Raw genomic sequence first — 126,938 nt, 5'->3', positions numbered from 1 at the left:
TACTTTTAAAAATAATAATCCAATTACTTTAAACTGTTAGTATTGTATTTGTCCACCAATTAATTTTTTACATCTCAATCAAACTTTTTGATTGCCGCTTTTTTTTAATATTTACGTTATGTATAAATTAATTTTGATTTATTCACCTTAAACTACATACTTACAAATTATATTACCTATATATATAACATAGATATTATACACCAAGAATTAATGGACAAAACACGTTTATATGTTTTGTCCATGGGAGTCATGAGACTAAAAATAATATATGCATTTTTCTTAAATCGGTTAAATATTTATTTAAATTTGAAATCGACAACCTTGGGACTTCCACATCGAAACTCAGACGTTTGCTCTATAAAGGGGTGCTTACACTTGTGTTATTATTTTTAGCATTTAATTTTTATTAAATTATTATATTTGTTCTGTATATTAATAAAACTTTGACAGATAACTGAAATTTATTTTGTCTTCTTTAGTCGACGTTTTGAGTGCTTTCAGATCAATGTGTCATTTGTATCAATGCTATGTAATACCGTAAAAAGTATTATTCGCAATTTATTAAACATAGTATACAATATTCAAAACATTATACACAAAGGACAGCCTTTTGTATTATCTATATCCAGGTAAACCAATAAATAAAAAAACACAAGATTATGATAATTAATAACTTAGTGCATGATAAATAATTATTTTCACAAAAAATACTGAGGTATTCAAACTTAAATATTAATAAGTATTATTTTCAATTACATTTGTAGAAACACCAGATCAGTTTATTCATGGATTTCAAACTTCAAATGACAATAATAATAAATCAAACAGGACTTTTAGAATTCTGTGTTACACCAAGTTTAATTATTTTGCTGACTCGGGCTTTTTAGTTTTATAAGTGGAGTTTTTTTATATAAAACCAAATATATAATATCTTGCTATCAAGTCACTGCCTATTCCCAGCCCTTGTTGCAATTTTTTAACAATTGGTTCAGCGCCCACTTCATCTCTTCGCTTTTTATCATTCAAAATACATAGCATTAAACTATTTTATATCTGTATAACGCGGTTTGATAATAAAGTATATGATTTTATATATTACTTAAAACCCACTGACCCAGTAACAGTACACCCCCCGAAAGAAGTATCTCCAAATTATTTAACTTGCAACTATGCAGGTAAAATTGCTTGTATAATTAGTTTTATATTTAACACATTTAAAATTTGTTGTATAAATGACTACGATAAAATATTCGTACAGTGTACACTCGCCATTATGTTTCAAGTAGATAACGCACACATACACATTTGCAGTAACTATGGTTTCGGCTGATTACAAACGACTCTGACTTTATTTTTAACCAACTACGAAGAGGATTATGCAATTTGTAGTTATTTAAATTAACTATTTACGAAAAAATAGATAGTTTCCAATGCAATTACGAGTGTTTAGTTTATTTATTATATAGGTAGTATATTAAACATGTATTTTCTATAAACGTGAATGACTTCTAAAACTACTAAAGAAATTTTGAAGTGTAGTAATATTAGTCGTCGAGACATTTGTAAACAAACATACACATACTAAAAATGATTCTCAAGTACCAAATTCCAATAATGCACCTTTTTGTAAAGTCGGTTACACATTCAATTCACACAATATTAATTAAACAATTTCAGTTGCTACATTTTTGAAAAGGGCGAAATTATTAATAATTTAATAATTGCATTTAAAAATCGATAACCATTTGATGCTAGAACCGGTTTTCTTAATATACTTCATGAATTTTATTACCTATAATATATATATCTTTTATCTTTGGAAACTGTCACTCTCTCCCTGGCTCTGCAACCCAAACAATGACTTCTCTTCTTTTTCTGGGCTCTGGAAAATGAAAGTTCCCTGACCGCCAATAGCTGCGGTACCCAGGCCGACCTACTACTGCTACTGCTACTACTACTGGCCGACCAGTTCAAGGTGTCAAAGTTTAATAAGAGATGTCATACGTAAGACATGAGCTACAGACCTTAGACAAAGGGTTTTCTAGGTTTTCTTTTCAAAATTTCTTATGACTCCCCCCCCATGTCCTGTTACTACCAGGTTTATATGCAATTGTCATACTTTTTCCCTCCTCGTAAGTAGTTCTGACATTACAAAAACCCTTAGGTAAAGTAATCATAAAGTAATGAATATACATTTGCTGTGTAATCAATAAAATGTTAAAATGAATCAATAGTCGAGCAATAACAAAATGGCGGATTTATAAAAATGCTCAATGATTGTAAAACTGTTTTATTAACAACGCAAAAAATATTTGCGCGTTTTTATGATATATTTTTCATAAATGTCATTGTTTTATTCTAAACACAATGGTCGTTTTATAGAAAGTATTTAATGCGAATTAAAGAAAACGATTTCATAAATATAACACACTAAACAATATTTGCACGTGTTTTTATGAAATATTTTTCATTTTTCTAAACATTATACATATACATATTAACATTAACATTATATATATTATTACATTTATTCTAAACAAAATGGTGGATTTACAAAATTACTCAATGAACTTAATATGAAAAATATTATATAAATAGAACATAAAATAATATTTGGACTTGTTTTTATGAAATATTCTTCCTAAATGTCAATAGTTTGGATGTAAGCAAAATGGCGGATTTATAAAAAGTAAAAAATTCGAATTTATAATAAATATTTCATAAATATAACACAATAATTGTGTTTTATTTATAAATATTTCAATATATAGAACACGTACAAATACTTTTGTGATATTTCGATATGAAGGAGAATTCAGACTTTAATAAACGTACTTTAATATTTATTGTTTTAAACTATATATCATTTCATAACATACATATTCTCTCAGTATATAGTTATTTAAAAAATGTCCAGCCATGATAATTCTAGTTTTAATTAAAAAAGACGTAGTGTGTAAGCACACTCACACAAAGACCTCTTGGTTTAGTAATCTCTAGAAACGTCGTAAACAAATTTAAGCTCTATTACAATCGTACAGAATTGTTTTTATAACATTATCGATAAAACATAAAAAATAGGACAACCTTTGATTTTTTTAACGACTGCGACTAACAGATGTGTTATATTGTTATCGATAGAAATAATTACGAATCCTTTTGACAAAAGCTATAGTTATTATTGTCGATAAAAACATTGCTCCTTCGCCCTCTAGGTATTCTGTTGGAGGTGATCAGCCTTCTGTGCCTGACCTCTTAAGCTCATGATATCTTCCATGACCGTAACAGCCTGTATTAGATACGTTTAGAGCATTGGTCTCGAGCTATCACTACAGCCTTTGGAAAACGCTGGCAACGAAATTATACATAGTTTTTGATTAGAAACTTCTTACGAATGATTAAAATTATTACGGATTAAACGTCACGAAGTTGTGCAGCGTTTTTGTCGAAGAAAAGGGATAGAGCGATTGAGACCGATTTAGAGGGAGTGATCAAGGAAGATCGATATACACGCTATTCATGTGTATTCGTTTAGTCGTCGCATGACGTCTTGTGCGGTTTATTTATTTATATTATCATTAGCACGTATACAGTGTGTGAACAGTGTGAATATAGATATACAAATACATGGATGTATGTATGATCACATATATACATGATCTTGATTTGTTCTTTACCTAATAATTAATTTACAAAGTTTCACTTCTATTTTGCACGCACGCAATTTTTTTACTTTTCATTCTAAGTTAGGTAGTAGTAATACCAGAATCTGGTCATGCCTTGGATTGCTGAATCGTGTTCATTTCTAATAGAAAGGTAGGTGATGTGTGCATTACCGGGGTTCGTACCCCCATGGAAGAGACTTGCATGCAGCCACTAGTAGACAATACTACTTTGTTCAGCTGACCTGTAAGCATTTAATTTAGTTTCCTTTTGCCTTTATTAAACTAGTATAAAAAAACCAATAGACACTTACCAAATCACGTGTCAATATAACCATAGACAACTTTTCTAATTCCAGTATGGACACAGCCCTAATAGCAATTTAAACAAAATGGATATGACAAAGTGCGTTGTTACACGGGGTGTTTGATTAATTTTGCTCTTAAGTTTTTTTTATAGGTGGGCACACGAAAATATAATACAAGATAATATAACCCAGCTCATGGATACCAAGTTGACCACCTAGTGTTTGATTTGTAAAATATATTTAATTAAAGTGATTTTTATCTGAAAATTGGCGGAAGCCTTTCTTTGGAAACTTGTAAATTTTTACAAAATGCTATTTGGAATACAAAAATCTGGAAAATCATATATATTAAATCAATTTTCATATCATATATTATGTTATATTTACTACATAATATAGCTAATAAATATTCCCGAGGCAAGACAGCTTATACATATATTTTTATGTTTTATTTTTCCAAGAAGGCCAAGTGTCTTCTGTGTCTTACCTTTGTTGTACCACGGTCCGAATCACCAGACATATATACCTATTCTTTTCGGAACTGTGGAATCGACTTCCGGGGAGTATTCCTGAAGAGATACGACCTTTAATGAAAGAGTATACTCCTACCTCAAAGACTGGCAACGCACCCACTTGTGCCTAACATGGGGCCCAGTATCTTATAAAAAAAAATACTTAAAAATTTAACATTATGATTACATTTTTGGCATACCTAGAGAAGTCATGCTTAAAGCTAATTATCGACTCTTATCTTTGTAATTATTATTTCTTATATTTAATTTTTGGGTCTAAGGTTTCCTCACGATGTTTTCCTTTTTTTTACAGAACATGAGCCCCTGTTGACACTCTTAATGGGAAAGGGCGAATGCGTTGCCGCCCTTTATAGGACGTCCTTGAAAGACCCTAAGTCGAGTAATAAATGCGCACATACTAAGTCCATTGGTGCACAGTCGGGGATCGAACCTACGACCCCAGACCAAATTTGATATATTATTCAATAAAAATAATTATATTTTGTATTATTTATAATGATTTACGAATGAGTCTAATTATAAAGTAACAAAACAGCATACCTTTTTCCGCAATCGGTTAAGAGGGTACGAAAGAGAATTCATTGAAATATATTCTCAGTAAACAGAACTGTGGAGGGCGTGGAGATGATTTCATAATAAAATTTAAATTTGCGTTCAAAACTAGTCAAGAATAAGATTAAGGATATATTTACAATATATTTCTGTGATATACATACTATATCTATACATAAGGTAGCCGATCTCATATCTGTCATTTGTTTTGGATATGGTAGTATACGCTCAGCGTACCTATTTGAAATCCTTATGGGTACAAGGACCCGGAAGGATTTCAGTGGGCAGTTGTTTTCATATAGTTAACTGACTTAAAAAAACGCTCAGTGGTGGAGCGGCTGACGTCGAAGTGAAGACAAATATTCCTCTCCTGGTGGATCTTATTTAAATATCCTCGTGATACTACACACATGACATTTGTCCCTCGCAGAAGAACGTGATTTAGCCAAAGAGTATTCTGTAAATCACCCTCCCCTCACACTTTGAATTCAATTTTCTTTTGGTTTTTATATTTTTTAAATAGATTTTTATGTTTGCCTTTATAAATAAATAAAAAATAAGACACAAATAGAAGATTACCAAGCTTCTTATATGGCAGGCCTTGTAGTGAGACTGTTAGACTAGCGATGCACCATAATGGTGACCTGGTAGGGAGCCTCCCAATATCGATTGGGAATCGATACAGAGCAAGACCGCTCATTAGACGGTTGAATGGCATTATTAATACGGCTGCCTGAAGCAGGATACAGATTGCCCATGACACTTTGAGATCCTTGAAGACAGCCTTCTCCCCAATAGACAAAAATTAGTGTATTTTTACATTTAAAATTTTTAATAAGATTAAGATTACTCGGATTTTTATTTATATTTCTGATTATTATTTACTATAAGTGCTTGTCATATTAAATATTGTGTATTTTTTCTTGTTTCAATATATCAAAGCGTTGGTAAGTTTTTATAAATAAAAAGACACTCCACAGTATCCCCTGTCCCAGCCATCCTTTCCCTCAGAAATCCTACGCGACAAAAGTTTTAATTATATCCCCGTCTCGTTCGCACACGTCATTGCCCCCAATACACACCTTTCGCTCTCGCATTATCTGTCTGTCTCATTTCCGCGCAGTTTTTGTTTGACTTAAGGCCCGTTCATAGACATTTAAATATTTTGGAAAAAATATATTTATACTTTATTATTGTATTCAAAGTCGTTCATACTCCACTGGTCAGCTACAAAATTTAACAGTCTTTTCGCTAATGACGGATTTTAATACTTTTATTAGATACCAATGGCAAATATACATGAAAAGCTTTTTTTTAATATTGAATAAATGAATGTATTATTATTTTTATCAAACATCAGATTGGGTGACAAATACTCGGATTCGAGAGCTAAGGATGGCAATGGGACGCTCGCACGGACCCGAGTGAGGGCCCCGCTACGATGACCCCGCTCTACTCGGATCCAAAAAAGCACTTAATGTTTATAGTTTTTAATCCTTAAGCATTAATGATAAACTACGCTCTAAATTTTAAATGGAGATGGACAAGACATGAAGCAAGACTGTCAGACGATCCATTGACCATAAGCGCATCCCTGTGGTGACACATTTGGGATTCAGAGGAATGTCGCTCAAGGGATTGGCAGATGGCATCACCAAAATGGGTGACTCGAGCTGAAGGCAACTGCACATATGAACGATATATAGATAGAAAATTTAAAAAAAAAGTGCTTGCGTACATAGTACACATGTCAGAAGTGAAACATCTCTGTAAATTAATTATTATAAGCCCCAATAGATGATCATGTACCAGTATATGATCACTCCAAGTATTTGTCATATATCTATATTCATACTGTTTATACTTTATACACTGTATACGTGCTAATGATAATATAAATAAATAAAAAATTGCGTTTACTGCGACAGAATTTCTATCTAAAGTTCTTATACTCTTGTTCCATTTTATAAATCTTTTTGTTGTTAAATGTATCATGTATTCCATCTTTGGCTATATTCTCAGTATATTTGTTTGTAGTTATATATAATTTATGTTAGCTGTAGGAGTACTAAATAAATAAATACTTAACGAATACAAACAACCAATACCGTGTGGTTTTTCTCGATATCTCTTTCTCGCTTTTGATTGAGAAATCCGTCTCAATCGCTCTCTCCTTTTCTTGGACAAAAACGCTGCACATATAATAAATATAATAATTTTATTTTTATTTAATATATAAAAATGAATTGTAAAATATGTTGTAACTTGTAACGCTCAAAACACGAATAGTGAACTTGAGGAAGATTGTTATGGAAGTAAGTTAGAAAAATCTTTTTTTTTTTAAATCTTTATTCATTTAAGTTGGTACATTTTTCTTTTCATAGTGTAAGATTTGGGAACCCTTTTAAGTAAATGAATAAAGACTTTAAAAAAAAAATCTAGATTTAGTAATTTTTCTTTCTATAAGAAACGCGGTTTATCTGATGGTAACTGATGCCAATATGGACACTCAACGCCAGACAAGCCAATGCTGGAGACTTTTAAGAATTAGTCTTTTCTTGACGGAGCAGTCGAATTGGGCATACTTCAGTGGTCAGAGTGTGGTGCAAAAACTGCCTCAAATAACGCTCTGGGTTCCTACCATCAACTAGCAAGGCGCAAGCCTTTTAACAACCTACAAAAAAGCATCGCTTATTCTGAATACCATGACGTCGAAGATCATCTCGTTTATGTTTCCACGTGACCTCAAAGATAAAATTAAATTTCGTTCATTCAATTTGTGTGAAAACCACGCGAGTGGAGCAAATTTGACTTTCTAAAAATATACTTTTTGTTTTTTTTTTTTATCTAACGTATATAATAACATATAATGTTTAAGTTATTAAAATCATCAATAAATATATTAATATACAATTACAAACTAAAAATATATCTAATAACTAACCTTAAAATTTAATTATTAAAAAATATTATTAAAAGGAGTCCCTTTAGGCAAGGTTCCGAAGATACTAGCAGCGTTCCCCCTTTGAATGGCTAGACTAATTCTTTGTGCGAGGTAGCTGCCAGCTCTTCGTTCTCCTGTGATGTCGACTAACCTTTTTGATATTTCCCTAAAAAGCTTTAATGCGCTAGGACCCCACGGACCAAGGGTCTCGACACCGAATGGGACAAAATCATATTCAGAGCCTAGACCCCTGTATTTGCAGACTTTAGCTTTTTCAGCCGCATCACAAGCCGCACCAGCTCTCTTGTTAGTTCCATGAAGATTGGAAGGGGCCAGTGTGTCTGAACAGGTGGCATCCCATACCAAAACCCGACCCATCTTCCATGGAATATATAAAATCATCAATTATACATTACAATTATATATATATATAAATATACATATAATTGTAATTTTTTTAAATTTAAATCACGTTGTGGTTATAAGGAACGCTTTAGGTAGACTAGAATCGTTTTTTTGTTTAAAAACAGACTGTTTAACAAAAAAAATTCTTATGGCCGATCTAAGAAATAATGAACTCAGTGTTATACCACTGTAGAATCCTTATTAAATGCGCTAACTTTTAAAGCTACTTGCCAAACTGGAGTAGTACATTTTTTTTTCAGGACGATCAGTTGAAGTAGTGCGAAAATTAATTTTGAAAACTTGGTACGGTATAAAATGACATTTTCCTAAAAGTTGGAGTGATCAGCACTGTGAGTTTAGGATCATAGGTTACATAAAACACTATTCGGGATGACGTAAGAGAAAAAAATTTGGCAAAAAGTAAATATTTGTAACAACAGGAATGAAAAAACTGTCACATGGTGTGCATTTTCTGGAATAACAAAAAAATATCCATAACTTCAAAAATACATGACTTATTTTTTTTTTAATTTTTCTGATAACTAGTGTGGCATTACCTATGAGAAAGTTTCGTCTTGACGTCGACTTTTGGGACACCCTGTATGTATATATATATATATATATTTTTTTAAGTATAGTCCACATCACAGGAGAACGAAGAGCTGGCAGCTACCTCGCACAAAGAATTAGTCTAGGCTATTTATTGAAAGGGGGAACGCAGCCAGTATCTTCGGAACTTTGCCTAAAGGGATTCCTTTTAATAATATATTTTAATTATAAAATTTTAAGGATAGTTATTTAGTATATTAGAATTACTATTTGTACCATTTGTTTAAATTAATAAAATGGATATACTATTATATATGTATTGTATAAGTAGATAAGACTTGTTTTCTGTGTTTACGTTTGAATGTGTATTCTGATTTTTGTGTATATGTTATGTGTATATTATTGGTTAGATATTGTATCATAAGTAACTGTAGGAACTGCATTTCAAAACATATATATTAAAACTGGTTAATAAAGTTAAGATGTACTATGTCTAATTTAGCAAAAAAAAATTAAAAAACTATTTTGTATATTGATGAGTTTTATTTTATGTTTAATTAAAGAACTTTATTTCTCACTACGAAAAAAATATTTTATTTACATGAGAAACTTAATACTAATATATATGTATATGTATGTAAACGAGCGAAATACATGTCGCCATTAGCCGTTACTATTTTAGTCAAATAGTTCACAACATGCATCGTTAATGTCTTTTTGAATTTGTCAAACGCACCAATATTTCGAATTTTAGATGGTAAATGATTAAATAATAAAGAATTTTACGTTAAACGTGAAGAAGATAGATATGATAAGAGAAAATAAACAAGAAACAATACGGCAACTTGTCTGATAGTAATAAGAATAATTAATTAAATATGTAACTCAAAAACAAAAAAAAGTATACTCTAAAAAATCATATATTATTTTAAACCAGCTTGCTCCCACGTGATTTTGTGTATTTTATCAGTCTCTTGCGACTTCAACGATTATTACTGGTTTTAAAATATAGCACAATGAACCACTCAAACCTTTAATCAGTATTATGGGTATAGTGTTCGCATAGTGGCTTCAGCATGCGACTCTCATACCTGAGGTCGTAGGTTCGATCCCGGGCTGTGCACCAATGGACTCTCTATGTGCGCATTTAACATATGCTCGAACGGTGAAGGAAAACATCGTGAGGAAACCGACATGTCTTAGACCCAAAAAGTCGACGACGTGTGTCAGGCACTGGAGGCTTATCACCTACTTGCCTATTAGATTTAAAAATAATCATGAAACAGTTTAAAAATCTGAGGCCAGGACATAAAGAGTTTGTAGCGCCACTGATTTATTTTTAATTTTATAGGTAAAACTACAAAAGCAAACGCCGTAAGACAAAATTGTTCTTAATAAATAAGGATGATGTATCACTGGTTTTTATAATTGTTCAAAACTTCCTTGTTATGTTCATAAATTGGATTTTCTGCTGTTTTGTTACTTTAAATAAACAAAGGTATTTTTTAAATGTATATCTCATATATAAAATTCTCGTATCGCGGTGTTTGTGGTTAAACTCCTCCGAAATGGCTTTCGCGATTCTCATGAAATTTTGTGTGCGTATTGGGTAGGTCTGAGAATCGGACAAAATCTATTTTTCATCCCCCTAAATGTTAAGTTTAGTTTTGTTTTTTTTTCAATTTTAGATAAAAACTTTTTTAATTTTGTATGATACAGCATTAGTAAATACAAATAACCCTGAATTTTCAACCCTTTACAATAAACCTCTATTTTTTATTTAATTATTAAAAACTTATATTGTGAACTCTGAGGTTTATACAGAGAAAAATTCACAGAACAACCTAAAAATATTTCATTCCGGAAAATCGAACAGTCTCTGGGATAGCATAGCAAAATGTTCCATGGTGGTATGTACTAAACGGGTAGGCTCAGTAAAATCTTATTTAGGAGAAACGAAGTTCGCAGCTATAAGTATCATATAGAATTAATAAGCTTTTTGTAATATTCTAATAAGAGTCTTAATTAAGTTAGGATAACATTTATTATTATTATTTTTTATAGAACGGGGCAAACCGGCAGGAGGCTCACCTGATGTTAAGTGATACCGCCACCCATGGACACATCATTGAGATAGAGGAAGATATCTTCAGGAATGTACAATTGGGTGAAACATATACTATATATGTTTATTATATATATATGTATTATATATATTATATATAATATATATAATATATATTATATATATAATACATATATTTATTATATATATATTTATATATACATCAGGGCTCTTCTTTGCCAACATATATCTCAATTCTGCGAGTTTATTAGGTTTTAGATGTAAAGAAATATCATTATTTATGTTATATGGATTAGTTAATGTATAAACTTAATTTTTATACGTAAAATAAATTTATTATTATAAAAAAATTGTGATTTACAAGTTTTAAATTATTTTGTTATATCTTTTGCAAAGGAATTTATATCAAGTATTCACTTTGATATAGGTTTTTATTTATGGAAAACAAATTTGTGAACAAAATACTTACACCATCATAATATATAGTTAGATAATTTGTAAAAATATAGTTAGATAATTTGTAAAAATATAGTTAAAAATGTGAAACTTGATGGAAACCTCTAAAAATGTATTAGCTATCATAGCACCAGAAAACTTACGTTGAAATATTAGGCCCTTACATATGAAATTGGCGTATTTCTTACTGGCCACTTTAATCACGATGTTCTCTTTGGTAAGGAATTCCAAATTCAAATTTGTACAGCTATTTACTCATGTTATTGTGCTTCATACAAAGCAACCCAAAAGAAATCGACATGAATATGTGGTAAGTTACTGAATACTCCTGTGAATTAGCTTTTTTGGGAGTAAAACCCCCTGTTTTGCTTCTACGTTTTGTTTCTACTATGTATTTGCGTGTTGTTCCCACGAGTATGTGAGTGGGGGTATTTCACCATTCCTCCTCCTGATAGAGGACAAATCTTTTTTTAAATTTATTTTATTATTCTTGATAACGCAAGATGTCATATGGAACATTGTGTAATGGTTGCAGCTCCTTACAAACGTTGTGTTAAAAACTTGGCGATTAAAAAGAGTGGCGGAGAGTTTATTGCCAGTTCTTCTCTTCCGTTCAACGCCCTTGATTTGTTAAGTGGCAGTTAATGTGAAATTAGAAGCATTTAAATACACAGAGGGTTTGCGAGTGCGTTGCCTCTTTTTTGTGTAAAAACGTCATATTTTCTTGAATTGGACTTAAATCGGAGCTGGGACCAAAGCTAGTATAAGGTATCAGTAAAAAATTTATAATTCATGCAGAGAGTTACGGCTTAATGCTAAATCGGAAAATTGTATACTGCGACCGAATAGTTGATCCTTTATCATATGTTTTTAGTATAAAGAAGAACTAAGGTAGCAGATGTCGATGTACTTTTATACTACTTGTACTAACATCTGGCTCCCATCGAAGTGCATACCAAACTACATGTATGTCAAAGATTTATTTATTTATTACAAAAATACATACATTATCCTGACAGACTCTTCCATTACGATAATGTCGAGAAAAATTTATTGATAAAATATAATAAAATGCATATATAATATTAAACACAGAATATACACAATATCGCTACTGTTAATTCACTTTGCGAACATACAAATATGTCTGTAATGTCGGAGACAGCATTCAGTAGGCGTAACGTTCTGGATACAGGGATCTGTTAACCTAGGCCTCCGCCGCCACACATATCCCATAGGTACTAAGAAACCTAGTTCTTGAAGTACACTTGGGTTGCAACCCTAAAGACTTTCAGTACGTAGTATGCCAACTGTAAGTCCCATCGATAGAATCGATCGACCTCTTTTTATTTTGTGTGTTTCCCCGTTTCTGATATTACAATAAAATAAACAAAAAACATTTGTGCAATTCACACATGGTAGAAGTGAAACCTTCAAAAACAAATATAAATTAATCATTTTCCACTATCTAAATGTGTGTGTTCTTTAAAAACAGTATATTTTAATTATACATTTTAATTTATAAGTTTAATATAAATCTTTAATTTGACAAAAACTAAAACAACGAAAGTTTGAAATTCGATCAAAAAAAAAGCGGCAGTAAATAGAGGCTGTATAATGCCTCCTATCTCATTTTCTCCCACGTTAAATCATATGATGAATTGATGTTTCTGTCTCTCTTTACCGCTGCATCCGGTTTGAAATCACGACGATTCGAAAGAAGTTTATCTATCTCATTTTCTCCCACGTTAAATCATATGAATTAATGTTTCTGTCTCTTTTTACTGTCGCTTTTTCGTTGCATCCGGTTTGAAATCACAACGATTCTAAAGAAGCTTCACTTCAAAAAACATATAGAAATGGGTGGGGCACATGGCTAGAGGAACCTATGATTACCGAAATGAGCCATAATTAGCTATAATTTTTCCCACACTTATAAATTGTAACTTTACGTTCTCTTCTGATAATGTCCAATAATATATTTGTCACTAAGATCTACGAACTATTCAAGAAGTCAAATTAGTTTTTTTTGTTAATCCAGCGTTGCAACCCTTCATTTTATGTTAAATAAGGTTATATTTTAAACGATTAAACCCTTAAAACAAAGATATTAATTTATTTAAATATCCCTTTAACAATCGCCATTGAAATTAACTCACTTCTCGACTTTTTTAATGCAATAACATTATATAAAGTATCAAAATTCACAGTCCTAGCACACAACAGGTCAATATTGTGTCTATGCCAACGTTGCATGTTCGTTGGGTTCTAATTCAGATACAAAACGTCATAAAAGGCGCAAACCAATACCATTCGAATTGTGATACAAATTAGACCCAAAACCGCGCGCACGAACGCCACACAAACCAGTGACAATTTTATCGATTAAATTCATTTGATTTTGACATTTATTGTAATGGGATACGGTTGATATTTAATTGCAAAGCTGGTATGTATGTGTGCTACACGTCTGTGTTTGTGTGGATACAGTAATATTAAACTGGAATGCCTTTGGTGTAGAGTTAAGAAGTCTTAGAGAGACAACAGTTCTACTTTTTAAATATATTACATTTTATTTTGATTATTTAATAAATTAAATTAAATATTACACATTTAAGATTTGTATTGCTACAATAAAATTTATGAAGACACTTTCCTTTCCAAGAGGGTGTGATAATATTTTAAGAAACGGCAGGATTTTGATTTTATTTAGCAGTAACAATTTATTTTTTCTTTAAGACATTAAGTTAATAATATTCAACTCCGGTTTTTTTCATTTAGGCCTAAGGGGTGTTTCAATTATTACGTACGTATGGTGGAGAGGGGGTTTTTATTATATTATTATTTGGTGATTACATCAATAGTAATTATGTATTCACTCTTTACATATATACCCAAAAATTGTTTATACTTGTAAAAGAAATTTCTTTTTGAAGATTCCTACAGTAAATAATACATATTTTTGAGACCTTTGCCTGTTTTTGCTGACAAGATGAGGCGGGAGACGAAATGTAATAAATCGAGTTACGTAATACTTTAGAATCAGTAACAATTTATTAATTATTTAAAATATTAAGTTAGTTTAATTTCAGTTAACTGTGATGCACTCCTAAATTTATTTATTTATTTTTTTAGACATTTTTTTTTGACATTGACAAAAATACACACAATCCTTAATTTTCACCCCTCAACAATTAACTCCTATTTTTTATTTGCTAATTTAAAACAGTACACCTGGATGACCGAGCCCTGCTCGGTATTTTTTTTTATAAATTGTGTTTTTTGGAAATGATATTTAAGTACGAATTACATACTAATAAAATGATGAAATATGAATAATATTTTTCGATCTTACAAAAAAAGTAAGCTTATGTTTAAGTTGATAAAACACGAATAAAATAACATTTTCTAGAAATGATTCCTAGGTATATCGATTTATCTCCCCCGAAATCCCCCGTATACATTTCATGAAAATCGTTGGAGCCGATTCCGAGATTCCAATTATGTATATACAAGAATTGCTCGTTTAAAGATATAAGATAACTTAAACTCTGAGGTTTGCATAGAGAAAAATTACAGAAAAACCTAAAACCTTTTCATTCCGGAAATCCAAACAGTCTGTGGGATAGCATAGCAAAATGTTCCATATTGGTATGTACAAAAAAGGGCAGGCTAAGTAAAATCACATAAAGGAGAAACGAAGTTCGCAGGGGCAGATAAATTAATGTTATAACCTTGAACCGTCTAAATATGTTTAACTCTATGCCGCAACAGTTAAAAATGTAATAACTGTTTCTGGTTAAAACGCACTAAATTAAATTTTCCCGTGCGATCTTACTTCTTCTTTAGGTTAAATTCATAATTAATGTTAATTTTTAATGCTGATATCAAATGTTTCTTTGTAATAACCCTGAAAGGTTAGCAGAACAGTCAAATTTGAATTTAATTAGAAGAACAGGCGGCAAACGGGCAGGAGGCTCACCAGATGTTAAGTGATACCGCCGCCCATGGACACTCAATGCCAGAGGGCTCGCGAGTGCGTTGCCGGCCTATTAGGAATTTGTACGGTCCTTTCTTGAAGGACCCTAAGTCGAATTGGTTTGGAAATACTTCAGTGGGCAGCTGGCTTTTCTCGTTGTATTGCGATACTAATTCGTTCAGGAACGCACCAGCTCTGGGGTCAGTGGTAGTACCAGCCAACTTAAATCTTTAGTTAGTCTGTGAACTGGAACCCCATGACCTTCAACCTTCAACCTTCAAAGGGACCAAAATCATAGTTGGCGGAACTATATTGACGTTTATAATTCCGCCTGCTTTTGCTAGACAAATTACGCCCAAACCCAATAACCAATCTCAATGCATTTTTGGCCATCTAAGATAGACATCTTTATCCAAATATTGATACAATTGTACGAATAACCAAACGACGGATCGTAATAGTCATCTGTCGATACAAGCTATCCATGGCAGGTCGGATCGGTGTACTTATATGGTGTGAAACGTGTGAAATGGTGTGCCAATATCTACCTATCATAAGATAAAAAAAAAAAAAAAAAAAAAAAAAAAAAGCTATTTGATATGTTTTAAACATAGACATGTATATTTGAACATTATTTGTACTGTTTTATTTACTTTATTTGGTTTATATTGATTATCAAATATGAGTGTAAAGAGCGAAGAGATTGCATTCTATCCATCACCAAAAATGGATTTTCTTCGTAGGGTTGGATTATTGGGATGCAGATAGGAGATCGATCGACTGTCACGATCAGATCTCCGATTGTTTCCGATCTGAGATTGTGGATTAATTATGGGGTTCGGGTGTTAGGCCGGCAACGCAATTGCGAGCCTTCTGGCAATGTAAATGTTGATGGGTAGCGTCATTTAACGTCAGATGATACATATATAGTAATTAATAAATAAATCAAGACTCTGACCTCTTTTACTTTTTCTTTGTTTTTAAAGCTATATCAAATGACGTTTGACGTTCCTCTTTGACATTGACAACACTTGCGTCATGCGCAGTGCGGATGTTTATTCCAATGTCATTAAATAACATTTAATATTAAGTATGTGCTTTGCTTATCGAATTTTACATAAACTTTGATTCAAAATCTAACCTTAGAAAATGCAGTAAGATTGTATTGGCCCTTTAAGTAAAAATCCAGTGGCTTTTTAACTAAAAATTTTTATGTATCTACCTAATTTATTAATTTTATCCCGAAAACGCTGATTTGATCGCCAGGTGTTTATTTTGCTTCTTCTGTTTACTTACTAGGTACTAATAAATATATTTGTACAAAAACTTCTCGAAAACGACAAGTCACATCAATAGGTTCTTTTTATATACATATATTGCAACGTAATAAATTGCTCAAGTTTCATGAAAATCGGTTCAGTAGTTTTTGAGATATCAATGCATATTGTTTTCTAGTGCTTTGTGCTATATTTCCATCACTGTACTGCGCGCTGTTACAGTCGGGATTCGAACCTACTATCAAAGGATTATCTAAACTAGACTAACACAGATTTTTGATAATTCTAATTATATATAATTAGCCAAACAAATAAGAAAAAGTGTTATAACGAATTATTATTATAATTATGAAAATAATGGTCACTAAAGTGTGGTGCAAGACTCCGAAGGCCCATGGGCTCCTGAAGACATCGGCAGAACAAAAGACTGTCTAGCTGATGAGCTGGACCGACGCCCTAAGCATGCGGGCTGCAAATTGATGCACTTGGAGGCCGTCCAAAGATGGGTCGAGAAAACTCAGTGATGGACAGTTATAATGATTATAGTGTCTGTAGACCAGACAAAAGAGTTATTAGTCTATACTATCTATACTAATATTATAAAGAGGAAAGGTTTGATTTTTTGTTTGTTTGTATGAATTGAATAGGCTCCGAAACTACTTGGCAGATTTGAAAAATTCTTTCACTGTTGGAAAGCTACATCATTCCTGAGTGACATAGGCTATATTTCATTTTCAAAAAAAATAGGCATCCTTACTAAAATTACGATAACATTAACATTTGTTTATTATTTGATACAATTCTAACAGATGGCGCTGAGTTAAAGGTAGTTTATAATATCATAAATGGAAAAGCAATTAGATATTTTTTTACCTTAAAATAAACTTTATTCTATGTAAACGAAGTCGTGGGCATCGACTAGTACCAAATAAGCTTTTATATGACAGCGATTAACTCGAAAACTATTTTCTTGAAGGACCCTAAGTCGAATTGGTTTGTAAATATTTTTGTAGTAAAATGTATCATGTATTCCATCTTTGGCTATATTCTCAGTGTATTTATTTGTAGTTATGTATTATATAATTTATGTTAGCTGTAGGATTACGAAATAAATAAATGGATAAGTATTCCTTAACTGTATTTATATTATATATTATGTTTTTCTTGACATCCTAACTTCCTTTACCATTGACCGGAACCTTTAAGTAGCCTTTTAGTAATTAATCATTATTTAAAGCAGTTAAATCACAACCAACAATTAAAGTAAGACTCTCTTATTTATTTCAAAACTACGAAATTGGCTCGAGCTTCAATTCCAGTGTTTAGATGCAAAGATTATATCTTTTAATACGCAGATGCGTCGTAAAATTTCTATGAAATTTTATTTTATTTATTTATTTATTAAGTCTACAACATCATACACATTACTAAATCTACTGATAATCTTATAAAATCTTATATCTAATATTTATGACAATACATGTAAACATAAGTTATGCTAGATTTAAGATATCTTTAAATACAAATACCGTACTAGTTAATTTGACACTCGTTAATTAATCGATAAATTTCATGGAAACAATAGATAGATCAATAGATAGATAGTACCGGTTCCTCTGCTGCTGGTGATTTCCTAACTCAAGGAATAAGTATCGCTTTAAAGGAAATGGTGCCAGCGTTAAAGGTACACTGCCACCGGGATCAAACTTTTTTAAATTGTTCTCAATTTCTTTGGATTAATTTTTATTATTTCTATGTACAATTAAATATCATGATTACCACGTGTTATAGAGGCTAAAGTATAAATTAAATTTATTTTGTTTGGGCAGCTAGTTATCATATAAATAACGATTTTATCAAACTCTTATTTACTTCAACTCTCAATCTTTTGAACTCTTGGTAACTTTGAAATAATGCTCTGGTTCCAGTTTCAAATTTTCGAGAGTCACTGTATTTATATCTATTTCCAACAAAGAAAAATACATTATTAACAAAATTCTTTAAACCTACATAGGAAAAGTCTGATCATGTGGCAGTGTGCAAACGCTGGCAGGCATTGATGGCATTCCTTCGCTGCATTGATTTAAATTCAAATTCCAAGAACTTACGTAAAAGTGAAAAAAGTGTTTCAATCTGTCAAAAATTAGTGAGTCTTATATTAGTGATGGACAAATCTTCAGCATATCACTTTTAACACAGAGAATGCCTGACTGCTTTGCTCCAACTGACTTTTTTAAGTGTATATACAACACTAGCTTGTTCCGTTAAGAAAAAAATCATGAGGGAAGTGGTATTTATCTAAAGTTCGAGGGAATCTTTCAGGCACAATCTGATCACCTACTACTACTACTATTTAGTTTCGGCCAATACATCTCTCACCGTGAGAGATGTTTGGGTTGAACTCGTTTTTAGTCTTTGGCTGTAGAAACTGATATGAAATGTTGAATTTCACAAAAACTATAATCTTATAGCTATTATTATCTTTGATGTACTATTTGTTAAACCTTATCTGCTTGATTATGATAAGGGAAACAAAAATCATTATTACCTACTGTAAGATCGCTATATCCTTATGAAATATTTGTATCATATCTACGCTAGCATTTGTCAGCGGTTTTTAATTAAAAACTAAAAAAGATATTTCACTTCTAAAGCTTTTTTGAGTTTGACAATTAATGTGAAAGTATTAATAATATATAAATATAAGTATTAATAATATATAATATAATATATAAATTAAGTATAAAAAGTATTTCCTAGCCAATTTGACTTAGGTTCCTTTCAATACCGAGCGTACCAATTCTTAAAAAATCATCTTTTACAACGTGAGTCCTTAAATATGTAGCTAATTTTATCTATTTCTCAGTACTATCTACTGTAAATAGTATCGTTACAAGGAATAAATTAGGCTTAAATAAATTAAAACTTAATAAAAAATACAAAATTTATTTCCACTAATAAAAAATTAGGAATATACCACCGTAGATGGATGCATTTTTCAACAAAATGCACCCAAAGTTCTACATATTAAAAATACGTTTATTTTTTTGCATGAGATCATCAAGGTATCACTTATAATACCTACTAATTATATAACCTAATTATTAATTTAACTATATATATAAATATATATAGTCTCTTTATAAAAACCTTAAAATTAATATACCTAAACCATTCTTATTAATCATTATAGATATTGATAACATAATCTCATTACAAATGACAATTAGTACTTTGAAAAATATAACCGATTACATTAAATATAATGTGTTATGATCGAGTCTTTTGACCGTTGAATTATTGAGATTCTATTACATTTATGAACTATAATTTTATTTTATTTGTTTTTATATTATTTAATTGTTTTATTTATAGTTTGCAAACATTACAAACAAATAAACCGGCTTGCCTAACGCCCAAGTCGACGACGTGTTCAAGGCACGTCACCTACTTGCCTAGTAGGCTCAGAAATCTGATTGATTGATTTATTTTTTATTCATAAATATCTACTTTTAAATATACACAAAAACTAAAAACATATCTGCGTCGCTATCTGTGTTAGTCTATGATAAGGCCTTGAATACACTTGGCTATAAAGGTAAACGTACACATAGCAATGATGACATTTACGTCAAATAGTCAAATATTTTTTGAAATAAAAACAGCAATGTTCTTTTTAAATCAAATCGCTATATTAGCAGAACGAAAAATTAATATTTATTTGAACTATCACTTTCATATGTCAAAAAGGTTTTGACGCGAATGAGCACATCCCGTTTCTGAACCAACGGATAATCTTATATAAGTTTATATAATATATTACAACAACCTTCCAACTTATCGTAAGTCGTTATCATGATCTTAATGAGGTTTAGATTTAACTTTGGTTTTTATTACCTTTCTTAGTTATTAATTTTTTTGGTAGTTTCATTCCTTACTAAATTGAATGTAATTGAATAACAGATATATATATTTTGATTGTGTTAATATTTAAGATAAAATAAGTAATCGCGTTGTTATTTCAATGTAAGCTTACCTTTACGTCTGCTAATAATAATGCGAACATACCTTGCTCCCTAACCACTAGGGATTGACGACTGTCGATAAATAGCTATCTATATAATTTATCTGTGATAAATTTATAGTCCATTAATATATATTTTTTTGTATATATTAACATGAAAAGTTAACACTTTCAGCAAAGTGTTGTTGTAAAAGGAACAATAAGGTTAAATTTACATTTATACATATATAATTTACACACATGGTGTAAATAAAATTGTGTGTACCAAATTAGCAATTGTACCAGTGAACAGTGTGGTACCAGTTGTTTCATCTCCGAGGTTCAATCTCTAACTATGCACCAGTAGGTATGTATGGTATGTGGACTCTGTTTTCGCACTTAGGCGTTCCATAAGTCCGTTGTATACACCAGTAGACTTAAATCTATGTGTGCATTTATAAACTCGATCAGTTAAGGAAAACATCGTGAGGAAACTGATTTTCCTAAGACCCAAGTGGACGGCGTAAATCAGGCGCAGGAGGCATGACAAATAATCACTGAATAGAAACAGAAATCTGAGGCCCTGACTTAAAAAGGTTGTGTGTGTGTACCACACATTTTTTAATTTAACTAAATATCAATAATTGACTTGAACTCCTACAGGAAAACTAACCTCAGACCTGCAGAGAATTAGTGAATCAATAAGAAATCAAATTGCATTACAATATTTTTATTTATTTATTTATTTTTATTTATTCACACTTCGTTGCTAGAAAGAAACACAAATAACACAATACATATAAATTACAAGGGATGCAACGGGCGGCCTTATCGCTAATAAGTGATCTCTTCCAGGCAGTCGTAAGAAAAGAAAACAATAAATAAAAATTATGAGTGCAAGAAGTGCATATCCAGAAGTTATATAAAAAAGAAAATATATTTATATTAATCTATAGAACCTTAATCTAGAGGAAATAAAAAAAAACAATATTAATAACTAACTAAAACTAAAAAGCTAATCTTACAGATTCAAGAATAGTAAATAGTGAATTACATATACAAAAAGAACAGGAGATACAAGAATTACACAGGTCACGATTGATCAGGATATGATAAGGTTAGGAAATATTTATATAGAAGAATTTAAATAGAATATTTTAGGAAATATTTTTATTGTTAACTTAAAATTTTTAGGGCACATAAATCTCGCGTAGTGCTAGAATTTCAAACCATAATCTGTGGGCCTGGCATAAAAGCTATATCCAGGTTGCCTTCTTCACTTAGTAAAATAATATGTACTGGTTCAGCGGCCATGTATCAGAATAGTGTAAGATGGAATCCAAAAGTCTATCAGTTCACTTACGGTTTGTGTGTTAAAGTCAAATACAATAAATGTCATGCTTCTTTGACTAACACCGATATTTTTACATTTATTTTTTCAAATTATGGTCTATATTCTTAATTCTAAATGTAATTATCGATATAAATATGATCGATTATGTCCCATCCCTAGTGGCCGTATCCATTTAGTTTGACAAGCATTCGGTTTCATATATCCTCCATCACTGTGTGCGTGTTTCCTACGATGTTTATTTGTGTGCAATCTTGTACGTACAACATTTCTATGTGTTTGTAGGGTCAGGGTTGCTACTAATTAAAGCTAATTTTCTTATCCATTAAAACATAATACCCTTTTTTATTACAAAGAGAGTGTTGACAATTAAAATTTAAATCACTTAAAACATTGATAGTTAAATAAGAATAATACATTTCTGTATCTGTATGTGATGTTTCTAATAGGTACCTATGTCATCAGCCCTTTTTTACATACGCCTATTTCAGTCTATGACCTTACGATATTTCCCTTCAAAGCGCTCGAGTTTCGAGCACACAAAGTCTACAAAGCTATTCTTGAAATCCCGGCAACGCACTTGTGAGCCTTTTGGCAAGGTGAGGCTCCTGCCCGTTTGCCTCTTATTACATAAAAAAGTCCATTATTGTACAGTTCGAACCCACTGAAGCCACTCTCCCTCTCTCTTCCATATGGCGTATGTCATGCCAAGAATACATGGTAGACAGATGAGTCCGTATGTGGAGTTGGGTCAAGATCGATGTATTGGTGTGCTTCGCAGACCACGTCTTAGCATTCGCCTCCAACATTGAAGCCAGTCCAGGTAATCATATTTTGTAATATCAAAATAAAAAATGTATTCTGTGACAGCCCTAACTCCCCAATGTATGCACACACTAAAAGCGTAATATGATAATTTTATAGGTAAATATTTTTTTTTAGTAACTTCGACCGACTGCAAAGAGGATATTAAGACGAAATTATTAAGATTATTTAAAATATATTAATTAACGTCCATGTACGGGAGGCTCGTTTAAGAAAAATAGCGTTTATGAAAGACGCCAACACAAACCTGCCGTCGTATTAGTTGACACTTTATTCAAAGAAGGGTTTTATAAGGCCGGCGCCGTACACCATCACTATGTGGAACCAACTATCCATGTATTTACGAACCAATTATTAAAAGGTAATCATTGAGAGTTCCCAGGGCATATCACATAACATTAGGCGCCTCCTGCCCATTTGCTTTCAGCCAAAAATAAATCGTTGTCAAAAGTCAAGTAGATGATCAGCCTCCTGTGTCTGAAACCGGCGATTTTTAGAATCCAAGGCAAGCCAGTTTCTTCATGATGTTTTCAATGCGAATAATAATAACGCAGACAGAAAGTCCATTGCTGAACAGTCACCCATGAAATTAGCATGCTAAAGCCACTAGGCCAACAATTTTCTTTATACAATATATATGTATATATATATAGGTATTATTAAACCAAAAAAGACAATAATATTATGTTAAATTCAACATAGCGCCCAAATAGATCCGACCCTAATTCGTTACGTGCATGTGTGTTTATAGATAACGTCTATGTGTTGACATGTGCAGGGTTGGCAACCGTTTTAAAATAAAACATGGCGACGGCCATATTGTAAATTATTCTTTTAGTGTCACATTTTTTTAGGCCGGTCAGAGGGTCGCTGTCATGGAAAACAGTATTGCCAGTAAATAAAAGTTGACCATTATTAGGGGAATGATTTTAAATCCAGGCTAACTGAATAATTTATTCAATATCTTAATAAACAATGTAAATAAACTTGGTATGAACTGATATGATAGGTTTTATTACCTGTACTATTAATATAATATATGTTTCTTTGCCCTTGTAGTTCATAATGCAAGGAATAAAAATAAATACATTTTAGTTGGATGTTGGTAAATAGTAAAATTATTTATTGTACGCACCAAGATATTACAGATAATTGACAATGGCAGTCTGAAATTTGAAAATGCCGACGGTATTACTCATTTCAGCCGCCGGCTAAGAAAAGTAGGTGGCAATGTGACAAACTTAAATCTAGTTTCAAAAGCTGTCATATGAAGTTTAACAGATTTGACAGAAACTTAAAGTTTGAGTTCAATGTATATGTAATATATTGGAGGTCGTATATCTCAGGGAAGACTCCCACCGGGAGTCGATTTCACAGTTTGCTTGTTTAAAAAAAAGTGCTTTTTGAAAAGGACTGTGAAATACTTCCAGCCAACATGGTGATGTGATTTATTTACACCTAGAAATACTTTGTAAGCGCGGTTCAGGGTGTGACGTCATCGCAGTGATTGGAGCCGTTCATTTCTTACAGTATCAAACTAATAAATGTGTAGTCTAGATTACAAATTTATTTATTTATTTATTGGAAAACAAATTCCAATACTAACTTTTAATTTAATAATTTATTATAATTATTCGAGTGACAACCCTAGCTTTAGTTTGCTTTCCGTCCAACACGCACGCTGACAATCAAGTACAATAACGACAGGCTAATATAGATAATACTATTATTATTACTTAGATATAAATTATTTTTATCTGTTAAATGTGGAGAGATAAAGGACTCTATTTCACAGATATGATATGTCCGAATCGACTTCCAAAGTCATATTCAAAATTAATTAAATTCTATGCCTTGAAATCTTGAAAATTTGTTATTATAACAATTTAAAGTTGATACTAAAACTACATTTTATGACATTTTAAAAATAAAACCTGATGATCAAAATAAGCGTAATGTCCACAACATACTTACTGCCATACTCATACAAATACAGACACATCTTATGCATTATGTAAGCATACACACACAACCAAACATGTTTTTAATTTTAAAATTATTCCGATTTATTTTCTTAGTTTTGATATTTAAGCATATTTAGGAATTAGGGATACTGATTTTGCTTAGACTAATTGAAATGTCAATTGAAACACGTCAAAATAATAATTCTTGAGTGGTTTTAAATGAACTAGTCGTTCTTTATACTTATTTTTTGAAAGTTTCGGTTTTGAAATGGGTCTTATATATCTGAGTTTGAGCAAACATATAAACAAAATAAACAATTTTATCCTTATTTCTGTGTATTGTAAATGAAATAATATGTAATCGAAATATAATGTCTTTTAAAATCACCATTTAAATAATTTTTTGTTTTCAATGATGTAAAATTAGCAAAAAAAATCAAATTACAATATCACAAATAACCATACTTAATTATTTGTTATTTTTATATTATATATCTTCTTCTCATCTTCCAATGTAATAAAGCCATCTGACAAAATGGCGCATACCCTGTATTGACGTTAAACAAGTCAATGTTTTAACAAAACGTGCAATTTGTTTCATTTGTACTTTAAATGTCCTTGAATGACCTCTATGTGCTAAGAAAATTTCCTCAACAATTACATTATTTTAATTAACATTATTGCTTATTATCTTGAGAAATATTCAAGTTACGTACTTAGGGTACCGTTTAAACAAACCAATCAAACATAACAATCCAAATCAACAACCACTAAATATAGGACAAGATTTTTTTTAAATAATTTCTTCATGAATACTACTCCGCGCTATTAAAACTTCATTTTCAAAATATTGTTAACCACGTATGTCAAACAACTGTTTGACTAACTATGTATATATGATAAAAGCAAGAGAAAGATCTTCTTGTATTATTAAACAATTAGATTTAAAGATTTAAATATAAAACCTTTTTACGTGGATTGCCTATGTTCGGTGGCAGTTCTTATATGGATTTTTATATAGCATTATATATATTATATTTTTATATTATATAATGGTATTTTTGTGGAGGAGGGGGAGATGTAAAGTAATAATTATATTTATTAAATTATATTATTAATTATCTATTTTGTTTTTACAAATGTTCATTTAGTTTTGTTTGTTAGTCTTTAGAAAATACATTAGTTTTGTTTGTCTATGTCAGTCATTAGTCAATTTATTACGAAGTTTTTGTTATCATATTGGATTGATTATAAAAGAAATAGGATAAAAGTGATTTTCAGCTGAAATAGCAAACTGTAAATGTTGTTTCTTGAAATAAATATTTTTGCAACACATTTGAGTTTAACTCCTTTATATATGTATATTAAATGAAACACTCTGTTTGAACCTGAGTAGCTTTAATTGTTTAATACATTAGCTTATAACAAAGATAACATTACAGGTAGTAGGGTTGCGCTGGACAAAAAACTACTTTGATTCATTGAAGAGTTTGTATAAATATAAATCTAAGTGACACACAACGATTTCATATTACAATTGTACAATTGTATACATTTGTTTACGATATTCAATATTAACACAAATATATGTAACTTAACTAACGTCATGTTAAATAACTCGTCTCATGTATTTATTCTTACCATAGTATAATTTATTTATTTATTTATTTATTCACTACATTTTTCTATCTTAATAGTAATTACTGATACGATAGAATTCCAAAATCCCACACCAACTGTTCTAGATAAAAACATTAAAAAATTAAACTTATATTCCTAAATCTATCTATCCATAACTAACAATATAGCTAGAATAAGAAATAATAAATGAAAGAATGTAAACATGTTGAAGTTTAAATACATCAGTCAAATCTCAACTGTCAAATCTCCATAAATCTCTGTGCACTAACACATCGCTGATATACTTTCCCATTTGGTAGTTAAGAACAATCTTAATTCATTAAAAAATACAAAAGAAGCAAATAATCGTAAATTATAGTCTATGGGTAATAAGATTTATACAAATAAGAGTACAGTAGCGGCATTCAGGATGTGTTGTTAAAGGAGAATGTTCGAATACCATAGATTAAAATAACGAATAGGCAACCAACTAAAAATCACCACAAGAGTGGATTTATCATTTTCAAATGTGTGCTTAGCTACTTAGACCATAATTCCAGAAGAGAACCAAATAGTAGGATGATACAAACTAAGGATAGATTGGTGTGGTTCCAGCTAGTCGACCAATCTATCGACCAAAATAAGAGTACGAAGAAGAAAAATCACATCATAGATAATACCATTTTAGAAAAGATAAAAAAGCTATGAATCCATTTACAATTTTGTTATACGTAAATTAATCAATAAAGTTTTTTTTTATTAGACGATTATTTAAATGATCCCAATCATTGGAATTGATTTACTCCAGTTCAAAACAATTTGTATGACTCAAAAGTTGGCTATTAAAACGAGTGGCGGAGAGTTTCTTGCCAATTCTTCTTTTCGCTCGACGCCCTTGACTTGCGGACTGGTAGTAAATTTAGAATTAATTTAATGTCTTTTCTGTTGACATTCATAAGTGTACTTATATGAATAAAGTTATTTTGAGTTTGAAAAATAATAAAGTCATAACTGTAATAAAACATACGGAATCCCTAAAAAGTAATATTCGTTAATAACACACACCAACGAATGTTAAACTGTCAATGTGTGCGTTAGTGTGACACGTTTCATGTGTATTACTCATGCTGCTGTCAGTACGAACTGACGTTGAACAAAGTGACTAGGTAAATTATAGTATGACTTAGGTCCCATGTCGGGCCCAGAAGAGGTTTGAATATTGGGTTTTCGAAAAATTATTACAATTATTTGAAATTTTAGATTTCATTAAGTCTTCGTACGTACGTACCGCGTACGCACCCTTGAAGTTTCTTTTATATTTATTTACAGAAATACTATAATTATCCTTACAGGCTATCCCAATGCGATAATGTCGAGACAACATAAAATAAGATAAAGTACAATATATAATATATAATCTATATAGTATATATTAAACACATACAATATCGCTACTGGATTCACTCTCCGAACATATAAATATGTCGATAGTGTCGGAAACAGCATTAAGTAGGCGCAACGTCTTTGATTACGGGGATCTCTGCAACATACTGGGTCAGGACCTAGGTGTAAACTTTGTTTTCGCCATGGCACATATCCCATAGGTACAAAGTAATCGAGTTCTTGTAGCACACTTGGGTTGGACCCTAACCCGCAAGACTTTCAGTACATAGTTTAGAAAGGATAAAGTGAGGCATGGCACAAAAAATATTTAATTAAAGTGTTAAATTCGTGATTTATTATCATTTTATTTCAGAAAATATTCAATAGACGTGTCAAAAGAGAGAGAGAGCACTGTGGTATATCGTTTTATATTTTCATATCATTAATACCTACTATATTATTTACTAGATTATGATATATGACAGGAATAAAAATAATATATTCAAAACAAAAAGAAACAAATTAATGTATTTTTTTTAAATTGACCTCTTTTTTGTACTTGCTACGACCTATATATACAACAATGATATAGTACTTGACGCTATTTCTGTTTATGTATTCGGCTTTAAGTTAAGTTGGGTTTACATGTAATTTTAATATCAATTAAAATAATGATTAACGGTTAGTAATCTCTTCCTTTACTGACTCTTAGTTAAATTAGCGACGCATTAACTTCAAGAAGAGGAGTTATGAGAGTAAATTTATCTAATTATCAAAGTAAATTTTTACGATGCGTCCGCCGTCACAAAAAACCGGCACCCTGAAGTCAGCTATAGTTAGGTTAGCCACATTTAGGTTATTTCTATCGTTAGTATCGTTTCTAAAACCTAGAATAAGGCGAAAGATAAAAAAATGAAATTATTTTCAACTACAAAATCCTGTTACGCCAAAGAAGTATAACTTCTAACACGTGTACATAAGTACAGGCGCGTTTTTTAATAACCGCGTAATAAAGTAGTATAAAAACCATTTAATCCTTGGATAAACATGTAACAAGTGTGCACTGTTAAAACCGCCATCATTTTGGAAATCTCTGGAAATTTATAAATAATCGATAGTTGTAAATAGTTATAATAAAGCAACTTTAATTCGATACTTTTAAATTACATATTAAATGGGTATTCATTTTGTTATTATACGCTTAGTACTTACATACTTATTATATTTATAACGAATTTTAGATACAATAATTTTGGATATTTAATTACATTCTACGTACATGGTAATTGTTGATAGATATATGACCAAGTCCGTATGGAGAACATATATAGGTAATAAATTGTTTTATTGTGACAGCGACATGTAGTCCGATCTTAAGCAAGCAATACCTTGATAAACTCAACGTTGGACGATAGCATGTAGCGATTCAAACGGAATCAATAAGTGTAATAATATTTATGTATACGATTTAAATACGACGCAAATAACTATTTCGTATTCAATTTTATTCTATGTTAAGAATTTTCAGATGATCAGAATCTTTCAGAAAATTATTATAATTTTGAAATTACGTAATGCTTATGTACTTTTTCAGAGTAAAATCTGATACTTAAGGTTAAAACCTTGATACAAAGGTCAATAAAAAGCATTAATTAAACTTTTTTTATAATGTAAGCTGTGATTTAATATGTACTTTTATGTAATAAGAAGAAGTATTTTTAGTTAAGTAAATATATTAATATTGCTGTACGTATTCAATAATCGAAAATACTTTTAAAGCCCCATCTAAATCCTGAATCCATTGTGATTTTTTCTCTGACCTTTATAATTTAGTTTAAAAATTTTCAAATCAATATCTGCTGTTAAATAAATTCTAGAGCATTGTGATTATTCTGATTCTAAGATTCTGATTACTAGCGCCATCTGTTTTCAATCAAAAGCTGTTCTTCAAACATTTCCTTCGAAGTCAAATTAAGTAAATATCTTAAAAAATACTTGGTGACATTAATTAGGTGTTTAATAATGGTGACAAACACTGCTAAGAAATTGCAATCACAGAACACTAACCCAGGCAAATTAAATTTGACAGTTGACATTTAACATTGAACTTGAAGTCGACGCAAAAACCTTGAATTTTTCACGATTTAACTGATTATAATACAGAAAAATAAAATAATTTTATTTATATATCAACCGCGCTTGCATAAAAAAATCGCCGTGGAGCCTAACACGAGTGGTGAGCGATATTTATTATTTAAAAGAATTTTACCAATGCTTTAACTGTTCGATCTTTCAGCGTAAATGCCGGGGATGTTTGTTTACCAAAAAGCTTATTTATTTATCCCTTTAAAAATATTAATTCAATATTAAGAAAAACTAAATATTTTCTTGATTTGTATATCATGCGATTTAATAATATATAATTGTGACATTTGTTAAACTTGTAAATATTATACAAGATTGTTGCGATATAATAGAGTTTCCTTGTTCTTCTTAATAATTTTAAATAAATATTCTGGGAAATTAATCTATTTTCCTTTTACCATTATCTAATTCTCTTAAATGTTACTTTCAAATATTTATATACTTTGTGATTTAAAAAGAATTTTTTACTTTTAGTAGAGATGTGCACGGGGGAGTGGAGAGGTATGGGGGTAGCCCGTTCCCCATCACATGAATCTGTAACGACAGATTTGTCCCTATTTAGTGTTTCATCTGCTGCTTCTGATGCTAGAGTACTGAGGTTGCTCGCCTGTAAGGTATGTGTTATTTTGTGCGCTGTATTATTAGTAATTATGTATTTCTGTATCTGTTACATGAAAATCTTCTGAAGACCAGAAAGCTTCTGTGCTGAGTTGTTGATCAATGTCTCCTTCTACGTATGAGTTAAACCCGGATGAGTTTTAAGTGCACCCACAGAAGTATCCATTAGTGCACAGTGCTTGATTTGAACGCTCCTAGATAATATTTATGTATTGGATTCCAGGCTGGCCAAGGACCGGAGCCATCACTCCGTGTTGCCAGTCCCAATCCTGAAGGAAAGGCATTAAGGTATTTAACATTGATTTAATACAACATTTGTAATTAATTATATTTTTGAAGTGAAACTTCTTTAGGCGATTGAGGGTAAAATTTTAACGGAAGTCACAAAGATGTGCAGGGTTTTTGTCGAAGAAAAGGGAGAGAGTGATTGGGACCGATTAAGAGAGAGAGTCTTATGCAGTAAACGCAGATTTTTTATTTATTTATATTATCATTAGCACGTATACAGTGTGTAAATTGCGATTATAGATATAAATATTACAAGAAGTGATCATATACTAGTGCTTGATTTACACACTTTTATCAATATTGGTATTAAGCTGTCTATCTCAGATGGTCAAAAATGAATTGTGATAGGTGGGGTGGGAATAAGTCGAATTGGTTTGGTGTGTAGCTGGTTTAACTTAGGTGGTGCGCGGTAAAAACTCCCTTAAAAAACGCTTTGGTGTGATGTTTCTCTGCTGCAGGTGTTAATCCTAGGAATAAGTCCATGCAGTTTTTGGTAATATCATAATCAGGTTGTTAGGATGTTAAAGTTAATTAAAATTTGCTAAGGTTATTAAACAAATTCCAGCCTTCGTCGCGGTTCACCGGCAGTACCACTTCAGAGTGACGCGTGTCGGGACTTACTGGCGGGTTGCGCGTCTCTCTGTGCACAATTAGGACTACGCAGGTCATTCAGCGCTGGTGATGTGTCTGCTCCGGGTGCCCTACCGCCTGTCAGATCGTAAGTAATAGAAACAAAGATAATTTAGACCATCGACCGCCAATGGCATTCAGCTTCTGCAGGGCTTCCTCCATACTACTATACTATTTAATTCCGTAGAAATCTGACAGCTATTATTTTGTGACATGTCAGAAATCATTTTATTAGTTAGTGAATGTGTCCATTTTATTAAGTTCGGTCCTCCACATTAAAAGTAGTTTAATAACGAGTGATAATTACGTTCCTTTTTTATCACAAAAAGTTAAAACCGGTAAAGTAAAGATAACATTTTATTTTTTTAAGAAGGTTAACTGAACCTGGTTGGTTTTAAAAGAATCTCAAAGAAATTAAATAAATTTATTTTATTTTATTTTGGAACATAAGATAGACAAGTAACACTTATTCCACGTCATTAAATTTGAACCTGTAGGCATCTCTACTCATCGGCAAAGAAGGAGGGTGTTGGCCGACAGAAAAAGCCGGCGTAATAAACTCTCGGTACTCATTTTAAACTAAACACCCGCCATAACGCTCACACACGTAAACAAATGTCTATTTTTTTTCGTTTATGTGTTAATTATCTTTCTTGAACAAAAACAAATTATACAAATAGACCTATATTTGACTAATCTCGGATTTTTTGATAAATTTATGATTATTTACAAGGTATTTTACTTCACACGCTTTGAAAAGCTGTGTTTAAACGGATTACTTTATTACTCTGACTATTTTAAATATAATAATCATTGTTCTTATTTAATCTTAGCGTGATGTGTTCACGCTAAGATGAAATATATATATAGATATATATAATATAAATATATATAGTAGAACCTCAACAGACAGAGACGAAATACTTTAGTTACTATATTCTTTTGCAGCGCAACTTCAGAGGTTGGTTTATGCGCTGCCCTTGAAGCCTTAACTTTGAATGCAGCATCCCGTTCTTGCAGCACATGGGTGGCTGGTGAGTATTCGTCAAAGAACCCACAAGTGTTTTGCTTACCCAAAGATATGATGGCAACACCGATAGTCATATGATCAGTGTTACCCTCATTAAAAACGTTTTGCTCGTATTTATAAAAAAAATAATAAATGTCTGGCATTAATATTCCGTTTGACAGTAGGTGGTTCCCAGCTGCCATCACCACAAAGGTCGCAGCCGGTCCAACTTCCCCAGAGAACGCTTCCGACTGACAATAAAAAGGTATTTTAGCCATTTTTAAACTACTTAAAGTGATATTGTTGGAATTGGATTCAGTATCTATCTTGGCTTTTACATTTCACCTAAATTCCCAAAAGTGTATGCGTGTGAAAGGAAATGAAAAAATTAGCTGAAATATTTCCGAACCAATTAGGCTAATATAGGTAAATTTACCAAAAAGTAACTTGACTTAAAGGGTTCTTAAATCTAAGAGATTTTTTTATAGAACAGTGGGAACGGGCAGGAGGCTCACCTGATGTTAGTGATACCGCCACCCATGGACACTCGATGCCAGAGGGCTCGCGAGTGCGTTGCCGGTCTTTTAAGAATTGGAATTGGAAAAAGTAAAGGGCTGGTATTGGCTTCATATCGGCGATGATTGCTAACTTGGTTTGCGCTTATAATTATTAAATAAAATATATATTTAACGAATGTTAGGTTACATAACTGGTGTTTTTTTTAATTTCAGGTCCGCCAAAGCTACATCAAACGACGTTTGATCACGACATACAGAGCATTGGAGAGAATGTCGCAATCGGAATTTAATTTGGATAAGTTAGAGGTAAAAACATATTAATTTTTAACAATGTTCTTTTTTCGGAAAATTTTAATTTTTTTGAAAAAAAATTTTTTTTTATTACGCTGAGTCTCCATCCTCTTGACTCTCGTATTTCACCAGGTTTGCCTGGAACTGCCTTGTCTCCGCTTTCCTTGGGGGTTCCAAGGAAACTATTAAATGAATTAATTGTTTATTGCCAGTTCTTCTCTTCCGTTCTACGCCCTTGATTTGAGAACTGGCAGTAAATGTAAAATTAGAAGCATTTAATCTATATTTCTTTTTTTTTTTGACGTTCATAAGTGTACATTATGTTACCTATATGAATACATTATTTTTGTTTGTTTGTTTGTTCACTAAAAATTAAAATGATAAATATACTCAGATGTATAGACTCGTATTGAAATCGAAAATGACCGGCCGAAATGGTCTGTAATCTGAGACATGTCATAAAACGATAGCTGTCAGAATTGTACGAAATTAAAAATCTGAGTATAGCTACTGAAATATAGGCTAAGTATTAAACGAAGTTAATAATTATTTAATATATTAAGTATAAAGCGATATTAAGTATTAAGCGATTCTTAAGGCAATTTCTGCCACGCTTTGTGGAACCAGCTGCCCACTGAATTATTTCCGAACCAATTCCACTTTGGTTCCTTCAAGCAAAGAGCGTACCGATTCTTAAAAGGACGGCAGAGCGCTTGCGAGCCTTCTGGCAGTGCGAGTGTCCATGGGCTGGGTGGCACTTAACATCAGGTGAGCCTCCTGCTCGTCTGCCTCCTGTAACATAAAAAAAAGTTAGCGGGGGCATGTAGTTATTAATAATAAACATTATTTATTATATATTAGGCTGCCGCAGTGAGTGCTGTATCAGCTGTGAATCCGGGCCCCATCACCATCACTGTGCCCACAAAGAACACGAGTTTCGTTCATCCAGGTAATTTTAATACATAGAAAAACTTAATTAGAAAAATATTGACACCCTATATGCAACACTCACTGAAGTATTTCCGAAACAATTCCTTCAAGAAAAGAACGTTGTAGTTTTTATAAGTCCGGCAACGCACTTGCGAGCCTTCTGGTAATGTGTCCTTAGGCGTCGGTAACTTAACATCGGATGAGCCTCTTGTCCGTTTGATTCCTGTACTTTTTAAAAATGAAGGTAGTTACAAAAAACTAAAAATTTACTCGTTAAACCACTACTATCTAGTACAGCACAAAGATGGCTCAAAGATAAATGTCTCAGCCAATGATGCTACCTTGAGAATGTCTTAAACCTAAGTGCGGGTTAAACCCGGCCTTTGTTTACGTTCGTCCGTCCTACCCTCCATTATTTCTGATATCTAACGACAAAATATGTAATTGTAATCTTTTTGCTAGGAAATCTCTGATTTTTTCAATAATTTAAAGAATTAACTTAGTTATTACCAAAAAAACACAGACGCAAAAATATGTCTGCCATTTATGAGGCATAAAAGTTGGATGTTTATTATTTGGACAGCAGTAGTTTACCGCCGCACATGGACATCAGGAGATCACCGCAATTATTTCGGGCTATATATGTATACTAGCGACCCGCCCCGGCTTCGCACGGGTGCAATGCTGATACTAAATACACTACAGAAAATCTGTGAACGTTGTATATAAAAATGTGGGTTATCCATAAGAGATAGACATATACCATCACGGACTTTTCCGTAGACCTTTTGAATGTGTACAATACTTAGTGCGTTTTTTTGATAAAACTCGTAGGGTTCAGCCTGCGTTTGCAATGTAAGCGGAAACAGTGTAATTATTTACGACATCACATTAGAAACCTCAAAAATAACAGTACTTTTCCACTATTTAATGGATGTTATTATACATATAAAACTTCCTCTTGAATCACTCTATCTATATAAAAAAAACCGCATCAAAATCCGTTGCGTAGTTTCAAAGATTTAAGCATACAAAGGGACATAGGGACAGCGCGCCGACAGGTACGCCGCGAGTCGCAAAGCATCGTGTGACATGGTATAGTAATTTGTATGTAGGATGATATTGCGGCACCGCATAGGACAGTTACCGCATCGTGTGGCCGCGCTCTTAAGTCGAGTTAAATATAAAAATATGCCCTATTGTTTTGACAAACATTATTTTCAGAAGCGGCACATTTTTTTTTTTTTTTCAATTTATCCCTAATGGGAAAGGCAAAGGACTTTAGTCCATACAGCCAGGTCTTTATTTTTTCAGAAGCGGCACATTTAGCTTTGACAGCTGCCGACCTCGAGAGGGAAAGGGGAAGGGCTCTTTCGAAGTATGAGCGTAATATGATGATATTTAACTGGCTTCACACATTGGACGAGGCATCTCCATTTTAAGGTATGTTGTCATACCTTAATGGTTGTCAAAGTCAAATATGATCTCATGTTTAGGTTATGTCCGAATGTTAAAACGTTGTCAAAACTAAATTATAATCCTAATGCTTTTATTAGTTGGCTAATTTGCGTGATTTTAAAATATGTAACTGATTGTCTTTTGATGTGTATTGTTTAATTTAGTTATGTAATCCCTGATAGATACATGGTTGTCAAAGCAATAATGAATAGCTGTCAAAACTTAAAATGTTAACGTATATTGTATCACCTGACTATATATATGATGAAATGGTTGTCAAAACAACTCATATTCATATTTTGTCAAGAAAAGTCATGGTTGTCAGATGTGATCTCGAATCTCAGTATTTTTTTAATGTTATTATAATGTATTTGTTATTTAATTTGTGATTATCTTTATGTATGTATGTATATCATTCTGCACACGATTAAAATAAGTCGAAATGTAATAAAACAATTGGATGTCAGACACTTCGAAACAATGTGTAAATCTGCGAAGGCACTGTTTTACTTCATAGTACCAGGCTATTGACAAACACGTTTGGGTCAAGTATGTCATAATTCATTATAATACGTGAGTAGCAGTATTGCCGCTCGACTGTGTTCGGCCGGATATCCGTTTCATTACGAGTTACTAGTACGACATCAAACTTGAGACGCACTTATGACACATTCGTCAATTGTCAGTTTGACTTTCGTAAAAGAGTATATTCATAATGACATACTGTCAAATCAATCAATAAATACGGCGAATTATAACGATTATAAAAAACATTTGAACAAACATTGTGTTGACAGTTGACACTGTCAGCTGTCATCTGTCATTCTTAAAATGAAATACGTTCGTTAGTGGGAAAATATGCTTCCAATAAAATTAAGACAACTCTAGAGAATGGCTTTGCTTAGTAAAGATCTACAATACTGATAATAATATAATCTTATTGATACCCTATAGATACATTGTCTCACTATATTAAGAGTGAAAAGAGTGAGACAAAACAATCAATTTTGGCTTTATGTAAATATGATAGTTATAAAGGAAATTCACATAATTAATAGAAACTAATTCATTTTAAAGTAAGAGACAAACAGATCATAGATTACTTTTTACAAGGCCTACGCGGTATTTATAGTTAAAATATAAGATGGTTTTTCAAAATGATAATGAAGTTAGTGGGGTTTGTGTTTTGGTTATTGATATTTTTAGAAGAGTGGCTCGCGAGTGCGTTGCCGGCTTTCGTAATATTTTCATAGTCGAAACTCAGATGTAACTCCCATATATCAAAACTAATTGGATTTTCGACTCTTACCCTAATATCCAAGATTGACAAGTACAGAAGGCTGATGACGTACTTTTCCATCAAAAGAACGTTACCAATGGATAATCTCAAGTCATCTCAATCTCTCAAATCTCAAGCCTAATTAAGAGATACAGACTTCGTAAATTTAGGCCAAACATTTCACTTGTGTGCGTGCACACGTATGAGTAATGTACTCGTGATGACGCGCACAATCATTGTTCGCGAACTTTCTTGCTTCCGGTACCAAATCCAACACATTATATACGCACATTATCAAGTAATTTTTTGAATCGTTTCCTGCCAATATTAGCAACTCTCGGCAGAAAATCTTTTCAGAAAGCAGTTAGTATGCAAATATTGTAAATTCTATTTTAAAAGAGTAAGTGCGGAGTTTCCATTCCATTTTCTTCTCGACACTTTTGGAAGGGGCAACTAGAATCATCTTTATATTTTATTTAACGTTCAAAAGTGTCATTTTATGTGGTCTAATTGGATGACTTTGATACGCGCTCCGTATGCGATCTGCGATTGCTTTGGGGGCGTCCATAAATTACGTGAGGTGTTTTTTTTAATTTTCTGCACCTCCCCCCCCCCTTGGTGAGATGTCGTGAGATTTTATTCAACCCCTCCCCCAACCCCCAATCTCACGTGAGATTTTTCAAAATGTGAGTTTCTTACGTAAACGCGTTGGATTATTATTGTAAAAAGAAAAAAACAAATTTGCTTCGTGCTTTTATTTACGACTAGTGATCTTAATCGTATTACGATTACGCTTAAGATTAAATCTTAAGCATGTACAATCTGGATTAAATGGACCAAAATAGTATATTTTTTTTTGTTTCAATCAGAAAAAAAAATTGCGTGATATTTGCCGAGACCCCCCCCCTCTCTCCAACGTAAGATTAGATGAGATTTGACTCGACCCCCTCCCCCCCTTAAACACCTCACGTAATTTATGGACGCCCCCTTTGCACAAAACGTGCCGCACGATATTCTGGTGCAATCTTACCTGAACACTTTTTATAACTACTGTTGCAAAAGAAGAATACTTTCCAAGCATAGGACAGGCTGTGCTTAAGATTTGTTTGTTTATAAAGGTTGAATTGAGAGTGACATTTTGGTTTTTGAGAAATTGGTTAGAGAAAAGCGTTGGGCGACAGCACGGTTTTTTGGGTTGTGTGGAAGTTGCAGAGTCAGATCTGATAGCTTTTATAATTTGTATAGTACCTATTTATTATTATTTATTTTAGATGTTATATTGTTTTATAGCTGCCGTTTACAGGAGAGTATCAATAGTGCTAATTTATTGGCTATACAACAAATCCGGCAGGGTTACTCTTTAAAACTGACAGCTGTAGCATGGTGCGCGGTTGCAGCGTTTCAGGAAAGATTTGTATATAAGTATGTTTGTAACGAAGTAGCTCACAAAATACTGTACCGATATATAATATTCTTTCACCATTTGAATGATACATTATCACCCATTAATAAAGGCTATTTTAATTGCAAGAAAAAATAATGATCCCTACTAAAGCTACAATAATGTTACTCAAGATTTTAAAAAAGCCTCGAAAATATCCTTATTTCGAAAATCATTGATGATAGAAAAAAAAATGTTTCACAATATTAAAGAACATATTACATCTACAAAAAATGTTTATAAAATAAATGTCCACCCGTGCATAGTCGGGACGGGTCAGTCATTAATAACTGTAGCTAGTAACAGTAGTTGTTAACTCAGCCAGAATGTTCTACAAATAAAAATGTTCTTCTACAAATAAAATCAAATTCAGAGAAAAATAAGCAACTGTCACCCCATGCACAGCGCATGATATAATTGAAATTCCAACAAAATTTCTGATTATTATATAACAAATTGAAAAATATATTTATAATGCATACTAGTATTTCAAATATTAGCCCAAGGTGAAGATAGTGCAATCCATGAAGCTTCCGTCAATGTTTGAGTGTTATCGGTACAATGAACGCTCGGAGCAAACTCCCCGCACCCCGCGATCCTCTCATAAAAAGTTGGTGGGGCGCGTCTTCGTGAATTGCACTAACTGTAACCCCAGTTGTGTTCTATGCTGTATTATTGATGGGCCTGGAACTCGGGGCATAGGGAGTGAATTTGGCTTGTCTTTCAAAGGAGAATTTTATAGAATATAATCTTGGCGATATAAGCGATATTTTATTACCTTAAACGTTTTCTGAACGATTTCATTTGGCTACGTTTTGCAGAGTAATCTTGCTGTTTTTTTTAGATTTAGATATAGTAAAGGATTCAATAGCATTCTGAAGTTCCTAACAATATAACCCATAGCTTAGTTTATCTAGGTGCATTTAAGAATAAAATATAGTATGAGCACAACTTACGTCTGACAAAATCATGATAGGTCAGACAGGAAAAGTGTCGTCAGTGTCACCAATATGGAGAAAAGTTGGTGTACTGTTGCTCCAAGTTAAAGGGATGATCCTCTTCTGGTTACTGACAGGCCCTAAGACCGAGACGTTATACATATGATTATCGGAATAACTGTCATGGTGTCAACTGTCATAACCAGAGAGGCTCTAATGAAAAATAAAGGCGACGAGTCAAAAACTAAATTTGTATGAAAATTAAGTGTTTGACTTTCTACATACACTACTGCTAAGGTATAAGTAAATCCCCACTACACCAACCTTCCTTAACATAAACTACAAATTAATCTTATACGATGTTAATCAAATAGAAGTACCTAGTTTACAATGCGTCTTAATAAATTCGTCCCGAGCTAAGCCTAAGATGTAGAGTATATCCATAGAGCGGACTTGACGAAATGTCAACGTCAAGTATGTCATAATTTGTGTTTGACAGATTCGTATAATTGGTATGAACAAGTACAAGAGCTGCTTAGTTCTATATACACCTGGTTATTTAAAGATACAGATCTTTTGTTACTTTTTGATATTTTTTAAGTATTCGAGCTTCGGCCTCAGATAATAGAAATTAAAATGGGGGTCGATTTTTGAATTGCACCTGAATCACAATTCAGGCAATTATATTTTGACAAAGGCGTTTTTACTTAGGCTATGTGTGTGCTAGGGGAGGAGTAGGTAAAGGGTTCTCCCCTACCTAGAGAATATCCCTTTTTCGTTTGCAAGAACTGCCAACACGAGACAATTTTTGCAATATTTGGTAAACGTGTTTCTCTAAAAAGCGACAAGTTATTATATTATGTTGGTATACTGTCGGCTCCTTCAATTTTCATCTTTCGCCACTTTATACATAATCAATGTCTTTTCTCCTGGATTCGATTCACGAAATAATCTGCCAGATAACAATGTAATCGCATCAAAGGAAAAATGAAATTCATTGAACTCTAGAGAAATCTCTATTTTGTATGGCTTAAAACTTTTTCGTTATTATATGACTATGTTAAACGATTACTATACTCGCGTCAGACTTGAAATCGGGCGCCGCTCAACTCGGGTTAAATATCATGTTTACTTTTATTTATTCATAGTATAGCAAATATAAGCTGAAGTCTTCACTTGCTTCATACAACTCTTTCCCAATACCTACTCCTAGCCTTCTGTCACCTTGACAACTAGGTGGCCACATGATTTTTGCTTGAACACCGTCCTGGACTCTAGGTAAAGCCTAGGTAAAATTCTTGTCCAAACTGACAATAACAATATATCGAATTATTTAAATTTATATATTTTTCTGACTGACATAAAAATGTGATTAATAATTGTTGATTTTTTTAGAAGTAAAATGTTTTTTTTTAATTTGTCACAATTCAAAAATCGACCCCATATTTGTGTAACATAAAAATCTATTGGTAAGCGTACATATCTCATAGTAATGGAGATGTATTAATAATTGTCGTCTTCATTGTGTTGTGAATGAGTGTTGTAAATGTTATAAATATATTATATTGTCCTTCTTGTTTCATTTCATACCTTATATTTAATACCTATAACCCTGATGGCATCTCTTTCTTCTCTTCACCAGGGGGCAAACGAGCAGGGGTCTTACCTGATAAGTGATACCGACGCCCATGGACACAGTATATAAAAACTAATTTATATCTTGCTGTTAACTTTACACCACAATTCGGGATGTAGCGGGCATTTCTCTGCCGAGAATAGAAATATCTCTTGCAAGGCTTGCCTGGGCCATCGATCTGTCGTTTGGACTGCCAACGCTTTCTGGCGTCTAGGTCTTACAGAAGTAGGACGTCGAAATTGGGTTAGAAGGCAGAACATTAAGGACAGGATCATCGTGAGACAGATTTGTCTAATAAGTTTTATAAAGCAAGTTCCATCAAGAAATAATTCGGGTTCAGGTAAAACAGAAGGAAGTAATAAACCGAATAATGTCTCCGTCAGGAGATAAGCAGGTCCGTTTTTTACTCTTTATTATCCTGAAGATGCTTTGCCTAAAGGCCTGTATTCGGTTTGATTAGAAGCGTATTCTATTTTTTTTGCGAGTAATGACGTCACGTGCGCCTTCTTCCCCTTTCTCTCGCAGCAAACTATATGATAACTGAATTTACTTAACAGAGCCGCTGTACAATAATTGGACACTATTTGCACTCGCACTAATCAAAGTGAATACAGGCCTCAACAGATCTGATACTCAATGATAAACAAGTGTTAATTGCACATTGAAAAATCGCCTGCGTAGCCTGACTGAATCGAACGTTTGGTTACACACATGTAGGGTAGGTTAAAAAAAAACAAAATTTAAAATCATAATTTTATTCAAACTTTCGACATTTGATCACAAACAATATATTCGTACCAACCTTTAAAATCTGTGATCAAACAGAAATTTCAAAACCAAAATACATAAGCATTTATTTCTATTACATATGACGAAAAATGTGGAAAAATAACGACTCAAATAAATAATATTAATATTTTATCATTATTTTGTTGTCATTCCAAATATACATAAATTTAAAATTAATTTATTATTTTCATTCTGTACTTTTTACTTATAGTACAGAAAACTACGGAATATTTAGAGTTCACAATCATTTTAATATCATCATATAAATCTAATCCAAAACAATTGTTTTTGTTATTCATAGCTGTTTAACACAGATTGTTATATGAACCCAAATTATGCAGGAGTATAAGACTCGCACACATATTTTAAAATTCAAAACAGACTTGTAAATCTCAGGAGGTACATTCAAATTTGAATAAAAAATTCGTAGACAATGCGGAATTAAAATGATTGTAAGCCCTCAATCCATTTTTTGATACCATACGATTTTAAACAGAAATAAATGTGTTTGAGAATTAGAATGAAATTAATTTAATGAAATTGTACAAACATCTTATACTTATTTCAATTTACACTTACGACCGAAAATGTACAATTTTGGAATTAAAGAAAAACGTGGTATATACACGTGGGAATGAATCTTTGGTTTTCCAATGGAATATTACTAATAAAATGGTTTGGTGATTAAACCAAAAAAGTTAATGTAAAACTGATTTTTAAATTTCAAATTGCATGAGTTTCTGTTAATTGGACACTCGCCAAAAGTCCACAAACAAACGAACAACTCTGCTTTGTACTATAAAAGCAATCCAAATCACACTTTTCTTGATATTAAAATTTCTTTAAAAATTTTCGCTAGTTTGATTCATTCGGGGGGTGCTGGTGTTGTGACAAACAAGTGAAGTTGGCTTTGATGTGACGTCATACGCCAGGCGTGCCCCCCCGCGCGACGTGGGTGCGTATAAAAATACAATAATAATATAACATTTGTATATTGTCTATGGAGACTGTCGTGGCATAGTGCTGTATTTGTTTATGGAAAATTAAAAAAAAACAACACTATGACTCGACAATCTTTTAACTATTGTAGTTGTGGAGGATTGGGGGGTATGGGGTGTATATGTGTAAAAATATATCTATTGAAGACACGTCGCGCGGGAAACTTAAAACTAAGGCACATTAGCTTCAGTCTTATTAACGGTTTAGTGAAGGTTGGATCATTTAAATTGATTGGCTTGGAGCTTATAAGATAATCTGGAAAGTGTAGATTACATAAAAGGTAAATAATATTGTTTGGAATGAGGGTAGACAGTCTATAACTCCATTACTTCACTAAGACCTTATAAATCGCTTCAGAGCCAACTTCAACATGTTTCTTGGTGCGCATGGCGCTATATCGGGCACCGTGCGGGCGTTGGCAACGCACGGGCACTGTGTAACGGCCTAATCTAGTTGGTAATAACATCTCAACTCGCAAGACTCGCATGAGTCTGGTAGCATGTGTATATATAAGATGCGAGTTAACTGTCAAAATCAATATAACTGTCAAAGTCAAAATCAATTAGATAATTCCAAGATAGAAATGCAAATTGTAGATTGTGAGCAAACACATCTGTCTTGCTTTTAATCATTCCAGTTTTTACAGTACTATAAAGGTTATTAATTTGTGATGTTTGATTTTTGCCAATGTTTAAAATACTTGTTTTACCTTGCTGGCTTCGGTCTCAATATAGTAAAATTCTTATTAAATGGAATCTCCCTACAAAAACACCAATATTATCACCGATAGAGATGGCAATGGTAAATACTGTGTTTAATAGCTAGTAGCCCCAGGCTCCGTGGAAGTTTAGTAATGCAAAGTTGAGATGCTAAACCGATATCCTTATGCAAATGTAAACAGCTGAATTTATATTGTTACCGTAAAAAGGTTTAATAAACTCAGCTGCTTTTTATAGAATATTTAAGTTATAGCTATGATATAAATTTTATAATTTTCTCATAGGAATCATGTTAAATTTTGACAATTTTTACCTTCTTCGATTGTTCCTATAATTTTTTTGAGGTGCATCTGTAAACTTTTTGTAACACGGGAGTCCTGAAAGTAATTTATAATTTTGAATGCCAAATTATACGGCTTATCATATTTTGTGTTTCTCTATATCATAGCTATAACTTGAATACAGAATTGAAAAATTGTATATAACACTTAGATCTATAAATGTGTTTTAAATCTTGTCCCCACATTAGTTTACTTTCTTCTATAATAAGCGACTTTTCTTTAATGCTATGAACTAGTTTGAACACCCCTAATATGAATAGACTTCCAACAGGATTGCATCAAGGTAAGAGATGTTATAAAGGGGGTTCTTTCTATAGGAATAAAACCAGTTAAACTAGATTTTAGGACAAGATTTAAAACTATCACATGGCTACGACCCTGCAGGTCCAAGATTGTGCGATACCATTATGCGACAAAGTCCAACGGTCGATTGAAACCTCCTTTCCTATTCATGTACTGTCTATATTTACGTTTTAGAACGACATGCACGTCACCTTCGACATTTCCTTCAACTTTCTTACCTTTTGTTGTATCGAACCCACAAAAGCCCATCACTTTAAGCATTTCCTGCTCTTCTGGTGACTTTCCCTCCAAATCAGCGGGGGTGACGATGGGTCGCTCGACGTAACTTTTCTTAGGTTTAGGAACGAAGGAGGTGCTAGGGCCAGGAGATAGTGACCGCGAACGGCGTCGTCTCGGCGAAGGCGAACGCCGCCTTTCTCTGTCTGGGGATCGTCGCCTGCGTTCTAGTGATCGTGATCGTGATCGGGTTCGCCGGCGCCTATCTCTGTCACGATCACGGTCACGGCGCTCCCGCCTGTCATCTCGGTCACGCCGGCGGGGACTAGGCGACCTGCCCATTATAGCTGGAAATCGTATAATAGAATCAGTCCCACATGTTTTGATCACATAAATAAATTTTATATCGTTAATACTTACCTATTTTAAGTCAACAATATGTAAACTTTGTAAAATAAAAACTAAAAATTAAAATAACAGTAACGCACAACCTACTTGCACGCCATTTTGAATATGAATGAGTTACATTTTGATTTTATAAATTAAATATAATCTTTGACTATGACAGTTTGATATTTGACAGACGGGCAATGGATTGTTCCGTTCCGTTCCCCAATAGCTTCATTCTTTAGTAAGGGATATTTGTATGGTTTTACGTTTTTACTCAAATTTAACAATAACTCTTATATTAAAGTTAGAATAAAATATTCAGTAAAAGTTTAATGAATTGTTAATAAACCAATTAACATGTAGTGAAATAAATAAAAAAACATTATGAAGATCTCATTGCGCGATATGGAACGTCGCAAATAAAAGTTTGCCAGTGTAATGGAACTACCCAACATTTAAGTACATATGAATAAGATACTGCATCTTTTATTTACAAGTGTATAGTATTATGTGATTAACATTCATTTATTATGACGCTGTAATGCTTGTATTAAAAATGTTTAACATTACCTCAAACCTTTGAGATGACTATCTGAAGTATATTATTAATATGTTAAACATATTTTTTTAAAGTAAACTAAGCAACTGTTTGATAAATTGTATATATATATATTTTTATATTTATAGCCTCATATCAGAATCAATATATACATTATAGCTATTCTTTTTGTTGTCTATGATAACTGATTCTGTGTGCCCACTGGCAAAGGCCTCCCCCATTTTTACATTTAAGGTTGTACATTTGGGGAGTTGTGGTCTAATTCCCCACGGAGACCAGCCGAGTTGGGGAATGCTTCTTTTGTTTGATTATGTTTAATTGTTTGATTTTGTTTATCGGTTCAATTTATTTATCGGTTTTATTTATTTTTGTTTATATTTTCCTTCTTGCCGATGTTTGGTTGCTAGCTGCTACCGTTCTCTGTTTGTCTGAGGCATCTATTCTCATTTTTTCAAATGCATTAACCTTACTGATAGATAGATAGGCGACACTCTCATTCTTTCTTGTGTCTTCAACAGAGTCCGTCTGAAAACGGGCACCGTCTACTGTACCTACTAGACGGTGCCCGTTTTCTTTTTTTAATTTGTTTTTCCTTAATTTTTAGTTTGTCACATCTGATGTAGGCCGTTTTCCGTTAGGAATTTCTTCTTTAAGTTGAATTTTTAGCTCCTTTCTCCTAATTAATTTAATTATTTTTTTATTTAAAATTGTATTAATTATAATTATAAATTGTACATAGTTTAACAAATAGTTTAGTCTAACAAAGTTACATTATTTAATTATAATCAGGTGTCAAATGTGATTTATGAAATTACAATGCGATCTCTCCTTTCGCAATGCGATAAATCATTGTTAATAAGAAAGGTAAAATATAAAATGTAAGATATGGCATCCATCCCAGCCCGATATACAAAAAATGTTATAGTTGTCTATGGTAAATTTTGAATGGCAACATTTTCTGTAACTACGCTAGCGACGCCAATTATTGTCGGCGAAAAAAGGAAACAAAAGCCGACATCGATCTTTGGTTGCGGTACGGACTAGCTTCTTTTTTCGCTTAAAAAAAAGAAATAACGAATTTTCGCGTAATGTCGGTGGTGCTAGTGCATTAATAAACACAAAATAACTTTTTGTGTACGTATTGTTCGCAATATTATGTCGTATGTGTGCTTAGTGTAAGTTTCCAGTTACTCGCTAAGTGAAGTGATTTTTGTGCTGTGACAAATAATTATCTTCCTGATTATCTTACTTCAAGCCTGTAAGTTTAATTTCTTTTATATGATTTTAATTTATAAATATCTTATACGAATCTATGAACTTTACAATTATGGGTGTGGTTGTCGTACTGTCAATATAAATAGGACGATTTTTAGCTCTTTCAGCTGCAAAATGACTAAGACGCCGTGTTAGTGAATTTCGACGCTAGAATTATGTTATTACCGTATGACACATCTTGATCTTTTTAAAAACATCAAAAGGCTATATAATTGTTTATAGGTTAATATCTAGATTGTACGTGATTCTTTTCACCTTTTGTTGATAATTACGTGCCGAATGCTATAATATACTGGGCGTGACTTCAATTGGTTGTTATCTACTAGAAGAGGTGATGTCACTGAGGGCGCGGGCTGACGATCCAACCCGATCGAATTAAAATGTTATTTGAATTGATACATACACTGAATGAATAGTGCTCTATAATTCGGCTGGATTGTCGTAACTACTAGACTCAGATTTAATAATCGAGATTGTTCAGGGTTAACTGAAAAATTACACGACTTTTAAATCTTTATCAACGTTTATTTCACAGTTTCAGATTATGTAATCAAAATAATATGGAAAATAGTTAGTGGCTAAAATATAATATATTTGATTTATTGTATTCTAAATAAATCAAGCCCAATATTTCTCGGAGTTTTTTTCTTCTGCGGATGGGGTAGCTTTTTCATTTGATTATTAACTTATTATTTTATGCTTTAAAAAAAACAAAATGAATGTGTTCAAGTTCAAATTATACTAACTCAGTGAAGCAGTCATTTGCAAGTACCACTGAATTATGTTTTACAAAAACTTGTTCCATTAAGTATATAGTTTTACCTTTTAAGTTTTATTATAGTAATGATGTTCCCATTTAAAATGTCATGGACAGTTTGTTTTTATTTTTAGCTTTATTGAATAGTTTTCAAATCATGGTTGAAAAGGCAAACTTTCTTTTAAATACATATTATACTGTAAGTGATATTTAAAGTCTTTTTAAAAATTAATTTGTTTAATAGATTAAATGTCAAACAAAATCTATTTTTCTAGAATTATTTTTTGTTTGTTATTTCATGATTCTTGTGTACTTACTCAAGCTTTGCCATATTTGGTACATCACAAAATATCTATCTAGTTATGGGTAATATAGTAAACACTATTTCAAAATAATATCTGTTTTACTGTCATGTGTGGTAAAAGTTACTGAGATAGTCACTTTTACCTGTTAGAGATGTAGGTGTTGTCTACGCCACATACCCAATCTAGAACCTACTTTAAGAACCCCGGACTAAATTTGATAAGGTTACCAAATGATATATAATTAAGACACATTTAATGTCCAAAATATATGCATGCTCTTTTAGGCTAGATCAGAGTGATACTGTGATTTTAATAAAGAAAAAAATTATTTAATAAGTTACCCATGGCAATTGATTTAGAAACATTGACATCTCTATCTTTTACAATTTCTTCACAATCGAAGAAGTCTTTTGTTATAAAATTGGGACTCAAAAAGTGCTATTAATTTTTTGTCACAGTTATTTGAATTCCATTGTCTGTGCGTGGATTCTAATTTTTTGTTTCGACATCTATATAGCATTGAAATATAGAAAATATTCAAATTTAATGGTTTTTGTTGAACATTAGTTTTTATTCAATTGTTAAGTTAGATTGTATAGCAAGTAGAATCAAAGCAGATTCTTGTGAAATCATTAAGTACTTTTTTTTTGTTGTTGAAGTGTTATATGCCATTCTTCATAATCATATCTAATTATTTAATATTTAAAGGCTGTGTTTAAATTTGGTTAAACAAAGAGTAATAAGTAAATAAGGTATAGTAGATTTATTTTATTTAGTTTTATTTATTTACACTTTGTTGCTAAAGAAATACAAATAACACAATATATATAAATTACAAGGGATGCAACGGGCGGCCTTATCGCTAACAAGTGATCTCTTCCAGGCAACCCTAGTAAGAAAAGTAATAAAAAAAAAATGATGGGTTCAAGAAGTGCAGAAGTTATATAAAAAACAAAATAAATTTATATTAATATATAGAACCTTAATCTATTAATAACTATATATATTATAAAAACTAACTAAAACTAAAAAGCTAATCTTACAAATAGAGAATTACAAAACGAACAGGAGATACAAGAATTACACAGGTCACGATTGATCAGGATATGATAAGGTTAGGAAATATTTAGTTAGGAAGCTAATTGTATAGACTCAGGCAGCTTATTCCACAGCCTAATGGCGGAAATCCTAAATGAATTGCCTATGAAGGAAGAGCTGTGGGATGGAATTTCCAATAGATATCTATTGGAAGAGCGTAGCGTATAGTTAGAAGGACCTAAGAAATTATTTTTGAGATAAGCAGGGGTTTTGGGATTGAAAAGAATTGAATATTAGAAACTTAAGAATATGAGCGTCACGTCTGAGTCGAATAGGTAGCCACCCCAGCTGCCTGCGGAACTTAGACACATGGTCATATTTCCTAAGACCAAATATGAAACGTATGCAGAAGTTCTGCAGGCGTTCGAGCTTGTTGAGTAGCTCTTCATTCATATCGGAGGTGCAGGAGTCCGCATAGTCGAGAATAGGAAGCAGAAGAGATTGCGCTAACATAACCAAAAGACGTGCTGTCAGTGTGTTAATAAAGACAGAAAATAGTAGAGGTGAAAGTACTCCACCCTGCGGTACACCAGTACTTACGTTATTCCACTGCGAGTGTGTATCATTAATTTTAATACGCTGGCGACGACCGTTGAGATAGCTATCGAACCAAGCAATAGCAGATGGAGAGATTTTTAAAGAACGAAGCAACCCAAGCAGAATTTCAAAGTTCACAGTATTGAAAGCATTGCTAAAGTCAAGCAGAGTGAGAACAGTGAGCTGCCCATCATCCATCCCCTGACGAATATCGTCAGAGACCTAAACCAATGCAGTTGTCGTGCTATGCCCCGGGCGGAAACCCGATTGAAAAGGATCTAGTATGGAGTTCTTATTTTTGGATGTAATTAACATGTTAAGTTAATCAGGCTATGATTGCTGAAAAGAGGAAATTATAATCATATATTTAAACAATTTATAAAATATTGTATTGGGTTTTAAAAAGCAAATATAAATTATAAGTGGAAACAGGTTATCACTTATCTGTGACTGATAGTGGACAAATGGCACCTATGAAAGATAATGTTATATATATGATGATAAAAAATTTTCTATAATAATTGGTTAACAGGCCTTAAATAAAGGCATTCTGAAATCTTTTTTAATTTTTAGCATACTCTATGTATTAAGTAACATATAGATATAAGAAAGTACTCAACAAGGGACTATATATTTTGAGTGTTACTTACGCTAGGTAGTATAAAGAAATGGCATCATCATTACAAGTAACTAATAAGTAGGTTACTTACACGTTGACATCAAATAGTATATTGTATATGTAAGGTGTTGATTCTCCAGAATAAACACTTATTTTTATTTGCCTTTAACAGGGAAGAAATTAAGGGACACTTAAATTGAACTATATAATCTTTTAATTTACTGTGGCTACAAAATTTAGGTTTTTTTGCCCAAAGAATAATGTGTTTCCATGTAAATCCACCATAAAAAATTCAAATTGCTCTTCTAATGATAGGTCTTTGGTATAATGTTGATTATAGCAAATGATAAACGCTGTAGTATATATTTTATTGTACAAAACAGGTATGTAATGTTTATTCTGACATTTGATGTACTAAGAATATCCATACTAGGAAGAAAGTATTATTAATTTTTTAATTCATTAATTTAATTCAATAACTTTGACTATAGCATCATATGTGATATATGATTGACATTGTACTTAATAAAAAAATTATGTTAAACTTTAAAAAATTAACTATCTATTTTTGTTTTTGATTGAATTTTTTAGTGTGGTTTAGTAAGTCAATGCTAATCATTTCATACTTATTATTAAAAATTTGTGTGTTCAAACTTACAGATATAAGATTTATTACAAACAAAACACACACACCTAACCACACAAAATAACAATAATCAAAGAAAAAAAAAATGAGATATCAAAAACAATGAAAAGAAAAACTTCATAATACTTAATAATTATAATAAAATTTCTTTTCCCATTCAACTCAGTTCAAATGAATAATGCGTTTGTGCTGTGCCTGTAATTGGCCCTAGCTCAACATTATGCTGAGGAGCAGAATGTTCCACAGCGCTGGTTATTCTGTCAGATACCACAGCAGCTAGTTTGCGCCTCAGTCACAAAGGAAAAAAAAGATTATTCCTGGGCTGTGTATATTTTATACTTTCAACTGTGATGCACATGCCATATGATGTGTTGTGTATTGTCAGTGCATGCTCCTATTACTCCACGTCTTCTGTTGATGAAAGCTCAATGTTTGTGTATTGTTATATGGTGCATTGTGTAATTATAGCATATCTTGTATAAGAGAGAAACTTGATTGTTAAAAAGATTGGCAGACATGTTCTTGCCAGTTCTGACGCCTGAACTAAGAACTGGCTGTAAATTGGATTATGACTAGACCTGTATCAGGATTAAGGGAGCGTTCAAGTATTAAGGGGGGGGGGGTGTGTGTGTGTGTGGGGTATAAAACGATGCGGGGCGGGGATTGAATTATGCGTTATTGTTATTATTATTTTCAACTTTCCGATACTTTATACCACATAAATGGCAACTTAAAGGTGTAATAAGCCATAAGTACGTTTTTGTATTGGGTACTGAAGAACGTTACGGCGCGTTACATGAGAGGAGGGGGGGGGGGGAAATCTCCAAACATTGCGTGACGTAATAATTGGACGCTCCCTTACCTTCAAATTTAGAAATGAGACATTATGTCATGGCTGATTTAGTTTTGAGATTCAAGAGTCACAGCAAGTCTCAAATCTCAACTGTAGACTAGGCTGATGATGAATATATATTCTAAAATGAAGTCTATAATTCCCATTTCATAGTCAATTACTGTGATGACGTAATCGCCGCATCGTGGCCCGTTGCCAATAAGCTACAAACTTGGATAGACACATGCGTTTTACAATGCTTTTAAACTAGGTCTTGATAAGAGTTAGTGATAGTGTATTATTGGTTATTTTAATCTCTTTAAATCGTTAACACGTTAAAAAAGTAAACGACGAAAATATTTTTTATGGAAAATTACTGAAATTCGATTCATAATGTAGGTAATTGCCTGGGAATGATGACGTAAACTAATGTTATGGTTTACAAATACATTGCGGGTTAGTGGGTCATGAAAAGTTTTGTAGTGAAAACGCTAAGAAACGTAGAATTAACAAAAATAAATCTTTTTCCCAAGCGTTTTGATATGTAGTTTTGTTGTACATAAGTTAACATTTGAGTAGGTATGTAGGGTGCATAATACGAGGGCAAAGTGTTTCTAAACGGATTATATCAAGATGATACTTTTAATTATAATAAGTATATTGATGATTGAATTTATATGGGATTCGAAGTATATTGAAATTGAAATTTTCTGTTGCACAATGTAATATTTTAAATTTTTTAACTGTTACAATCGACAAGTGATACAGATAACATTGAATATAATACACAATTAAATTCTAGTAAGTGCTGGCTTATTACAATATAAATATATATATATACTCTGACAGATTACAATATAAATAATGAATCGTGTCTTTATAAAAAAAATACATATGTATGTAACATAATATATTCAGGAATATATTATTGAGGAAATAGTGTGAAGACTGACTAAAACATACAGAACTTTCAACTACAATTGGTTCTTGGGGTGATTTTTGATACATTTGATTTGAGTATACATTTGGTAATAAATGTTTTGTTAAAACCAAAGTTTAAATACAGTTCGGTGTCGAATAATCTATTTTTAATATGGATCTTAGAATTATTTACTAAACACTACAAGGTGTAGTTCGTAAATGCGTTTGGCTTGCGTCCAGAAAGTTGATTTGATATGGCCATGACATGCGTATGGGAACTGGATTTCTACCTGATAAGCATTGATATTCGATTCGTAGAGCATTCGTGAAAAAGTTTCCCAGGTCATTGCATTATTAAATACAGTGTAACTTCTTTAGAACGACTTTCGTTTAATCGAAAATCTCTATATAATGTAACAAAGGTATCATTTCCTTGGTTTAACACAGAAGCCATTCATTAATACATACTATATAACGGACCAGCCACTCTCTATTACGAAAAAATTAGACATCAACAACATATTACATACTGAAGTATAATTGTTTTAATATTCAGATCACAAAACTAATTCAAGTCATAAACAACCGTCTCGGATTTGTTATAGTTAATTGCATTAACGCATGTGCCATTATTCTTAGAATACATTGCCTGTAGGAAATTTTAGCCTCAGTTACTAAACGCTCCATTGTCACCCATCTATTATATATATATAAATCACGTTGTTTGTCCGCTATGAACTACTTAACCGATTACAATGAAATTTTCACACTATATGCAGTTTGATCTTACTTAAACGATAGGATAGCTTATATATACATATATAATTCTATTGTACGTATGTATGTCACAGATCTCCTCTTAAACGGCTGTACCGATTTGAATGATTTTTTTGTATGCGTTTAGATTCATTAATCAGCCCGGCAAATGGCGTTGCAGTCGGAACTCTCATACATTGTTTAATATCATAATCGCTTGAAATACCATGCAGGACAATGGCTGTCGGGTCCGCTGGTTTATGAAATTGTATTGTAATTGGTTAAATTTGTCTCTTCTCTCCCTATAGCGAAGATTCTCTATAACGAAGAAAAATGCTCGGTCCATTTAAATTCATGTGTGTGACTTTACACTGTACATTTAATTAAGAAATACCTAATTCAACTGTGTTGATGTGTGAGGGTGGGTGTTGGGTGACCTACAGGTGACTTAGCGCTATAGATATTCTTAATATTAAAGTATAGTATAAGATATTTCAAATATTTTAAGATATCTTGATTTATTTATTTATAAAAAAACCTGCCTGCTTGCCTTAACAGGTGACCCTAAATTGACAAGAGTGAACAATAAATGAATTAACTTACAGATGAAACAAAAAAAAAACATATGAAAATATATAATAAAAATTACATAAATTAACTACTTAATATATTTCGTTGTCTATTAAAAACAGAGTAATCAATCTTATTTTGAATAATATTAATAAATTGTAATTCCGTTTGTATCCGATAGAACGGATTTACAGTTATTTGCTATTACAAAAGTCAAATTGCGAGATTGTTGCATAAAATGTTAAAAGCTTGCCATTTATATTCGAACCGGTCGGAACTCGGCTGATGGCATATGCGTAATGCGTTTTTATTTCTTTTGAATTGATTTTTTATATTATTTTTATGTGCGAACACCCAAAGTTTTACGAAGCATGGTTTTGACGGCGTTTGTGATCCGGTAATTAAAACAGATAAGACAAATTTAATTTTTTAAATAATATGGCGTATGAATTGGTCATATGAAATTATCTGTCAACAGGGCAGTATCAGGTGGTGAAGGAAACCACAAATGCGAAAAACTTGCATTTTTCTATATAAAGTAAATTACTCCAAAGCTACAGTTAACGAAAAGAGAATTAAAAGGTGGATAGAGCAAATTAAGATAATGGCAGGTGGTACATGGCAGAGAGTGGCACACTGCAGGCAGAGGCGAGGTTTGCAGGAGCCCTATGCCCAAATGCTGCAGAGATACCCAAGAAAACTGGGATACAAATATAAATGTATAAGGTATCTGAAATAAAATGCTAGTATTATTATGAACTTATAAAGAAACCGCGATTCAACCGCTAGACATGTCAAAAGGTACGAGTGGTACAGACCCATGACAAAACATATTGGAGGCCTATACTTATTAACGACAGGACGAATAAACAGTTAGTTACACTTAGTATTGTCTTTTATTAACATAACTTTTACACATTTAAAGAAAAACACTTTTTAACGGATTATAGTTATGTATTATTGTATCGGTCAAAACGTCGGTTTAAATTTAAAATTATGTACAAATAATTATAAGTTTAAATACAATAATACATAACTATAATCCGTTAAAAAGTGTTTTTCTTTATAAGTTAGTTACACTACTCAGAATACTATATAAAACTTTTATTGTTAGGATTATATCATGATTATATAGATACCTTGCCTTACATATGGAGTACAAACTTGGATTTTAAAAAACAAAACAAAAACCAACCTAGTGGTTTCAGCGTGAGACTCTCATCCCTGAGGCCGTAGGTTCTATCTATGGCTGTGCACCAATCGACTTTCTATCTGTGCACATTTAACATTCGCTCGAACGGTGAGCCAATCCAGCTTTACACAAAGTTGACGGCGTGTGTCAGGTGCAGGAGGCTGATAAACTTGCCTATTAGATTGACAAACGATCATGAAACAGATACAGAAATTTGAGGTCTAGACCCTATGATGTTGTAGTTCTACTGATTTTTTAAAAATATTTTTTATCATGTGAAAGAATATAAAATGCCTTAAATACAGATTAGTCCAATAGCACTTGAAACAAATGAAATTCTAGTGTTAAAACAGTGTAATTAAACTGATTTAGTTTTTGATTTACTTAATTATACACACACAATCTATTTATGAAAAGACTATAATGTACATATCAAATGTACAATCAACCTCAACTAAGATGAGTCGAGCAGTGACATCATGATGAATAAACTCGCAAGGTCGCCACTCGACTGAGGAAATGGTATCATTATATACTGAATTCTATTTCCTCCATTTTAGATCTATTATCATTGAATATCTTTCATATTTATAGTATGTTATGAAATATTGCTTTTGTTGTCCATTGCTCAGGGTTGAGAGGTGCATGTTAAAGTCAGGTTTATTGCACCAAAGGGTTGTGTGCGCAATTATCTCTCTGCGAGGAAACATCTCCGTGAAATGGGCACACAAGGCATCTTCTATTAAGGGGTAAAAATCATCACGAAATATATTAATAAATCTGTGGGTAAGACCTGCAAGTTGTAAGTTTCTTGTTCGTTTGTTTTTAGAACACTAGGGAGTTTGGGTAAAACGTTACGGTGCGGGGCAGGGATTGAATTATGCGTTATCTATACTAATATTATAAAGAGGAAAGGTTTGATTTTTTGTTTGTTTGTTTGTATGAATTGAATAGGCTCCGAAACTACTTGGCAGATTTGAAAAATTCTTTCACTGTTGGAAAGCTACATCATTCCTGAGTGACATAGGCTATATTTCATTTTCAAAAAAATAGGCATCCTTACTAAAATTACGATAACATTAACATTTGTTTATTATTTGATACAATTCTAACAGATGGCGCTGAGTTAAAGGTAGTAGTTTGGCAAGACGAAGTTTGCCAGGTCAGCTAGTTGTTAATATTTTTTTCGACTTTCCGATGCTTAACACCACTAAAACGATTGGAAACGTTCCACACTTGACGTGGTATGTGTATAAATGGAAAGGATATTTTTTTCCAAATAACTATAGTTTTACTATGGAGCATTGTATGTGTGGCGGATTAAGTATGTGTGTGACTGATGTGGATCCAGGCAGGATGATGAATGGTTAGAAAGAAATTGAAACAATAGCAGCCTTGATAGGCCCGACAAATGCATATAAAAATAATTCTTTAACTTCTTTTTATTTTGCTTCATTTATTAGCAAGTAACGTTCTCTCATCATAAACGTTATTTGCTCTTGAAGTACAGAACTTACACAGAACAGAACGAGCTTGGGTCTGTACGTCATGCTCAACTCGTATTTATGTCATCTCGAACAAAATTATGTAAGTAAATGTTTAAAAAAGGAAGCAATTATTATTATACACATAAATTTTAATATGTGTAGTAGGGACTTTATTATTTTATTGTGTAGATCTTTTGGTAAATCGTTCATGTTAAATTGTGCAATGTTTTAAACTGGGAGACTGTTTTAATGGGTTTCGTTACACGTATGTCAGACCCGTCTCTGTCTAACACGCGAGTCGGTAGGTTTGTCTCTTTCATGGTTTCGGTGGACCGGCCCAACAGGTCCTGTTGCAAAAAATGTATAAGTTGTTTTGGGTTTTTTGGTGTGATTTTATTGGGTGGGTCTTAGGAATTTGAATTTCGAATATTGGTGTTCTTACATTGAAAGTAATAGTTTAGTTAGTGTAGTTTTATTATGTTGGCTAGACTGGACATTGACAGTTCAGTTGGAGAGTTTATTGCCAGTTCTTTTTTTCCGTTATACGCCCTTGATTTGAGAACTACAGTACATGTAAATTAGAAGCATTCAATGTATATTTCTTTTTTGACGTTCATAAGTGTACATTATGTTAACACCTACCTGAATAATTTTTTTTTTTTAATTTGACAGGATTACAATTCCTATTTGGGAGTTATAGGGAACCGTTGCAGTTTCCTACCTTCTTGACATTTATATTTATACTATTAATGCTAAATGTCTATAATGTAGAAATTAACGTTTAATAGGACACTAGGTATTATTTTTACTTTTGACAACAATGATTTTTTAATAAACTCCTGTGAAATTTTATATACGTTTGATAGTTGTAAAACACTGTTGGCCAAGTGGTTTCAGCGTGCGATTCTCATTCCTGAGGTCGTAGGTTCCATCCCCAGCTTTGCACCAATGGAATTTCTTTCTATGCCTGCAATGTCTCACATATCACATTTAGGGCCGGGGATGCACCAACGCATTTCCACCTTGGTATACAAAAATGTAACACAATGTATACTTATTTAGATTCACTGTCAGTGCTCGCTCAAGTCGAGGACGTAAGATGGACTAATTAAACGGCCGAAAACAATTAGTTTTTTGTCGCATTGTCACATCATAAGGAAATGCGTATTCTAAATGTTCTTTACTATATTTGCTTCATCTAACGCATCCAATAAACCCAAATGCATTATCACCTAAAAAAAATTGTTATCGGTGAAGTTATCTGTTACCACAAATCTTATCTTATTGTGAAGGTTAACAGTATTTGAGTATAGTTTTTGTTGGCTTTTGTACTTGTACAAACTTTTAATGTTGCAAAGAACGACTACCCCGGCACAGGCGTCAATAACAGTTACCCACAATTTGTTCGTAATACTTATATAGTTTTAGGTTGTTCGTGTGGGTACCCTCATATATTAATTTTTTAGTACTACATTTTATGTTATAAATCAAAAACCTAAATGTTTCCTGCGGTTTTACCTGCTTAAGTTAGGTCGTACCGGGATGTAAGCTTTAGTAAATGAATTGTTTAATAAATAATCGATTTCGAAATCATTTCAAAATTCAACACCTAAAACATTTTATTTATCATGGTTGTATTACCATGTACCATAAACACAAATTAATATTTTACAATAAACATATACTTACGCTATAATTATCGCATTTTGTTATTGTAATATGTTTAATAATCACGTGCGAAACAATTACATATAAAGTTAACGTTTACGAATAAATGTTCAAGGCTGATTACAAATAATAATTCAGCGGCGCTGCAACCGTCTCTGTGTGATTCATTGTTTTTTTTATGTAACCGACCCTTTGAGAACGCTCTTGATGGACCCAAGTTGGTTCAGAAATAATTCAGTCGGAAGCTGGCTTAGTGGTGGTGCGCGGCAGAAACTGCCTTAGAAATGCTTAGTTGGAATGGCAGACGTCGAGGTGTTATGCATGTTCTGGTCAAAATTCAATACGGATGTCCTATATGCTGGTGTGAGTGTGTGAAATGTGCCTGAAGATAGCACATTTGCAGTGATTTTCTTAATTCAATTAATGACAAAGACGAGTTGGCTATGGCCTAGTTCTAGTATGATGGTATGGTTGGTGAACACAGTTTCCCCACTTAGACTCTCAATAGGTCTGTTGTTCTTAAAGTCCTGGCTTATCCAGCCAAGGACCTTCCTGAAGCACACTCTCCTGGGCAATTAGCAGGCTTCATGGAGCGATCTCACTGCTTCAATGATTTGAAGCATTCTAGGACTGCGTGTGTGACTGATCTGTGCTGAAACAGCCATTGCACATGTGGCTGTGTAACCGACCAGGATTATGATTATCATAGATGCATGGGGGTGATAGTTGTTAGTGATAACAAAATATAGGCATTTAATGTTTTTCTTTCACCTGGGAATGAAATCTAGGGTATAAAGTCGAGTCTATAAGACCAATAAGGTAGACCATTACACATATATGTAAACACATAGAGACATATAAAAGAAAACAGTGGTGTTTTCCTTCGGTTCTGCTCTTCTGTATCATATTTTTTATTGACAAGTAGTTGATCTGACACACGTTGGATTTTGGGTTTTATACTTGCTCCAGAATGTTTTCCTTCACCGTCTGAAGTGTTCACAGAAAGGAAAATGTATTAGTTCAGTCTGGGTCGCATGATCGGTGTTATCAGTCACGCACAATTAATACCGTATATAAATGTCTCCGAGCAATGATTTGTGTGATTTCTCAATCGGCACCAATTTGTTAAGTGTCGCGTGTTATCAGAGGTTAAGTCAGTCGTTTTGATTAGTAGAGAATCTATGTTGTGGGCCGTATCTACTCAGAAATGTTTTAAAAATACCTTCAGGTAAAATTGTTTATTGAAGGTATTAAAAAATTATTCGGAACTCTACTGTATAGCCTCGAGAAATATTTAAAAAAATGTTGTGAATAAATTTAAGTTTCAACACTTTTACCTGTAGGCTTTTAATTAAAACTTTTGTACTTAATAAACAGTTGATATAAAAAAAAATTGATTGAAATTGTGAATTTATTAACTTTACCCTCTTTATAATAAAACATAAATCAGTGTTTTAACCACCCATCTCTTTTGAACATAGCGTAAATACATTTTGACATAAGGAGAGGAATGTATACTCAAAGCACTTGGATTTAGTTGTTATAATTATGAGGGTACCCATATTAAATCTTTCGCTTTTAAGAACTGGATCTCCGTTGATGAGAAGCTAAATAGTATGCCCTTGTATGTGTTTAGTTAGCTCATAACAAGGCTCGTACGTAATTTGTAATTGTAATTAGTACTATTAGGGCCAGGCTTATCTCGCGTGGCGCCATCTGTGGCGCCTTACCGGCATATATGATTAAATATAGTTCGTCGACTTTTATATTGGGATATCTATTCTTTTGTGTTTATGACATACTTCAAATATACTTGTCAACGTATATTATTCATAAGTATATCTCGAGAATTACTGATCTAATCAGTTCTTAGACGCCTCTCCTAACACACAGCCTACAAACATATGTAGTGGTGACTTAGTTTTCGTACTTAGACGCACACCGTTGTACGTTAAGTTCTCGATAATTAAGACAGCCCAGCTCCTTCCAGAAACTCAGAAGTTTCCTGGGCAGGTTTTACTTCCTACTGCTCCGACAATTTCTGTTAGAATAAATAGAAAACTAAAATAAAAAGTGTAGAGCAGTGTTGGCCTAGTGGCTTCAGCATACGACTCTCATACCTGAAGTCGTAGGTTCGATCCCGGGCTGTGCACCAATGGACATTCTTTCTATGTGCGCATTTAACTGTTAAACATTTGAAAACATCGTGAGGAAACCGACATATCTTAGACCCAAAAAGTCGACGACGTGTGTCAGGCACTGGAGGCTGATCACCTACTTGCCTATTAAATTTAAAAATGATCAAGAAACAGATTCAGAAATCTAAGATCAAGACCTAAAGAGGTTGTAGCGCCACTAATTTATTTTATTTTTAAAATAAAAAGTGTGGTACCTCTGCCAGTGTACCATTAATGCCGGCATTTCCGCGCTGTATTATGATAAATATAAAAAATAATAAACGTATATTAATAATATCTGCTATTTGAAAAGGGGCAAGCGCAGTTCCTTACTCGAGGCCAGTATGATTAATAACGTCCAGCGGAACCAGTCCCAAAAACCGTTGGGTGAACGACCTATCGACGACGAGTGGTGACGTCACTCATTGTTTCAATTATGTCTTATGAATTTTTAATTTTTAACCGACTTATGAATTATATTTATGTGCTTTCGCTGTGGACTCCCAAAGTTCAGTTTTTCTGTAGTGTATTTAGTGTCTGCCAAAACCAACCTAGGAGTTCAGGCACCTCTTGTTCGAATTCTTCACGATTTTAACGGATTGAACACAGCTTATTCGGAGCTGGATATATTCGGTAGTGGGCTGATCGGTTTTAGAGAAAGCATTGTTGGGTGCCTTTCTCGAACCTAATTCGCTGTTTTGCTGATGATTTTTTTCTCTGCTTTCAGTACCAAAATTCTTGGTAATTTTATTTTATTGCGTTGTTGTCATATCTTGTATATATATGTTTTTAATTCCTGTTTTTTGCAAAACTTATGTTTACATACATGTATATTGTCGTACATATTAGATAGAAGATTTTATAAAATTATCAGTAGATTTCGTAATATGTATGATGTTGTAGACTTAATAAATAAATCTGCATTGCACCCGTGCGAAGACGGGGCGGGTAGCTAGTTATATTATAAGCATCATGTTTTTTTTTATAGAAAAAACGACGGGCAAGAGGCTCACCTGATGTTAAGTGATACCGCCGCCCATGGACACACTCGATGCTAGAGGGCTCGCGAGTGCGTTGCGGGCCTTTTAAAATTTGTACGCTCTTTTCTTGAAGGACCCTAAGTCGAACTGTCTAAGTGTTTGGCTATATAGCGCTCATAGACCTGCAGACTCTTTAAAAATATAACTAGATTCTATCTTTTCTGTTTGTAGTGTTGGCGTTATAAATGAATAAAATGAAGTATTTATAAAGATAGATATCTCGCTCAGTAGTTGAATAATTACGCATCCGATTCGTTGACGCGTGATAATATCAGTGATTTACCTAATATGGTATTATCACAGTTGTAAAAGAAATTGAAGAGCGGTCCAATTGACAAAAGTGCTGAAGAAGCCGAGACTTTGCTGGTAATTTGTTTTCATTTGGACTAATTAAAAAAACTATTGATAACTAATTAGTATGTGTATAGGCTGTAGTTATGAAATAAAAATTAAATCAGTGGGCTACAACCTCTATAGGTCCTGGCCTCAGATTTTTGAATCTGTTACATGATCATTTTTAAATCTAGGTGATCAGCCTCCAGTGCCTGACACACGTCGCGGTCGTCGACTTTTTGGGTGTAAGACATGTCGGTTTCCTCACGATGTTTTCCTTCACAGTTCGAGCAAATGTTAAATGCGCACATAGAAAGAAAGCCCATTGGTGCATAGCCGCAGAGAGTCGCACGCTGAAGCCACTAGGCCAAAACTGCAGGTTGTAGTTATATTTTTGATTAAAATATCCGCAATGCGAACATGCGCTAGCTTTTATATTCTATTTATAAGAGAAAAAAAATGTAAGTAAGTAAAAGTTTATAAAAGACGCAACGCCGGTTCAGCGAGTGGCTTTTAGGTGGGTTTAGGATGAAAGCATAAATTGAAACCAAAATAATCTTTATCAATTTTTATGAATTGCAAATGATTCAATGACGGCTGGATCAATTCGAGTAAATTCTATTTATTTATTCCTTGAACTCTGAGAAAGGGTTTTATGCAGAGAAAACATGGAAAATTTTGGGTTTATTTAATACTTAGATTTTTATTCCGGAATAACGAATAGTCTGGAAAAGAAAAATTTTCCATATGTTGGTATGTTGGTACTAAAAAGGTAGGATGAGTAAAAAATTAAGCGCGAACTTGTTAAATTTTTTCTTTTTGATCTACCCTCTCGTCTGTTTCTTACAAATGGTAATTTTGATATTTTTTTGAATAATTTCTATCACTTCAAGGTTAACACTCTGTGGTCGATTTGAAAATGCTCATGTTTCATTCATACTGACTACAAATAGTACGCACTGTAGAAAACCATTTGTTTAGTCATGTTACGCTCTGTTAATCTTTGGACGTTACGTGACGTCATTTTCAATCAATGGTCAAATCAACTACCGTGACAATGACCCAATCTCTGATTGGTCGAAATTTGATTGGGTGATTTGGGATTTCAGTTTTAATTCATCTAAAGTATATTGTATATGTATATCTTACAATTGGATATGTGAAGATATTAGCAGACATGCTTTGTCATTCGACAAATCTGTTACGTTAACTATACATATCATAGGTAACCATGTACACATATGTATGTTGAAAAGTATATAATATATAAGACTTACTGACGTTACTTAAATATAAGATTTTTACAGACAGTATTGTTTTTTATTAACATATATAACATATGTCTAAAAAATTATAAGTTTAAATACAATAATCGGTAAAAAAAGGCTTTTTACAATCATGGTTTCTACAGATTTCGCACAAAAATAATGTATTTTTACTGTCATTTTCCATGGCGATATTTAAGAGTGACATTTCTGTTTGCAGATTGTGCATGATTCTACCAGGCGTTTACGCGCGACGGATTGCCATTACGATTTATTGAGTGAGTATTATAGTATGTAGATTTTTTTACAAATAAAACTACATACAACTCGATAATTGACCATTTAGCCTCACTTGGCTGGGGTATTCATGGAACACAAACACCATCAGGTCCGATTCTGGTAAACAAGGTCTCGAATTTCCTCTTTCTAATCTAAATCTTCTTTATTTAATACGTTATACGTAAAATGTTTATTTGGGAGATGATCTTATGTTCTTTTCTCTAACAAATCTAAATATTTCACAGAGTTGAAGAATTAAAAAGAAATCGGTTGTCTGTAAAGTCTGTTTACTGACGATAGTTAAGCGTGACAACGTCATAAGAAAATACTGGTTTTTCATAATTTTTCAGAAGAAATTTTTTATTTTATTTGTTTGATAGATATTTTGTATGGATATAGAGAAGGAGGTAAATGGAAATCACAATTGAATTAATAAAGTTACATTTATTTGTACGCAAAATTACGCTTGCACTTCAAGCTTTAAACGGAAAGCATCAGAGGTAACGACGCGTCGCGAGGTAACGCTGTATGCGTCATGTCTTTTCGTGTGTGCAGCCGGCTTCACCGAATAATAAGACGTCACGTCAAAATGATTTTATAGTAGGTAATTGATATTCAGCAGTGTTGGCTAAACAATGCACTTTTATATATGCGCATTTAACACTTGGAGGTAAGGAAAAGTCATCGTAAGGATAACCGTGCCTTGACCCAAAACAACAAGTGATGGGCATTTGCATATTATGAAAATTCGAAGCCATCTTCAGTGTAAGGGTTGGACCACATCTGGCAGCACGGAATCACATTTTCCGTCGCCCTTTCTCTCTCTGTCGCTTAGAACTGCCATTTGCTAGACCTAGACAGAAAGCATAATGTGATAGCAGGCGGCGGAATCCTTGAGGCGATCGGCATCACGGACAAAATGCAATGGTCGGCAGGGAGACTCCGGAACGCTGAAGCGCGCGATAGCATGCTATCGCATGCTGTCTCTCTATCGTAAAATGGCGCACGCGGCCGCTCGTCAGCACAGTGCAGCCTGTGCCATGCTGTACAATGTGCCACCCATGCTGCAGCATGCTGACGCGCGCGATGCCTTTCTTGTATGCGGAATGCGACAGCGCGGAACGTGGTAGCACAGGTGGAACAAATGCGATTCCGTGCTGCCAGATGTGGTCCAACCCTAAATATATCACCGTTCACGTGTAAATTATTCGGATTATTCATAACGTCTTGTGAAGACAAAGACATTAATTATACTATCCGTCCTCTTGTATTAATTTCCATTTCAATACGCTTGTTTGTGGATGATAATCGCTGTGTAAACACGTCCGTCCGCGTTGAACGCTCGATGCGTAATGTGATGCTAACTACAGAAAAAATCTAGGAACAATTTTTAATGCTTCGGTTTGAGAGGTAATTTTTAATATGCATCATAAATTCAAGTATTATAAGGGCCTATTTCACAATGTATGGATAAAGTACCAAATAGCTATGCAACAAATTATTCGAAAGATAAAAGTTCCGAATAAGATACTTGGCGTTTCATGACGAACAGCGCTATCTGACAGTCGTGAAACGCAAAAAATCTGTTTATGCTGCCAATAAGTAATAAATAGCTTATTTGGAAGTTATCCGGACATTGTGTAACAGAACCTTATAAAATTTCGAATTTAAATAATATAGCTTTTTCATATCAGTTATAGCCACGCTTGGAGATTTTAATTGGGTTTAGTTTGTCGGTTGAGTTCGAGGTTTGATATAAATTGTATTGAATCGTGTAGTTTATGTAAAAATCGTGTGTATATGTATACGGAGTAGAAGTTATACTTTTATTATACGTTGCTAGAAAAAAACGACTAACAATAGAAATAATCATATTTAATAACGTATTATCTAGTTAAATAGAGTTTATTTTATTATATATAAATACTAAAATGGTGACTATAGCTAACTTCAGGGTGTCTGTTTTTTGTGACGGTGTGCATGCGCACTGTAAAAAATTACTCAACATTTTTTACTAACCTGCCAAAAAGAAGTATTATAAAATATATATCTTTCTTTCTTGTATATAGCACTCCACTATATATTCCTCATCCTGATTCCCGGCAGTTGGCATCACTGATAGAAATTGCAATTGTTACGTTTAAATTTGTTTATTTATTGAGGTATTGAGCTGATAGAAGGCTGATCAAGTAGGCTTGTCTGCAAATCAGAATACTGTGTATAGGAACGTAAATTGTTACCAAATATCTGTTTCAAGTATAATTTCGTATATAGTGAGCATGACTTTTGAGAAATAAGGCAGGAAGGAAATGTAATAATAGTAAGACATTTTTTCATAGGTTTAGGTAGTTTTTCATAGATAATTTGTCGCAATATATAGTCGAATAAAACTTGCGAAAATTATTTTGCGTTAACTTTTACGATGCATATCTTCATTATTTTGCGTAAAAGTTTCAAGTATCGTTCGAAATTCAAATCGCGAGCGCCATCTTCCCGCGCGACTTCCCGCGCTCCCAATTGGTCGCGTCCTGTAACGGAAGTGGCGTAATACCGTTCCGTCAGGTGATTTAACCGAGTGTAGGCCTGTTTCCGGTTTTGTGTCTGGGTTATAGTATAATTAGATGTGTGATTAGGGGAATTTGTTTACTATTAACTGTCGAGGAAAGAGTCCTTTACGGGTGCCGCTTAGAACAGAATTAATTACTTTATTATGAGTTCTTAATATTCTCTCAATTGCCATAGGTAATCAATTATTATAGGGTGCATAATCCGGATATAATGGAGAGACTGGGTCTACGGGTATCAAGTAGAAACCTGAGGCTTACGTCTAAACTTTTGGATGTACCGCGTTCCACATTCCAACTTGGTTAGCAAAGCGCCACTATTAACGAAATTTCTGTTGAGGTATACTTACACTACTGTTTGTACACTAGCAGAGTTCACAAGAGTTGCTTGCGGGTTGGTTGTGGGTATTATTTTGGAATTCTATCGAATTAGTAGAAACCGTTATGATAGAAAAATGTAGTGAAATAAATAAATAAAATAAATAATTCGAAAATACTAAGTAGTATTAACTAAAATAAATATCAGCTTTGATGGCTGGAAGTCATTAGCGGTCTGCACCAGACATTTGGGTGGAAGTCTTTCCTGGGAGAAACGATCTCCAACTGTTTAAAAATATTAGATTACTCCTCCTCAAAGGCCGGAAACATACACATTAATATGGGTGTCCATGGGCTGCGATGACGCCTTTTTAGGCGTAGGCTCGTTAGACCCCCCCCCCCCCTGAATATCCTATAAAAAAACTAAAGCATTTACTAAATTAATATACCTATTGTAAACTTGTCACTTAAAATGTACTTTATATCTTTTGTATCAGAGTGTTTCGTTAGTAATAAATGTTAAGTCAGTCTGTCTGTCAATTATATTAAGGGCCTGTTTCACAATGTCCGGATAAGTTCCAAATAAGCTATATGTTACTTATTGGTATGATAAATAGTATTTTTGCGTTTCACGATTGTCAGATAGCGCTATACGTCATGAAATGCGAAGTATCTTATTCGGAACTTTTATCTATCGAATAATTTACGTGTTGCATAGCTATTTGGCACTTTATCCATACATTGTGAAACAGGCCCTTAGAATTATGTGGTGTTACATGTTTGTCTTTTTTATTAGCACGTATATCTAAGATTCAGAGAACGTGGCTTCAACGGGGTTAAGTGTAGTTGTACATAGTATAATTAGTGTAAATAGGTATCGAGATGTTTACATAGCAAGTGTTAATTGTATAATCCATTCGTGTACGAGATTTGAACGCTGTCTTATATTTAAACAAACTTAATATTTAAATAACCGCACAACAAACTTAGCTAAAACTTAAATATAATTTCTAATTGCTATTGATTATAATACAAACATACAATACGCTATGCGCTTGCACATTAGGTGAAAGTTAATACGAATTTTCTATTTACAGTAAACGGTTTCTAAAGTAATACATACAAGACGGGTTCTCTCTAAATTCAGCATCAGACGTCAGAGAATGACAGAATGTTTATTTAATGTTGAGTTTTTAAGAGTAATATATGCATTTACTTTTCTTGGCCGGTAACATAACAGTCATTAGTATTGCCAGTAAATAAAAATTAACAAAATTAACGGGTATAGTTTAAAGTCATGCATGCGAACTATTTTATCGATATCACTATAATCACTATCACTATCACTTCATAGTATAAAACAAAGTCGCTTTCTCTGTCCCTATGTCCCTTTGTATGCTTAAATCTTTGAAACTACGCAACGAATTTTGATGCGGTTTTTTTAATAGATAGAGGAAGGTTTATATGTATAATAACATCCATTAAATAGTGGAGAAGTACTGTTATTTTCGAGGTTTCTAATGTGATGTGAGATGTCGCAAATAATTACATTTTTTCCGCTTACATTGCAAACGCAGGCTGAACCCTACGAGTTTGATCAAAATAATGTACTAAGTATTGTACACATTGAAAAGGTCTATAGAAAAGTCCGTGATGGTATATGTCTATATGGTATATGTCGGGTATATTATCGGAGCTTTCCAGCGACGGAAATAACAATACATAATAAAAACCTGCTTTTCATCAGCATTCAGCACCCGTGCGGAGCTGGGGCGGGTCACTAGTATGTTAATAAAACAATTTATGTATCTATAAACTAGAGTTCTAGGCTTGAATAAACATAATTTGGGTTTTACTAATATAAGTTTTGTTATACTATTAATATTATATATTTTATGATAAATAAAAGATAATTAAATTGGTGTATCGCTAACAAGTGATGTAATAGTATGCAAGACGCCAACCCTCTATGTTAATAATGCCCTTTTTTAGGAAAGGGGAGATTTCGACACACTTAGCCACTCGATCACATATCTGCCTGATGGGCTAGGATGTAGGGATGCCGTAAAAATGCGGTCCACTGGTGCGCGGAGTATTTTTTTTATAGAACAAGGGGCAAACGGGCAGGAGGCTCACCTGATGTTAAGTGATACCGCCGCCCATCGACACTCAATCCCGGAGGGCTCAAGCCAGCGTATTCTCCGATTAATACGCTTTCTTGAGATAAGTTCGATTGACGCTAATTGACCTAGATTTAAGATGGAAGTAAACCATCTATCTACAAGGCTGACGGGATTGAATCAATGCGATTTGACCATATATTATTGTTAGTTAGCATTTGACATATGTCTGCCTTATTCAAAGGAGGTGATCCCAGATGATGTTATATTGCTCTGAGCTGATGTATAGGACTTATTTAAATGTGTCTGCCCCAGAAGTGTGATCTCATGCTGCATGTTTTACACATTAAGGCTTTATTGGATTCGTCGCGCTCTTGACAAGACTGTCATTGGTACATTAATACAAGTCACAGCGGTTTTCTACTGATTTAGATCATATAATTCTGTAAAAAACAAAGCGGTGTAATATGTTTATTACGTAATCTTATAAGTAGGTAAAACGGCTATATATCGCGAAATCGGGCGACGCCCACGGCGTCTAGTAAGGGCGCCTGAGTCACCGGTCGCTGACCCTGCGCGCGCGCAGCCTTCGTTCGATCGGCTTTTAAGCCCAAGACGATTGGCGATTGGTTATATTTATATATAATTAAAATGATTAAGGAAACGACTATTTATTTATGTATTCACACTTCGTTACGTTTATAAAAAACAAATATCATTATACATAAAAATTATTAGGTATAAAATGGGCGGCCTAGATTGCTACGAAGCGAACTTTTCCAGGCACCTCTAGCAGGGGAAAACACTTAAAAAAATAAAAAGATGTGAAGAGTAAAGTTCAAGAAGTGCGTATCAATATAATAAAAATTATATTACCTTTATTTAAAATAATATATTAATAAAACAAATTTTTATTTACTTAGAAAACTTTACAGCTTATTAAATAATTTTTAAATCACAACGCCAATTAAAGAGTTAACAGAAAGTTAATAATATAAATACAGAAAGTGTGCAGGGTGTGTGCGTGTGTTATTCTTCAGGCTTAATAATTGACGTATATTTTGGTTATTTATAAATTATATTTGTTGTCTCTATAAGGGAATAATTCAGTGTCCCCTTGCAAATGATTAAAACATTTTATTGTATTCTCCCCCATCATAGACTAGAGAAGCGAGAGATATTCTACGGAGTTGATTTATTGTTAATCCGCTGGAGACCGAAAGTGAGCCTTGGCCTTCGAATCTGGAATCTGGCTCGCGATGGTCCTCTACGGCGTCTTTCCAAGGTCTTTCTTTTTAGTGGGTGGGTATGAGGCCTATGAGGGAAGAGTATGCTCTTTTTCTTTTAAGTTGGAGGTCAAATATCTTGAAACGCTTAGCTGTAAAACGACGCAGGTGTTAATCGGAACTCCTCTGAACACTCCCCATGGTAAATGCGGTAGAAGATGCAGAGTGATTTACATAACGATCTCAAAACAACTCCAAGGGATCGAGCCGCTAACAGTGGGATTGGTCTTCGACGATTCGAACCGCTCTTTATTGAATACGGTCAAGTAAAAGCTCCTTTTGGACTGGGGAGCTCCCGCCCAGAGGTTGCGAAGGTTACTCCATGTGGGGCTGAATTTGCGCTTTATATTATATATAGTAGAAGAAGTTTAGAAGTAGCTATAGTGAAAACGGTGCAAATGGACATATTAATATAATTAAAATGTCTTTTATATAAATTATTATTACATAAAAAATCTTATGTATGCATTCATCACCTATAATGTCGCTACAGTGATTCAGCATTTTATTTATTTATTTATTAAGTCTACAACATCATACATATTACGAAATCTACTGGTAATTTTATAAAATCTTATATCTAGTATGTACGACAATGTTTACTATGTGTAAACATAAGTTATGCTAAAAATAGGAATTTAAAAATTATTAATTATGTCATTCGTTGAAATACGGCAGTTCTATGGCTATTGACCTCATGGTATCTATATTTAGATGATCCTATAACCCACTGACTAAGCTCTCAGATATGCAACAGATGTGGTCTGTTCCACCAATTAACGTGAATCTAATTTTTGGCCTCAGTCAACCATTGTTTTATAATTTTAGTGTATTAGTAGAGGTTTGGTTTCTGGATGGGGCCGGAATTTTTATTTATTTATTTCGTAATCCTAAGAGCCTGTTTCACAATGTCCGGATAAGTTCCAAATAAGCTATTTATTACTCATTGGTAGGATAAACAGTATTTTTACGTTTCACGACTGTCAGATAGCGCTATTCGTCATGAAATGCGAAGTATCTTATTCGGAACTTTTATCTTTCGAATAATTTATGTGTTGCATAGCTATTTGGCACTTCATCCATACATTGTGAAACAGGCCCTAAATCTTACATATATAACAAATATACTAAAGTTGGAGATAAAATGAAATAGATAATATATTTAAAGTAAATACATTTAAGTAAGTAATTCCAAATTCAGCTGTGTTGTGTGATTGTAAAAGTGAGGTTATGTACGTGAAAGTGTGTATGTGGGGTTTGCTATGTATTTTATTTTTTTATATGAATGGGGGGCAAACGAGCCTGCGGGACGCCCAAAAAGGCAGTCGTCGCAGCCCATAGACAACCATTTCTAGTGGGTGGGTTTCCGGCCTTGAATGTATATCCTTAATACTACTTTTAGGCATAATCCACGATAGCTTAAACAAAGCTTAAGTATATTGAAAGTTATCAGCGATATGTTAGTCTTAGAAAGAGGACGGGCTTGATAATAATGCGAAGTAAGTAGTAATATAATTTTTATTTGTTTTGCGTAAAAATGCCTTCATAGACTTCATCAAAATCATTACAAAGACACTACAGATGATATTTTCTTCTATAGGCAAGTAGGTAATCTACTGGTACACACAGACTTTTTGTGTCTCAGGCATGACATGATTTATCCGTTCACCTTGACGTTCCTCGTTCCACAACGGAGCGTTTTCTAAGGATATTTTTGCCGCGCACCACCACTTTGTGGAACCAGCTGCCCACTGAAGAATTTCCGAACCAATTCGAATTAGGGTCCTTCAAGAAGAGAGCGTTCCCTTTCATGAAAGGCCGGCAACGCACTTGCGAGCTATCTGGCAATGGCAATGGTTATTAAATAAAAAAGTAATGTTTCCTTCGTCGTGTGAGCTAGTGTTTTACAAGTCCACAGCTGTGATTCAAACCGGTTGAGAGACGCATGTTATAGCTACTGGGTCAACAATGCATTGTTAAAAGCATATTATATATTTAACAGTAGTTTATGCGGAAAGTATGGATTACGCTGACGTAACACTTGTATGGGTACAATTCGTAACGCAACTTCCCCATAGTAACAACTAGCAAGGGCAAAGTTCGACGCTCTATCGATCGGTGTGTAAGGGAAATGAAGGCGTCATGATTATTTCACCGACTCGAAAAGGATATCAGTTTCGAAATGGATATTTGAAGATGTATTCAGACTTTCATTTGTGTGGAAATTGAAAATGTGAAGGTACATTTTTGGTTAATTTGTAATGTAGGTACTCTCACAATTCTGGTGACGTGTATAATATAGGTTGACAGGTGTTTGAAGTTACATTTTCCAATTACTTTGTATGGGATGCTTGAGTTGGTGTGAGGCGTAGTGCTGTCAAAAATTATGCAAAATTTTGATTTTGATATTAATACCGTTAAGTCACGAATGTGTACTACTCAAAATTATATGTGAGTCCGGCACAGAAGGCTGGACAGATGAAGGAATTTGACGCCAAGAGAGCTGGTGCCGCTGCATATATATAATACGAGTCAGGACTAGGGTAAAAAACCGCCTTCACCGGGGAAGGCGAGAACCTTTACTTCTTACTTCGCTTACTCCAGTGAGCTTCCGACCTGCCCTTCAGGCGATTAACCACCCCAATTCATTATATTCCATTGTCTACACTAATATTATAAAGAGGTAAACTTTGTTTCTTTGTAATGAATAGGCTCATAAACTACTGGACCGATTTTAAAAATTCTGTCACTATTCGAAAGCTACATTATCCACGAGTAATATAGGCTATATTTAATTTTGAACAAAAATAGGGTTCCTTAAGATATTAGGGTTTTTCGGACACAAGGTGTAAAAAATCAACCAAAAAAGTTACTTATTTTGCGTACCCTGCCTAAACTATTAAAGATAGAACCATAAAATGTTCTAAGTAATTGTAGATCTTATAAATATCTACAAAAAAGTAGTGTTGCCCAAAATCGGTCTTGGTCTTGCAGTCTTGGTCTTGTTCTTGCATTTTTGCAAGACCAATACCAATACCAAGACCGCCTTATCGTAGCAAGACCAATACCAAGACTGAAGCCTGCAAGACTTGAGCAAGACAATACTTAAGCCTGCAATACTCTTGCGTCTTGCAGTTAGGACAAACTGAGATTTGGGCGTTATCAAATTTTCAACTTTATCACTAGAGAAATAAGGTTCAAGGTTGATTGGGAAAATGTGACGTTCTGCGAATAAACTGTTGGTCGGTCGGTGTATTATATACCTACATATTTGATAATTTACCGACAAAGACGCCGCGGTTTGCAACAAGTGTATCACAGCATTTGACACGCTGTCTCGATAGTGGGTGATTTAAACAAATTTGAAACGTGGAAAAACTCCAAATATGAGCGACGTCATATTGCTTTACGCATTTGGTTTTAAAATCACACATTTCCAAAAATCGAGATTTGCAGTGTCGGTTTATCAACTTCTATCGTATCTACTCTAGTAGCTAGTAACCTCCATAAAAACAGCAGGCAACGTATAGTTCCAATAAAAAAGGAACATAATAAACAATATTATTTGCATAATTATCTACACTTTATTTTTGCGTAGGCACAAAACCTATTTGATTTTGATTCTGATACTTCTGTTTTTTAATCTTTCAAAGATTTATTTTATCTATCAAAGAATGCCGCATTTTTCTTTGTCGGTCTTCGGCTTGTGTGCTTATAAATATGAGTTTTTATTTCAATTTCAGTCATTTCTAATTGAGTTTCGCTTCGAGTCTATCTTATTTATTATTCTCGCCCATTTACCTAGCTAGGTACTCTAAATTCTTATTGCTTTCGGAGTGAATGTTTACAATTTGACATGAGTGACGAATAAATAGCAATAGGCTAATAGGTATTTGCAAGTCTTGCGAGACTTGCGAGACTCTTGCTGCGAGATCAAGACCAAGACCAAGACTGAGAGCGCAATACCAATACCAAGATCAAGACCAGGTGTATTGACGCAAGACCAATACCAAGACTGGTCTAAGTCTCGTCTTGGTCTTGCATTTGGGCAACACTACAAAAAAGTCCACGACACACTATACCTATCTATGTCGAGTGAAGCACAATAACCATAAATGATATACATGGCAAAACGTTGTTTGCCAGTTCAGCTAGTTGGTTAATAAAGAGTAAGACATAATTCCTGTATTATTTAAAGTACCCCAATTACCCAGGAACAGTACCAGCCTGCTGTATTAAGGAAGTCTCTTATCTATATTTCACTTACAAACACAAAGTATTATCATTTGTGTGTTATAAAGTATTCTTGTATATTAATTACGCTGCTAATAGGTTCGTGGTAAGCGATATCGTGTCGGTAGTTTGGGGTGGGATAATTCGCCGAAAATTTTTGATGGGGTTCATGTGTGAGTCATGTATGTTATTTTTTTTTATGGAACAGGGGGCAAACGGGCAGGAGGCTCACCTGATGTTTAGTGATACCGCCGCCCATGGACACTCTCAATGCCAGAGGGTTCTGAGTGCGTTGCCGGCCTTTTAAGAATCGGTACACTCTTTTCTTAAAGGACCCTAAGTCTAGGTGTGTACTAGGGATGCATCCGATACTTTGGCTTTACTGAGATATTGGTATCGGCGATTTTTTAATTGCAGATACAACGATACTTTTCAACTATCCTTGCCTCTCCCACCCGCTTTGCCCCGTATTCCATTTCGCTAGACACTTTTGTTGGCATTTTACGGCTATCGCGCGTAGATTTTTTCGATAACAAACTAAATAAAATACAAAATTACAAAAATCTTATTAATGTTAATTTTAATTATTAACAGTTATTTTTTTATTTTAATTCAATTCTAATTAATGGATGGAATCTCTCAGAATCAACCGTGGTAGGGACATGTTAAATTTGGCGCGTAGTAAAAAATATTACGTTTTTTTCCAAAAAGTTTCACTTTAAAAACGTTTTAAGGAGTTTCTTATACCGCGATTTCTTATAACACGGTCCGCGTATACCGCGTTTTTATGAGGATTACTGTAGTATTATGTGAGCATTTGTTTTACGCGGGGTATAGGTAGTTGATGAAAAGGAGTGAACCCCTCACCCCACCCCAATCTGGGGTGGAATTGCATTCATTTGACATTAATCATTAAAAGTCGCCCATTTAAAAGTCAAGTACTCTGAAACGCTTTCGTAACTAACAGACTGGATTTTGATTGCGACCTGGAACTATATAGAGTTGCTGTGTGCTTTAGTTATTTTTTTTAATGAAGAGTAATTACTTACGTATCACCCAATAGCATGTATTTTTTCTCGATCTTTTAAAACATCAGCTATCTTTTCACAAATATTTAATGAAAACTTATTAAATTCAAGTTTAGGTGCGACATGAAATAGCTTTCTAAAACCATTCAGAGATAAATCTATAAATGTTACACACGTATTTTTAATCAGTAGATTTCACAGGATAGACAATAAATAAACTAAAATAATTTCATTCTTTTTATGGGGTTTTTCAATTGTTAGCTATTTTTGATACTTTCCTTTCGTCCTTTGGAAAGGACCAAGGAGAAGAAGAACAGGGTGTTCCACGAAAAGGTGGATAGATGAAATAGAAGCGGTAACGGGAAGCGAATGGGGTACCCATAGACAGAGTCAGTTGGGAAAAGATGGAGGAGGCCTTTCCCCGCAAGGGTACTAAATTTAGCTAAGATATAGGCTGTACAGGATAAATAAAATAATGTTTAAAATGTAAAAAATATAATCTGTACATTATCTTTATGCCATGATTGGTAATTAAACGGGCTTTATTATTATTAACTCTTTTTTATATATTATGTCCACTATTTTTATTTATTTATTTAAGTACTATAAATAATAAAACTAACATAGAAAATATAAAACAAAACACTTAGGCAATACATAATTATGCATTATATGCTTTTTAACACTTTACGTTACTACACAACAACGTACACTTTTTTTTTGAATAGGTAAAAAATGTTAAAATCTCATGAACACGTGACCTGATCGAAAATTCGTAAGACGGATGGAGAGTAGACAGCTGGCGCGGCATATTTAATGTAATAAAACTTGTCATGTTTATGTACGATAGCGCAATAAATAAATATTGTATTCTACCACAAAAATGATAGTACATTTAAATGCAAAATATAAAAAATGCTCAACGTTAATATTCAAGTTTTCACTTCTGCCGGCACTTCTGGAGTGCAACCCATCGTTTTTGATGTGAAACATCTATAGCCGCACGTAAAACCGATTTCTGGCGTGGCGACGCATGCCGTGGCGACGCGTCACCACGCTATATGATATACAGTCTAAATGCAGTAGTAAATTTCACATTAAAAATATTAAAAATATTTATTGAATAAACATTATGAAAATAATGTTTATTCAACAAATAGTCATCGTTATCTGGAAAAATATCGTTATATTATATTTTATCATTATGACATATTTAGTTCCTATCACAGTCTGTTCTTTTCTGCATATTACTTTTACAAAATAATGTCGATGTTTCACATCTGCCAGGCGTGCCGTGACGGCTCACATTTTTTTTTAAACAGAATGAGAAATGAATTTATCAAAACTAGATTGTGATTATAAATAAAAATTATAACACATGTTTATACTATACTGTACGTTTAATTGTTATGACCGTTAACGAATAAAATCAAAAATTTCAAATTTGGAACGGGCGGAAGCGCATTCCACGTCCGCGCGTCGTCTATTTCGGTCGTCTATAAATTCTTTTTTGGTTAAAAATAAAATATTCTCGCTCCATTTGTACGTGTTGATATATTTTGATAAGCCTTTTGTCTCGGCTGTTTCGTGAGTCATTGTTTATGTTTGAGATTGGTGTTAATAGAAATTTGTTAGCTACCCTCTTAGTGTAATAAGAGGGGTTTAGTTAAACTACTTGAGCGGAGTTGTGGGAGAAAATTTCGGCGGTAGTAGTAATCTATATTTATATTATATAGAGGTAAAGTTAGCGGGGTTATTGAGAGTAATCTCTGGATTTATTTAACCGGTTTCGATGCAATAAATTTTGACAACGTCGATTATTTTAAAAATTATTTTACCGAAGAAAAGTCATTTTTTAAATATTTTTTTTAATATAAATTTTTAAAATAAATTTAAATGTTTACGTTCCTTTTTCTCGTAAGTACACTGGCGTGCAGTGAATTGAATTTCGGTTTTCATTTTTTGTTATCATATTTTAGAAGGTAGATAGTTAAAATTATATGTAACAACGCACAATAATATCTGATATACACTAATAATGTTATGTACGTGAAAATAATTCTACAGAAATAAAATTCTGAGATACTTTTTTGCTCGCTTTCCCCCACTCACTTGTTTAATGCTCAGCAGCGTTGGTCTAGTGGCTTCAGCGTGCGACTCTCATACCTGACGTCGTAAGTTCGATCCCCGGCTGTGCACCAATGGACTTTCTTTCTATGTGCGCATTTAACATTTGCTCGAACGGTGAAGGAAAAACATCGTGAGAAAACCGACATGTCTTAGACACAAAAAGTCGAGACGGCGTGTGTCAGGCACTGGAGGCTGATTATTGCCTATTAGATTTAAAAATGATCATGAAACAGTTTCAATCTGAGGCCAAGACCTAAAGAGCAATAATAAAATAAAAGTATGTCTTCCGGGAATCCAACCTATAGCCTATATCCTAAAGAAAATTAATGGCTATGGTTTTGTATTGTGGAAGCACCATTGCCTAAACAGGATAAGACAGACGTGCCAAAAACATGCCAATAATGGCACGAGCCGAGTTTGCGTAGGCGCCGGGCGTATATGTGCAGTATTGTTCTGATGTTCCTCAAGGTATGGCGTAATGAGCAGTCGTGAGGCCACTTCAATGAACGAGTCTGCGAATCATTACATTTGATAACTACGTAGGTGCACAATGTATGGGCGGTAGCGTTTTAAACCTATTTATTAGATATATTTTTAATCTTTGAAAATATCGACTGTGAATAGCAGTTTAAACAAGCTACCCTACCCTGAAGTAATTCCTATATAATATATAAAATATGAACCTTTATTTGAGCTCATAACAATTTAGTGGCGCCACTACCATTAATTTGCCTTGCACTCAGATTGCCATAGACATAGACATTACATTTATTACAAACAAAACACACACACAGAGTCATACAAAATAAGAATAGTCAAAGAAAAAAAAATTAAAAAAAGAATGAGAGATAACAATTTTTGTTGGTGCGTGTGGGCTGTGGTTGTAATTGGCCCTGCAGCATTATGCTGAGGAGCAGAGTGTATCACAGCGCCGCGTTGCTTCATTTTATTTTGTATACAAAGGTGTTAGTAGTACTTATTTTTTATTTTACAATTTAAAAGCCACTCGCACGACATAGACAAATTAAAATCGCTTGCTTTGGGGAAGAACCCTTCGTTCTGCGCTCACTTCAGTGAGCTTCCATCCTGCCCATCAGGTGATTGACCTAGCAAATGTACGAGTCTTGAGGAGAATGTCTCTGAGTATGTAGACCACAAAATTTCTATGAAAATACTAGTTTATGACTTGTACCATACGTCCCACTCTTTGCTTGAGTAGCCAATTAAGCGCATGATGCGCAAATGACTTTAAACTTTATGTTTGCATAAGCATTACAGACGTTGCGGTATTTTTCCGTTCTGTATGTGTACTAACATATATCTACGAATTTTAACACGCGCGATTCGAAGCCTTAACGGATTACATATAATAATATATTATAGGGTTTGTTAACTTTTAACTTCAGAACTGGTTGGATAATGTTCAAAGATATACAATAAATATAATAGTTTTCCGATACAGAATGTTCAAGAAGATTCGTTACTTTTAAACATTTATTTATTACAAAAATACATACAGACTATGCCAATACGATACTGTCGACAATCATTTAATAAAATATTATAAAGTGCATATTATTAAACACATAATATACACAATATCACTACTGTGAATCCACTCTGCGAACATACAAATATGTCGATAGTGTCGGAGACAGCATTCAGTAGATACAACATATAATGTTCATTCCATCGGTAGACTATAAATTATGTTCAGTTAATCTGTAATACAATAATGACTGTTAGGCGGTACGAATTTTGCCGAGTCAGCTAGTTAATAATGAATTATACTCCAGTCAATATTATAAAAGGCATATAAAGGTCTATAGCTACACAGCTGGGCCTCTAACTTACAAAAAATAATATCAAATTGTTGGTAAAAATAAATGGGCGGGTATAACAGACTCGTAGTAATTACGCAATGCCTCGCTGTAGCCAAACCTCTACCGCTAGGGTTTCGAAGGGTAGCGAACCCCTCGCCACAGTTTACACACATTCAGTGGTATCTTTCGATTAAAAGTGAACATAATGCCTGTAGGTGCTTGACTTGATAAATTATTTTAGCATAGGATAGGTTGACAAGTTGTTGCTGTTCTAAGCAGATCCATGCCACTTCCTCTCACAGGGGCTTATGTATTGAACAAGTTGCATAGGTCCACCAAGCATCCTTAAATATAATGTTACAAGAACTTAATTTCACGTAAGTAATATTCATATATAACATAGTTTTTCCAATAAAAATATTGTGAGAATAAATTATTTTCGTTATAACAAATAGGATAGCATCGCTATAGATCTTTAGTTAGTTTAAAGGCTGAAAATTTATCAATACCAAATCAAACTAAATTGAACCACTGTTCAGTGTTCTGTCAACTGTGGTACAGTGGAGACATATCGATCGCTTGTCGGGTCAGTGTGGCGCCCGTCGCTATTGACGGATGTGACTTATACAAATCTGTGGCTGGGACAAAGAAAGCTTGTAAAAAATCAGTACGTTTTTTTCTTCTGCGTGTATTTGCAATCATCCCTAAGGCTATGAGCGAATTGGTTCTGTGGTGCTGGCATGTGGATTGGCTTCACACTGGAAGCTTCTACACATCTGCTGCTTAGAGCTACTGCCGGTCTTCTAACTCTAGAATATGGTGACGTGTAAGTTGTCTCATATTGTTCTGTGGTGAGTTGGCTGCAAGTATCACAGACCAGGTGGTTTCTGTGTTTGGCGATCGTGTGGATCACAGTAGTGTTATTTGTATTCTTATTATTAAATTCAATAAGTATATATCAACTACATATATCGATATAAACTAATCATAAATAGAAATAGTTATTATAGTAGGTATAGTATTTTCCAATAATTTTCTTTCTAGCCTAGTAATAGCTTCCATAACCAAAACGATTTGTCAAATGCTTGAATACTTGGATTTAAATAGCAGTCACTCTTGATCTCCGGATTAGAACAGATTCGAGGGGGGTTCAACGACCGACCAATGATCTAATCTGTCAATTACCATTGTCTGCCTCTATCGTCTATGGATTCATAAGGAAATTTCCACCCACGCGTAAATGAATTTTTAATACAGTTGCTCAAAAAGTGGCATATTGCAGGGAGGTATAGCGTTCGGAAAGTGAGCTATTACACACTCGTGCTTTTTCTTTGCCATTCCCGCACTCGTGCGTTTTCTTTGCCAACTGTCAAAACAATGTGTATTAAAAAGAAAAAAACAACCACGAAGGTTTTATTCAAAAGATTCATAGAAGTTTTTATGATATATGATTTCTAAATATTATAATAATTGGATTCAATAAGTTCGGTTAGGTTTCTTTTCATTTCATATCAATTAAAAAAATATTAAAAAGAATTTTATAATATATGCAAATACGTATTTTTAAAAAGTTTACTAATAATTGGATTCAATAAGTTAGGTTAGGTTTATTTTATTTCATATCAATAAAAAAATATTAAAAAGAAAAAACTAACCATGAAGTTTTTACTAGAAAAAAATCACAGAAGTTTTTATGATTCATGTAAATATTTTAAAAAGAAGATACTATTTGTTTCAATATCAGATTTAATGATTGGACTCAATGAGTTATATTAGGTTTTCTTTTAATAAAAATAGTCTACTGAAGAATTGGCTGTATGGGCCAAGTTCCCTTTGCCTACCCAGAATGGGTGAAGAAAAGAAAAAACAAGCTTTGCTCATATTCTTTGCGGTTGGCGCCATTTTCCAAAGATGTTCTTTCGAGTTGAGTTATTTGTTGCACAAAATGAGTAATTTCGACGATATTTTATTTGAATGAATACCACCCGAACGCAGTATAATTGCATAAAATGCTTCGGAGAACAATTTACCGGAAACATATAAGTCGCAACATATCTATGTGCAACGAATTTATTCCGTAGAGAGAATAGAAAAAAAGCAAATAGTTTAATTAAATTGCCTAATTTTTTCGCAACTGTATTAAAAATAGTCGTTCAGTACACGTGCGGTACCGTCATTGCAACTTGTCCCGACTGTCAACCCTCACCTTCGGCTGCGCCTCGGCTCGCGTAGACATTCGTCGGAACTCGTTGCAATGACAGGCTTTCCGCACTTGTAATGAAATATACTATTTTTTAATTTGATGTTTGTAGTTATTCTTCGGTTTCGCCTGAAACTGTGAGGGTAGTATAAATTTGTTTGATGTGTGGAATACCAGCACTTTTTTTCTTACAGACAACTGGCCGCTCTGTTTGTCTACTGAGCACGCTAATCTTGAAAAGTACCGATTATGGTGTGATTCGTGAGGATTGTTGACACAAAAATGTGCCTGACATTTTTGTGTCAACAACTCACATTGCCAGATTGTGCGTGAGTGCGCTGACGGCATCAATGACAGAATCTATACTAATCTCTCGGTGTCAGATATTGATCTCTCGGACAAAACATCTGAGGATATGGTGCGCATGGTCCGCAAGGATACGATGTCAGATGTCGCGCGTGTACGTTGCCCGCCTTATAAAAATTTGTGTGCTTCTTCTTGAACATCCTGCCAATCTGAATAGTTGAATCTTAACTAATCTTTCGGTTTTACATAGAATTTGATTTCTGGTGAACACGAATTCAAAAGATATAGTCGGCATGGATTACGGTGCCAGGTGGCTCGTGACTGCGTTGACGGCTTTTTAAAGAATTTGTGTGCTCTTTTCTTGAACTCTGGATTTCGCATATAGTTTATGAAGTCATGACTTCATAATATATAATATTTGCAGTAGGTTGTTATCCCCTGAGGCATATTTCTGTGCCTTTATTAATTATTGGAACAATATAACGAAAACCTCGACCTTAATCCGCTATAATCGAATAATGTATCGAATACAATCGCTCCACATCCGATCGAGCGGGTAATCGATTATTCTCATGTCACTGGACGCGAGTGGTCAAGTGTGTTCGGTGTTGCTAGGTGAAAGAGCAGCATTTGCCTATTTACGAGACATATTCAAAAAATTCGCCGTTCGCCTTTATTTCAGAATCGACAAGTCATAACACGTTTAAACTTGTACATATCTGTACGAGCACTACTCGTGCAGTAGAAGGCGCACGACGCTCCGTCATCGCTGCCTATTGGAGGTCATCCTGCTACACTGATTCAGTGTTTCTCCTACGGCGGACTTAATCTGATCAGTCCAGTGTGTAGGTGACCTGCCGCGCGGTCTAGTGCCTTCCACCTTCCACCTTCCCCTGGTCGACAAGGTGTTCTATCGACTGATCGCCACGCCGAGAATAGATTATCATCTTAATATATATAAATCTCCTGTCACGATGTTTATCCGCGATGGACTCCTAAACTACTTAACCGATTTTAAATTAAATTGGCACACCGTGAGCAGTCTGGTCCAACTTAAGAGATAGGATAGCTTAGATCTTTAATTATAGTCGCAATTTTATTTTATTGCAAATTATTTGTTTATTATTTGATGCAATTCTAACAGATGGCGCTGTGTTAAAAGTACCTTTCACATAAGTTCTCCTACCGTTTCCCTTGAATAGTTTACTACTATGTAATATAGCAAAAACCTTAGCCACAGCAACGCTTGGCCGAGTCTGCTAGTATAGATATAAATCTAAATGTTCCATTTGACGTATGGGAGTCGGGTAAGTCCAGGGCTCTGTCAAAACTCTGTGTGTGTCACACACTTATCACCACGATTAGTTGTGCGGTGACCTTTGTCAAACCTCAAGCAGCACACCATTATAACGAATCCCTTGGGCGCTGTAAAATCAATGGGAGTTAGTGTCATATTACACTGGATGGGCGATGTAGGGCGTGGTTTTAAGGCTTCTATGGTATTATTACTTTTGACACGTTGAAGCTTATGGTTGGAATTGTAAAATAGGGACCTGGATAAAGGCAATTTTGTCAATAAGATAGCTGACTTATTTTTTTTTAGGATATGGGGAGGGGGAAACGAGCCTACGGGATGCCCAAAAAAGGCGGTCATAGCAGCCCATGGGCTTAATTATTTAAAAAAGAGGGCTGCAACTTGATTCTGGCTGATTGATTCGCCGGCACGTTCTCTCTCGCACATACAATGCAATGTGGTGCTTATTTATATCTGGCATCTATAGCATATTGATTGCTACGGTCCACAGTGGAGGACCATGCCCCTTTGTCAAGTTAAAGCTGTTGTATTATTTGGAATTGGATAATACTTGAATAGGATGATCCATTTGGGCTTCTAATTATGTAGATTAAAATGTGTATTAAACTGTAAAATGAGTCATGGAAATGGTTTCCGTGGTCAACTTGGCGAAGGCGGAAGGCTCGCAAGTGTGTAGCCTAAACTACTATAATATTATGTAATTGGAGTCAACAAGAGACTGTTACATCAAGTTGACAGACAATTGAAATGCCATATTAAAAAGTTATAGGCCACATTACGACGTGTGCGGTCGAACGCACCCGGAAGTAACACACTGACTCACATCATCGACGCATTCATAATGCGATGTTCAAAAATAACTGTTTACATTTAAATTATACAATGTACGCTATTCCCTCAAAATGTTTTACCTAAAATCATCATTTAAGAACACAGATGGCTACAGCAGCAATGAGCGAACTGACAAAAATATGGCAAAACAAACGCGTCGAATGCTACCAAGAGTCGATTCGTCAGAACTCTGGTAGTTTCCATTATTTTTCATGGTTCAGATACGTGGTGTTGGAAGAGAATGTTGAACTGGTTGGTTGTGAATATCATGGACTGCAGAATGCAGCAATAAGTCATTCTCAACCAACTATATGTAATGGTTGTAGCTCCTTACAAACGTTGTGTAAATTAAAAAATTGGCGGTTAGTGGCGGAGAGTATATCGCCAGTTCTTCTCTTCCGTTCTACGCCCTTAAGTAGATATAAAATTAGAAGTATTTCATATGTATTTCTTTTTTGACGTTCATGAGTCGTCATTGTGTATCCTATATGAATAATAATAGAAATTGCCTTTGTGGAGATAGATGTAATGTTCTCTCTTAGGAACCTTGATCAATCTAACCACTGTTTGGCTCCAAGGTGGAGAAGTTGTATATATGCTAAGCTGGAAATACATAGCGCGTATCACGATATGACGTCATCGCAGTGATTGTAGGCTTACGAAAAATCTTTAGCAATCCGCTGATGCGTTGCGACGCAAGATTTGGGCAAAAACAAACTTACGTTATAGTTCTTGCCTCTCGCTCTGCCATAAACCTGCCTTTATCGAGCCATAAATCAAAGAGTTCAACGGCCTTTAGTATAACTTACAATATTGTAGGCTTGCATATAAAACGTAAGTTTTATTAAAACGTGGTGAAGGATGCCTTTGTTGCCATGGTAACCGATTTTTAATATAAATACTCGGGTTTATAAATCTAGCGATTGAATTTATATGAGTAGTAGCTGACCTGGCAAACGTCGTTTTACCATGTAAATCATTTATAATAAAAAAATAGGGGTTGATCGTAGAGGGTTGAAAATTTAGGGTTGTATGCATTTTTTAATGCTGGTGATACAGTTGATAAAAAATAAAAATTTATCTAAAAATTAAAAAAAAAATATTTAGGGGTGGACTACCCTTAACACTTAGGGGGATGAAAAATAGATGTTGTCCGATTCTCAGACATACCCAGTATGCACACAAAATTTCATGAGAATCGGTCAAGCCGTTTTGGAAGAGTTTAACCACAATCACCGCGACTGGAGAATTTTATATATGTATAAGATATAAGAATACTTTTCATAGTAAATTCATAAATACTTCACAGTGATGTTTATTGTAATATACATGAAAGTATTCAGTACATAGTTCTTATTTATTTATTTAATAGTAATCTTACAGCTAACACTAACCCATTATAAAAGCAAAACACTGTGACAATATACAAAGCCAATACAGTTTACATTTAAAACAAAATATACGTAATATAAGTACATAAAAGTTAAAAAAATGATTCAAGTTACATTCATTTGTATTTATGAGTACAAATGAATGTAACTTGATCAATTCAATTGTGATATCCATTTACCTCCTACTCTATATCAATAGAAAATATCTATCAAACAAATAAAATTTTCTTTTGGAAAATGCAACCATTCCATCAGTATTTTCTTATGACGTTGTCACGTTTAACTATCGCCAGTAAACAGACTTTACAGACAACCGACTTTTTAACAAAGAATAAACTCTCTACCTAGCAATGTAATTATGTGAGTTTAACTCTTTACTAAATCGACGTTTTTTACTTGCTAACGACGTCGTTAAGCACATGAGCGCGGTAACGGCGTTACACCCGTTAATACGTTACGCTTGAGACGGAGGCAGGTGTGAACGTGTGAAATTGATTTGGGTTAATGTGTAAGACTAAGTTGCAATATTTTAACGCGGTCGTGATACGAACTTTTTTTTCTTTTTTTTTGACGTTCATAAGTGTACATTATGTTACCTGTATGAATAAATAAATTTTGACTTTTAACTTACGGCCGTAAGGTTGAGAATCGCACGCTTAAATATGACTACTAAGCATTACTAAGATTGAGATTTCACAATTTTAAAATAATTACTATAGCCTGTAATTTTGATTGCACAACAATGGCGGGATCATCATCACTTTCATTTCTGACCCGAACGTGTTGATTGCGCAGCCCGTGGGAAAGTTTTGTCATTGTACATTTTGCGTGTAGTTTTAGAGGTGTTTAGGGGACCCGGTAGCGGCGCGAGTTGCGTCCATTTCATCATCAGCCTTTGCTGTAGAATGAAAATTTCCATCATTACGATTATCGACGCCTGGCGTTCAGAACACAGCGATGTTTTTGTCGTGACAACGTCTTATAATTCGATGGAGCCGGCTGCACGCACAAAAAAACATGACGCATGCGGCGTTACCTCGCTCTGAGGCGTTCCATTTAAGGCTTGAAGTGCAAGCGAGAGCGCGGAACGAGCGACAAAGAGGCACACTCGGTCACCGCGTTGACAAATAAATTGACTTAATTGTATTTATGCGTACAAATAAATGTAACATGATCAATTCTATTGTGATTTCCATTTACCGCCTTCTCTATAGCAATAAAAATATTTATTTTAAGAAACAACATTTACAGATTTGCTATTTCAGCTTAAAATCACTTTTTAGGCTATTTTCTATAAAAACACTTCATATTCAAATTAAATGGCCTGACACATCATAAACAAAACTAGTGCCTTTTCAACAAACTAGCAAACAAAACTAAATGAACTTTTATAATATAATATAAAATAATGTTTATAAACAAAATAGATAAATAATAATATAATTTAAGAAATAAAATTACTTACTTTAATTAAGTAATATAAGAAGTAATTTTATAAGTATAAAATTACATATGCATAAGCGATATACACAAGATAACAAATAACAAAGATGTTACGATCGAAGTCTTAATGAATGTATAATGTATTAAATAAGTATTTCTATTGTTTAAAATAAATCATAGACAATTAATAAGGAATATTTAATTACAGACGAGCGGATAAGCGGTTAAAATGGCGGATACAGACACCGAGACGCTGCCAAACGGCAACGCTACTCTTTCAGCAGAAGAAGAAGAGAGATTAAAGCAGAGACCAGCTGATATTGACGCTGTAAGTATTAGAATATATAACAATATATAAGATAATTCATAAATACTTCATAGTGATGTCTATTGTAATAGCAATATTCAGTACAATATAGCTCTTATTTATTTATTTAATAGTAATCTTAAAGCTAACACAAACCCAGAAAAAGAAAAAGCATTGTTGGGTGCCTTTCTCAAACCTGTAGGTACACTAACTAGCTACGTACGTAATTCGCTGTTTCGCTGATTTTTTCTCTCTATATTTTAAGTACCAACATTCTTTGTAATTTTATTTTGTAATTATCTTATCTTGTTTATGTTTTTAATTGAATTTTTTTTAATTCCTATTTTTAGCAAAACTTATGTTTACATATATTGTCTTACATATTAGAATGAAGATTTTATAAAATTATTCGTATTATGTATGATGTTGTAGACTTAATAAATAAATAAACCCATATTATAATTAAGCAAAACACTTTGATAGTATACAAAGCCAATGCAGTTTACATTTAAAACAAAATATACGTAATATAAGTGTATTAATAGACAAAAAAACTGTAATTAAACATTAAACAAACAACCTGATATTTTAAAGAAAAAACTAAATTACTGAAACTCAAAATATCTTTATTCATATAGGTAAACAAGTACACTTATGAACGTCAAAACAAAAAGTTAATTGTAAATTTACATTTACTACCAGTTTGCAAGTCAAGGGCGTAGCGCGGGCAAGAAGAACTGGCACGAACTTTGCGTTTCTTAAAATTTTCTCACAGCCTCTTTGGTAAGGTGGATAATGTCAACATATACATAATTTCTGTTATAGTTAGCTAAAACCCGAAACAGTGGTGAGTCCACAATTGACGGTTCATGGATTGGTCAATTTATTTTAATATATATAAATCTCCTGTCACGATGTTTGTCAAGATACGTCTATTGAAAGAAAGTTGTCTTGTTGGAGTTTTCTGGAAATCGAAGGTCACGATGATTGACTCGTCGAGAACAATAAAACATTCATTTTTCTTGTTCTTACTTCTAAGTATTGGATTTCAGGATGTTCGCGAAATGGAGCGCCGGAAGCGAGTCGAAGCCCTTATGTCTTCGAGGCTGTTCCGGGAAGAACTGGAACGGGTCTTGGACCAGCAGATGCATGAGGGTAACGATGCGCCATTGCTGCAACGCATCAGGGAGATGGTTGGAGGCAGGCTGCATACGGGGAGTTTGAGGGTGAGTGAATTTAGAAAAATGTAAAAAAACCTTGGCCTTGTAGTGGACTGTGACCGTTTAAGTCTGGGACTCAGATTTCTGTGTCTGTTTTGTAATACTTAATTTGTTTTAATAGGCAAGCAAGGGTTTAGTTTACTCTACCTGAATTGATGTTTTGCGTTTAGGAATAGATTTGGAATGTGGTTTTGTTATGATGTTTTCCTTCGAGCAGATATTTTTATAGACAAAATACACTGGTGCACAGTCTACGGATGTCCAGCCATGCTCTTCTAAAACTTATTTTTTTAATGTTATTTTTAAGTTCGACGAGAAACAAGATAATATGACATTTAATTTTACACACAAACATATATAGCTAAGCTAAGATAGCTTAGCAGTATGATAGCAAAAAAACTAATAATAACTAAAATTCAAACTAAATTAATTACATGACAATATTATAAATTTTAATGTAACTTGGACTGTTGTCATAGATGGAATATGGATGAATATTGACAAATCCTGTATGCAGGAAAAAATGATAACGAAATTAATGTATAGAAACATAAAAATTTATAGAGTTTTTATGCGACCTTTCTCTTAATTCCAGGGCCCGAGTTGTGTGCTTCCCATCAATGATATTCGTGGTATCGAAGGCGTGGGTTACGAGAAGGGAGAGAAGATACTGCGTTGCAAGCTGGCTGCTGTCTACCGCCTTGTTGATTTGTTTGGATGGACGCAGAGTGAGTGATTTTACATGAACCCCAAAAAGTCTTTCCTATTTTTGTTTAACGGGGTCGTAAAGTTATTACGTAAAATTTACTGTTGATGCAATTTAACACCCCCCTTTTCTTTTTCTGTTGTCCGCAAAAGAGCTGTCAAAAATAAGAGTTTATAAACGTATTAATATTTTGTAGGAATCCTCGAAAATGCGTAGACAATTTGTGGGTAATATGTAAAAAAATAAAATAATTACAGTTGACGTAATCATCAAAAAAGAAACTCAACCCCCCCCCCCCCCCCCTTGTGCTTACGTAATACTTGCTACGGCCCCAAAAAATTGTGATAAATGGGACTATTTATTGTATATATATATATATCATCCAAATTTCAGCTGGTTTCACGGGCCAAATAACAGCTCGGCTGAATACGGCGGTAGAACAAGTGCTGACCACGCCCCGCGGTCTCCTACCGCATGAGGTGACCGCATCATCTCTGGTCAAAGTGGATATGCAGGGGACTGTAGTTGACCAGGGGACAACCAATTTCCCTGTAAATGTTGAAGGTGAGTTACCATTATATATGTATATTTAAAATCAAAAATACGATTCGGTATTTTCTATGAGGGGTTTTATAAGTATTTGGTGGCTTTTCGATAGAAAATTTTATCATCAGTAGCAATTATAACTCGTATTTGGTATGGAAACTGGAGATTTTTAAATTGATTTAATTTATTTAGTTAAATATAAGTAAGATTTATCGTTTGTACAATTAACTAGTTGTAAAACTATTACTTTGCAAAAACTAAACTAAACTGTGAATGTGTTTCAAAAACAAATTCATTAGTTTTTGCGTAGTAAAGAAAAATTGTAGACATGCAAGCAATTTTAATTTTGTTAAATTAAATTTCATTAAATTTTGTTAAATTAAATTTCATTAAATTTTGTTAAACTAAATTTCATTAAATTTCGTTAAATTAAATTTCATTAAATTTTGTTAAACTAAATTTCAGGTTTCTCCCTCCATGCAAGCGTGCATGCAGCTCGTCCGGATATCCGGTGCGTGCTTCACTTGCGTTCGCCGTCCGCTCTCGCTATATCTTCCACCAAGCGAGGTCTTCTCGCTCTCTGCTCGGAGGCTGCCACGCTTGGCGTCCTGGCCTACCATCGAGTGCCATTGGGTAAGATGAATTCACAATTTGTTGTGTGTGTGTTAAATAGTTATTATCGAAGAATGCTATTGGCAGTGTTTCGGCTTGTTAATTTGATTGTTAAGGTGGGTAATACTTATATATGTTTGATACATGTGTGTGTGTGTGTGGGAGACAGGGGAAGAGAGGGAGAGAGGAATTGGGGCATCAGAATTTTAGAAAAGCTAAGGTGGGGCATAGTATAAAAAACATTGGAAATCTCTGGTATATAGGGTATATTTTGTGCATGAAGCCGGGTTATTTTCTAATATAGTTAATTTGTATAGTTAGAATAATCATCAACATCAATCAACCACAAAATAATAATGATAATTAAGTTACGGTTACTTGACAATCAATATTTTAATCAATGTTAGTAATCAAGTTGTTAGAGCAAGATAGCCTATTAATTGGAACATTAAAACTAGCAGATGAGCAAGCATAGAGGTATAGAAAACTTTTAGTTCTATTAACTTTATTATTTCAAGTTACAATTCTTATTAAATTCCTAGTAAATATATTATGTTACATCATTCATTTTGTGGAAAGCCTACTATCAGCTTTCCCTCCAAAGCAATTGCTGATTAAGGGAGCGTTTAAGTATTACGTGACGCAATTTTTGGAGATTCTTGACACACACACACACACACACAATAGATTAATAATAGATAATAGATTTCAATACCACCCAGTGATTCATTAAACCTAATAGTCGCCATTTATGTGATGTAAAGTATCGGAAACACGAAAATAATATTAACAATAACGCATAATTCAATCCCCGACCCGCATTAAAAGGTTTTACCCCAAACCCCCCCACTCAAAATTTGTTACGTAATACTTGAGTGCTCCCTAATGACAAAATCCACACATTTTTGACATACAGGAGTTGATAGTTTGGGCTAAATCTCACCATATCAAAAACACATAATATGTAGAAATGTCAATTACCATATAGGACTACAAAATATTAGTTTTTTTTCAATTCCAGGTGTCCTTGATAACGAAGAGTGTGATAAACTTGTGAGAGCCCTCGGACCACACTCCAAGGTGCTGATGCTGAGTTGTGGAGGTGCCTTATGCTGTGGAGCAACCTTGGAAGAGGCGTTTTACCAAGCGAAGAACTTGAATACAGCATGTGAGGTCCAATTGCGTCTGGCGACACTGCCGTTGGACGAGTTGAATGTGTTTGATGAAGAGACAGCGAAGCAGGTGAGAGAGATTTTGATTTTCCCGCTTATCAATTTGACTTTTATTAATGTTTTTTTATTGGATATTTTAGTATTTAATTTATTATCTATCCAATCATGTAATTTTAATTTTGTTTGTGTATATTCAGAAATTTCTCAAAAACCAATCAACTTTGTTGTTATTTGTAATTTACATATACTTTTAATTCGACTCCAGATTTGACAATTTTAGTGTTGCAACGTTATGAAAAGTAATAAATAGTGACGTTGCGAATATATTATATCTCTCTGTTTTATAGTAGTATATCTAAACAACTACTACTATAATAGAAACTAGTATATCAGGAAATTAAATATTTCTGAACGGATAATTTAGGTATGACAATTAATTTTAAAAACATTACTTTTTCAGTAACAGTGAAAAAGGTTTTTGTGGACGTTTTTTTCTTGGGGACAAGAAAACATCAACGTGTTTTTGTGATGTACTTGGCTGAGGATCCATTTTGATGGAAAACCAAAGCAAATAGATTCACTCAAAGTTGACAAAAAACTATTAACTATACTATAATAAAATACAAAAATATTAACTTTTCATACAATAAAGTGATTACCAATTAATAAATAATTATGTATTTATTTAAATAGAAATCAATAATTTAGTCTTTAATTGGCACACCAATATTAAATAAACATAAATCGCGATTGCTTATCAATTTTTATGTACATCACTACACTATTATATCATGTAGTACCAATTAATTTAAAAAAAAACTGTACTAATTACACATATATCAGACTTTTAGAACTGGATGCAAATCGGAGACTCGCTATATGTAATGTAATATACGCCCATGGCCACCCATTGCCAGAGATCGAGTGCGTTGCCGGCTTTAAAATGTTTTTAGTAATATATACAAAAACGTCTTACAGATCTACGATTCCACCCACAAACCACCAGCTGATGAGAAGAAATGGCGTGTTGGTGGAGAGGAATTCGAAGCTTTGATGCGTATGCTGGACAATGCTGGCTTCCGTACAGGATACATCTATAGACATCCACTTGTTAAGGTAATTAACTTTTGTAGAAAGGGAATACCTAAAGTTATTATTATTATTAGGTACTATAACTAGACAGGTTTTTTCATTTATGTATATATTTATTCAAGTGTTACGTAACGAATTTTAGGGGGGGGGGGTAATAACCACTGAGTAGTAACGAAAAACGTTACGTCGCGTAACATGGGGGGGGGGGGTGACGTAATACTTGTACGCTCCCTAATTCAAAGTTCATTCACTGTATAATGCTTTCTATCTCATTTTCTCTCAGGTTCAATCTTATGAATTTATGTGTCTGTCTCTCTTTACTGTCGCCTTTTCCGATGCAACCTTGTTTGAAATCCAAAGTAATTAAAAAAAATTCTTCATTTATAATTACAATCCAAGCTTAGCTTTCAATGTATGTTTGATAAAATATAAACTTTTATATTTTTGTGGGCCATATCAGTATATACTATTTCATACCTTTATACCTAAAAGATGATATTAGGGATTATTCTAGATTAATAAATGGATTACAATTCATATAAAGAAATCAAAACTTACTCTTGTCTTTTCTATTTCTTCTTATCTTTCCGTAAGATGCCAACGTTTTAATCTCCTTTTTATATCAATCTTCTGTCATATCTGTAGCTCATTTCTCGTTTCTCTTGTTAATTGTTATTTATATATATATTTTTTTAATCTATTTTTTCTTAATGAGTTGTTATTTCTTTTAGAACGACGTCCCCAAACCGAAGAACGACGTAGAAGTACCACCGGCTGTCTCATCTCTGGGATATCTTCTAGAAGAGGAAGAGTTGTACAAGCAAGGGTAAATGGTTTTTCCAAGTATTTGTATTACTATAATATGTGCTTTTTAGATTATATTTTTAAATAGAATTTGTACCCACAACAGGTTCGTTTTCTCATTATCTTTTCTAAATAAAATAAAAGGCCTCCGGAAAAAAAATACTACGTAAACTGTCAGACATACGTACGCAAAGACGTATACGTATTTATCTCAGATGGACGTAGTTAAAAGTTGTTTAGATTTTTTTATGTTTCTTCAGATATAAATTAAATTAGTACTGTTATATATTAGGGCTTTTGACCCTAATATTTTACCCACTATTATATCTGTATAGTTATTGATGTCGGTGCCAGACATGTGTGTATAACGACTTTAATTGTAATTCTCTTTACATAATACAATGCTAAAAACATTAGAAAACACAAGAGTTGTCATAGTCGATGAATTACTTGATTAGTATGACTTCTGAATTTTCATAAGAATTTTGATATTTCTTCTCTATATTTTTTTTTTTTTTTCTCTTTATTTTACAAAGGAATATAGTATATCACAATATGTTACATTAGAAAACCGCTGTTTGTATTAATGTAACCATAGCAGTCTTGTTTGGGAGAGTGACAAATGCATGTAAAAGTAGTTTACAAATTTGTATCTAATTAAGGTATGTATGTGTGTAATGTAAGACAGGAAATATATTGTGTGCACCATGAAGAAATTTTATCATAAATTGTCGATCATTCCAGGATATGGAAGAAGGGCGGCAAGACAGGTGAACGAACCCGCTGGCTGAACTCGCCGAACGTCTACCAGAAGGTGGAAGTACTGGAGACAGGAACCACTGATCCCAAGAAGATCACCAAGGTAGAATATTTGAGGGTTGAGGCCGAGTAAAAGACACAATTTTTGACATTTCAGTAAAAAAAAAATAGACTCGCTTTTTGAAACTCAGAAAAATAGACAAAAGTAGATTCCACTATTTAAATTTATAGATATTCACAATTAAAAAGTAAAAAATCTCGATTTAAATTCAGATTGACAAATTTTAGGTGTCGATTTTTCAAGTTCATGTTGCATTTGTTAACTTTATTACTTGGGGGAAATTTTATAACAAAAAGTGCATTGGTGAATTTGGGCTAGGAAATGGATTTCATGTAGAAAAGCCTATTAGCGTAAAAGCCTTTTATATTTCAACTTTTAATAAAATCTAGTAGATTTCAAGTAATATAAATTAGTTTTTTAGTAATTTCGATTAAAAAAATTATTAACAATATTAAATTCCCTTTAAATTTAATTCTCACCAAATTTGATTTGATCAATATTTAAAATGAAAAGAAATTTAATATTACGCGATTTTATTTTATCGAAATTGTATACAGTCGTAATTACTACGTTACCCAAAGATTATAAACACTAAAACGACGAAAAATTATACAAAAAGGATAGTAATATGAAAATACGCACAAATTGGCGTTCGTTGACAAGTTTTAAAAAATGTATTTTCAGTTTTCTTAAGGCTTAATCATGCAAATAATAGTTGATATAGCAACCCTGCAGACTGTTAAAAAAGGCTTTTATTAATCGCGTCTTTGTTAAATATAAATCATATACAAAAATGTTTTATTGTCTACATAAATCACGTATCTAGTACGTATGAAACGAACGCGTATACGTACGACACGAACATATGTACGTACGATATTTAATATTTTATTTTTAATATTACATATTGTAGTGGCATTTATGTATGCGTTTTGTTGCACAGTATACCTAATGTGATTAAAATTATTACTTTTTTCATAACAATTCAACAAAATCGTGGGATTTTCCATATAAAATGAAATAACAATGAAAAAGTCTTTGTTTAGAAAATCAATTTATCGTAAATAATTTCTTTATAATGGCAAATTTTTTAACTTTGTCAGTTTGTCTGTTCATTAATTAATTTATTGTCAGTCAGATAAAAGCATATATTTACTGTGCAACAATCGCATTAGTTATAGTAATTTGTATTTACTCGGTTGTATATTTAATTGAAATTATGATTGTTATTTAATGTAGCAACGAAAAAAATAAATATATTAGTTTTAAGAATATTGGGGCCCCATTTAGTATATTGGATACATTATTTATTTTACGATTAATTAAATTTATATATTTCTTGTGTTTTGCATTTAGCACAGCGTACACAGTTTTGCCATATACGATACTTTTTTAACATCTCGATCATTCAGTTTACTACGTGTGCTTGCGAGATATACTACTGTAGTGTAGTTTAGTTACTGGTACCAAAAACTGTATCGTGTCAACTATTTCATTTGTACTAAGGGTAGTCTCAAAATATTTCATTTCATACGTCTAAAACGTACAAATATGTACGTATTCATTTAACAGTTTTACTTTAATGTAGTTGAAATGATGATTTACTTGGGTTTAATGATTTCTAGTAACCAACTAATACAGAAATGAAGTATGGTTTTTTAATAAATCTTTTTGTTTCGTGAGTATATTTGCTAGCATTCCCATTTTAATTTCAGGATCATTTTAGATCGTGCCCATTATTCTATATTATATTCTATATAATATATTATATTATATATTCTTGAAGCCTAAATAAAAAATAAAGTTGAATTAAATAATACGTTTGGGGTCCCATTCCTAATCTTTCAGTTGGTGTGTTGACACTATGGCATTCCTTATTGTATCACAAAATGGTCTTCGCACATTTATATCCATTTTTTTATACAAAACTATAATAAAAGCAAAGACTTTTATCAATATTGTTATTGCGTTGATTCGTGATTTTTATGATTATGAGATCTACCCTCGTTTTGTTTATAGCCAAATGTGGGTACATTGAAAATAAACATGTTTTTTTCACTTTTATCAAGATTGTTCTGTTATTACGTTGATTTCTCGTGATTTTTATGATTATGTGATTTACCCTCGTTTTGTGGGTACATTAAAAATAGACAAAAAAATTTTTTTAATGTGCGAAGATCATCCATTAATTTAAGCTCAAAAAAATCTTTTCAAGTCATAGGTTTAAGCGTAAAATTATATATTTTAGTGTTATAACGCCTTTGTGTGTTTTTTTGTTTTCGTATAAAATCTCTTAGATTTGTGTTGGTGAAATTATGATACAACCACATCTTTTGAAAAGCAAGCGCCGTGTCATCTAATCGGTTTGACAGCTGTCACTGTCCAAATTCGCACCTGCATGAATCTTATGATGCAATTTCCTGCATGTCAGATCCCCTTAGAAGTCATCGTACTTCTAGCTCACTTTCATACTTTTTGCTCTATGTTCATTCATTCATTCATTCATTCATTCATTCATTCGCTGTAGATCCTCTTCTTCTTCTTGGTTTTTTCTTAATTTTCTTATATGGTGATTACAACAACAGTAATTATGCAGAAATGCATTTTCGAGTATTTCAACAAAGAATAAATACGTTTATGTATTTTGAAAGCTTTGCTTACTTTTGTTGACAAGAGGAGGGGGGGGGGGGGGTACACACACACGCGTACTTGTCTTATAAGACTTGTGTTTGTAATACTAAGCCAATTATTATCTAGTTACCCACAACACAGTGACTCCCTAGTATTGGGACTAGCGTTAGATGAATTTTTCGCAACATATATGTCATGAATATAGTCGTTATTATGAAGAGAAGACTGTCATTCAGAAACGTCAGTGTCACCTGTCAATTGTCAATCAAGGTTTTGTGTGACAGAGATTTTATACGAAGATACGCTTAAAATTGTGCTTTTAAAAATAAATATAAATCTAAACAAAGTAACATCTATTTTTTCGCTCTCAAATGAAATGCTTTTGATATGTGTTTTTTTTGTGTCGTGTGACTAATTGAATAATATTTTGCAGTGGGTCGACGCTAACAACGAAGAGGTACTGTTTTAAATATTTTTAAACTATCATTCTTTGAGCGGACAGTTAAGTTTTTTTATGTCACTTTTTTATCGGGTATAAATAACCTTAATAATTGATGGAAAAATTCTACGACTAGGCGGTATAAAAAAAATTAATAAATATTTTTGTATAAATGTAAAAAAAAATGTTGGGTTTTGTTTTGAAAAAGGGAGAAAACGGATGCTTTAACAGAATTAAGAGTTTCTTTGAAATTTTGAAAGCGGTATCTTTATACCCGGTATTTCTTATTTGATATTCACTAAACGTGTTTTGTTTATTTTATTGATAAAATATCAATCATTGGGGTCATTCAAGTATATAAGTAAGCATTATAGGGGAGAGGGGTTTTTTTTATTTTTCTTATTTGGGGATTACGTTAACAGTAATTATTAAATTTTTACATAGACCCGTTTGCACTAAACTTTTAATTATTTTATTATATTTTATTATCTATTGGTTACCATGGTTACCATATTTACGTGTTTCTCGTAGTAAAGGTATATTATCATTATTAAGGCAAATGTCTCTTTCTGTCTAATGGTGTTCACGCTGTGATTGAAAGAGACAGCAACAGTTTTATAAGACTGATCTTGTTTTTATGTCGCGTAGGTGTATAGCATGATCTCAAAGGCAAGATTTGTGTATTAAAATACATCTTAGTAAATCATTTTAAATTTGTATTCCCAGAAAATAGAGGCTTTGAAGTTACTTATGATATGGTTTTCATACCAAAAATTCTTGCATATCGCGATCATGGCATAACCTGTAACAGTTGGAGGGAGTACTAACCCAATAATATATGATGTTCAGTGTAAACGGGTCAATATAAAACTGTGACACACTTGGCATTTAATCTGGCAAAAATCGCGTGCGCAGCCAAATCTTAGCGATCTATTAACAGTCGTAGTTACAAGATAACTCGTTGCAACTACGACTCGTAATTGGATATAAAAACTGGGCCTATGCATATATGTTTGTTAGGTTTTCTAAGCAGATTTAAATTGCCAAATTAGATGTCATTTGACATAGGAATATTGACATAAGAAATTTGACATAGGAAATTTGACAGTCAGCTCTCTTTCTCTCCTTTTGGTAACGGGCCTTCTGCGTTGCGTCTTGACATAACATTAGCATTTCATTAATACCCCTGGTTCCCGAATGAAATTTGTAAAAATTTTATTCAACATCGAGAATGTACAGTGTAGGAAAAGATTTGAATTGATTGAAATGTTGCCATCCCCTCCCCGCGTCCCCGCTGATGTTCTTTTGTTTTCGATTCTTTTGTTTTTTTTTTTTTTTGCATGGGGATTGTTATACTGTACATGCTCGATGTCGACCAGGTTTCTCGCTTTCCTCTCTCCTCGCTTACGGCAACATTTTAAATAATTTGAATCTTTTTCCTAAGTGGGTGCAAGATGGCTCTCCCGCGCACTCGAGTACGCCTGTCAAAATCGACACACTGCAATTTGTGCCTAAAAACACGAATCCCAAGGAGTTTAAGCAGCTGCAGCAGCAGGTATGTGGATATTTTTATTTGTAAATAAATATACGGAAAATTTACTAATATGCTTTGTCACAAAATCTCAACTGTATCTGCCCAGTTAAGTTATAATCAGAGAGTTAATTGAATCTCTAGACCAGTGGTTCTCAACCTTTTTTTCGTCACGGCACATATTTAATTTAATTTGATTTTAAAGTTTGGCGGCACACTAAGAAAAGGATTAAAATTATTTGCTTACATCTTAAAAAGTTATAAATAAAATTTTAAACATGTAAACTAATATAATATGCTTTAATATAATTTAACGTTAAACACAGGATTAATTCAAGCTTATTACTAAATTTAATAATAATAAATGTAAATTTAAGATTAATTTAATTTTTTTTCTTGACGTTCATAACAGTACATGTTTACCTAAATGAATAAAGATATTATGACTATGACTATCCAAGATTTGGCGGCACACTTGAAATTTGACGTCACACAAAAATGCCGCGGACCATTGGTTGAGAATCACTACTCTAGACAGTTCGTTAATGATCGATATTCAACCGAGTCGCTAAAGCTAGGTCAGACAAGTGAGCGAATGAAAATGATAAATTGCAGTAATTCTGCTTACGTAATACACGACCTCTTTGAAACTTGAGCTCTAATTAATAAAAAAGAAAAATCCTTGTAATACCAATTGCGTCCATTTTTTTTTATTACAAAATTACGTTACGTATTGTTTTGATTTATTTGAATATTATAAAAAATCATTTACTATATTCAATTCAATCAAAAGTCAAAAATGCTTCTAATTTTACATTTACTGCCAGTTCTCAAATCAAGGCCGTAGAACGGAAGAGAAGAACTGGCAATAAACTCTCCGCCACTCTTTTTAATCGCCAAGTTTTTTTTACACAACGTTTGTAAGGAGCTGCAACCATTACACCATGTTACATATAACATCATGTAATAAAGAATAATAAAATAAATAAAAAACAATGATTTGTCCTCTATCAGCAGGAGGCATGGTGAAATATTAGCGCGCACTTACATACTGTTGTTATTGCTTCGCATGGCTTTTGACAGGTTGTGACAGATTTTTTAATATTTTTCACACGTACAGATTAAAGAAAATCGACGCGCTGACAAGATCAGTGCAGGACCGCAGTCGCATATTTTAGAAGGTGTGACATGGGATGAAGCATCCAAGCTAGTTGGTGAAGATGCTGCTAACACACATACCGGAGATCACGTTGTGAGTGTCTATTTTGTGCTCTTTATAAGAGATACTTAAAGTGTCGGTTAGATTTATTTACACTTCGTTACATATACAGAAAAAAACATAAAAATTATAGGATGCAAAGAAGGCCTTTATCGCTTACAAGCGATCTCTTACAGGCTACTATAGTAAGAAAAAATTATGTTTAAATAATCTTGTACGTAATATAAATGTTTATGTAGAAGAGTTTTGAATGATGCTATCGTATGGAGTCGGGTCTGTTCCACAACTTAATAGCGGAGTTCTTAAAGGAATTGCATAAGAAGGATGAGCGTTGGGATGAAATGCCCAAAAAGCATCTGTTAGAGGAGATATATTTTATTAGGATTAGGTAATCTCCAAAAAAATCTTGAAAACCATTTCTAACAATGTTTACCGGATTAATTAGGCAGTGTTGGCCTTCAGCGTCTACCATCCTTTAGGTGGTAGCCGAACCTTGGCTGTGCTTTTTAAAACTGATATTGTCTGTGTCCTATATTTAACGTTAGTACAGTGAGAGAAAACATCATGAGGAAACATCCAGAAATGGAGGTGTCAGGTACAAAGGGTCGGTCACCTACTTTCCGATTAAGAGAAATGATCACAAAGCAAATACCATCAAATGTAGGCCCCAAACTTAGGCGCCACAATTTTTTAAAGTAAAACTTATTTAAGCACATGAGGGTAAAAGTTTTACGAATGAAACGTCACGGAGATGTGCAGCGCTTTTGTCAAAAAGGGAGAGAGCGATTGAGAGTGAGTGAGACAGGGAGATCGAGGAAAAATACAAGCTATTGGTTTATGTATTCGTTTAGTAGTTACATATTAGAACTTTAGATGGCAATTCTTAGACGTCTTGTGCAGTGAACGTAGATTTTTTATTTATTTATATTATCATTAGAACATATACAGTGTGTAAACAGTCTGAATATAGATATACAAATAAATGAAGTGATCATATACTGGTACATGATCATCTATTGGATCTTTTAACTTAGTAATAATTAATTCACAAAGAAGTTTAACTTTTTTAGAAATCTACTAAACAATATATTAATTATCTTCAGGTGCTCATGGGCGCAGCATCGAAGGGTATAATTCAGCGGGGTTACCAACACAATGCAACTGTGTATAGCGCACCGTACGCCCGTAATCCATTCGATCATGTAACCGACACCGAAATTGATGAGTACCGACGCATTGTTGAACGCAAGCAGCGTAGCGAGTGTAAGTAATATTTTTTATTTAAATGTAAAACAAATTTAAAAATATTTTGCTAAATTAATTAATGTCACTGTCAGCGAATATAGGAACGTCCCAAATGATGTCGCAACCAACAGACAGATATGCCAACTCCTATAACTTCTAAATATAATTTGTAATCCCCCCCCTTTTTTAATATTCGAGATGGAAATGCATTTGCGCATCCCCTGCGATGTCAAATTATTATTAATAACTAGCAGACTCGGCTAAGTGTTACTAAGGTTTTTGTTATATTACATAGTAAACTATTCAAGGGAAACGGTAGGAGAACTTATGTGAAACGTTGGTAATTTTAACTCAGCGCCATCTGTTAGAATTGTATCAAATAGTAAACAAATAATTTGCAATAAAATAAAATTGCGACTATAATTTGAGATTTAAACTATCCTATCTCTCAAGTTGGATCAAAATGCACATGGTGTGCGAATTTTATTATAATCGGTTAAGTGGTTTAGGAGTCCATTGAGGACAAACATTGTGACACGAGATTTATATATATTAGGGGGCGTCCATAAATTACGTGAGGTGTTTTTTTTAATTTTCTGCAAAATATTTTTTTTTGTTTCAATCAGAAAAAAAATTGCGTGATATTTGCCGAGACCCCCCCTCTCTCCAACGTAAGATTAGATGAGATTTGACTCGACCCCCTCCCCCCCTTAAACACTTCACGTAATTTATGGACGCCCCCGTAAGATAATAATAATTATTATTAATAATTTACTAAAAGCTATTGTTATTCCGCGTTTTCTAACAAAAGTTTGGGTAAGATCGGGACTTTTTAATATTGCAGACGACACTGACTTATCTGAGTCGGAGGCGATAAGCGCCGCTCAAATCACTTCGCCGGCCAGCGCTCCCTCTGAGACTGAAGAAGAATCGCGAGATGGTAAGTCATTCATTCACTCACTCACTCACTTTAGCATGATGCTCAGAGCTGTTTGATTTTCAATATCGTTTAAATATCTTGTTTCTTTAACGCCCAAACCCAACCTATCTTAATCCATTTAGACCTTCTGATATAGACTTAATCCAATCAAAAAAAGTGTCCCAATAACGAATCGACCAATCCACGGATTGTAATAGCCATCTGTCGATAAAGCAATCTATGGTAGGTCGGATCGGTGTATGTGGATAGACCTTTGTATGCCAATATCCTATCTTAAGTTAACACCAGTTTTTAAAATAGTTAAAAAGCCATTTGATATGTTTTAAACATAGACATGTTTGTTTTAATATTATTTGTACGGTTTTATTAACTTTATTTGGTTTATATTGATTATCAAATATGAGTGTAAAGAGCGAAGAGATAGCATTCTATCCGTTGCCAAAAAATGGATTGTCTTCGTAGGATTTGGTTATTGGGATGCAGATAGGAGATGAGCTGTCGAAATCGATCTCCTATCTACATGATAGGAGATCGATCGACTGTCACCATCTGATTGTAGATTAAGAGAAGATATCAGATTGTTTTCAATCAGATCAGATCTTCTCATATTATGATTTCTCTTTTCAGAGCATCGTGTCCTCAGAATAGAGACAAAACAGGCTCCTGTGAGGAGCCAACCTGAAGTGGTACTGAGCGATGGTAAGTTTTTTCTTTAGCAGCTGTATGTAGGGAGACCTTTTTTTATGATTTTTTAAATTGTATAATAGCCAATAGTGGATTTTGAGTTTTTCATATACAAATTGAAATGAATTTCTCGTAATTGTTTTGACCCTTTCTATTATTTAATTTATAATTAACATTATCTGTGATAAATGATTTTAAATTCCATAAAACACAATAATGATTGATTCGTAACTAAGTTATGTTTGTAGTGAGGGTAGTTACTAAAAATTTATTTCAATGTTCCCAACGTTTTTTTTTCAAATCACTTATGCATTGGAATGATTTAGAATGTTTGCATGTTTGAATGTATATTTCCTTGTAGTTGATACAACCGATTTCTTGGCTGCCGAACGCGACCACGCCGATAGGACTAGAGGTCAGTTTTTATTGTTTACATTACGAACTACCCACATTTTCTAAAAAAAATTCAAAAAAATTAAATTGGTTTCGGGCAGATATCAGTTTCATAGATACTTTCTTTATTACTTTTGGCTCAGATATGCCGAGGTTTTTTGAGTGCAGAATCTAGGGTTAATGATGTGCACATGTGGAACCAGTTTCCAACCTTTGGCCAGAGTTGTTTTGAGAATTAAAGAGAATTAGTGGTTCTAAAATAAACATTGACCCGAAACTGAAGTATTTCCGACCCACTTCGACTTTGGGTCCTTCAAGAAAAGAGCGTGCGAATTCATGAAAGACCGGCAACGCACTTGGGAGCCTTCTGGCATTTAACATTAGATGTGCTTCCTGCCCGTTTGCCTTCTATTACATAAAAAACCCGAAACGCATGCCTTAAGATTATTAACAGCATGTTTTTGAGTTATTTCTTTCTGTGACAGGAATTTTGCGTACAGTGTTTTAATAGTTGATATTTATAAGAAACTTTTATAAAAGGCCGGCAACGCATAGGCCAAACTGTATTATGGGTCGCGGACAGGACTTAAATTATAAATATATGATCGCAATCGTAAGATTCCTTCTTCCTCTTGGTTTGGATATTGAAAGTGTAATTTTAACAAAGATCCGAACCTGCTGTCTGACGACGAGGTCTTCTTGGATTCCTCTTCCATCCCATCTGGTGTTACTTCCCCAAGTATCCCAGAAACGTCGATTATTCCCCAACACGTCATTGTTCGTACACAGTACGCTGCCGTTCAGCAGACTGTGAAAGGTAGGAGGGAGATGGGTATATTTGTTTGTATGGGGACGATAATGTGAGTAAAAGAGATGTATAGCGGGATCTGTGCAAAAGGGCGAGCATAATTTATGTGTGTGTATGCTGATATGAACAACTGATATAGCGTATTTCGTTTGTGTGAAAGAGACGATTCTACATTGAAAAAGGGTATTTTTTCTTTGGGTACCTAGATGCAGGAACTTATCACTGAAAAGATTTAAACTTAATATATATAAATCTCGTGTCACAATGTTTGTCCTCAATGGACTCCTAAATCACTTAACCGATTATAATAAAATTCGCATACCATGTGCAGTTCGATCCAACTTGAGAGATAGGATAGTATAAATCTCAAATTATAGTCGCAATTTAATTTTATTACAAATTATTTTATTATTATTTAATACAATTCTAAGAGATGGCGCTGTGTTAAAACTACCAACGTTTCACATAAGTTCTCCTACCGTTTCCCTTGAATAGTTTACTACTATGTAATATAACAAAAACCTTAGCCACAGCAACGCTTGGCCGAGTCTGCTAGTTGTTTTATAATTTTAAATTAATTTGTTTTGAAAATGGCATCGTATCAGTATTATAAAAAACATCATAATTTCAGTATGAATGGTGATAAATTTATTTTAATGTGACGTCTTCGTTGTTGTAACGTCTACTCATTCGTTGTTTTTGTGTTTTTTCCGTGTAGAGATTTTTTGATGAAAAATGTTTGTGATTGCGTATTAAATTCAGAATTAATCCAAAGGTTATATAGTTTTATACTAATCGTATGGTATATCATACAAATTTTGTGTTTTGGCTAATATGACGAGTGTTCGCCATTGGACCAGATAGATAGATAACGAGATAGATTGCGAAAGATACTTGTGGGGGCTACGGCCCATATAGGACAGTTCAGCCATTGATGATTGACTTCACCTCATATAATCAATTTTCCTGTTTTAATTGAAGTAATTGGTCTCTTTCCGTTCAATTATGTGTACGCTGTAAAAGAGGCGATATTGCTTAAGTTAAAATAGTATCTGTGTATGTTTTATTTTGTGTTCATAACATTCCTATGGCATTTATTTGTATATCCTGGTATGCACGCTTGGGCATTGCTTGATAACAAACCTTTCGCTACAGGTACAAAGCTATCACCGCACGGCGCTCACGAACGCACTCTTCACAGCTTTCCCCGAAGCCCTAATTTTATTCATATTGTACAAAAATACGAAGGACCAAAATGTAAACTAAACCTTAACCAAAAATTGACAGCTGCTGATACTGTAGCCGTGTATAAAGACAATGTCAGTTGTTCTAGTACATTTTCGTTACAATCCCTAGATTCAATTCCTAAATATCATATGCGTACTAGGTCTTTGCCCAGAAAACTGAAAAATGAATTCACATCTGTTTACAGAACTAGGTCCCATGGTGCTTTCGTTAATTCGTACATAAATAATCCTCAACCCGAACACTTCCATGTGCCAAAATGTCACAGCTGCGGCTCCATCAATAATACATATGCATGGGAAATGCGCAAAATTGACCCCAGATATAAACAATACGGGTCCTTATATTGTTCTATTGATAACTTAGCAAACAGCGTCGAAGAACTTAAGTTCGACTCAAAACCAAAGATTACTAAAACATTTGATGAGGTACCAACACTTGATTTGAAATGTGATGAGGAGTTCGTTGAGAGTCAAGAGTTTAGTGAAGATAACTATTTTGATGATGTCACCAACTGCTTATCTCAAAATCATATAGATCAAGTTCAACGAACTGAGGACGCAAAAAGTGAGGGTATATTCAGAGCCGAATATGTGACAGTTCAAACACAGACTGACTTCAGTTATAACACACTTGACTCCGAAGGTGAGTACCACAGCTTCACAGAGGATATGTTAGAAGATATTGATGCTATTGTGTATGAAAGTCCGGTTAAAAATCTCGTCGACAAAGATATAAGAGATTATTCAGTACCAATTAACTTCTACTGCGAAGAATTTGGAAAAAAAGATAGCCCAAGAGCTTCTCCGTTAAAGAGGAAAGAAGCTCCTAAAAGTAAAATATTAGAACCTATTTTGGAGGAATCCAAAAGTTATGAAGAATCAACCAGTGACAGCAATAAAACACAACATTCTGAAACAGATTTAACCGACCCAAAGGTTTTACCAAAAAACGAAGAATTAGATACACATCCTTTTTTTGATGATTTCAAACGACCTAAAGAACCTCCTAAACGAGACTCCTTACTACAAAATGATGCCAGATCCAGTTGTGGACTGAGTACGTTATCAACTATTAATAGTTTCGATTCTACGGCTGAATTTGAAAAATTGGAAGCAGTCACAGAACTGTTAGATATAATCTTGGGTAAAATAAATTTTGATATTGATCGTAATGAAAATCTATTTCCGAAAAGCATTCAAGATACAAACAATGAGCCGAATGAATTATTCTCTATCAAGGATATTATTAGTGATATCGAAAGAAATGATTATACACCTGTTGATATTTCCGACTCTTTCATGACTGATTCGTTAAAAGTTGCTGAATCAATTTTGTATTACATTTTTAATAGAGCTGTCTGTTCCAGTCATAGCCGTAAATCAAAACAGATAACTAAATCAGTTATAACAATTGTTGATGTTGAAGATATTATGCTAACAACATCGCGGGAGTGGATGGGGATTTTTCATGATTTCACTTTTAATGAAATTAGAGATGTGATTGAAGATAAACGTGATACTAACGAAGGCATGAAACAATTCGACAATAAGTCTGATGACGTACAAATAGTACTTAATATAAGCTACGATGTACCTCTGTATTTAGACAACATAGGCTCAAATACATCTGACAGCAATGAAGATTTACCCTTTTATGGAAATGATAGTGACGTTCCTGACTGTCCACCAGACGCCACACCCAAAAGTGAAAATAATAAAAACTCTGATAACGATGAATTCAATTTTAATCATAATTTCGATGAATCATCAGATACAATATTTTTTAGAGATTTGCTAGAAAAACCAATAATAACCAATTCACATCTTAAAGATGATGTGAATGAAACGTTTGTTATTCAGGATCAAATGAATGAAGCGTTTGTGGATTCGCGATTCAGTCATTCATCAACTCCACAGAGAGTGGTGTTCGAATGTCCCGAATCGCCAATAAATGCGAGTCGGTATGAAAGAGACGATTCCATACTTTCTCCGTTCTTAAAGAAGACTCAAGTGCTTTCAATGTCCCAGACAGAGCACCGAGGCGGCATTAAATATTGGGTGTCCTTCTCCGATGATATAGAAACGGAAAAGGATGGTAGGTCATTAAAAAAGTTCAACGACGATTCGATACCCAGCTATTACGTCATCGATTTTGAAGACAAAGATAATGGGAAAGTTCTAGATGGGAATGATTTCTCCAACGAGACATTTTCTAAATATGACAGCTGTGAGTGTGAGTCGGAGAAAATCGAAGGAAAATTGATTTACGATTTGCGAGAAAAACGCCGAATGACAAGAAGTTGGCCTCCGTCCGATGAATCGTTGTTTTATAGAATTCTAACCAATTTCAGAATGTCGCAGAGTTTTGAATTGAGCGATCTTAATTACACTAAATTTGAAAATAGTTTGTGATAAGACAAACAGAATTTATAAATAATTATTACTGATTAATTAATTAGTAATATTTTACATATTTGATTATCCCCATATGATATAAGATATTATAACAAATATGTTAGAATTAGGGCCCGGTTTGCAGCCATATTTATTCTTATTTTTTAATTGTTTTATTTTGTGGCTAATTTTTTAACTTAATTTACAAAGACATTCCCTGCGAAACAACATTTTTTTTAAAATAAAATAATATAGATGCACGAATACTTATAGTACGAAGAACTGGCATTGTCCTAATTTTTAACGCTTTAACGCAAGTGAAGTTATAATTTAAATATTGGTCTTTGTGATTCATTGCACTGTGTATATTGTGTGTCATTTTATGTTTATGTCAAACAAATTATTCAAACAAACAAAACATACTTGTTACTAAAAAAACGTTTTTTTAAGTAGTATTATTGTTTTAATAATTTGTTTGATATTTTATATTGATGGATTTTAACATAGTCCTTTACCAGAGATTTTATTAACAGCATGGACGTTTTTACAAACGAGTTTTGTTTGTCATCGATCGATCATCTATGTTAAATTCCATCCGTTTAAGATTTGTTTGCGAACTGTGAATGTTGCTAATAAACTTTGCATGCATTTTTATTTAATTTTTATTTTAAGGGAATTGGTTATTAACAAAAGGTAAGGAAAAACTAACAATTTTTAATTTCGTATTCGGGGTAAGATTCAGAGAAGGACGTTTCGTTTTTATTTATTTGAAATAATTATACAGAAAACGATTGTAATATGCTTTGTCAAAAAATCAGTAAGGATAATCAGCTCTGTACCACGACTTTTAATTCGATTCCACATTTGACATAAGCTACTGTCATTTTGTAAAATAATGATACCACATATATAAGTGTAATATGTACACAAAAATTGATAAGCAATCGCGATTTATGTTTATTTAATATTGGTGTGCCAATTAAAGACTAAATTATTGATTTTTATCTAAATATATACATAATTATTAACAATAATTATTTATTAATTAGTAATCGCTGCTTTATTTTATAAAAAGTTAATATTTCTGTTGTTTATTACTGAAAAAGTAATGAACTTAATAAAATTAATCGGCATAAATTAAGTTCAAAAATATTTAATTTCCTGATATACTTAGTTTCTATTAAAGTTTAGTTGTTCAGATATTACTACTATAAACCAGAGGAATCGATCCGGAAGTGGAATATTTCCGTATCGAATAATTCCACAACGTCACTATTTATTACTTTTCATAAAGTTGCAACACTGAAATTGTCAAATCTGGAATCGAATTAAAAGTTTTAGTATAAGGATCTGATTGACAGCCCTACATATGTCATATTTGTACCAGATTTTTCAGTATGTCAGAGTCATCACAATTAGTCTTGGCCCTGAATCTTATCCTAAACCCTTGCAATTCCTTATAGCTTACTTAAGCCATTATAGCAGGGATGTTATGGAGAAACAATCGGATATCCGAAATAAATATATCCGTAACCGTTTCACAACTTTCGGATAGTTTCGGATAAGGAGTGGAGTCTAAAATCTAGATAAAACTACATGTTTTGACAGGTTTTAGTTAATGGTTTCATACCCACAAAAAGAATTGAAAACAATATACTATAATTATATATATTATAAGTTATGTGCAATGTATAATGTTTTTGCAAATTTAATAAATTTAAAGCTCTTTTTTTTATAGATATAACTGAGGTTTATAATAATAACTTGCTATATGACCGATTATAATACCAACTGCTAACCTAGACTTAGATAAAACCTATATGTAAAACTAAATTATTACATACTACTTGTGTTTATATTTTACTTCTATGTAATAAACTTAACCGAAACTATCCCAAACTAACGAATAATAATCCGAAATAATTACATATCCGTAACATCTCTATTTTATAAGATCAAAGAATCCAAACTGAAATGCTTTGAGAGCCTGATTATTAATTAAATTTTAATTTGTGCATTAACTTGGCTAATTAAATGCATGTGTACGGTTACTTCATCATTATTTTTAACAAAACTTACCCGCGTGAACACAAATTTATTTAGTTGACGTTTCGAGTGATTTTCAGATTAAGATTTTATACAATTTTATTTCGTATGTTTTATTACTCTTATTTGAGAGGGATTCGAATCTAGGATCAAGTATTTAGCACGTATTTGAATTTGTAGATAAGTTGGATCGATTTTAAGTCGAGGGTAGTTGTAAAACAATTTAAAAATTTCAGGTGAACACACTCTGAACGGAGATCATTCGGACGCGCATCAAAGCACCTTTTCCCACAGCAGTAAAGAGGTATGTCTTAATACTACTTTGATACCCTCCAAATGACAAAATATTAACAAACGTCTCAATACTAAAAACTTCCATACAAAAAGTTTGTGAGGCATGCTGGTACTCTGTAAATTCCAGTAGTATGATTTTAATTATTTAAGATCAACGCCATCTGTAGGAATTATATAGAAGCAAGTTGCCAAAAACTGCACCTAGTAGAGATAACTAAAAAATATTGATGATTGTACTATTTAATGTATTATTATGTATGTTTGGGTTGCCTGAAGGAAAATGTTTTTAGCAGTAAGACCACCCATTTACTTTACGTATCTTCTTTTATTTAATTTTATTATTCTCTTGGTTTGTGTTATTGTGATGTAAAGTGTTATTATATTTTTTTAGGGTTCTCCATCCAAGGAAATTTCCACCGAGGACTCGCCTAAAAAGGACAAAAAGAAGAAGAAGGGCTTGAGAACCCCTTCCTTCCTCAAGAAGAAGAAAGAAAAGAAGAAGGAGAAGTCTAGCACGCCGCAACCAGCTTAGAGGTAAATATGTATTCTTGTTAGCTCGTTCGTTGGCTAAGAATGACCAATTTTGCGTTGAGAAAGAATTAAGTGTTCTTAAGATCTAATCTCTTAAGTTAGTTTTGTTTCTTGAGCAGTCAATATTTGTGCTCTAAAATAATTAAATGTATTGTTAAAATCACAAACGATATTGTTTGGGAATGGAAGAGTTTTAATAACTATATTGTATTAATTAACGGATTTTGTTCACAGATAATATTGACAAACTACACTGCCATCTCGCTTTCAGAATACGTGTAATGTTAAGAGTTTAATTTTATCGCTTGGTTTACCCACCTATGGCGGGCCGGTTAAAAGATAAAACAACCAGTAAACAATTCGTAACTAGATCTAGGTCCGTATTAAGTAGGTCAAAACCTTAATCTAGTTTCAAGAGCTAGATACTTCACTTACGAAAATGGATCTTTGATATTTAATATACATGCTAGTGTTCATGGCAGTTACATTCCCTGTGTAATGTTAAAAATGGGTAATAATAACGCTAGATGGCGCTGTGGGGTTTTAAAACGCGCTATCGTTGCATTGCATAAATAAAATGTCGAGTGGAAATGATATGATTTTAGTCAGTTTCGAACGACACGATCGCTAAGATGCACGCTTTAGCTTACTAAAGACTCAATAATATATGTTCGCTGAGTTAACATTGATAATTAGAACTGTTTTATTTTTCTTGTTGCAAATTGGATAGGTATTGGTTGTTTTATTTCTTAATTTTAGGCTCTGGGCATCGCTTGCTTATTCAGAACTAAATCACTGTGGTTAGAAACAGGCCGCTAAAAAGTCGGCGTGATAGACCTTGTCTGCTTTTTGTATCTACCCACTTAAATAAAATATTTTTAAATAAACTGACTAATGAAATTATATAACTAATTGTGTTATTGCACGAACAATTGTATTGTCTTTATAAACATTTAGTTCTGAATAAGTCATATAAAAGCTAAAACGCAGAATTTTGCATAAAATTAATTTTTCGTATGGCAATAAATTGAAACTTGCCAAGCCCAATGTTGATATTTTAGATTTTGTTTTAATAATTTTATTTGTGTCCGCGAGTTTTGTTCGATTGAATACTCAATGAAATTATTGCGTTGATTTGAATGAAATTTTTAAATTTGTTGGTGTTCAAAACAAGCGGACGGTGCATTGCATATTTTTTATATTAGCATGTAATGCTTAAATGTTGGGATTCGCCCTACGCCATTCGTGCTTTTTAAATGTGCACGCATACATTCCGCAAAATGGCGGACGTGTATTGTGTTGCCATTACAAATTTAATATAATATATAGCACTATGAATGTACATTTAAGAATTTATCGGCTAGCCTACTTTGGTAGATTTTTAAATTATTTTACGCCCTGATTTATTCAACATGGCGGCGGTTCTAAATGTCACTTCACAGAATTGTTGACTAGCAACACTGACGTCAAAGCCGCCATGTTGGAGTAATCATTAAGTACAGTTTGTTACTTTTACGATAATTTTACAAGAAATTATATTTTTTTCTATTATTTTTTTTCTGGGTTTTATCAATTTGACATTACCTAGAAATAAGTCTAGCGTTGTTAAAATGACAAGTTGATTTTTATTAAAGCGTTGTAGTAGGACGGACTTTGGGCCATAGATTTAATTATTAACACCAGTGTTGCCATTAAATATTTTCCCATGTTTTAGATATTTTTACACTTTTTTTGCTACTTTATAGTATGGTTTTAGTATTTTGTTAAACGCCACCTGGTGTTAAAGTTAAATATGGTTCAATATTCTGTATTTACAAAATATTATTAAGGCATTCGGCTTTATAAGTGGAATACTTAGTTTGCCTCTATCTATAAATAATTCAGTTGTGTCGTTGACCTATCAAAAATGGTGCAATACAATTTGATCAAATTCGACCTGTGTATTAGCCGTAATGATCAACTTTTAAGATTTTTTTGAAGATTTACCTGTGGGCTTATTTTTTCTACTTAACTATAAATTAGTGAAATTTAGGGCCGATATTAAACCAACATGATTGGTCAATAATATTCTTAATTATCCACTTATAAAACTGAATTATTCTGTACTCTTTAAAATTATGACACTGGCATTCTATGCAATTTTGTGTATTTGTATTGAAATAAATTATTAGTTTTAATGTGACTTTTATTCCGTTTATTTTCAGTTTTCATTTAATCGATGTTGAATTGATTTTTATTATTAATTACAACTATAAACAAGTACTGTTTTTCGGAGAAATCTCTGAACAAACGTACACGAAAAAGACTGTTTTTAGAAGTATACCTAATCAGATGTTATTAAAATACAGTTCAAACAATTAAATAAGTTAAAAATATAATTTCAGTTAATTCTTATATACCTAATAACTAACCTTCAAATGTAATAATTAAAATATATTATTAAAAGGTGTCCCTTTTGGCACGGTTCCGAAAATATTGGCAGCGTTCGCCCTTCAAACTGTATAAAAAATTTACTTTAGTAAAAAAAAAAACCTTTGAAAATTGTCTCTTACAGGAATGATGCTTATGTGAGACACAGTATATTCTCCCTCTCGCTCTAACACGTATTGGCCATTTAATATAGGTGATATAACGTCATCGTGTGTTAGGTTTATTTTCGTTACGGAGTTTCTTGATTCTGTCGCCGCGCTCAAAGCGCGCTATCATCCACGTAGGCATAATAATAAATCTGATTCAATTAGATTCACGTTTAAGTATGCACTTGGGGTGTCACATTTCAAAACAACCTCCGGTGCATGGTCTGGACACCATCGCACAGAATCTTACATGATACGAGGCACGGTAGTTCCCTCACCTCCGACATCTAAACTTAGATACCTAAAAATTATATAGAAAATATTAAAAATTCTTAAATAACGATCTCTGTCGCTCCATTCCGCTGTCTGGTATCTCTGGTTTAAGCTTTTGACAGCGACATATTGGCGATAATAAAAAAAGAAATATATAGTCACCTATATAGAGAAGTCTGTCAGCAGATATTGGTTTTTGTATAAATTAATTGTATTTGAAATGTATACTCCCAGATAATATTTATGTATCAGGATGGAGTATATTACTAACTTTTGCAGAAATAAGGTACCTACTTTTTCTCAATCTGATCAAGTAATGGTAGAAAATCAATTACGCCCGTTAACATTACAGCGGTTCCTCCATATAGGTACAAGTGGTTTTTTTTTAAATAATATTTAAGTATTCCTACAGCTAATCATTAAACACTATTCAAACAATTAAATTACACATAAAAGCCAAAACGGAATACACATTAAAACAGAAACGTAAAGCACAGTTCTAAGATTGATTGATATATGTTTAATATGAAGGAACAAACAAAGCCATTATTAGTAAAAGATACCTGAGTTTTTTAAATATTTTTTAAAGATTTTTTTAGTCACATTATATCGTTTTGCTGGTAATTTATGTTGTTATCTGTAGGTATGCGATACATAACCGAGTTTCGTAAATAGTTGGTCTTAGAACGAGGAATTTCGAATAATTGGGTTTGCTGTTTTGAGATACAAACAGCCAAGCCAGCGATACTTTAGTCTGAGATGAGAACAAGATTTTACAGTGAATTGCTACTATACACTAACAGTTAACAGTTTTGTAAATGAACAAAACATCACATTAACCATGGGTGCAAAGTAGTGTCTATTGAAGTAATTCATAATTTTCTTATTCAAAAACATTATGACAACATTACGCTTAGCATATAAGTATCTGATATGTTTAGTAATAAATTGTGTTGGATACCTTCGGAGGTGTTAATGTGAACTATACACTTGCTTATTTAAAATATAACTTATAATTTAGAATTATACACGTAATTTTACCATTTATATTACGTAAAAAAAACCTTTTTATAATCTTTTGCCTTCTACGTTTGTAGCAAAAATGGCACAAACACTAAAAGAAACTAAAATCTAATTGGAATAAATTATTTTTACTCATTAAACATCAATAGAATGTATGTATTTATTAATAATCATTATAATAATAATTTTTCGTTCGTCTCTAGGGAATACAACTCCATATGCTATCAAAGACGAATAAAAAGCCTCCATCCTGTACCAAGAAACCAGTGAAACCGAAAAGCCAGCGAAGTTTTAAAGGCACGCACTGTTGTGTTTGTTGCTGCGCGTGCGTCGAATTCTTACTCCAATGTTATAAAGGATTAACTTGTGACAGAGATGCACAAATTGGAAAAGCACTCTGTAATCTATTGATTCACTTTTTGGTCGTTTTAAGTGATTATTTTCGTTTTCTACGTAAATTGTGTTGCTGTATTGTCGATGATATTCATAAATAATAAATAATTTGATATTTTTTTTATTGAAGTCACCTGAAAATTTGATTGGCTCTCTTTAATCAATAATTTAATTATCCGTTACAAGAGTTTGAATTAATTGTATGTTATTACGATAAAAAATTAATGTAGCGGAAATCAGAGATAAACTTGTTGATTGATCAAAATATAAACAAAAGGCTAAGTTTAATTTTTCTTTCTGTCTAAAATAAATTTCAAGGTAAATCTTATACCAAGACACTATTCTTAAATAGAATATTTTACTACATAGTTAAGTAAAATTAGGATTCTCGGGTATGCATAATAATCATTCACCTCGTTCACAATACCAAATAGACATTAGACCTAAAAGATTTAGGACAGGAAGCAGATTTAGTGTTTACTACATATTGAGTAGAGCACAAAGAAACATTAATTTAATATTACCAATTAAAATCAGCGAAGCAAAATGTAACTGAAGAGAACTTTATAGATAATTTAAAATTATGAAATAGAGTCTAAATTCCATGGAACGATGCAACGACGAACTCTCTAGTGTCGAATTCTTTGGGTTTAGCTTGTCTTCGATACAAAGATAAACTCGATATAGCAGTACACCAACTCTTAATAATGACACCAATTGAATAATAAAGTACTTTTTAAGTTAAAATCCGTAAAAACTGCGTAGTTCGGTACGGTATTTGTCGCTTTATTATCCTCGTCTGCAATCGACTCTTGGCATCACGCATACGAACCTTCTTATAAATTCGTTCTATCATGCTAGTTTATCACGTGTAGGCTGCTGTTTATCATGACTAGTAGAAGTTATCTATATCCATTTAACGATAACTCTCTGTAACGCCATAAAATTCTCACTCCCTCCGTTATATAGAGTTGAGAATGTATTTATCCTAATACATCTATATCTATATTTCCAAAACTTATATGAATATTGAAGTTTTATTTTGATGGGAAAAAGACGTTTAACAGTAGTTAAAATAAAATATAACATTATGAACCCTCATATGCTTGCATTGTTAGATTTTGGTTTGTCCACCGTTGGACATAGGCCTCCTCTATCTTGTTCCAGTCGCGTCTGTCTTATATAGGTGCGGCCAATACGCGTTAGAGCGAGACAGACTATATAGGCGTGTTAGTATTTGTCTTTAATGTCTATCGTTTGTTGTAATTTTGTATATAGTTTTAATTTAAAATTTGTATTTTTTAAAGCTCTCTTAATAAGCGATCAAGATTCGCAAGTGGAAATGCCATACACACCGAAGAGATTTCAATTATATCCCCACGCAGGCGCTTGATTGGAACCCGCAAGGAGAATCCCAAGTAAACCTGCCTTCGTACAGTTTCAGATGATATAAAGCCAGTCATGGAGTGAAATACGAGGCTCAACATCGAACGCGATGGAAACTCAATAAACTGTTAAATAGCAAAGAAAATAAAACACAGATTAAAAACTTAATATTTTATTCGCTTTATACAAATATCAACAAAGTGAAGAAATCTAAAAATAATTATTGCTATCAATTACTGTCTTAAACTACTCACACAGTACTCATTCGACTTACGTATACCCGTCATAATAATAGGCCATAGAGCACACCCGAATGTCAAAGTCAATTTTGACATGCGGGTATCACTCACAGAATGTCATTTGACAGTTTGACACCAAAAATACATTATTTCTTATTTAAATTAAACACAGGTCAAAATTTAATCAACGGATTTTATTTTTTTACAGAACAGGGATGCTGGCATTGAGTGCCCATGGGCGGTACCACTTAACATCGGGTGAGCTTCATGCCTGTTCTGTAAAAAAACCTATAATTCTTTTTCAAACTCGGTGTTCATGACGGCCATTCGTAAGTGTAATGATGTAATACCGCCACCCTAACCTAATACCCGCAATTTACATAATTTAAAATAAAATTTACATTTTTTATCTGTTAAAACATTGTATAAATTTTATTATGTTCTTTTAATTTATAATTTTCAATTCCATTGTGAGTTTCTATAAAAAAATCGTACTAAAAAATTACCTAAGTGAGTGGTATAGTATGTCACAAATTTCAATCTAGGACCTGTCAATCTTTATACTCTAAGTCTGACATAGTCTGTGTGGAATGACAACCATATACAAGCCATGTTTGTAAACTGGCACAGGGCCGTTCAAGTATTATGTAAGCAGATTAACTGAAATTTATTCCACCCCCCTGAGCTCTGTGCTCTCCAGCAAAAGTAAACAGAGCTTTCAATAATTGTTTGTATGAATCCTTGAAATTGCATTTCCTTTTCAAGCATATACAATCTGTAGGTGTGTAGAAAAGTAAATATTTACTGTTGACGTAATCACCAAATAAGAAATTGAAAGAACCGACCCCCCCCCCCCCAAATAGTGCTTACGTAATACTTAAACGGATCCTCCATCATTATAATCCGACAGTAATTTGATATAAAATGAAAAAAGTATGTAAAATTTTGTGAGTAAAAATTACGTTGAATAAATTTCCCGCTGTAAGCAACTCAAATCCTAAGTCACACTCACTCAAGCAAAGCTTAATTTTACGTCCTAAGCCCCAATCTAACCAGCTGAGCACCATGTATAGTCCTCACATGAACCCTTAAATAACTGGGCCTCGTAAAAAACTTACAACAAATATGACATTGGTATTTCTTTAAGCCCGTATGAGTCTCCAAATGCCTCTTCAGTTTCCCCCTGGTGATGAAGCCCTTCCCGCACTGCTGGCAAATGAACGGTTTCTCCTTTGTGTGGGTAAAGCTATGCAATTTCAAATAATAGTGCAATTTAAAACCTTTATTACAAACTTCACAAATATATTTCTTCTCTTCCTCTTTGTCGATGTTCTCTATGGCGATCTTGGATCCGTGGGATTTGAGGTGCTCCTCTAGGTAATAGAAGTGCTGGAACACCTCGCCGCATATGTTGCACACGCGGCTTCGCTCGTCCGACGGTATGACGTCCGTCAAGTTGTGGGTCTCGCCCTTGCGGGGAATCCTACGCGCGTTTTGTAACACCATAGCCAGGATTTCGTTGCGATTTTCCTCTTGTATCCTATAATTGATTAAACTCTGTCACATAAGCAGTTGACCGTTTGAAATTCCCGGGCTATTTGATAAGATACTTTGTGATATATACATATATATAATAAACCTAAACACAGAATTTTCATTCCGTAGAAATCTGACATTTCATACCTGTTGATACTAAAAACGTTCTCCATTTGAAGGCAATAAAAATTAGAATCCTACGTATTTTTTATTTTTACCTATCAAAAGGTAAATCATTATATTTACCTACTCAAGTTAACCTAATATAAACTATTAAATATTTCAATATCACGAACAATATATCACATTAACTTTAATAACATTTTTTTATTTATTTAGCTGGCATCACTGCCTACTAATACTCGGTTTAGCAAACGTTTAAAAAAAGTATTACTTGTGCGTTTTTTACAGTTTCTGATTCATTAACAAATAAAATGTATGTATATGTTGAAATTGAAAAATGTTCCCGGCCAAAACGAATTGCCATCTCTGACATGTCACAAAATGATAGCTGTCAGAATTCTACGGAATTAAAAATCTGAATATAGCATGCTAGAAAGTTAGTATCCTAAGATAAATAGATTTTGCTTTAATTAAAGGTCTAGTAAATAATATATGTATGTGAGAATCTACCACTATTAATTCAAATATATATATTTTTTATACTACAATAACAATACTCACACTCCCTCCCTTTGATGCGTGGACAAATGCATTTGTACATGATACTTTGTATTAAACATATGCGCACAGACAGGACACTCATATTTCAACATATATTTATCCACACTATGGCTTATTATATGCCTTTGCAGTTTGCATTGTGCGTTAAAAGATTTCGTACAAATATCGCATATGAATTCTCGTTCGGGTTTGTGATTTTTCCTGTGATAAAGCTGAAATTAAAACATTATTACTCTCGACTGTACGCACAGGTGCACGTTCCATTTAACGTCCCGTACGTTAAATTGTACGTACAGATAATGCGAATATACGTAAGCAGTATGGGATAATAGATATAAGGATAAGCAAAGACCAAAGGGAATGCTTAAGTGGTTTGGGCATGAAAGTTTTTTACCAACTGAAGGCTCAACTGATGTTGTACATGCCCATGGACACTCAATGCCTTGCCAGAGGGCGAGTACGTTGCCGGACTTTTAAAAATAGGTATGGAAATACTTGGATGAATGAGGTCGAAGATTTTGCACCAAATCCAGGACGTAAGAAGGGACAGGTCAAAAGTGCCCATAAACGAGCATGCTGAATGTCATGAAAGCTGATGAAGCGAGAGGAAGCGAAGGCGTTAAACCTTTTTGTGTTTACGCTATGTTGAAAAGAGACAGATGAAACTAACCGAGTTTACCTTCTTCGTCTTTTTCTGATACATTACGCTATGTTGAAGACTGAAGAAACTAAATCAGTTTAACTTTTGCATCCCTTTCTTATTAACTGTATTCACGGTATGATGAAAAGAGATGAGACGAGTGACTCAATCCTGATCAAAAATATAAGAATACTTTTAGTCTTACTCACCATACTCTCTCTCTTTTTATACAACTTATCACATATAGTACATTGGTAGGGCTTTGGTCCTGTATGGCTTCCTTCATGAACCTTCAGATTCTCTTCATCCTCAACTTCTAGAAGACAGTAGTGGCATCTATATTTAATTTCTTCGCCTTCATGGGATTTTTTATGGATCTGAAATTATTATTATCAATATAAAATTTAACGTATATCGAATATCATCAAAATCGGTTCATTCGTTTTTGAGATATTTTGTTCGACATGTATTTGAAGTAGTTTTTTTTAAATTACCTTCCTGCTGCTACCTACCGAAAGGGCTCAACCGAATTGTATGAAAATTTGCATGCTTGATAGGAATTTTGTCAACCCCCTAAGTAATATGTCCTATTTAACCTTTAAAATCTTATGTACTACCAATTTTTTTTTAAATATATATAGGCAAGCGATGTCACGCCCGAAAAAGACGGTCATGGACATCCATTTTGGAGAGCGTTGCCGGCTTTTACATACCGAATAAGTAATTTTATATGGTAATCATGTACATACCTGTAATGTATGAAGATGCAAAAATCGTTTGTGACAATATTCACAGGCGTGAGGCCTCTTCCGATATTTCTTCGACTTGTCGTTGACTTTCTTCGATAATTTTTTTACAGCCTTTTTCACTTTCTCCCTGAAATAAATTCACATTTACTTCCATAGCAGATAGAACCTCCGTCTTTTTAAGTCGGTACAGTAGATTCGAAGGTAAATTACCAATATTTCACATCCCACTATGCACCAACGGACTTTCTCTTTTTTTTATAGAACAGGGGGCAAACGGGCAGGAGGCTCATCTGATGTTAAGTGATACCGCAGCCCATGGACACTCTCAATGCCAGAGGGCTCGCGTGTGCGTTGCCGGCCTTTTAAGAATTGGTACGCTCTTTTCTTGAAGGACCCTAAGTCGAATTGGTTCGGAAATACTTCAGTGGGCAGCTGGTTCCACAAAGTGATGGTGCGCGGCAAAAACTTCGCCTTGAAAAATGCGCAGTTTCCTATCTATGTGCATATTACACTAGCTCATTAAGTAAAGAACATCGTGAGGACACCTGTGCCTGATTGATTGTTTACTTTCACTGTTTATGGAAGTGGGAGAAGTGTCTAGTCTACACACGATCAAAGAAAAGAATCAAATCAATACTCACTTATCCTCATCATCCATTTCATTTTTCGCATCATTTTCCGATTTGAGTTCATCTGAAAAGTTGGTTACAAAGTTTAAAACTCCTGATTGTTCATAATCAATCAATAACCTTTTTAGATCTGGGCCTCAGATTTATGTATGTCTCATAATCTAATAGGCAAGTAGGTGATCAGCCTCCTGTGCCTCACGCCGTCGACTTTTTGAGTCTAGGGCAAACCCCCACGATGTTTCCTTCACCGTTCGAGCGAATGATACATGCACACAGACAGAAAGAATCTGGTGCACAGCCAGGATCGAAAGCCACTGGGGCAACAAGGCTTAATAGATTTTAAACGACGAAGAGCAGCACGGAAAAAGAAAATGGGTGCATGAAGCATGGCAATAAAGAGTGACGCAACGAGAATTTATCACGCTGTACAAAGAATTAGTTAAAGATGAATGAAAATATTGTAAATTGACAGAGAGAAGATAATATTCTTCTGCAGAAACTATACTGCTGGTAAATGTTATTTTTATTGTTTGTGATGAAAAGGGACGTAATTATCACTCACCGTTAAACTACTTTTAATGTGGAGCATGGCACTTAATAAAACGGATACATTGACAAACATCTGTTAAGACTTAGATGTTCTGTCTCATATTGAAATTGAAAAATGTGCCCGGCCAAAAAGTTTTGCAATCTTTGACATGTCAAAAAAATGACAGCTGTCAGAATTCTACGGAAATAATGTCGAAAATCAGTGACCCGACACTGATTTCCTATACTCTGATTTAATTACAGTATTGGCGTGTGAATAAGAATCAACAATAAATAAACTAAATGGAAATGGGCGTGGAACACGGATAGGGAAACAGAGACGTGGAGCAAAAAACATCTAAACTGGAAACCACTTAGATGGAGGATAGACCAAATAAAAGAAACAGCAGGTAATACATGGGAGAGAGTGGCAAGAGAGAGTTCATGTAGTTTAATCTATGTTAGTATAATTTCTCTTTCCTTTACTTAATTGTATGTGTACCTAAATTTATATACTTTTTTAAAGCTTTTTTTTATAATATAAGCTAGATAAAAACCTAATATACATAAATATTAATTATGAAAGAAAATAATACATTATAATAGAATAAAGGATAAAGCAAAAGGCGGAACGTGTAGTAATTGTAAGGAATGTAGAAAGAAGGTGCGACCCAGCTGTTTTTTGTCTTAGCTTTTTTTAATAAGAACCTCCCACACATCCATCCCATATATTAAAAAAAATGTGAGCTGTCACGGGACGCCTGGCAGATGTGAAACATCGACATTATTTTGTAAAAATAATATGCAGAAAAGAACAGATTGTGATAGGAACTAAATATGTCATAATGATCAAATAAAATATTACGATATTTTTCCAGATAACGATGTCCATTTGTTGAATAAACATTATTTTCATTAAATATTTTAAATGTGATATTTACTACTGCATTTAGACTGTATATCATATAGTGTGGCGACGCGTCGCCACGGCATGCGTCGCCACGCCAGAAATCGGTTTTACGTGCGGCTATAATGTTTCACATGAAAAACAAAATGTCCTACCTTTCAACGATTCCGGATGTGTCAGAACATGTCTGTGCATTTTGCTGGCCGTTATAAATCCCATATCACATATATAGCACTTGAACGGACGCTCGCCCGTGTGAGTGCGCATGTGCACTCGCATGTACGACGCCGTACTAAGACTTTTGTCGCACACGGGACACTTGACGCCGTTAGTCGTTACTTCTAACGGCTCCTCAGGCTTCAACCATGTGTTTGATGGGAAATAATCTTCGTCTGAATCGCTGTAATTCGATAGGCTAATTAAATAAATAACAAATACTTGTCAATGTTTCCCAGGGACAACCCTGGGGCCACAGATTTATGAATCGGTTTCATGATTATTTTTCTAACAGGCAAGTGATATATCTTAATATATATAAATCTCGTGTCACAATGTCCTAAACCACTTAACCGATTATAATAAAATTCGCACACCATGTGCAGTTCGATCCAACTTGAGAGATAGGATAGTTTAAATCTCAAATTATAGTAGCAATTTTATTTTATTGCAAATTATTTGTTTATTATTTGATACAATTCTAAATGATGGCGCTGTGTTAAAAGTACCAACGTTTCACAAAAGTTCTCCTACCGTTTCCCTTGATTAATTTACTACTATGTAATATAACAAAAACCTTAGCCACAGCAACGCTTGGCCGAGTCTGCTAGTATATATATAAGTTTAAGGATTTGAATCTAAACTACATATTCTAGTTAATATATTCTTGAAGCCTTGTTGTATGTACAAAAATTTTTTTTAAAACAAATGAACATCAGAGTAATATTTTAAAAAGAACTAATCTAAACGTTCGACCAACCAGGCTCCAGAAGATAAACCACTCCTTATATGGAAATTGTATTCGTTTTCAACAAATTCCCAAGCGAAATTAGAGAATTATCACTAAATAAATCTCTCGATAAACGTTAATTAATAAATAAACCTTTTTATAATGTGACGATTGTTTAAATGATTCTAATCCTTGGGATTGATTTGCATTTCAAACAATTTGTATAATTAAAAACAGTGACTGAGTTTCTTGCCAGTTTTTTATGCCCGCTCTACGCCCTTGAATTGCGAACTAATAGTAAATATATATTTGGGGTTAATTTCAATATTTGAAGGTATACTTCTTTTGGCGCTATGGAGAAAAATAATGAGAGTGAATTTTTACGATGCGCGCGCACACCAACACCTAAATTCGACATCTTAAAGTTAGGTCTAGGTGGCATGGAAATCGATAACTATGTTCAAGTTGTATATTCTAGTATTTTTATATTTAAAACACTTGTTTCGTAACAGTACAATTAAACAGTGTGAATAAATAAATATTATTTTGGTGTTTTTAAATCGATTTCATATATGACGGTGATATTATTTAGTAATATTTTTTTTTAATAAAATCTTTTTGATTAATTTTCTTCGTTAATCGTTAATTTTTATCGTTCATCACTATACTGCATTTTAACTATTTTTTTCCATACAACAAAGAAGTATAACTTCTAAGGCGTGTACATAAGTACATACACTCCTTTTTTCGTTGATAAGTGTACTTGTTTACCTATATGAAAAAAGTTATTTTCACTTAGACTTTGATAAGTACACACCGTCGACTTTTTGGGTTGGGACTTTAGTTTTAAGCGCTTAGTGTAGTAAAAAATATTATTACTTACTCGTTATTGACACTTGCGTCGTCTCTATCATTATCATTAGCCTCATTATCATTCACATCATTATTTATATCATAATTAATTCCATTATCATTAACCGCATTATCATAATTATAATCAACATCCTCAATTTCTTCTTTAATTTCAACATCATCCATAGGCACTTTAACAACTTCTATTTCTAAATTCTTATCTTCTACTTCTGGTTTACTCTCTTTAACATCTTCTTTCTCGTTTTCTATTGTCGGACTTGGCCATTCGTTAGACCATAAATCATCTTTCGTCTTAGCTTTCTCCATTTCTTGCTTTTCCCGTAGTTGTTCCTCCAATTCTTTTAAGTATGGTAATATTGCATTGAAGTCTGAAAATTATATATGTCAATCTTTAATCCTTATAACTACGTCATAGCATCGATTAATAATAATAATCCAGTGTTGCTATAACACCATACGGGTTTTGGCTTCAGATAACACCCGTTTCTTTCATCATTTAGACAAAAAGACCATTCTGTATGACAAATATCAAAATGCAGATACAGTGCCATAAACTTTTCTTTGCCTTTGCCTTTGCTTTTCTTTTTGTCGTAGTGTTGTGGTAACGTAGGGCGATATGAAATAACGCCTTTAGTTAATAGTTATTCACTTTAAAATTTAAATCTAATTTTCAATATTGAATTTTAACATACCATATGGTTCACCTTCTAATTTGTCATCAGCATGTATTTTATCAAAATGTCGCGTTAGGATTTCAAATCTGAAATATATTTCAAACTAAAACTTACATTATATATAACTGTTTATATGTATATATTATATCTTAATATATATAAATCTCCCATCACGATGTTTTTCCGCGATGGACTACTTAACCGATTTTAAATTAATTTGGCACACCGTGATCAATCTGGTCCAACTTAAGAGATAGGATAGCTTAGATATTTCATTATATTCGCAATTTTATTTTATTGTAAATATTGGTTAATTATTTGATACAAGTTGATGAGAAGATTGCAGCGCCATCTGTTAGACTTGTTAAAAGTACCAACGTTTCTCATAAGCTATCTACCTTTCACATCAGTTCTCCTACAGTTTCCGTTGAATAGCTTACTACTATGCAATATAACAAAAACAGCCACAGCAATGCTTGACCGAGTCTGCTAGTATATTATATATATACCTTATAACAATTATATTTTAACCTAGCTTTATAACAAATCTCACTAGTTATTCCATATGTAAAATATTTTATAAATGGCGCCAAATGGGTAACGTGGGCACTGCTACAGATAACTTGATACGCCATAAACTAAAGAAATATGCAAATTAAAACATAAGATCTTTATTAGTCAACAAAGTCTAGTAATGTATTTAAGGGCTTTAACGTGGTTCAGAGACAGCTGTTTCTGACCTAAAATGAAAAAAAATAAGGACAACGGAAGTTGGAAAGTTGGATAAATACATACCTGTAGAACTTTCTATAACAAATTCTGCACTGATATTGGACAGATAAATGAAATCTTTTATTATGTCGTCCAAGCTTGCTAGCCGTTATAAAGGATTGCCCACATTGTTCACAGGTGTATGGCTTTTCATCTATAAATTATAACAATAATTATTTACATTCATATAGATATATATATAGACATAACATATATCTATATGAATGACATAGACAGTAAAAACTAAAATCACATCAGTATTAAGGTTGATAAATAATAATAAAATCTTAAAATCACCACTTCACCAATTGATTCGATGATTTACAAAACAATTTATTAATTATCCGTTTGCTGGTAGGCACTGAATGTTAAATAAGTATGGGTTCAATGTAATAGACTTAAATTATTCTTATTAATTTTCATAGTACTTATACATAAATTTCGAAGCAAAATGCTACAGAAATACTTGTTTTTATGTCCCTTTAATACTTGATCCTAATAACATAATGAGTTAATCACTGTTAATGATATCAATGGTATTGTGACTGTGACAACTAATATTATACTTTTAAAGCATTTTTTCAGCACTACAATAAAATTGTTTAGTATTAATTGCAGCAAACATACAAACAAATAAATAATAATTATTGTTCACAGTACAGTTACTGCAATTGTAGACTCTAACCTATAGCATGTATATGTTGGTTAGCAGTCTAGGCATACTGTAATAGTAACTATCGACTTGATTCTTCAAATATAACATAAATATAAATTTTTGTCTTACCTGTATGTGATCTAACATGTAACTTCAAATAATAACTTAATATAAACTGTTTCTGACAGGCAAAACACTTGTAAATCTTTTCTAAATTTGTGGATTCTGTTGCATTTTCTTGGGTTTTTAGTTCTTCCTGATTACTTTTGTTTTTCACATCATTGTTGTTCAAACCAAATTCTGTTGCTTTCTCGTTACCAATATAACCATCTTCAGGTTTAATATCAATATCAGACACTGCCTCTTTTTTCATTTTCTTTAATTTTTTCTGCTCCTTTTTTAATCTCTTCTTTTTCAATGCATTCTTCACTCTTAAATCATAACTTGTTGTTCTGCCTTTGTGTGTTGCAACATGTACATCTAATTCTCTAAGTGCTGGGAAACTTATATTACAAACAGCACAACCATAGAATGGATATCCTTCTTGAGTAATTTTTTGAGAAATAAAACTCTTTTTCTCTTTTTTAACTTTGCCATTGGTTTTTAAAAATGGTTTTATATCAAAGTTTACACTTGGATCTGGTTGTTTCTCACTTTGTATGTGAGCTGTGGGAGTTGTATTTACATAGTTGGTGTTATCAGAAGTACTGCTTGGGGGTAATGTGTAAAATTCTTCTGGTTTAACAGCAAATTGATATGTTGGGTTGATTGTGTTTGGAAACTGACCATAGTGGTATTGAGATAGGTAAGAAAAGGCTCCCAACGGGTCCACATCAGAAACTGCTGGTTCCACCATTTTAATCTGAAATAATTTTGTAATTATAGAAGAAACTTAACTTATACTGCTTAAATTATGCTTTTCATTTAAGTTGTTTACAAAACAAGTTAACTTTAGAATATACAAATTTTAGGACTTTGACTTACGAAGAATGTAGGGAAAAATGTTAATCAGTACGTTGTATGTTAAAAAACACGACATAATTCATCAGACGTCAAAAAGAAATGTTTTTTAGAGTTTTAAATAAAAAACACTAAAGCCCGGACTAGAGTACAACTAGTTAACAATTGTACATTTTGTACGAAGTATTTAGTTACCTAAATAAATTTATGATACAATAATGTAAGGATTTGAAAATATTTTATATACAAAAGAATAATTAAGTTGATATTGCTTTTAGATTCCACACTTTATTTTTGATCACAATCAACATTCATATGTCATAACTCATAAGTTAATTGTCAATGTGTATTTCAAGCTGTTATGTGAAAAACACATGACAATAAACATGTTAAAATCAAGACTATACTTTTGCATATTATGATATTTAATCTGTGATCAACAGAATGAATGATCTCTTCCATCGTCCCCATAAAACGAATTATGAAAACTAATTAGGTCAAAAAATTGCCAAAACGATTACCAATAAACAATTTTTTTTATTTAACTGTCTAACCGCAATTTTTTAGGTATATTGCGGTTTCCGTATATATATGTATGTATATGTATATAGTTATTATATATATATATATATATATATATATATATATATATATATATATATATATATATATA

At 33.2% G+C, this 126,938-nt stretch overlaps 3 protein-coding genes and 1 long non-coding RNA gene across 11 annotated transcripts; 2 read left to right on the top strand and 2 right to left on the bottom strand.

Moving 5' to 3' along the window:
* The first annotated feature begins 30,022 nt into the window (after positions 1-30,022).
* Positions 30,023-41,015, top strand: LOC110996156. 3 transcript variants are annotated; one of them, XM_045633750.1, is made up of 9 exons: positions 30,023-30,136; positions 30,520-30,659; positions 30,887-30,951; positions 31,517-31,669; positions 32,530-32,615; positions 32,773-32,855; positions 33,322-33,414; positions 34,261-34,348; positions 35,644-41,015. In XM_045633750.1, the coding sequence occupies exons 2-9, from the start codon at positions 30,525-30,527 to the stop codon at positions 35,769-35,771; spliced, it is 831 nt and encodes a 276-aa protein (XP_045489706.1). In that variant the 5' UTR covers positions 30,023-30,136; positions 30,520-30,524; the 3' UTR covers positions 35,772-41,015. The 3 variants fall into 3 exon arrangements, with proteins under 3 accessions (XP_045489706.1, XP_045489707.1, XP_022119405.1); XM_045633751.1 differs by having other exon boundaries at positions 30,048-30,136; positions 30,523-30,659; positions 32,776-32,855; XM_022263713.2 differs by having other exon boundaries at positions 30,049-30,136; positions 30,523-30,659.
* Positions 41,016-41,820: 805 nt separating this feature from the next.
* Positions 41,821-44,581, bottom strand: LOC123690344. The gene is made up of 2 exons (XR_006751025.1): positions 44,451-44,581; positions 41,821-43,965 (listed from the first exon to the last, which is right to left on the bottom strand). It is a non-coding gene; the product is annotated as an uncharacterized LOC123690344 (long non-coding RNA).
* Positions 44,582-46,379: 1,798 nt separating this feature from the next.
* On the top strand, positions 46,380-112,000 carry LOC110996191 (protein hu-li tai shao). 5 transcript variants are annotated; one of them, XM_045633707.1, is made up of 22 exons: positions 46,380-46,655; positions 63,096-63,153; positions 86,351-86,470; positions 87,502-87,675; positions 88,265-88,397; positions 88,769-88,939; positions 89,387-89,554; positions 90,555-90,775; positions 91,684-91,821; positions 92,529-92,623; positions 93,346-93,463; positions 96,486-96,509; positions 97,936-98,046; positions 99,143-99,274; positions 100,345-100,504; positions 101,331-101,426; positions 102,054-102,125; positions 102,472-102,525; positions 103,171-103,320; positions 109,235-109,302; positions 109,684-109,826; positions 110,058-112,000. In XM_045633707.1, exons 3-21 carry the CDS (start codon positions 86,372-86,374, stop codon positions 109,822-109,824), a joined length of 2,325 nt encoding a protein of 774 aa, XP_045489663.1. In that variant the 5' UTR covers positions 46,380-46,655; positions 63,096-63,153; positions 86,351-86,371; the 3' UTR covers positions 109,825-109,826; positions 110,058-112,000. The 5 variants fall into 5 exon arrangements, with proteins under 5 accessions (XP_045489663.1, XP_022119450.2, XP_045489664.1 ...); XM_022263758.2 differs by lacking the exon at positions 96,486-96,509; XM_045633708.1 differs by lacking the exon at positions 103,171-103,320 and having other exon boundaries at positions 46,381-46,655.
* Positions 112,001-115,630: 3,630 nt separating this feature from the next.
* On the bottom strand, positions 115,631-126,573 carry LOC110996055 (zinc finger protein 91). Of its 2 annotated transcripts, none has more exons than XM_022263548.2 (11): positions 126,290-126,573; positions 125,435-126,167; positions 124,675-124,804; positions 123,898-123,965; positions 123,216-123,573; positions 121,542-121,786; positions 119,964-120,015; positions 119,323-119,449; positions 118,783-118,950; positions 117,934-118,145; positions 115,631-117,253 (listed from the first exon to the last, which is right to left on the bottom strand). In XM_022263548.2, the coding sequence occupies exons 2-11, from the start codon at positions 126,159-126,161 to the stop codon at positions 116,743-116,745; spliced, it is 2,598 nt and encodes an 865-aa protein (XP_022119240.2). In that variant the 5' UTR covers positions 126,162-126,167; positions 126,290-126,573; the 3' UTR covers positions 115,631-116,742. The 2 variants fall into 2 exon arrangements, with proteins under 2 accessions (XP_022119240.2, XP_022119250.2); XM_022263558.2 differs by having other exon boundaries at positions 126,461-126,573.
* Between the last annotated feature and the right edge of the window lie 365 nt (positions 126,574-126,938).

The sequence above is a fragment of the Pieris rapae genome, chromosome 24 (assembly GCF_905147795.1).
Source record: "Pieris rapae chromosome 24, ilPieRapa1.1, whole genome shotgun sequence".
Classification (NCBI taxonomy): domain Eukaryota; kingdom Metazoa; phylum Arthropoda; class Insecta; order Lepidoptera; family Pieridae; genus Pieris; species Pieris rapae.
Note: the sequence above shows the minus strand (reverse complement) of the source record. Positions and strands in the feature narration are given on the sequence as shown.

What these genes read in the sequence shown, in the direction of transcription:
- LOC110996055 (XM_022263548.2), bottom strand. Translation starts at nt 126,161, where the DNA reads ATGGTGGAACCAGCAGTTTCTGATGTGGACCCGTTGGGAGCCTTTTCT. An exon ending in ACATGTTAGATCACATACAG is followed by an intron (nt 124,805 to 125,434) that starts GTAAGACAAAAA and finishes TATAATTTATAG; the next exon opens with ATGAAAAGCCATACACCTGT. An exon ending in ATTAGAAGGTGAACCATATG is followed by an intron (nt 123,574 to 123,897) that starts GTATGTTAAAAT and finishes TATAATTTTCAG; the next exon opens with ACTTCAATGCAATATTACCA.
- LOC110996156 (XM_045633750.1), top strand. Translation starts at nt 30,525, where the DNA reads ATGTGCACGGGGGAGTGGAGAGGTATGGGGGTAGCCCGTTCCCCATCA. An exon ending in TTCCGACTGACAATAAAAAG is followed by an intron (nt 32,856 to 33,321) that starts GTATTTTAGCCA and finishes TTTTAATTTCAG; the next exon opens with GTCCGCCAAAGCTACATCAA. An exon ending in CACGAGTTTCGTTCATCCAG is followed by an intron (nt 34,349 to 35,643) that starts GTAATTTTAATA and finishes TTATTTTTTCAG; the next exon opens with AAGCGGCACATTTAGCTTTG.
- LOC110996191 (XM_045633707.1), top strand. Translation starts at nt 86,372, where the DNA reads ATGGCGGATACAGACACCGAGACGCTGCCAAACGGCAACGCTACTCTT. An exon ending in ATGAAGAGACAGCGAAGCAG is followed by an intron (nt 90,776 to 91,683) that starts GTGAGAGAGATT and finishes AACGTCTTACAG; the next exon opens with ATCTACGATTCCACCCACAA. An exon ending in TGAAGTGGTACTGAGCGATG is followed by an intron (nt 102,126 to 102,471) that starts GTAAGTTTTTTC and finishes ATTTCCTTGTAG; the next exon opens with TTGATACAACCGATTTCTTG.